We start from the raw sequence: 144,179 nt of genomic DNA on the forward strand, positions 1-144,179 counted from the left end.
TCTGCGTCCTTTCTCTCCCTCCTTCTCAAACCATATATTCAAACTTACCAAATGCACCTCAAGCCAAAATCAATGAACTTTAATCACTGCTTTCCAAATCATTCGACACTCCTGAACATTTCCAGCTTCTAAAAAGACTGCCATCTCAGGCCGGGGATTTAGCTCAGTGGTGCCTCGCCTGCCTTGCAAGAGCAAGGTCATGAATTTGATCCCCCATACTGAAAAAAAAAGCCTTCCATCTCGTTTTCTTCCACACTGGATGTGATTATTAATCACGATTTATCAATTTGACTGGATTAAGAATCACTCAGGGGACCAGCATGGCACACTCCTGGGTCTGTCTGGGTGTGTCATGAGGTGCCACCTTGGGTACCATATATATGTGTTCCCTGGCCCCTTCCTCCTTGGTGCTGCTCCCCTACTCTGCTGGCTGCCATGAACTAAGTAGCTTTGCTCTGCCACGCTCTTCCACCATGATGTTCCCACCTTGCTGACAGCCAACCCTGGACAGAATCCCCTGAAACCACAAGGCAAATTAAACTTCTCCACCTTTCAATTGTGGGTGTCAGGTATTATGTTCCGATGACAGGACCACTGACTAATACAATGCACTTTCTAACCCTCTCTTAGAGATCTGCCTGTTCCTTTGATTCCTTTGTCCCCAACCCTAAAGACCTTGAACCTTAAAGACATCTCTTCCTTCATGCCTACTTCTCAGTTGGCTCCTTCCCACCTCTGAATCTCAGATATCACCAGACATTTATTTTAACTGGTCACAGAATATATTTAAATATAATTTTATTTATTTTTTATATATATATTTATTGGTACATTTTAGGTATAAAATACATTTACATTTATCATTGGGTGTTTGTACCAGAACATGATGTATCTTAGTTCTTATTTTTTCTCCCATTACCTGTGCACCCTTCACCCCCTCCACCCTTCCCTTTTTACACAGAGTTTGATTCCATTTTTTTTCTCATAGTTTTTCCTTTCCCTTCTTCCCTTTCCCCTTCCCCTCCCACCATCCCCATTAAATATAATTTTATTTTTTTTGTACCAGGGATCGAACTTGGGTCCTTGTGTTTGCGCAGCAAGCGGTGAAACCACTGAGCTAAATCCCCAGCCCTTAAATATAATTTTAAATAAATACATACATACATACAGTTAATATATAAAACTATATATATAATTAAAATAATAATAAACATTACTTTAAACACATAATTGTCTAATCCTTCCCAGTTTATAAAATGCTGTTATCCCATTTCCTCAGAAAGAACAAGTACCACCCCTGTTTTAACAATTATGGACATGGAAGTTCAGTAATAGTCAAGTCCAAGCTAATCTTAGGCCACAAACTCACTTTTCTTTCCGTTTTTCTCATTTCTCATAGTGGCAGAAAATATCTCAATTTCCAGCAGAAAAATTATACATTGTGAGCCCCTTGTGTTCCCCCTACCCTCTATTTCGGCCCCGAAGTAGTATCAAGTCGTTCTTCTAAGCTTCTCAGGTTTGTCTTTCTTAGAATCTGCCATTTTATGTGCCCCTCGCAGTCTCACTCTGAGCAAGCTAACAATCTGGCTGTTGTCTCCCAGACTTGGCTCACTTGCTGCCTCTAGACATTCTATCAGTTAATCACGGGTCATTTTGTGCTTTCAATTTAAGAAAACTTTTTGCCTGTGAGATAAGAATAATAAGTTTTCTAGAAACTATTCCATGTTGTTTGTCTTCTGAAAGTTTTTACTTAAATTGTCTTTTCAGTTAAAACAACCCAGTAGTTTCAGCAACCCATTCAAATACTGCTGTGCACCCACAATATAGGGGGCTGTACCAGTACCAAGTTATAAAAAAACAAAGTAACATGACCTGTGCCCCCAGAGTGTGTGGTCTAAAAAGAAACGTGTTAGCCAGGCACGGTGGCACATGTCTGTAAGCCCAGCACTCAGAAGGCTGAGGTAAGAGGGTCCTCACAATTTCAAGGCCAACCTGGGCTAGGTAAGACCTTGTCTCAAAAAAAGAGAGAATGGGCTGGGGCTTTAGCTCAGCAGCACCATGACTGCCTCACAAGTGCAAGGTCCTGAGTTCAATCCCCAGTGCCAAAAAAAAAAAGAGAGAGAGAGAAGGGGGAGAGGGGGAAAAGAGACAATGAGAGAAAACGAGAGAGAAAGCAAGAAAGAAAGAAGAAAGGAAGGCGCACCAGCACCTGCCTTGCAAGTGCAAGGTCCGTGAGTTCGATCCTCAGTAGAAAAGGGGGGCGGGGGGGGGGGGGTGCTGAGCTGAAAATGGCTGGAAGTGATTAGGCAAGTATGGAGATCTCCATTGTGTGTGCTCCACCTCTGCTCTGTTCCCAGTATTGCATCTGGGGGTCGAGCACTGCTGCTCTGTTGTCCCAGAAGCCCACCAGGATCATAACTCAGGCCCAATAATAAATTAGAGGGACAGGGGTATGGTACTTCAGGGGGAAATCAAGCCAAGGATTCTGGGTACCCTAGTTCTGCAGCCAGTGGGGCGTCTGGATTCCCCCAGTCTGGCAGTGTTGAGCGAGCTTTTCTTCTGACGTCACCAACCACTTGTCCTCTGTCCTCTGGCGAGCTGGGCTCCTGGCCTTGCTGTGTGCTCTTCCAGTCAAGGAAGGAGGGCTGCAGTACCGGCGGCAGGAGTAGTGGAACAGGCCGCGGGGGGGGGGGTCCTGTGCACATGAGCGTTGGACGACTAGGACGCTCTGGAGGGCGCAGAAGGCGCTGGCTCTGCCCCTCTCCTCTTTCTGCACAAGCGAGACGGGCTGCACAGGCTGGATCTGAGCACCCTGGGGCCTTAGGAGGGATGGGGTGTGCGCCAGTCTCTGTGCTAGCAGCTGCTTCATGGGGTAGGGATGGGGCGGCTCAGCAACCCTGCAACTTTACATTACTTGGAGTCAAAAATATGTTAAGATCTTATGAAATATTACAAGTTGTAGACCATATCTCTTACAAATGGAAAAAGTACCCTCACTTGGTATGCAAAAATTCTCATATTCTACATGTATGTAGGTGTATGTGCATGCAATTTTGTACTGAACTAATTTTTGCAGCTAAAATATTGTGATGATCAACATACTACATTTAAGCCTGGAATACATATGATATTAACTAAAAAATAATAATAAATTAGAGGGACAAAGTTTTTTTTTTTGGTACCAGGGATCAAACTTGGGACCTTGTACTTGCGAGGCAGGCGCCGGAACCACTGAGCTAAATCCCCGGCCCTAGAGGGACAAAGTTTAACGAAAGGAAGACACTTTATTTGTAAAGAGGCAAAAGAAGGAGAAAGGAGAAGATAGATAGCTACACTGATAACAAAGGATCAAGGTAGGGGGCTCCGAAAAGATGGAGGAACCATGGGCCTTTTGTTCATAGCTGTTTTTATAGGGTGGCAGTGACTGACTCCCTTCCACCCGGAACTTGCTATAACTGGATTGGCTTCCAAGCGTGTCTGCGTAATGTCATTTCTTCCCGAGGTCTATGTGCAGCTTCTTTCTGTCTGTTTATTTCTCCTTGATGTATCTTTTAAGGCCTTATCTTTGGGGTAGGCAGATACTTGGCAAGGGGGTGCATTATTCTTGGTTAGCTTAGATTTAGTAAGGGAGCATGTGGATACCTGTCTACAGTGACCCTAGAGTGAATAATATAGTGAGTCACAAACACACATGTATATAAGTGTGGGTCCTTAGGTCCCCTTTGCTTTCCCTATATTTTTTTGTTTTGTTTTGTTTTGTTTTCAGTACTGGGGATTGAACTCAGGACCTTGTGCTTTTGAGGCAGGCACAGTGCCACTGAGCTAAATCCCTGGCCCCTGCTTCCTCTATATTTTACTGGAGGTGGGGCAGCTTATTGTTTGTGCAACTGCCTTTCTCTCTGTTCTGCCTGTCAGCTCTTTTTCTGGTCTCTTGGTGCAAGTCCCAAGGCTATTTTGTGCCTTTCTTTATCTGGGTTCTTTTTCTTTCTTTCTTTTTCTTTTTCTACCCATTGTTGACTTGCTTCCCAGGAGAATATCTCTCTCTAGTGAAGTTTATTTTTATCTCCTTCTAGTCAGGATTAGCTAGAAGACTTAAGGCAGCCCCTATTTTTATTTTCTCATCTACAGCACCCTGTCCCTACACCAGAGCTGGGCTTGAACTTATGATCATCCTGCCTCAGCCTCCCAGAATACTGAGATTACAAGCATGTGCCACCATGCCTAGCTACATTTTTAATGTATAATTTCAATTTAGGATGGATTTATTGAAACATGATCCCATCACAAGTTGAGGAGGATCTGTACTCCTGTTATTCACAGGGTATCAATTCCTGGATATCAAGGAGTGGTTGAAGATGAACTGGTAGGCTGAGATTTCCCAGTGTTGGTCAACCTATGTCTAGGTGCCTATCTTCTCTATGGCTTCCTAAGAGATGAGCAGCTAGCAGTGAAAGGCATTTTTTCACCTCATAAAGACTTTGCTGACCAGATGTGGTGGTGCATGCCTATAATCCCAGCACTCAGGAGGCTGAGGCAAGAGGATCACCATGAGTTCAAAGCCAGCCTGGGCTACACAGTGAGTTCAAGGCCAACCTGAACTACATAGTGAGACTCGGTCTCAAGAGAAAAAAAGACTTTGCTGTCAGGGCCATCAGTCTCCAGCCTGAGCTCAAATCTTCAGGGAGATGAAAGTTTGTTACTTCTTGCAACCTCACAGAGCCTGGGACTAGCAGGGTGGCAGGATCTTGATCTTGCCCTCCTCCTGTTGGAAGTAAATGGGAAGGGTTTATCCAGCCCAACTGAAGAGGGGGCTGATGAAGGTGAAAGCAGATGAGAACTGAGGAGACTGTGGAAGCTGAAGAAGTTCACGCAGCTGAGACTTCTAGGCTGCTGGAAGAAGAGGAGGGTGGGAAACCAGGAATGCTGGAAATGGGGTCCTGCAGTTAGCAGGGAGGTGCATCCACGGACTAGGATCAAATGTGCCTTTCAGATGCCCTGTATCAAACCTACCTGTCTCTCCAGCAAATGATGTAAACAAGAGACTCCATTTAAACAAGCTTCACATAACAGCTCCTGCTTCCTCTGACTCATTCTAATTTCCAAGTATGTTCTGTCTCCTTTATGTTGCAAACAAGTAGCAGGCTATACCTCTTGTCATTCTTTGTAGCTTTCATAGTAGCCTCTGGAAGTACAAATAGAGTATATAGAATAATTTACCTTAATCCTTGATGTGAAAAGTGAATCATTTTAACAGATGGTCACCAGATTAAAGTCTAAAATCCATATGTAGGAGATTTGGTTGTGATTAGGAAGATATGTGAAGTAATTGGCAATTCACCTATGAGACAGAATTCTATAAAATAATCATTTGACAAAGTTAAGTCCCCGACTTATGAATGAGTTCCATTCTGGAAAAATGTTCATAAGTCAGATTCATTCATAAGTCTGACAAAGTGAGTTTCATCGACCTTTGACACAAATACACAACATAAACCATTAAAAAACCCAAACATATACAAAAATACTGTAAATGACCTATTTTTACTTTTACTGTTACTGTTAAATGGTGGTACAGTACAGTACAACAACTGGCATTCGGAGGTTGCTTGGAGTGAGCTGACCCAAGTTACTGTATTTTCACTTTTATTTCCATGGTTATTGCTTTGTGCTTCCTAGAAGTCCCCTCCACATCACCACTGCTTTTCCTCTTGCTTCCAGACACCTGGGCTCTGACTGAGCACTCTACCACCATACACTATCGCACTGTACAGTGAACACACAGCAGCACAACTGTGACAATGTCCGGCAGACACATGAGCTACTTTTGTGATTTGTTCACATCTACGAATGTTCAGAATGCAAGGTCCGTTCATATCTGTGAAAGTTTGCAGCTCAAATGTTCATAAGTCAGGGACTCACTGTAAAATAACTTCACTTCCATGACCCTGAAAATTATATCAAATAGGTTTTGGGTTGCCCTTTTGCATCTGGACATATTGAATCCATTTAAGGTCCTAGAAGCACTTATCCCAAACTTAAGGCAGAGGTGGTTTCTGTCTAAATGGCACATCTGCTCATTAAAGCAAATTAGAATTTGCTGTCACAGACTTTAGCTGAGCTTCCATCAGCTAAATATCAAGCCTATCTGGAATGTCAATGACACAGGCCTAGGACTCAGGAGCAGCAGCCCCATATCATTATATCACATTAAATTTTATCTAATAATTTTATAAATTACATCAATGTAATTTTATAATTATAAAAGCTGGAGTATCTGACACTGCCTTAACTTATTATGACTTCATAAATTATGTGTGCATCTTTTATAGTATGCAATTCTCAGTTACTTTTTTTTCAAATTTTGAGCGAGGCATGAAGGCATGAAATTTTCATGCCAGCACTCCAGGAGGTTGAGGAAGGAGGAACACAAGTTTGAGCAATCTGGGAAAGTTAGTGACTTAGTGAGAACCTGTCTCAAAAAAATGAAATAAATATATATCTTTAAATAAAAGTAGATATAGCCGGGCATGGTGCCACATGCCTATAATCTCAGCACTCAGGAGGCTGAAGCAGGAAGATTGCTGCAAGTTCAAGGCTAGTGTGGGCTACATAGCAAGACCCTGTCTCAAAAAACAAAAAAAAAGTATATAGAGAGAGCCAGGGATATAGCTCAGTGACATGGCCCTGGGTTCAATCTTCAACACCACCACCAAAAAAACCCCCCAAAAGTATGATTTAAAATACAACATAGTGGCTATAGTTATTAACAATGTATTAAATACTTGAAAATTGTTAGGAGAGTAAAGTTTAAGCATTCTCATCATATGTACACACATACACAAACTGGTAAGTATAGAGCTGGGTTGTAGCTCAATGGTAGAATACTTACCTCTCATCTGAGACCTTAGGTTGATCCTCAGTAACTAGAAAAAAAAGTACAGTCATGTGTATATTAGTTTGATTTAGCCATCCCACAATGTCTATATGTATGTATATATGTACATATCATGTTTATACCATAAATATATATAATTAGTTATTAATTAAAAGTAAATAAACAAAAAGAAACTGACCTAGCTAGGAGTGGTGTACCATGCCTGTAATCCCAGCACTCTGGGAGGCTGAGCCATGAGGATTGCAAGTTCAAGGACAGCTGGGCACCTCAGTGATTTAGCAAGACCCTGTCTCAAAGCCAAAAATATATATATAGGGCTGGGGATTTAGCTCAGTGGTTCTACCACCTACCTCACAAGCACAAGGTCCTGAGTTTGATCCCCAATACCAAAAAACAAAAAAGTGAAAGGGTCTGGGAATGTAACTCAGTGCAAAAGTGCTGAGGTCCAACCCCAGTACCACCAAAAAAAATTTTTTTAATTAAAAAAGAAGGAATAAAGAAAGACAAAGGAGTGAAAAAAGATGGCCTCATAACTCAATAATTCCTATTTCAAATTTAAATAATTTAAATATACATTAAATATGGTTATACTACATGGGAAACTAGAAGATGTTACAGAAAAGAAAAATAAAATAGAGACTATCCATTATAATGATCTGGGCAGGGAGGGAAGCACATGCCTATAATCCCAGCACTTGGGAGGCTAAGGCAGGAAGATCACCTCGAGTTCAAGGCCAATTTGAACTACTGTCTCAAAACACCAAAAAAAATCTAGCTTAGCTAGAAAAATGTAATTTTGCCTTCATAATATTTATACCATATATATGACAAAGAGCCAATATCCCTAAAAAAATTCTTACAAGTCAACAAGAAAAAAAATTAGTGACATAGGGCCGGGGATTTAGCTCAGTGGTTCCACTCCCTGCCTCGAAAGCGCGAGGTCCCGAGTTCGATCGCCGGTACAAAAAAAAAAAATTAATGACATAAATTCTCCTATGGTGACATAAATCTCCATATTGAATCCCTGCTAATATCCACCTCTTTTTTTTTTTTCAATATTAGGGATTGATACCAGGTTCTTCACACAGAGCTACATTCCTAGCCCTTTTTTTTCCTAGCCCTTTTTTAAAATCTTTTTTTAAAAATACGGAACGCTTCACGAATTTGCCTGTCATCCTTATGCAGGGGCCATGCTAATCTTCTTTGTATCATTCCAATTTTAGTATATGTGCTGCCGAAGCAAACACTTTTTCTCTTTTCTTTTGAGACAGAGCTCACTAACTCACTAAATTGCTCGGGCTGGTCCCGAACTTGTGATCCTCCTGCCTCAGCCTCCCAGAGTGCTGGAATTACAGCCATGCACCACCATGCCTAACTACACTTTACTCCTCCTACCTCCTCCCAAAAGAACTCTCTATTTTTTTTTGGTACTGGGGATCGAACTCGGGTCCTTGCGCTTGCGCAGCAGGAGGCGAAATCACTGAGCTAAATCCCTGGCTCAAAAGAACTCTATTTTTAAATAAGAGTTTTACAGAGAAAAAACAACCTATAAACATGAAAGAAGGAAAAAACACTTGATAATCGGCAGTAAAGAAATTTAAATTAAAGCAATGATTAATGTCATTTTCACTCTATGAGATTATGAAAGGTTAAAAAAGCCATTATCATGGGCATGGAAAGGATTTTAATCTCTAATTATGATAGTGTAAATTACTGCAAAACTCCAAAAGACAGTGGTTTAGCAACCAATATGAGAACCAGAAATTTCACTTCTGGAAATGTGTACTAAGGAATGAAACCCTTGCCAGTGACCAAAAGCACACAGGTCTCAATCCTGGGACCCACCCTGCGGTCCCACCTCATCCAGCAGGGTGACTTGGGTGCCATACAGCCTGGATATTTTCCCTCCCATCATGGTTTCCTTATCCCTGGCCCTTGAGCCCCTCCTAAACCATCCCATTCGCCCTTTTCCTTTCCCGATTTCCCTGTCTTGCTGCCCATGTTCCTTCCTCCTCGGGCCTTCAAAGGTGGGAGTCCTGGCCCCATCTCAGGCACTGTTTTCATTTGGTGCCAGGAAGTTGAGAGCACTCTCATGTAGCTTCTCACGGGGCTCTGGATTCCAACTTTCTCAGGCATGTGGAACATCAGTTACTGCTTCCATGACTCCTCTCCAAGTCAACCAAATGAATACAATGCACGTTGTACCCCAGGTGTGCAGTGGTGGGAGGTGATGACCAGCATCTGAGGCCTCCGCTAGCACCACCCACAGTCCAGCAGAGACAGTGTGTCTCCCTGTCTGGGAGGCTGGAATGTGAGCACATCTGACCTGGGCCTTGAAAGGTACCATTCCCCAGCTTGAATCTGGAAAGGGGGCCATATAGAGATATTCCAGGGAAAACTGCATGATTCAGAGGCACAGAGGACACAAGAAGGCCCAAAATCTTCACTGTAGCAAGCATACTGCCTCAAAGATTAGGTTTTCACCAAGTTTTCCCAATAATGGAGAATTTTCCCAGTTCCAGATGAAATAAGAGAGTGTAGGCATGCTGCCTGGCAAATCCATCCTGAGGACAGATCTTATCCTTTGATCACAAATGATGGAAGGATGTCTACTCCCACTGCTCTTATTCAATGTAGTTCTTGAAATTTTAGCTAAAGCATTTAAGCAAGAGAAAAAGCTAACAGGGTCAAAAATAGGAGAAGTAAAATGATTCTGTTTGTAGATGATATGATCCTATACATGGATAAAGAAAATGCTTTTGGGGTGGGGATTTAGCTCAGTGGCACTGTCCTTGCCTTGCAAGCACAAGGTCCTGAGTTCGATCCCTGGTACCACCAAAAAAAGGAAAAGAAAATGCTTTTATACACAATGGAGTATTACTTTACCATAAAGAAGGATAAACTTGAGTCATTAAAAAAAATAGATGAACCTTCAGACTATAATGTTAATCAGACATACAACCTTAAGTATTACATGGTTTCTCTTATATAAGATTTTTTAATGTTTTTCATATTATCAAAATATAATAAACAAAATAAAAGACAGATAATAGGAAGTGGGGAGATGGATGTTTTTCAGATGGGAAGGGGATCAAGAGATAGAAGAAGTTTGAGAGAGGAGAAAGAAAGGGGATGAAAAAGGAATTGAGATGTGTTAAGTACATGTGCCAACTTTCCACAAGAAATGTAACCATTATGTAGTGCAAACTTGGACGAATAAAGAACAAAAACTAAAAAAAAAGAAATCCTAAGGGCTCTACAGAAAGACTTTTAGAAGTGATAATTCAATTCAGCAATGTAGCAAGATATAAAAACAACATTAAAAATCAATCCCTTTGATATACACCAATAATGGACTAGCTAAGAAAGAAATCAGGAAAGCTGGGCCAGGGATTTAGCTCAGTGGTTTCATCGCCTGCTGTGCAAGCGCAAGGACCAGAGTTCGATCCGCGGTACCAAAAAAAAAAAAAAAAAAGTTACAGAAATCAGGAAAGCACTTCAATTCACAATAGCTTCAAATAAAATAAAATACCTAAGGATCAATCTAATAAAGGAGAGGAATGAAAATTACAGAACACTGAAGAAAGAAATTGAAGAAGACCCCAGAAGATGGAAAGACCTTCATCTTCTGGATTGGCAGAATTAATAACGTCAAAATAGTCATCTTACCAAAAGTGATCTACAGGTTCAGTGCAATCCCCATCAAAGTACCAATGACATTCTTCACAGAACTAGAAAAAACAATACTAAAGTTCATAGGCACAAAACACACAGAATAACCAAAGCAATCCTAAACAGAAAGAGCAAGGCTGGAGGTATCACAATACCTGATTTCTACTACAAAACAACAGTAACAAAAACAGCATGATACTGGCACAAAAATAGACACATAGACCAATGGAACAGAATAGAGGGTACAGAAACAAACCCAAGTAACTACATCCATCTGATTCTGGACAAAGGAGCCAAAATATGCATTAGAGAAAAGACAGGCACTTTAAAAAATGATCCTGAGAAGGGCCGAGGATTTAGCTCAGTGGCACCAGGCCTGCCTCGAAAGCACAAGGTCCTGAGTTCAATCCCTGGTACCAAAAAAAAAAAATGGATAAAAGACCCAGGTATAAGACCTGAAACTTGGAAACTTCTGAAAGAAAACAGAAGGGAAACACCTAAAGCCATAGGCACAGGCAAAGATTTCTTGAATAGGATTCCAATAGCACAGGCAACAACAAAGAATCAACAAATGGTACTACATCAAATTTAAAAGTTTCTGTATGTCAAGGGAAACAATGAACAGAGCAAAGAGACAACCTGCAAAATGGGATAAATCTTTGCCAGGTACCCTCCCAATAGAGGATTAATACCTAAAACATAAATAACTAAAAAAACACAAATAACTATCAAAAATCAAAGAGAATAGACACTTCTCAAAAGAAGTACAAATGGCCAATTAAGTATATTTTAAAACGTTTAACATCTTTAGCTATTATGGAAATGCAAATCAAAACTACACTGAGATTCCATCTTACCCCAGTCAGAATGGCTATCATCAAGGATTTAGCTCAGTGGTTTTACCGCCTGCTGTGCAAGCGCAAGGACCTGAGTTCAATCTCCGGTACCAAAAAAAAAAAAAAGAATACAAAAAACAATAAATGCTGGTGAGGATGCTTTGACACTGTTGATACAAATGTTAATTAGTACGCCACTATGGAAATCAGTATGGAGGGTCTTCAAAAAATTAAAATAGTTCAATCCCTGGTACCAAAAAACCCCCTAAAAATAGAGTTCTCTTTGGTCCAGATATACCACTCCTTGATATAGTGGACCCTTGACTTGTGAACTCAATTCATTCCCAAGGGCGAGTTGTAACTCAAGCTGGTCAATTGCCTTCTAAGTCTCTCTCCTGTGTAATTTTAGGCCACACTTTCTTCCAGGAAGATCTCAGTGTCCTTAGAGAGACACTGACCCAGGATTTCTCAATTAACCCCACACAGGAAAGGATGTTGTAAGGTTCCTTCCAGAACTCTTTAAGGGTTAAATCTGTATCTGAGACCATCTGGAAGCACAAGCAGCCAGCATTTGGGTCATAACTCAAGACTTTATTAGTAAATTAAAACTAAAATTCTGCTTGTAATCCAAGTTGTTTGTATGAAGGCTGGTCATAACTTGAGGGTCCACTGTATACCTGAAGCAAGTAAAGTCAGCATACTATAAGGACACCTGCATATTCATGTTTATTGCAGCATAATCCACAATAGCCAAGATATGGAAATACCATGGATGGCCATAAACGGATGGAAATATGGTGTACATACTCGATGGAGTATTATTCAGCCATAGGAATAATGAAATTCAATCATTTTCAGGAAAATAGATGGATCAAGAGACTATCAAGTTGAATAAAATAAACCAGACCAGGAGAAAGACAATTATCGCAGCTTTCCCTAGTATGTAGAATCTAAGATGACAAGAAAATAAGAGAAGCTAGTAGAGAAGAGGAATGGAATCAGAGGAAGAGGGGTGTGTAAGCACAGGCAATGGGGGGATAGATACAAGGAAAATATATTACATGCTGTTATGGCTTATATCTAGATGTCCCCCCAAAGCCTCATGCAGTTACAGGTGGGGCTTTTTGGAGATGGCTGGATCTAGGGTGTGATACTGGCATTAAGGTTGTGTGATTACTAAATTAGTCCCCTGATTGGTTTAACATAGTTCTAAGTGCAGATAATGGGAAGGCTCACCCTGGGTGTGGGTAGCACCATCCAAAAGGCAGGTAGCCTGGAAGGGATAAAAGGGAGAGGCAGTCTGCTGCCAACTTTTGCTGTTGCTGCTGCTGCTTACTGCCTTCTGCCTGCCATGTCATGGGCTGTTTTCTCCTCTGTGATGCCCCTCTGCTATGCTGCCCTGCATTGACTGAAACTTCTACAAATTGTGAGCTGAAATAAACCTTCGCTCCTTTAACTTTGGGTGTTGGGTATTTTGTCTCAGCAACAAGAGAAGTAACTAAGACACATGCATTGAAACCCTCCAAAAAATGTGAAACTACAGGGGAGGACAGGGAAAGGGATATGAGTGGAAGCTAAAAATGACCAAAGTGTGTTATGTGCCAAATGAGAAACCCATTCACCTCTATAACCAAGAAAAAGAAAAAAAAATCTTATCCTTTGAAAGTAAACCTTTTTTTAAAAGCCCCAAAGTCAATTAAAAGTAATCTGATGATTCATGTAAGTTATCAACTGGTTCATGGTTTATGAAAACAGTAAAAAAGATGACAAAGCAATGAAACTGATCTTCTTGACCCATAAAAGGATTCTGAAGGCAACTTCTTTTCTTTTTTCTCTCTTTTTTTTTTTTTTTTTTTTTTTTTGGTACTAGGGATCAAACTCGTGACCTTGCATTTGCAAGGCAGGCAGAAGAACCACTGAGCTAAATCCCTAGCCTCTGAAGGCAATTTCAAAAGTTAGTGACCAAGCTAGAAATAAAGGAATTATTCTAGATTCCTTTCTCAGCCCCTGACTTCACCTTAGATGACTAAACAAGATCTGTAATTGTTTCCCCAACCACTGAATGACTTCATTGTCCTTGCCAACTTCCTCCTGTTTTTTCCCAGCCTGTACCTGAGATTAACCATTGGTTCTCACCTGTGTGAACCACATATGCAGGTAACTAAGTATGTGTTTTGGCTGGGTCAAGGATGGGGGAAACTAGATTGTCATTTTCTATCTTGATGAAAAATGTTCAGGGGTTACCCTCTTGTAGAGGATATGGAACTGTAAGCTACTGCTATAAGTTGGATCCAGATTGTCATTGAAGGCCTGTTCCCCACCCTACAGCACTGTGGTGTGGTGGTAGAGCTTTAGTAGACAGGGCCTAATGAGAGAAAGATAGCTCATTAGGTTTGCTGGTGGAAGGGATATTGGAACCCTGACCCCTCCCTGTGTCTCTCTGCTTCCTTTGCCACACACTCCCACTATGACGAGCTGCCTTTCCACAGGCCCAAAACCATAGGACCAACTGACCATAGACTGAAAACTCCAATGTGAGCCAAAATAAACCCTTCATCCTTTCAAGTTATTTATCTCAGGTATTCAATATGCTGCTCACATTTACAGATTCTCTAGTTTTTAAAGAAATGTTTCTAGACTACAGAGCAGAAATGGAAGGCTGGGAACTGGATTTAAGCAGGTTAGTGGTGACATGGTTGTACACATCATCTAATATGCCAGCTTCCCAGAATAATCTGCAGCACTAGGTAATAAATGGATCATTTTAGATAAAAGGAACAATCTGGAGCACTAGGTCATGAATGGGATCATTTTGGATGTCCAGCCCAAAAGGTCAAGAAAGACTTCAGGTGATGACAACAGAAGAGGACATCTTGGAAAGACTAGACTGTTCTACAGCCCTTCATTCACATTAAAGATTGATCGGTGAAAAACATGACCTGACTCTGCTGGCCATGGGTGTTCCTGAAATACCTTCCAGCATTCAGTAATCCTAGGGCTCCTCCCATGTGGACACTTCATTCAGGTGCTTCTGAATCAGACTTCTCTAGAGTGAGCCCACACCAGCCACTGTGCTGGGGGCCCACCAGCTGGCATGCTTGTCTGTCAGCAGTGTGGAGGAGCCCACCAACCCTCTATCTCAGCAGGCTTTGCATGAAGCCTTTCTGTATTCATAGCTCTTTTTTATATAGGTAAGAGTTTCAGTCCTTCAGCCTCAATGGGGTTTTGTTAAGGAGCATTAAATCCAGGGAGTCACTCACCTGAGCCAGCTGCCTGCCCTGAGATCTCAGAATCTCCTTTGAGGGAGCAACTGAGAGAAATGTCCTCTACCCAGAAGCCCCACTGAAAATCAACTCCCAGTCTGAATCTGCAGTCCACATAACACTATGTCTTCTTCTGATATAGTCTTTGATATAGTCTCCCTGTTTCTAGAAGTCTCTTTTAAACATCATTTTCAAGAAAATATTTTTATGGATTAATACTCAGGGTAACCTAGTGGATCTGATCTTGGAACTTCCATGACTATCCACTTAAAAATCAGAGTCCTATAGGGCCGGGGATTTAGCTCAGTGGTTCTGCCACCTGCCTTGCAAGCACAAGGTCCCAAGTTCGATCCCCAGTACCAAAAAAACAAAAACAAAAAAATCAGAGTACTATATTCTGTGTGCTCTTTAGTTGTCAGTGCTGTGAAGGCAAAAATGCTTTCTACATTAGTGTACTTGTTGTACTGGTGCCAGTGAATGGATGTGTGTGCTGGAAATAAACAAAGGCTATCCTGCTATTGTTATAGACTAAGCTATCCTGTTATCGTAGCATGTTAGTATGTTTCTGCACGTTTGCCTAAATCCTTTCTGTGTAAGCCACTTTGTTGGGGTTCCACATGGAGAGGTAGAGACTCTGCAGTTTCTTCTTCCTGTCCAAACCTCTCCCCTATCCAGCTCAGCATGAGTTGGAGCAGAGGACACTCTACTGGTCTTCTTCCTGTCAGCTCTAAGGCACAATGTTTGTAGATCACTACCAACCTGGAAACTCATCATGCCTCTAGAAAGAAGAAAAACAGTTCAATTTCTAAGTGTACTTACGAATTCATATTTTATAGTAAATATAAAAATCTGTACTATTTTTCACTTCACTTAGCTATACTGCTTTAAAGAAAAAGGTATAAGCTATGTGTTTCTCTATATCAATCTGTTGCTTACTTTGTACCTTGAGTAAAATTTAATGTTTTATAAGAAAAAAAAAAGACAATGAAGGTAAATTCAAAATTAAGTGGAATAGGGCCAGGGATTTAGCTCAGTGGTTCTGCCACCTGCCTTGCAAGCACAAGGTCCCAAGTTTGATCCCCAGTACAAAAAAAAAAATTAAGTGAAATAAGCCAGACACAGAAAGATAACACATGTTCTCACATGCTGAAGTTAAAAAATTGGATTTTATGAATGTAAAGCATAGAAAAGGGGAAGAGGGAGTTGGGCTGGAGAGGGGCATTTTTGTGTTTAGTTTTGTTTTGCTTTGTATGGTACTGGGGATTGAACCCAGGGTCTTCACACTTCACATTGAGCTACATCCCCATCCCTGCCCCGCCCCCCCCATCAGGAATCAAACTCAGGACCTTGCACTTGTGAGGCAGATGGTGGCCCCACTGAGCTAAATCCTTGACCCTTTTAAAATAATATTTTGTATGTCCCTTCCTTCCTTCCTTCCTTCCTTCCTTCCTTTCTTTCTTGTACCAGGGATTGAACTCAGGGCCTTGCACTTGCAAGGCAGGCTAAATCCCAGGCCCCCCCATCCCTTTTCTTAAATTTTTTATTTTGAGCCAGGATCTTGCTAGGTCACTAAGTTCCCCAGGCTGGGCTTGAATTTGCAATTCTAGAAAGGGGGGGGGGGTGTTTGTTTTATTTTGCTTATTGTTTTTTGTTTTGTTTCTTATGGTACTGAGGATTGAACCCAGGGCACTCTATCACTGAACTACATCTCCAGCTCTCTAAGGTTTTTAAAATTCTTTTTCGTTGCTGTTTTACTTTTTTTATTTTGAGACAGGGTCTTACCACATTTCTCAGGTAGAACTCAAATTTGTGATCCTGGGATTATAGGCATGCCGCACCACACCCAGCTAGAAGGCGGCTTTAATGGATACCAAAATATATAGGAGGAATAAATTGTACTGTTCTATAGGATGACTATAGCTTTCAACTTTTGTGTGTGTGTGGCAAGGTCTTGTTCTATAGTTCAGGCTGGCCTTGAACTTACTATGTAGCCCACCCCAGCCTCAAACTCACAACAATCCTGCCTCCCCAGTGCTCAGATTACAGGCCTGTGCCACCACACTTGTCACTCCCCCATAATTCTTAACTGGCCAAACTATCCACTAAATTTGATTGAAGACCAAAGTCATTTTTACAAGTTCCTATACAGCCTTTCTCAGGTATTAGAGGATATGTTATAGCAAAATTAGAAAAGGAAGGAAGGAAGCTTAAGCCAAAAATGAATTAAGACAAGGAATCTAGAAACTAAGATCCAACGTAGGAGAGAGGCAAAGAGAATTTCCAATATTATGTTAAAAGGGAAGACCCAGAATGGCAAGTATATAAGAGTTAGAGACAGACACTGGATTATGGTTGAGAATTCCAGAAGTGGAAACACAGGGGGCATGATAATTTGACAGGTCCTACTACATGAATTTATCAGAGTATATGAGATGACTTAGATGTTCAAGAAAATCAAGCAAATAAAAGTGACCGCAATTAACTCCACCAAAAACCAAAATACACAAGAAAGGAAGGTATCCATCGTACCATTGCTCAGTTAACTGTAATAATCACTTAATACCCATTTTTAAAAAAGGAAATCTTGTGCTGAATTCATAGAGAGAAGGCAGGGGATAAGAGAGTTCTAGGTTCTTATTGATCATAATAGAAAGTAAACAATAGAGTATAAAACTGATAGATCAGAAAGCTATAGTGCAACCATTTTTTTTTTTTTGGTACCAGGGGATCGAACTCAGGACCTTATGGTTGTGACATAGGCAGCGGCACCACTGAGCTAAATCCCTGGCCCAACAAGCATATTATTTAGATAGAGGATATGAATACTAGAAAATAAAAAAACAACCCTGTATTGGAAGCTTATGCCTGTGAGCAGCAGGATAATGGTTAGGGGAGGGAAATGCTGGAATTTTTTGCTTTTTAGTACTACATTTTTTTTCTCTCCAGTACTGGGCATTGAACTCAGGACAGTACTACTTTGTTTTTAAAACTCTTCAAATATTAACTTGATGAAAATTTAAAATAAAGAGATTTAGTCAGACATGGTGGTGCATGCCTATAATCCCAACATTCTGGGGTGCTGAGGCAGGAAGATCACAAGTTGAACCCAATCTAGGCAACTGAGTGCCTTAGTAAGACTCTGTCTGAAAAAAAATTTAAGTAATTTTTTTTTTCGGTACCAGGGATCAAACTCAGGACCATGCACTTGTGAGGCAGGTGCAGCACCACTGAGCTAAATCCCCGGCCTTAAATAACTTTTAAAGGGCTGGAAATGTAGCTCAATGTGAAGGTCCTCGGTTCAGTCGCCTATATCAAAATAAAATAAATTATAAATTAGAAGATTTAAGAGACTGGCATTCTTCGTTTAACGACCTACCTGTTTAACAACTGTTTGAACGTACACCCCACCACTCAGACTTACGAAGATCACAGGCAGCAGTGAGGCTTTATGTTGGCTTCTTCTACAGACAGTACTGGAATTTTTGTGATTGCACCGTACAGTATTGTAGTTTTATATTCTGTTATACATTAGAGGACTGCATGCAGGAGTTACGCAAATAAAAGCAAAGTCATCAAGTTGGAGTTTCCTTTGACCATTTCTTTTGTCTGAATATTGTAATGTACACATCGCTTCTCAGCCTTTTGGCTAAGATCAAGTGTAATGTACATACAAATGTGCATAATGTATATAATGTATATAATGTACATAATCATGTAATGTACATACAGAATAAAGGTAATGTGCATAATACACATAATGTGCATAATGTACATACATAATGCACACACTACATACCTAGTATACACCCTGTACAAAATGTTCATACTGTATAAACTGTAGAAACATGATATACGTATAATGTACATATTGTATTACATGTATATTATGTATATATTATGTGCACTGCACACTGTACGTAGTATATGTAGTGTACATAATGTGCATAATGAACATGTAATGCACACAATGTCTATGCATAATGTACACACTGTACATGCTATACATAGTGCACACACATGATGTACATACATAATGTGCATACTGTACACACTATAGTGTGCATGCATGATGTGTATAGTGCACACATATCATGTACATAACTCACACAATATAAATATACAGTGTACACAATATACCTATATAATGGGAAGGGCAGGGCAAAATTGCTTTTAAATCTCTTTGAACATTATGTATATACAGTGTGCATTATATATATACAATGTATACATTACTTTTGCACATTTGAACATTCTATTGTGCACATTATATTCATTACGTATATTACGTACATTGTGTATGTACATTGTGTGCATTATGTACATCGTGTTCATTATGCACATTATGTATGGTATATAGCGTTCAAATTATGTGTGCACATATGTGTGGCATGTATGTTATATGTGTACAGTGTACATATTATTTATGTACAGTATGGGCATACTATGTAGCCAAGGCTGGCCTCAAACTTGCGGAGATCCTCTTGCCTCACCCTCCCAGATGCTGAGATTACAGGGGTGTGTCTCCATGCCCGGCTCTAGGCTCACTCTTTTATAACACCTCACTCTGGAGGAAACTAACTGGGATCCCTTGAGAACTATATTAATCCTTTCCAACAGCAGTCTCCCCACCTCTTCAAGTTTCTGCCACCTCTCACTCTGCTACACAGGAGACTGTCTCCAGCACACGAACCTTGGGGAACAAACTACATCTAAACTAACAATTGTGGATAATACCCTTCCCTTTGATTAAACTAAAAACTACTAAGCTGAGCACAGTGGCACATGCCTGTAATCCCAGCACTCAAGAGGCTGAGGCAAGAGGATCGCCATGAGTTCGAGGCCAGCCTGGGTTCCACAGAGAGTTCAGTGCCAGCCTGAAGTACAAAGGGAGACTCTGCCTCAAAAAACCAAAAAAGGTGGGCTGGGGATTTAGCTCAGTGGTTCCACCACCTGCCTCTCAATTGCAAGGTCCTGAGTTCGATCTCCAGGACAAAAAAATACTACAAACTGCTCCTGACTTGTCTGCGTTGTTTTTCTTGGTAGGAAGAATCACTCTTCCTCCCCTGCTCCCCAGGACCAAGTAACAACACATAGAAGCTGTTACAATTACAGAGTTAGGGGCCGGGGATCTAGCTCAGTGGTTCCGGCATCTGCCACGCAAGCGCAAGGTCCCAAGTTCGATCCTCGGTACCAAAAAAAAAAAAACACCCCCAAAAAACAGTGACAGAGTTAGGCCAGAGATGTAGCTCAACAGTGCTGCCTGCTTGGCAAGCACAAGGTCCCGGGTTCGATCTCTAGTACCAAAAAAAAAAATTTACATGGAGTTAGTATTGTCAGATGCCCTGAGTAACACAACCCTTTCCCTTAAAGGGGTGTATTACCAGTGGGTTTTTTTTGGTACCAGGGACTGAACTCAGGACCTTGTGCTTGCAAGCCAGGGTAGCAGCACCACTGAGCTAAATCCCCAGCCTATCCCCAGTACTCTGAATGTAGTAAGTGCACATGTGAGGCCAGCCTGGGCTATGTAGTGAGTTCAAGGCCTGCCTGAACTACAAGGTGAAACCCTGTCAAAAAAAAAAAAAAAAAAAAAGAAACCAACCAATCTGTGGTTGGGAAGAGAGGAGAGCAATCTTTCCTTCTGATCTGACTTTAAAAATCTTGCTGTCACCTCTTCTACCTACCTGATATCAGTAACCAAGTGTTTGTTTTCGTTTTGTTTTGTGGCCCAGGGGTGAGTGGGTGGGGGTGGAGAGTTATCATAAAAATCATCAGTGGCAGCCTCAGGGGAACTTGCATTGTTGGCATCTGTATTTCTCCTTTTTGAAGAATGGTGTTTTAGACTACTTCCAAAAATAACATTAGAAAACTTAGGGCTGTCTTGTTATTCTAATAAAAGATGGAATGGGAAGATGTCAGGAAATTATGTTTTTTTTAACTTTTTCTGTTCAGATGGGGTCTTTTTTTCTTTTTTGGTACCCAGGATCCAACTCAGGACCTTGCACTTGCAAGGCAGGCACAGTGCCACTGAGCTAAATCCACGGCCCTGATGGGGTCTTGTTATGTAGTTCAGGCTGGCCTCAAACTTATCGTGATCCCCCTGCCTCAGCCTCTGGAGTGCTGGGACTACAGGAGTGCACCACCACGACTGGCCAGGAAATATGTAATGTTTTAACTCAGACTCTGCCATGCAAATCTTGGTCAAAGCTGTCTCTTTGAGGCACAGTTTTCTCACCTATAAAATGAAAATCCTGAAGCACAACAGTAACTCTCCAGAGATCAGAGCTCAGTACACCTTGAAGGGGATCTTTTCTTATTCCGTAATGGAAAACATCCTTCTGGCTTGCCTTTGGGTTTTTCCAAGCTATAGGTAAGAGTGCTGGAACCAGTGATAGTGTGGGGGTTGCTGGGGTGGAGGCAAAGAGATAAGAATTAGTTTCTAAGAATTTTGTATTACTGTAATAGCTGGTGTATTTCATTTTTTTTGCAGCACTGGGGATCCAACCCAGGGACTGAATCCTCTTTTTTTGACTCAATCCTCTTATGACATGAGCCAAAATAAACCTCTTCTTTTAAAATGTGGGTGTTGGGTATTGTGTCCAAGCAATGGGAAAGCTAAAACACTGTTTATATGGCATGTTTCCATGTACATCAACATAGACCGTTTGTGCATTCTTTAGTTCTTCATCCTTTCACTATGATCATGGACATTCCAGCCTCAGAACTGTGAACCAAATACATGTAAACTTTATAAATCACCTGGTCTGTTATTTTTATTCCAACAGAAAATTAAGGTGCTAAATGGGTAAACTGCTTTTGAATCTTTTTATGGGTCAAGAAAGGTTCACAGAAGTTTATCGATTTACCATGTACTGATAATTAAGCAATTTCAATAATTCTTACTAATTTGACAGATTGTTACTATCTCTTAGTTGATTTAATTTCAGGGACTTAGGAACACACAAAAACATTTTTCTTTTTTTTTTCTGGTACAGGGGTCAAACTGAGGACCTTGCGCTCACAAAGCAGGCATGGTGCCGAGCTAAATCCCTGGCTCTACAGAAACATTTTTCTTCAGCTGAAGCAAACTTTAAGTAAAGCACTTCTCACACACAAAAAAAGTGAGCCTGACCACTGGGTCCGTCCTGGCTCCTGCCTTCTAAGTGGGCCTCACAGAACTCATAGAGGCTACAGGTACATGGGGCCACTCAAACCTGAATTTCAGCCTCAAAAACTGTGATCTTGGGCTGGGGATTTAGCTCAGTGGTTCCGGTGCCTGCCTCGCAAGCCCAAGCACCTGAGTTCAATCCCCAGTACCAGAAACAAAAAAAACAAACAAACAAAAAACCTGTGATCTAACTAAGCTTCTTTTCTTTTTTTTTTGTACTGGGGATTGAACTAGGGACCCTGCACTTGCAAGGCAGGTGCCAGAACCACTGAGCTAAATCCCTGGCCCTAAACTTCTTTTCATTATAAAGCACCCAGCCTTGGATATTTTGTTTTTTGTTGTTTTTTCACTTTCTGTTTACTGTGGGAAATTTTAGATGTGCAAAGCAATACAGATACCAAACTATGCTCTTTTTTTTTTTTTGGTACTGGGGATCGAACTTCGGTCCTTGAGCTTGCAAGGCAAGCATCAGAACCACTGAGCTAAATCTCTGGCCCACCCAAACTATGCTTTTAAAGTGTTTGTGGCTGGGCTTGTCTCTGAGATCTTCAGACCCTAACATATACAGATATGGTAAAAGTTATGAATAAAAATAAAACACATCTCAATCAGATATTTTGCTACAGCAATCAAAAATCAACTAAGACACTCAGAAACAAAGACAACATATGATCCCAGAACATCTTAATTCCAAAGAGCTTTAATAAATAAAAAGCTCCATTATTTCCAAATCTCCATCAAGAAGGAAATGAATAATCAGTCCTATCAGTATTCATCAGAACACTAAACAAAACAGGGGAGGAGAGATGAAGACTGATAACTATTCTTTTTCATAAAGATAAAATACTGCTTCCCCAAGTAATAACTCAATGCTAATTAATGATATGAATCGGAGGGAAGAAAATAACTGGTCCATACAGTTTCCTTTACACAGTATTGTACAATGAAATGCAAACTGCATGATTTAAGAATGGCTTGCTAAAACGTTGAAAAAGTGAAAGACTTCATCCTTGTCATAGACGGCCACTTCAGTGGAACACTCTGTGCACATGACGGGGTGGTAGATTTCTTCAGCTTCTGCCTGCTCGGTGGGATCTTCCTGGTTAGATCGCAGCTTCTTATAGCCCCGCCTTTTCTTCCTGTTGTCTGGGTTTTTGTATCTTAGAACCTCCTCTCTGTTGACAGAACAGTTCATCACAAACATTGCTCTGTACTGAGTTTTGTAGGATTCATGCCTAAGAGGAAAACAAAACAAGAGAATTTGGATTTGCGGTTTATTTTAAGTTATCCTTTCAAATAAACTTGAGAACACCAAAAACTTACTGAAACACCAATCAAAGTAAAGACAGGAACAAAACAGCAAATGTAAGGTAATCTCAAAGAGTTGTTTTTAAGAACAGGAAGAAACTTTTTATTGAAAAATAGTACAAAGGAATGATCTGTCTGAGGTGACAAATATGGCAGTTACCCTGATCTGATCATTACACATTGTATTTATGACTGAAATGTCACAGTGCACCCCACAAATATGTACAACTACTACATGCCATCAAAACAGAAACCCATTTATAAAGAGGAAGTATTCTCTTTTACCAGTTTTTTTTTTTTTTTGTAATGGGAATCAAACTTGGGACCTTGGGCCAGGGATTTAGCTCAGTGGTTCCGCAACCACAAGAACCACTGAGCTAAATTCCCAGCCCTACCAGTTGTTTTTTACATATATAATCATCTGTATTTCAATTCATAGATAAATCAGTTCATTCTCAATCTGCCCATGTCCAGTGCCTACTTTAATTCCTTATAAATTCCAATGGGCACCTTGCCAAGTGAATAGCCTGTTATGTCACTGATTAATGGTGTGACTCTGGGGTGACACAAGAAATTTGCATTTCTAACCAATTTTTAGATGATTCTAAAGTTTTTAATATTAGAAGAGCAGGGCCAGGGATTTAGCTCAGTGGTTCCAGCGCCTGCCCTGCAGGCACAAGGTTCCCAGGTCAATCCCTGGTACCAAAAAAAAAAAGAATATTAGAAGAGCAGATTTTTGTGCTTAAATGGTCTTTTTTTTGTTTTTATTTTGGCAGTACTGGGGACTGAACTCAGGGCGTTTTCACTGAGCTACATCCCCAGGACTTTATTTTTTATTTTGAGACAGGGTCTTAATAAATTGCTGAGTTGTCCAGGTTGGGCTCAAACTGGCAATCCTCCTGCCTCAGCCACCCAGAGTGGTATGACACTGGGATTAAGGTTGTATGGTACGGGATTGGTCCACTTATTGGTTATCACAGCTCTGGGTATGTCTAATGGGAACATCTACCCTGGGTGTGGGTGGTATCACCCAAAAGGCTTGTAAACATGATGGGATAAAGGGAAAAGAAGGCTTGCTGCTGCTGCTTGCTGCCTCACTGCCTCCTGCCTGCTTTGCCATGGACTGTTTCTCCTCTGCAATGCCCCTCTGTCATGCCACCCTGCCTTGGAGCCAACTGATTATGAACTGAAACCTCCACAAACTGTGAGCTCAAATATACCTTTCCTCCTTTAACTTGGGGGTGTCAGATATTTTTTCTCAGCAATGAATAAAGTAACTAAGATATCTATGTTCATGTTCTCTTGTCCCTCTTTAGCCTCTTCCAAATTAAGAAAACTGCCTAGGTTTCAGCCATTCTCAGGTCTCCAGTCTCTCGCCTCCAGATAATTCCCCTTCAGTTTCCCTCCATTTGCATACTCTAATCCCCACTTCTGCCTTCTGTTATTGGTATAATTCTATACTATTAAAAGTACAATGGGGGCTGGGGATTTAGCTCAGTGGTTTCATCGCCTGCTGCGCAAGCAAGGACCCGAGTTCAATCCCCAGTACCAAAAACACAAAACAAAAACAAAAGTACAATGGTATCCAGCTCCGTGTGGTGGCACATGCCTATAATCCCAGCACTCAGGAGGTTGAGGCAAGAGCATCATTTCAAGTTCGAGGTCAGCCTGGGGTACATAGTAAGTTCAAGGCCAGCCTGAACTACATAGCAAGACCCTGTCTCAAAAAAAAGTACTATGGTATGGTACCCTCTAGGGAAAATTCTAACTGAAACTAAACTAAAAGTATTATTATAGTCCAACTTGGCCAAAACATACAAATACACTGATTTTAGGTAATTACCTTATGTGTCTCCACTATCTGCTTGTTAATCTGTATTTATAATAATAGACCTTGGACATGGGGGGACAAACACCCTCTGCTGAAAAAGCAGCTGCCTGAACCACTTTGCTTCAATGTTCTCTGTGATAGGTGGCATCTCTGGTTTTCCCCAGGGCCTCCAACCCCCAATATGAGGGGAAATATTAGTATGAGTTTTTTAAAAGGATCTGTATAAGATCACAGTGGCCACCAGGTGCCCTCTCCTCACAGCAACAACAGAGACTAACTCCAAGCCCATGCCAAGTGAGTACAGAGTACAGAAAAAGAGAACTGGTATAAAACAAAATATCAAGGCCAAAACATAAAAAGGTAATGAGGGCACATTAAAATAATCTTGCTGGGCATGGTGGCACACACCTATAATCCAAGCACTCAGGAGGCTGAGGCAGGAGGATCGCCACAAGTTCGAGGCCTGCCTGAGCTACATAATGAGTTCAAGCCCAGTCTGAACCACACAGTGAGACCCTGTGTCAAAAAATAAATCTTGACTGGTTGATATATTTACTTTAAATTCTGTAGCTTAAATCAATATGTACATCAGATTGATGTGCCTAAAACATTTCTTATAAATTGCTGTGGGAAATTCTTAAACTACAATTATAGGATTACCTTGCTTTTGTTATTTTCTGCTTGTGCTAAGATAATTTATCATTTCAGGTAATATAAGGTCTTAAAAGGTTGTAAGCCCTAGCTAAAAGGTAGCATCTTTGTTTTTATTTCTACTTTCTAATGGTACTAAGAAAATTTACTCTTCAAGATTAGTTAATAGCCTGTTATTCAGCCAGCTGTAATTTTTTTGGTACAATTTAGATATACATAATGATCACCTTCATCATAGGAAATTTGTACCTGTACATGGTATATCTTGATTCCTCTTTTTTTTCCAATCCCTTCCCCTTCCTTCAACCCCTTTCCCTCATTTATAAAAGGTTTCCATTTTGTCCTTTTTTATTCTTTTCCCTTCCTTCTATTCCGCTCCCCTCCCTAGTTCCCCTTTCCTTTTGAACAATTTCTTCCTGTTTCACATTACCTATTATACATTTTGGTCCTTATTTACACTTTCAGTTTCTCACACCAGAGAGACACGATATTTATACATGCACGTCCTATTTATTTCACTTAAAGAGTATAGTCTCAAGGTGCATCCATTTAGTTATAAATGTCGCAAATTTATCCTTCTTTATGGCTGAGTAGTACGCCATTGCATTAAAAAACACATCTTTTGGGCCAGGGATTTAGCTCAGTGATTCCACCACCTCCCTCGCAAGTGCAAGGTCCCGAGTGCAATCCCCAGTACCAAAAAAAACAAAACATAACTTTTTTATCCATTCATCAGTTGATGGGCATTTGGGTTGTTTCCAAGATTTAGCTATTACAAACTGTGTCACTATAAACATAGGTGCACATATATCCTTGTGGTCTCATGCTTTTAACTCTTTTGGGAAGACACCCAGAAGGGAAATAGCTGGGTCAAATGGGACCTCTAATTCTAGTTTTTGAAGAATCTCCACACTAATTTCCACAGTCGTTCCATCAGTCTGCACTCCCACCAACAATGGAGAAGGGTTCCTTTTCCCCATTGCCCCACCAGTATTTGTTATCGGTTGATTTTTCTCTTTTTTTCTTTGGTCCCAGGGATTGAGCTCAGGACCTTGCGCTTGTGAGGCAGGCGTGGTGTCACTGAGCTAAATTCCCAGCCCCGTTGATTTCTTGATATTAGCCATTTTTTCTGGAATGAGATGGAATCTCAGCATTGCTTTAATTTGCACCTCTCAAACAACTAGTACTATTTTTTTTTTTTGGTACCGGGGATTGAACTCAGGTCCTTGCGCTGGCACAGCAGGCAGCCAAAACCACTGAGCTAAATCCCTAGTCCCAACTAGTACTATTGAACATTTTTCGTATTTTTGTACTTCATCTGAGAAGTATCTATTCATTTCAGATGCCCATTTTTGGGTTGGGTCTTTAAATGGGGGGGAGGGTCTGATTTTTTTCAATTCCTTGTATGTTCTAGATATTAGTCCTTTGAGGAACAACTGGCTACAATTTTTTCCCACTTTGTGGGTTGTCTCTTCACTCTGTTGATTTCTTTTGCTATGCAAAAGCTTTTTTAATAGGATGAGATCTCAGTTGATTCTTTGTATTATTTCCTGTCGAATCTGGGTTTTGTTCATTGTCTTTGCCCACTCCTATGTCCTCAAGAGTTCTAACTATTCTCTCTTCCAGCAGATTTAGTGTTTCTGTTTTCATATTTAGATCTTTGAGGGGCTGAGGATTTAGCTCAGTGGCACCGTGCCTGCCTTGCAAGTGCAAGGTCCTGAGTTCAATCCCTGTTACTGGGCCGGGGGGGAGAATATTTAGATCTTTGATTCATTTTGATTTTAGTTTAGTGCATAGTGAGAGACATGGGTCTAGTTTTAGTCTTCAGCATGTGGAAAGTCAATTTTTCTAGCATCACTTATTAAAGAGGCTATCCTTCTTCCAGTGAATGTGTTTGGTCCTTTTGTCAAGATAAGGTGGCTGAGGGTGTTTGGTGTTGTTTCTACATCTTCTAGTCTATTCCACTGATCCTTAGGTCTGTTTTTTGCCCAGTACCATGCTGTTTTTATCACAGCAGCTCTGCTGTATAATTTCAAGTCTGGGATTGTGATGCCCCTGCCTTGCCTTTGTTGCCCAAAATTGTTTTTGTTATTCTAGGTCTCTTCTGATTCCAAATGGATTCTCTAGTTCTGTGAGGTATGCTAATGGTATTTTGATTGGAATTGCTATAAATGTATAACAATTTTGGGAGTATTAGCCAGCTCTAATTAAAAAGTAACATCTGGGGCTGGGGATGTAGCTCAGTGGTGTCACGCCTACCTGGCAAGCACAAGGTCCTCAGTTCAATCCTCATTACCACACACACACACACAAAAAAAAGGAAAGTAAAAAGTAGGGCAGCCTAGACTACATAATGAGTTTTTGTTTTTTGGTACTGGGGACTGAACTCGGGTCCTTGTGCTTGCGCAGCAGGTGGCGAAAGCACTGAGCTAAATCCTTGGCTCTAGACTACATAATGAGTTCAAGGACAGCCTGAACTACATATCAAGACCCTGTCTCAAAAAACAAAACAAAAAATCTTATCTCTTCTTTTTTGGGGCCTGCTAATTACCTTTGGCTGTGGATCCCAAACTTTGGTCTCATAGCTAAACCCCTATATGAGGACACCTCAGGAGACCTCAGTCGCCATTTACCCTCCCCATCCTGTCTTCTTTCAACCAACTCAAATTGGCCCTCACTTCTGTGCCAACACTCAATCTCTGACAAAGTTGAAAGGGCACATGTCTTACTAAAAACCTATCTCACCAAACTCTTGCTACAAACCTAAATAAACGTGGATAGATCACCTCCCCACCATCCTCCTGCACATCTGTACCACTCCTGCTCACCCTGTCTTCTGAGCCTATTCAAACACGTATGGTATCCCTTTGTTCTTGGCAACATTTCCCCAATACATTCTCTTTTAGAGACTATCTTCCACTGTTCTTTTAATCTGCCAACTTGTGAAAAACTTTGCTGAAACCTCACTCCTAAAACCTGATGATAACCTTACTTCCCTATCAATCCTGCCAGGAGATAAGGTCTACCTCAAAATCCTCAGCCCCAAAAGCATACAACCAAAATGCCAGGAACCTTATACAGTTATTCTTACCACACCAACAGCCATAAAACTTTCAGGTTTTCCTCTTGGATCCATTTCTCCAGACTAAAATTCATCTCTAAAAAAAGCCCAACTCCACATGTTCTTTACAGGTGGAAATCCCAACTTCTGACTCCTGTGTCCCTCCACCTCATGGCCATCCCAGAGAAAATGATCAAATCAACAAATCGTGACTCAACTCATGACTAGTTCCCTACAATTCTATGGTCTTATTTTGCTCCTTTTCAAAGACTACCAAGCTTTTCCATGGATAGAACAGGAACTCCTCTCCTTTTCGTGGGACTGTTACATACAGAGAGATTTCGTAATTTTTTTCTCCTGATAACCTGGCTAGAGCCCCCTCTATACAACTGGGTCTCAATTCATCCATTGAGAACTCACCACAATCCACCCAATCTCCATAAACCCCCTCTTCCCTTTCACTGTAACACTGGCCCCTATAAAGATTTTACAGCCCAGCATTTAGAGCATTCCCTCAATCACACCTTCGACATTTTTAACAGGACTAATTTCTCTCTCTGGCTTAAGATTGCTGGTTGTGCCTGTCTCTATCATCGTCAGCACACAGTGATTCCCACCTCCCAATTAGCCTGGGTAAAAACTCAGGCATAGCCTGCTCTACAAAAGGATTTAGGCCCAACCTTCAAAGATCAGGCAAACACCCTCCTTAAATCCTAGCCAACAGCATCAGCAGAAGGGCCAATGAACTGATTCAGACATATTTCACTAATTCCTCTAATATCCCTACAACTACCCATCCAAACATTGGTCCCATAGCCCTTGACAACTCACCTCTTATATCAGGTCCCTCTTTGCAGTTACCAAAAGCCCATACTTAATAGCTCCTTCACTGGAAATATTTCTCAATGCAATCAATCCATCACTATCAAGAGCCCCCAAGACTATGAGTCTCATCAGGTCAATTATGGCATCTGATCTTAGGCAAGTAGAAAGTTCACCCAACTCGTCCATTTCTCCAGGCCACCCACAGTCTCAATCTCTTCCCCAAGCCCAAGTACTCATAAGCCCTCTTAGTTCTTCTATGGGATCTTATTTCTCCAGCAATTCTATATTAATTCAATCTATAATGGGGACCTCCTTGGCTGGTTCCAACTTGGTCTTGGAAAGTGAGCCAAGTCCTTCAATTTGGAGAATGTGTACTTTTACAACACTTTTTCTCACTATACCTCATAACTTGCCTATTCCAATCAGGAATCTTTTTCCTTTGTGTCCAGCAATCCTACATATGTCTGCTCAGTAATTGGACAGGAGCATATACCCTAGCCTATCTGTCCCTTCAATATCAATGTAACTCCCCATCCCTCTCACTAAAAAGAGTAGTCACACTAATCCCCATTCTAGTAACACTGGAGATATCCACAGGAATAGCCACCACAGTAGAATAACTTCTACCAAAGCTACCAGGACCTACAAAAGAGCCTCAGTGAAATCTTACAAAGCCTAATCAAGATTTAGGACCAGGCAGACTCCCTAGCAGCCCTACAAAACCAATAGGGACTAGATCTACTCACTACTGAAAAGGGGGGAATATGTTTATTCTTGGAAGATGAATGCTGCTTCTACAACAACCAGTTGGGACTGGTCTGAGATGCAACTTACAAGCTAGTGGATCACACCTCAAAGAGTCAACAAAAATATTCAAAAAGGGCCGGGGATTTAGCTCAGTGGTTCTGCCGCCTGCCCTGCAAACGCAAGGACCCGAGTTTGATACTCAGTACCAAAAAAAAAAATTAAAAACATGGGGAGCTGGGGGATTTAGCTCAGTGGTGCTGCCATCTGCCTCACAAGTGCAAGGTCCCAAGTTTGATCCCCAGTACCAAAAAAAAAAACATAGGGTAAGTGGCTTCAAAGCCAACCATGGCTCCTCTGGTTATTGCCCATCATATCCCCAATCCTAATAATTCTTGCCATTTCAATGGGACCATTCCTATTCCACACCACTATGTGTTTCATCCAAACAATAGTCCAAAACCTCGCCCAACACCAAGTAGACAATATCCTTCTACTAAAAAAACAAAAAACAAACAAAAACCCCAAAAAAGCCTAGATATCAAAAATTCCCCCTATCAGTGGGAAAAAGAAATACAAACCTAGACAATGCTCCAACATAGCAGAAGTAGCCAGAGAAAAACAGCACCCTGGGGCCGGGGTTTTAGCTCAGTGGTTCTGCCGCCTGCCTCGCAAGTGCAAGGTCCTGAGTTCAACCCTGGTACCAAAAAAAAGGAAAGAAAAAAAGAAAAAAAAAAAGCCAGCATCCTGATTTCAATCTTCCCCCAACATCCTTCCCTTTTTATTTTTTCCTTTCTTTTCTCTCTGTAACAAAAGACTGAAAATTAATTTAAAGCTCCCCCTAGTGGCCTAATGTTCAATCTTTTTTTTTTTTTTTTTTTTTTTTGTTACCAGGGTTGAACTCCGGTCCTTGTGCTTGCAAGGCAGGCGGCAGAACCACTGAGCCAAATCCCTGGCCCCTAATGTTCAATCTAACCTTCCATTCCTCAAAAAACCAGCTTCCTCCAACTTTCTCACTCACACCCCCCAATCTCTACTCCCTACTCCAGGCTTAAAAGGTGCGGCCTGCCTCTCAGGGGCTCACAGAGATCCTAACATACTGTGGCACTAATAAATCTTTCTGCCTCAATCAATCAGCTCTGGATCTTAAATCTACCTGACACCTAGCACTGCAAAAAACAAAAAATTTCCATAGAAAAAACTGCACTTCATTCCACAATACTGGAACCTGTCTCAAAATAAAGAATAGGGGATACAGCTCAGTGTAAAGGTCCTGGTTTCAAGTCCCACTATAAACAACACACACACGCACACACATGCACACAGAGCTACTTTGAACAGAACTATGTATATTCAAAATTATTTATATAGTTATTAGTCATGTAGCACCAAGGCTGACTACCTCAGAATTCCTAAGTACCTCAAAAGTCTGTCCATGCTTTAAACAAAAGACCACAGGTTTGTTTTTGGGGGGGGTTTTCCCCAGTACTGGGGATCAAACTCAGGACCTTGCACTTGTCAGGCAGGCACAGCACCACTGAGCTAAATCCCCGGCCTACAAAAAAGTGTGGTCAGCAGCAACAAATCAACCTCTCCACCATTCAGACTCCAGACAATGGAAAATAACAACTTAGCGATGAAAAGGTGGAATCCCTTAATGCCCAACAAAGAAAAGAACTGGATTCCATAAAACAGACTCAAACAAAAATCCAGGGGATTAAAATTTCTACTGAAAGAGGGCTGGGGATTTAGCTCAATGGTTCTACCGCCTGACTCGAAAGCACAAGGTCCCGAGTTCGATCCCCAGTACCAAAAAAAAAAAAAATTCTACAGAAAGTATGCGCAGCAGAGTCAACTAATCAGATCTAGGAGACAGGGTTATAGATGGCAATCAATAATTGAAAGACTTCTTAAAAATAACTAGGGGGACAAAAAAAAAAAACCAAAAAACTAGAGAGGCTAGGGATTTAGCTCAGTGGTTCTGGCGCCTGCCTCGAAAGAGCAAGGTCCTGAGTTCGATCCCCGGTACCAAAAAATAATAATAATAATATAGCTAGGGACTGGGCCAGGGATTTAGCTCACTGGAGCCGTCACCTGCCCTGCAAGCACAAGGCCCTGAGTTTAATTCCTGGAACCAAAAAAGAAAAAAAAGCCCCTTAAAAAAAATGTGGTATTTATATATAATGGAGTACTACTCTGTCATAAAGGATAAACAGCCATTTGTAGGAAAATGGATGCCCCTCAAGATCATAATCTTAAGTGAAATAAATCAGACACACATTTAAATATTACATTATGGGCCAGGGATTTATCTCAGTGGTTCTGTTGCCTGCCCCACAAGCTCAAGGATGCAAGTTTGATCCCTGATACAAATAAATAAATATTACATTATTTGTCTGGTGTGAGAAACCCAAAGGGTAAATAAGGAAGATAAAGGAATACAGATACCAGGAAGTAGGAAGAACATGTTCAAATGGGAAGGGGAACAAGGAAGGCAGCAGGGGGAAGGGAGCAAAGGGAAAGTGGGGTGGGGGGGGATGGAAGGGAAAAAACAGAAACAAAGCTTTTGTAAATGTGTAGAGGAAGAAGGGTTGAAGGGAGAGGAGGGGAATGGACAGAAAGAATTAAGATATATTATATACAGGTACAAATTCCCTATGATGAACGTGATCAATATGTATGGCAAATATGTACTAACAGAAAAAAATTTAAGACTACAAAGTTTTTTTTTGTTTTTCTGTTCCGTGCGTGCATGCATGTGAGTGTGCATGTGTGTGTGCATATGCGAGTACCCTTTGTCTGTTACCTTTGGCAATCAAGGCACAGTGTGGTCATACAGGCAGGGCAGTTCAGGACAGCATCACTATTTGGAACTGGCTGCTGCTGTTGACGTGACCTCTGTAGTCCAAAACCATGATAACTACAATAGGAAAAACAAAATGAGAAAAAAATCCAAATCATAGTTTCTAACGCTACTCTCCAATAAGAGGAGAACTCAGGAAAATGACTGATTGTAGGAATATGGCATACATGATGAACCTGGAATATCTTCTAGTGCCAGAAAGTTAAGGAAGTACTCAAACAAAACAATGACGGTTTTTTCTCAAAATGGAATGGAACCATATGGAAGAGTTTCCAGTGGCTGAAGTTGAAATAATTCAAGCAACAAAAAAAGCAGTACGGCCGGGGATTTAGCTCAGTGGTTTTGCCACCAAGTGCAAGGACCTGAGTTCGATCCTTGGTACAAAAAAAAAAAAAAAAAAGGGTAGTACAGATTATAATTCAAAGTAAATAAATATCCACAAGTCCATGCTAACATAAATGTACCCATTGTTTTCCTTTTTTTTTTTTTTGGTACCGGGGATCGAACTTGGGTCCTTGCACTTGCAAGGCAGGCAGCAAAACCACTGAGGTAAATCCCCAGCCGAATGTTAATATAAATGATAAACGAACAAGGGTGAACAGACCAATCTCCCACACCACAGAACTCCAAATAACCTAGGAAGACACTCTGCCCTCACAGTGGTGGAGCATAACTGTCTACTCCTAAGTCTGGCTGCACACATGACTTCCTCTCACACTGCAGAGTATGAAAGGGATGGGGAGGAGAAACATGACAGCCCTACCTCAGCCCCATGATCAAGAGTCAGGAGCAACAGTCAAAATCCTGTGGTGAGCATGTACCCTTGACAGGATGTAATGAACATGGCACTCTACCCTCTACACTCTTCCTCTCAAAGAGCCAAAAAGGGCTGGGACAGCTCAGTGCTCCCTGGGTTCAACTCCCCCCGCAAAAAAAATCTGGCAAATTTCCTAGTTACTTTCAAAACAAACTATTCGGCAGATATTTTTCCTTCAAACTTTTTTTTTTTTTTGGTACCAGAGATCGAACTCAGGACCTTGTGCTTGCAAGGCAGGCGCTGGAACCACTGAGCTAAATCCCCAGGCCCCAAACTTCTTTTTTTCGTTTTTTTTTTTTTGTTTTTTTTTTCCCTTCAGTACCAGGGATCAAACTCAGGACCTTGCGCTTGCAAGGCAGGTAACAGCACCACTGAGCTAAGTTCCTGGCCCCAAAACTTCTTTCTTGTACATAAATACAGTAAAGTGCAAATGTAAGGCAAGCCATTTTTCTCTAAAGATTCTAAATATTAAATTCAAAAAATAAAAAAAAATAAATATTAAATTCAAATTCTTACCCTCTTCTCTGTGCATCAACCCAGGCCTGGTCTCTGTTATCTTTTTCAGGATCATATAGTAATTCATCATTTGTTGGAATCCTGTGCCGTCTCTTCTTTTTCTTCTTGGTTACCTGTGCTAATTTTTTAAAGGGTGACACTATGACTCACTACTGTCTAAAGTTCATAGTTCTTTAATATAAAAAGAAGAATCAGGGAGGGGATCTAGCTCAGTGGTTCCGCTGCCTGCCTCACAACTGCAAGGACCCGAGTTCAATCCCCGATACCAAAAAAAAAAAAAGGAAGAATCCCATCTCCCAAGATAGATATTTATTTATATTATCCTAAAAAAAAAAGTAGGACATTCTTTTAAAAATGAAGCCACGGTGGCTGGGGATTTAGCTCAATGGTTTCGCCGCCTGCTGTGCAAGCACAAGGACCTGAGTTCAATCCCCGGTACCAAAAAAAAAAAAAAAGTGAAGCCACGGCCGGGCATGGTGGTGCACACCTGTAATCCCAGCACTTGGGAGGCTGAGGCAAGAGGACTGCTGTGAGTTCGAGGCTAGTCTTGGCTATACAGTGAGACCGTCTCAAAAAAAAAAAGAGAGAGAGAAAGGGGGAGTTTGGAGGATGTGGCTCAGTGTAAAGACCTTGGGTTCAATCCTCAATACCATCAAAAAAAAAAAAAAAGACAAAGCAGATAAAAGCTGCTTCTTCACAAAACTAGAGTCTCAAGAACTGAGCTCACATCATGAGAATTCAGGCTCAAAAAGGCTACTCAATGCCACCACCTATCCTGCAACCACAAGGACCCAAGTTAGGTCCCTGTTACCAAAAAAACAAGTCAAAAAGGCTACCCAAAAAAACCCAGAAATTTTATTGATGTATAACATCTCTAAAAGTTCCCATTTTAAAATACTACTGAGGGCCGGGGATATAGCTCAGTGGTTTTGCCGCCTGCTGCACAAGCATAAGGACCTGAGTTCAATCCCCGGTTCCAAAAAAATAAAAAATAAAAACTAAAAATAAAATAAACTACTACTGAAATCAGAACAAACATAGCTTAAAAATGAATGAAAAGCCAGGTGTTATGGTATATACCTATAATCCCAGCCACTCAGAAGGATGAGGCAGAAGGATCACAAGGTTCAAGCCGAGATTGGGCAATTTAGTGAGACTCTGACTTAAATAAATTTAACATTTAACCTGCAAATTCTTTCACACATCATTTGTGATTCTGCTCCTTATAAACATCTGTCACACTGAACATAAGCACTCTCCAGTGTGGTGGCCACTGGCCGAATGTGGTTACTGTGCACCTGCGATGTGGCGAGTCTGAATTGAGTTGTCACATGTGAAATGTGCACTAGAGGACTGAGGTCGGATCTCAGTGGTACAGGCTTGCCTAGCACAAGGGCCTGGGTTCAACCCCAGCACAGGGAGAGAAAAGGGAGGGAAGAGGGAAGAGGGAGGGAAGCCTCTAGTTTCTTATTAATCAATCCTACTTTTGTTTTCACATCAACAGCCTAAAAGAAAAAACTCAAGAGAAAAGCCTAACATCTAATAATTGTTAGACAGAACTTTTTCATGAAATATAATTGCTGCCGGGGAGTTAGCTCAGTGGTTCTGCCGCCTGCCTCCCAAGTGCAAGGTCCAGAGTTCAATCCCTGGTACCAAAAATTAAAAATTTAAAAAAAAAAAAAAAAAAAAAAAAAAAAAAAATATATATATATATATATATATATATGTATGTATAAAAAATTGCTAAGGGCTGGGGATGTAGCTTGAGGCTGAGTTCGATTCCTGGTACCAGAAAATATATATATAATTGCTAAGCCAGGCATGGTGGTGCACACCTGTAATCCCAGCACTTGGAGGCTGAGGCAGGAGGACTGCCTTGAGTTCAAAGCCAGGCTGGGCTACATAATGAGTTCAAGGCCAGCCTGAAGTACACAGTGAGAGCCTGTCTCTAAATACATATACATATACATACATATATATATATATATATATATATATATATATATATATTACTTACCTGCTTTGTCTTCATCCTCAGAATCAGAATCAAAATACACATCATCATAGTACTTTTCTGGAGCTATTCCAATTTTTTCATTTCCTGAGGAAGACACTATTCAAGACAGAAGTAAAGTTTACAGACTAAAGAACACATAATAAACAAGGAAAAAAAACCATTCCATACACTCTTCCATCACTTCAGAGTAATACCAACTTATCCACTATCCCATTTGGATGGTGAATTATTTTCACATCAGTGACTTACGCAATTTTCATGCCCTACGCAACTAAAGAAATCCCCATGCCAGAGATTTAGCTCAGTGGTGATGCTGCCTGCCTTGCAAACGCAAGGTCCTGAGTTCAATCCCTGGTACTGCAAAGAAAAAAAAATAAAACACCCTTCCTAGGACTGGAGATTTAGCTCAGTGGCACCACACCTGCCTCATAAATGCAAGATCCTGAGTTTGATCCCCAGTACCAAAAAAGAAATGCCCTTCCTGATTAAGTGTCCCTTTCTTTTTTTTTTTCTGTACCAGGGATCAAACTCAGGACTTTGCGCTTGCGAGGCAGGCACTTTGCCACTAAGCTAAATCCCCAGACCCCAATTAAGTGTTCCTAATTAGGAGAAAATTATTCTTTCTCCCTTCTCATAAATCTAATTAAGTGAAAAAGCCATGTTTTTAGTTGCCAGCACACATATATCTACTTTCCAGCCACACAGTATACTGCAAAAAACAAGATAAACACCTTGTTTTTTGTGTTTGCTTTTGTTTTTGTTGTTTTTTTGAGACAGGGTCTCACTACGTAGCCAGATTGACCTTGAACTCAAGGTGATCCTCCCGCCTGGGTGCTAGGCTCACAGGCATGTGCCAGCCACCATGCCCAACCAACACCTTGTTTTAAGGGACCTTCACAGAAAGAGGCTAAGACCTCTACAGGACGACAAAGGGAATGAGTCAGGCCATCCTTTTCCTGCCTCTGCAGCACTGTACTCAGAGCTAGGCACTAGCCTGCACTCGTGTCATCCTATTTCTGCATCCCTACTTCTCCCTCTGAATTACCCCATTTTAGTATGATTACTACATGTTTTAGCTCTAATACACAGCATATCAGAACCAGTGAGAGGAGTCTGACTTTCACAAACTAGTGCTGAGTCAAGTACATTTTACATAAAGATCAAGTATCAAAATGAAATGTTTCATTACTTACTAAATGAGACAGGAATTTGTGGTGACACATCATTAAACCTGACATCAGTGCCACCTAACACTGAAAATACTTTTATAAGCTTGTGTCTTTTTTAATTCTGAAGTAAAAACTACAAAGGGAAATTATGCAAAGTAAACAATACTAATTAGTCTCCCTCCAACAACCAGATATTTCCCCACAGTCATCAAAGAAAACTCTAGCTTAGCTGCCAAACACATTTATTCCTTCACTTAACAAGTATTTCTTGAGCACCTTAGAAATTCTAGACACCAAAGAGCAAATATAAAAATTCTGCCCTCATGAACCTTACAATATATATGAAAACTGAACCAAAGGGGTACCTGTTCCAAGAGAAGAGAGCTTGTCCTCCATAGTTTTTATGGTGGAATTTAACTCAGCTTCCATTTCTTTTTCAAATTCATCTTCACTAGAGGACTCACTTTCTCCAGTAAGACACTCTCTGATGAGCTTTCGTTTCTGGTGAGGGGTTCCATGTAAAAGCACATCCACTTCATCTTCAGAGCTAGCATACATTTAAATGAGAAAGAACATGAATTCTAAATTAGTTGGACTAAGACTTATGGACAGGTACAACAGATAAATCCTCTTTTGCAACCCAGAATCCACTGTTCAGTATGAGTTTTGATACATATAAGAAGGAATAGCAGGCCGGGGATTTAGCTCAGTGGTGCCGCTGCCTGCCTCTCAAGGTCCTGAGTTCAATCCTCGGTACCAAAAAAAAAAAAAAAGAAGAAGAAATAGCATATGGACCAGGCACAGTGTGCATGTCTGTGGTCCTGGCACTCCTGGGGCTGAGGCAGGAGGAACAAAAAAAAGTTTGAGGCCAATGGCCGGGCATTTAGCTCAGTCAGTAGCGCCGCACCTGCCTCACAAGCACAAGGTCCTGAGTTCAATCCCCGGTACCAAACAGGGATCAAACTCGGGGCCTTGTGCTTTTGAGGCAGGCAGCAGAACCACTGAGCTAGATCCCCAGCCCCTTCAAATGTATTTTTTTAATGTTATGTAACCTTTCCTCTTATACATGCTATACATTTCTAAACTATTTGCTGTTAAACAATGAATTTTTTGGGGGGGGTACTGGGGATTGAACACAGGTCCTTGCGCTTGCACAGAAGGCGACGAAACCACTGAGCTAAATCCCCGGCCCATAAACAATGAACATTTTTACATCTGTTATCTTCTTGGGATAAATGCCTAGAATTAGATACAAATATCTTTATGGTTCCTTATATAATCACACTGCTTTCCAAAAATCATTGCACCAATTCGTACTTCCATCAGAAACAGAAAGTTTACTTCACAGAACCAGGAGGTGTTTTCAACTGTAGACATTTTGCTTAGCATACACAAAGCACTAGGTACCATCCCCAGCACCACAAAAAATAAAAAAAATTGTTTATTTACAGTGCTACAGAGAACTGTAAGAAGAGAAAGATAAGGGGTGGGGATGTAGATTAGCGGTAAAGTGCTTGCCTAACATGTGGGGGGGGGGGCAGTGCAAACTGTATTCCAGATTCACCTTGCTTTAACTCAGATTCCCCACCAGCAGTATTACAACAGAATTAAACTAGACATCAGGAGGAATGACATGTTAACAAAATGAAGTGCCTGACATTTCTAACATAATCAGTAGTACATAATAGTCAATTATTAGGATTCAATATTTAATTATGGACTAGTGTATAGCTACAAAGTACAGTGTACCTAGGTTCACAAACTTAAGTCATTCCCACAATTCTGGAAAAGATGGCCACAGTCATGTTTGTCACCTAATGCAGAGTTCACAAATAAAAACAAAATTTTGCCAAATGCTTCTATTTGCAAACCAAACTATTTGCAAACAAAAGTGTTTAGGAACCAAGGTACTACTATAATCTGACTTTTATTTCTCTATTTTCTTATAGAACAATGCTCTTGAGGCTCCAGCAGGAGGTAAATCAGAAAAATGCAATCCACATGAGTAAACTTTGCTAATGACTGAGGCCTTAGCCAAAATCTACTCCAAAAAAAATCCCCCAACTGGCAGGTGGACTGGCACCCCGACCAGCATGCTCCCTTTCTCCATTACCACTCTTTTCTCCCAGGCCCTCTTAATTCTGCCTGTGCTGCCATATGCTAAGGATCTCCAGGCCCCCAAACCTTTTCTGTTTTGGTCCACCCTTACTCCTTCCAGGTCATTCCTAAATGACTCTCATCCCATCACTACCCAACTCAGGAGGCTTCCAACTCTCTGAGTACAATACTCAAAACAGCCTTCCACAATCTGGCTCCAATTTATCTTTTCAACCTTACCTCCCTTTGTCTACCTCCACGGTCCCTAAGGGTACATTTAACACGGTTAGAGACATTTTTGATTGTCCCCAGTGGGGGAAGGAGGAGCATGGAGGAGGGCTACTAAAATCTAGTGGACAGAGGCTAGGGGCACTGCTAAACATATCACAGTGCATAAGATATTCCCCAACAAAAAAGAATTATCTCACCCAAAATGCCTGTGCTGCCAGCCTTGAGGAACCCTGATCCTGTATCACAGTGTTACCGAAGGGTGGGAAGTAGATTATTTTAAGTAGCAGCCAAATAAATGGTCAGCCCACTAACACTGAATCCACTCCAGTGCGAATACAAAATGGTGCAGGCACCATGGGAAATAGCTTCGTAGTTTCTTTTTTTTTTTTTTGGTACCAGAGATTGAACTCGGGTCCTTGCGCTTGTGGGGCAGGCGGCAGGCTTGGTAGTTTCTTATAAGATTAAACATCCAACTACTACACAACCAAGCAACTGCACCCCTACGCCATTTATTTCAAAAGAATGATAACTTATGTTTACACAAAAGCCCAGAACTGAATGTTCACAGCTGCTTTATTCACAATTGCAAAACTCGAAACTCAGGTGTCCTTCAATGAGTAAACTGATAAACTGTGGAACACTACTGAGCAAAAAAAAGGGAATGAACTACTAATACATGCAACAACCTAGATAGCTCTCCAGAGAAATATGCTGAGTGAAAAAAACCAAAACCCAAAAGGTTACATAATACATGATTCTCTTCATACATTTCTAAAATGATAAAATTATAGAAAAAGAATAGTGGTTCCAAGGGGCTAAGTAGGGTGTGGAAGTGGAAAGGAAGTGGGCATGACTGTTGAAGAGCAGTAAGGGGGACCTGTGTGGTGGTGGCATGTCTATATTCTGGCTATGATAGTGTACGTAGTTTTTTAGTATCTTAATATTTGGAGGGCCAGGGGTGTAGCTCAGTGGGGTCGTGCCTGCCCAGCAAGCACAAGGTCCCAAGTTCGATCCCTAGTACCCAAAACAAAACAAAACCAAACAACAAAAACATAATATTCGGGGGAACAAGTAAAAGGTACAATATACAGTCTCTACTATTTCTTACAACTGCACGTGAATCTTCAATTATGCCAAAATAGTTTTAAAAAACTGAATCACATGGCAAGAGAATCTCTTTTTGCGAATCTTCTGCAATTCTTGTGATCATTTCGAGACAAGCTTGGCTTTTAGCACTGCTGGAAGAGGCAAAACGTGCTGGTTGAGTATACCAAAAATGCAAAGTTCTGACCACATCACCCAGGCCACTTCTTAGCTCTGTCTTTGCAAAGTGCAACCTTGAAGAACGAGAGAATGCTCCTTCCAGGATAGAGATGGCTTATTCATTTCCTGCTATGAAAAAGGTGGATTTTCTTTCCTTCTTTTTTTTTTAAGGTAGATTTTCTAAGCTTAAGTGTTCTTTAGCCACATGCCAACTCACTACTGAATGTGCAGCATTCACCTAGGACCTTTGGTGCCGCCTCTGTAAGGTCAAGAAATGAGAGCAAGCACAACACGACACTTGCTTATGCCCCAGAAACCTTGTGGCTTCTGCCAGCTCCCATCACACAGTAACAGGCACTAATGTATTAATTAGTACAATCAAATCCAAATAGACACTTCTCAAATACCAATCTTTTTTTTCTTTTTTTGAGCCTGAATCTCACAGCATTGCCCCAAACTGACCTTGAACTTGGAGTTCTCTATTCTCAGCCTCCTGAGTAGCTGGGATTATATATCAATTTCTCTTTTTACAATAACAAGTACTGGGGTCAGGACCTTCAACAGGCATATTAACAACATCGTTTTGTTTTCAAAATCAGCAGGCATTCTGTTTAACCCTGCCTTGTTTTCAAAGTATTTAACAGTCATATTACCGGTGGCAACTATCATAGGATTATAAAGCTTCTTAAAAGAAATGTAATTACAAAAATGTAAGGTCAATTAAGAAAAATATTAAATTAATATCAACGTGCAGATGCAGATGCTCATAACAGTAACTGAAATACAGGAAACACTGTCACAGTATATGCTAATCAAACTGAATTACTGAGGCCTGCATGTACCTCCTTTCACAGACAGGGCTCATTAACTGAAATTTTTTCACAGGGTACTCTATAATATCCATTTCCTCGCGCTTTTTTTTGGTACCGGGGATCGAACTCAGGACCCTGCACTTGCAAAGCAGGCGGCGGCACCACTGAGCTAAATCCCTGGCTCTTCCATCCTCACTCTTTACAACAGAAATCTTCACAGCACTGTGATCTTCCATGCCTACAACCTTCCCTCTGAATAATCAGGAAACACTGAGATTGAATAAAATACAGCTTCACAGAAAGCTTCATTGGATAGAATTAATGTTTTAAAGTTTATGGATGGGACCTACAGGCTGCAAAAAACGTAGCTACATGTGTCTGGAAATGTCTTGGCAAGAGAACCTCAAGTTTCCTTCAGATAAGGATAAATCCTCCCTACTGGAAATCTCCACGGGACTTCACTTACGCCCATGTAAGCCATCATTTTCTACAATGCTCTTCCAAGATACAACTTTTAGCTTATTTCCCCTATTCTTTTTTGGTACCGGGGATTGAACTCAAGACCTTGAGCTTGTGAGGCAGGCGGTGGAACCACTGAGCTAAATCCCTGGCCCTCCCCTATTCTAATATAAGCCCATGAAAGCCTAGGATCTTACGATTTACCTCTGCAGCCCAGACCAAACATACAATAGCCAAGAACGCCTATTCAATAGCCCCTTATTAGGCCAGGGATTTAGTTCAGTGGTTCCACCGCCTGCCTTGCAAGCGGAAGGTCCCGAGTTCGATCCCCGGCACCAAAAAAAAAAAATGACTTTGTCCATAGCCCCTTATTTCTCTTTGACAATGGAGTCTTCGGGATGGGCAAGCCAGAGGTTGGGGGTGTAATTCAGTGGGAGAGAGCTTGCTAGGCATGCGCGAGGCCCTGGGGTCGATGTCCAGCACCGCCAAAACAAAAACTTCACATTAAATTCTGTGCCCATTACCATAAGCTTGCAATATATCCCCATACTCAAATTTCCACTTTACAGATGAGAAACCGAGGATACGTGACAGTGGCTCCCTGGGATTCCAGGATAGCCCTCTTTCCCGTGCTGATGTCGGAGCCCTCTCCCGAAGGGCTGCTCTATCCCACCAGGACCCCCCTCCGCCTCCCAAGGGCGACAGACGGGCGCGACAGACGCCCGAACTACCAGCAGGCGCTGCGAGGAGGCGCCCGAAGGCCAGGCCTCAGCACGAAGCCTTGGGGGGCCGGGGAGGAGTGGGGCAGGGCACACCTGCTCAGAGCTGGCTCCTCGTCGCTAGGCTCTTCGACCGCATAGGGGTCGTAGTCGTCCTGGAGCCGGCTCATGGCGTCCCGGAGCGGCCCGCACTGACTCACACACCTCAGCGTCTCTGTTTACTCTGTAGTTACCGCCCCAATACGGCCTCGCGCCACTTCCGCCTGTACTTCCGGGTTCTCACGGCACGCTTGCGCAGACTATCCCCACGCGGAGAGGGGGCAGGGAAGAGACGGGCGAAGGGGACGGGGAGCAGGCGGGGAGGGGACGGGGAGCAGGCGGGGAGGGGACGGGGAGCAGGCGGGGAGGGGACGGGGAGCAGGCGGGGAGGGGACGGGGAGGAGGCGGGGAGGGGACGGGGAGCAGGCGGGGAGGAGCGCGGAGGGGGAAGGGAGGGGTTGGCGGAGGGGAGGGATTGGGAGAGGGGGGAGGCGGAGAGGGCGGGCAGGTCGCTTCCCAGCCCCACTAGTTCCCTTCTTGGCTTTGCTTTTGTGAAAACAACTACCTTATTAAACGAAAATAATGTTACCTTCTTAAGTGGCAGTCTCTGAGAAGAACACTAAGTTCAGTGTCTTCTGTGACCTACGAAAAAGAAATGTAGATGCTGAGAAACTCGTAGTCTGAAATCCGCTGGATCCCCCGGTGCCTCCTGCCCGAGATCCTCTGCCTTGCCTCACACTATTAATCTTCATTGCTTCCCTCTCCCCCTCTCGCTTGCGGTACTGGGGTTGAACCCAGGGAGCGATGAGCATCCCTAGCCTTTTTTACTCATTTTAAGACAACAGTCTTCACTAAATTACCTAGGCTGCGCTCAAATTGGTGGTGGTCTTACCTCAGCCTCCTGAGTAACTGGGATTATAAGATTACACTTCACCTGGCTATTCAGGCCTTTCTGACTTTTGTCCTGTCTGCCAGAAGTTGCCTTTTCTTGGCCTCCTCTCAGTCCCTTGCTCAGTGTGCACTTGATTCTACTCCAATTCATGTAAAACTATGATCAAATCAGTCTGTCATGCTTAACTCTCACTAACCTGTCATTTGGGACAGTGGTACCAGCCCTGACCTTTTATGGTGGACAACAGGGAAACTATCCCTCCCGAACTCTACAGGGCTCTCCTGTAAGTCACAGTGGAAGATACCTATTGAGGAAACTGTTTTCCTTTTCTGGAAATTGTGGCCCTCCTCGGAGATAGCCCTTATATCCATGTTCATAATGCTCCATAATTGAGCCAACTACCTTCTTATTCCCACATATATAAAACCGAGAAATTGTAAGGAGCTGGCAGTGGTTCCGAGGCCCCATACCAGCCAAGTGCTTTGTGGGGCTGAGGCTGCCTTCCTGCTTGGGGTTCTCTGTACTGTTGATCATCTGGTAGAAACAAAGCATGCAGTACACAGAAGCAAGGAGACGTCCCCAACCCCCTTCTCCAAAGTTTTAAGCCCTCCACCTCAAGTTTCTCTAACATCTCTACTCTTAGTTCATGCCTCCCTCCCTTCGACTCCATATTGCTTGCTCACTCTGTCTCTCCCTGTTCCATTTCACTATTGTGCCACAAAAAGGCCCACCTCCAAAATTTAAGGACTGAAATTGTTATGACCATAAATCCGCAATTTTGGCAAAGACTGCTCACCTCCCTGATGTTTGGAGTCCAAGCTGCGGACTGAAATTCCTTTCAGGCATTTTTCTCCACAAAGCCTTGGGCGCCCTCCTAGCTTGGGGGTCACCTCCCTCAGCCTCCCTACAAAGGCCCACCATTCTTCCCGAACCCAGGGCAGGGCAAGGCTCCTACCACACTCTACACATCAAGGTAGTCTCTTAAGCCACCGTAGATTCAACGGCAGGGAATTGGACTCCATCTCTGAACTGGAGGAGTGGAGGTCTAAAAGTTCTCAGTTTATCAAAAGAAATTGTGGCTGGGTGGGGTGGGTGGTGCATACCTGTGGTCCCAGTACACAGAAGACTGAGGCAGTTGGATCCTGAGTTCAAAATGAGACTGGGCTACCTGGAAGGAATCTGTCAAAGAAGAGGCGAATACTGTGGGTGACTCACCATGTAAATGCAAAGTGAAGGTTAGACAGATACAAAGAATATTTCAGGTATTGTTAGTTGACTATAAAACACAACAGTATATTTACAAAATTTTCAAGTGTTTTAAACACTGTTTTCTACCACTGTGCATAGTGATCTATTTTCAAGGTTAAAAATCTTGATTTTTTTTTTTTTTCTGGTACCAGGGATCGAATTTGGGTCCTTGCGCTTGCGCAGCAGGCAGCGAAACCACTGAGCTAAACCCCTGGCCCCCCAAAAGCCTGATTTTTAAAAAAGATTTACTAGGTGTAAATGCTGCACATGGTAAAGCATTGCTTTGTTGAGGCAGGGTCTAGCTACGTAGTTCAGGCCGGCCTTGACTCACTTCAATCCTCCCGCCTCAACCTCCCGAGTGCTGAGATTACAGAAGTGCGCCACGGTGGAAGCAATTTATGACATCCCTGCTCAGACAGATCCCAGGGAAAAACGATTCCCTGTTAAGGTGGTTAGGGAAATAAACCTTGCTATTTAACGTTTAATTGAAGGAAAAGGGGGAATTCTAACAAGTGTGTCCCGTGAAGATAAACTTGAAACTTCCCTCTCGCTGAATAAAAAGTGAGACAAACTCGGGTGGGGGTGGCGGCGTGCGAAGTCATCAAGGTGAGGGTGGCGGGGGCCGAGGTCTCCTTCTTGCCTCCCCACTTCATCCCAGAGCCCATATGGCACGTTCACCTGCGTCCGCCACGCCCCGGAGCCACTGGAACGCCGCTCTAATGCCGTAGTAGGCCGGGCATCGGAAAGGGGACGCGAGGGAGCTCGGTGACGTCACCGCAAGGGTGTGGCGTATGTAGATCAGCATGCATGCAGAGACAGCCGGTCGCTTTCAATTTGAGAAACCACGTCCCGAGAAGCCAACAGGTAAATGGTATCGAAGTAGTTTTCTGAGAATGGAGTATAGAATAAGGGGATCTGAGGGAGATTGGGTTCGGAGGCCCCCATGAGAAAGGAGACCATGACTTTAGAGTGTGTCTGGTTCCAGGGTTTGGGTCGAGGCGAGCTAATAATTCATACTTACCTGGCAGGGGAGATACCATGATCACGAAGGTGGTTTTCCCAGGGCGAGGCTTATCCATTGCACTTGGGATGGGCTGACCTCTGCGATTTCCCCAAATGCGGGAAACTCGACTGCATAATTTGTGGTAGTGGGGGACTGCGTTCGCGCTCTCCCCTGATAACTTTGTTAAAAAGTAGATATTTGATTGAAGTCGTCTGAGGAAAAATTTTAAGCTTGCAATTTGAACTTCATGTACTTTCTCATGTCAGTTATAAAATAGTGTGCTCTTTAACTAATTTTTGGTGCTGAGATAGTATTTTTTATGTTGGTGAGAGATTTGTGAAGTGGAGTAGGAAACACCCCAAGAAATTAATCTCATGAAGTTTATTTTTATGTGTTGTAGGACATATTAAAGTTGGTGATCCTTTTTATACTTCTTAAAATGTGCTTGTGTATTATTTTAGTGTACTTACACCTCTTTTTAAGTGAAAAATTGGTTTATCAAGTCAAAAACTAGCGAACTATTTTTTTGTTTCTTGGTACAGCTGCGAGGCATAGTGGATGCCATTGAGCTAAATTACTGGTCTAAGCCGTTTTTGACACCACAATGCAGGGCAAAGTAAAATTCCCCACATGACTAAAACAACTCAGGCGTAGAAATTACACATGTATCAAGTCTGGACTGTGAGAGCCTCAGAAAAGAGTATATACAAAAGTGGAGGCTAGCCTGGGCGATTTTTCAAACTCGGGCCCTTTGAATTTTCGTAGCAGGCCCCGAAACCACTGAGCTAATCTCTGGCCCCATCCTGGGTAACTTATTAAGGCCCTATTATGAGAAGTACACTGGAGCCAGATCAAGTCGATAAATGCAAAGGTTTTCAAGTTCAAGCCAGTCACGGTTATCACAAGGTGAGCAATTCTAAGACGTTCAAACTGCATGTTTTCTCAGTTCTAGAAACTCAAAGTATAAGCTCAAGGTGTCAGTACCTCTGGTTTCTCCTGACACCCCTTGGCTTCCAGCTTGAGATGCCTTCCTCCTGTGTCCTCATGTGATAGCCAATTTAACTACATTTGTGTAAAGTCAAATAGTTTCGGGTGGTCTCCTTCCCCTTCCCCCGTGGGAGTCTCCTCAGTTAATGCATGGCAGACTGCCGTATTCTGTGTAAATTTGCAAATGTTATTTGTACTGCCTTACAAGCAGGACGCCTGTAAAGTCTGCAACTGTTCCTTTGTCCAGTCTTTTTGGTATAAGCCACGCTGGATCAGCCCGCTTATAAAAGATTCCATTTAATTCAGAGTGTGGCGCATCTCTATGTTCTCGCTTTCATGTGTCACATCCCTGGGGCACGGGGTGTGTGGGGGGAGCCGCCTACACTGACTTCAAACTCACCCTTTTCTTGCTTCAGCCTCATTGTGCAATAGCCCGGACGCCAGGCGCGTGCCTTGTCTCTCACAAAGACACTGGCTAGGGGAGCCAGGCAGGTGTGGACTATGCCTGCCAGCAGTCCCCAGTCTGATACTTAGGCCAAAGCGGGAGGATCTCCTCAGACCAGAAGTTTGAGGCCACCTTGAGCACTATTTTTAAAATACAGCAGTCAATGGATTGTGACCTTATGACTTCTTTTAACCCTAGTCTGAAAAGCTTTATATACTTTAGGCACTCAAAATGAATTCTGGGGTGACACCAATCTATAACCTATGGAATTTTGCGCTTTTGTATACGAAGGTAGAAACAACTCCACACATGTTCTCAATTTGTCCTCAAATGATTTGTTGAGCATGGTGGTGCACACCTGTAATCCCAGCACTCTAGGAGGCAGGACCAGAAGGGTGCCAACTTCAAGCCCAGTTTAATTTAGCAAGACCCTGTCAAAAAAGGAATGGATGGGAGTTGTAGCTCAGTGTGATAAGCCCAGGATTCGATCTGTGGCAGTTCAATTTTTAAAAAAAAAAATTTTTTTTTGTACTGGGGATCGAACTCGGGCCCTAGCGTTTGCACAGCAGGCGGTGAAACCACTGAGCTAAATCCCCGGCCAGTAAAAAAACTTTAATCAACAGCACCATTCAGCAGTTCAACCTAAATTTCCTAAATTCAAGTAGTAAATGGAAAAATTATGTTACTGCCTTTACCCAAGAGGACACTAAAAATTCCAACTTTTAGCCACCATAGCTAACTCCCAAAGATAGGACAACGCTGCCTTACGTGTGTTACATCGCAAAGAGGAAACTATGATACTCAGGAAAAGCTCCAAGACTATGAAACTGGCTGAGGCAGAACTCAGTGCTAGTGAAAACCAGAGCCGAAAATCCAACGCTCAGTTGTTAGACCTTACAGAAAACCGGTTCACATTAGTTCCACTGCAAAGTACAACTACTACTTAGAATGCGCAGGCGCTGGGCTAAATCCCCAGAACCGAAAAGCAAAAGCACTTCCAGAAAAAGGGACAGTCACTAGGTCTGAAACTCGCCCATCGGCAAGTTGGAGCCCAGCCTGGCCGAGCAGTGAGACCAGGTTTCAACCAGAGGGGTGGTGCTGGGCTGTGAGGGTAGAGCTCAGGAAGAAGAGAAAAGAAAAAACTAGGAGTCCACCAGAGACCGCCTCGCAGTAGATGCCGGGAAAAGTTAAGCGTGAAGAGTATACAGGACCACGGCTCGTGAGTAGTTGCCCTATCTCTGCGTGGCCCTGTGCGGCTCAGCGGGGCCGAGGCTCGCACATAACCAGCGGAGGGACGCTCTGGTCAGGAAGGCGGGCCGAATCATCGGAGTCTGTGGCTTCTGCGTGGCCGGGACGGGCGCCTCGGCCCAGCCGCCGGTAAACAGCGGCTGACCGAGGAGCAACCACCTCGCGCGAAAGCCGCACCTGACCACGAGCGGCCCAGCCTCGAAGCAAACTCGCCGGCTGCGCCAGAACCAAACGGCGCACGCCGCTTCTCTCGCCTAGCTGAAAACCTCGCGAGAGCTGCAGAAAACACCCAGCTCCGACCTCCAGCCCTTGCACCTGGAAAACCATCCGCTTTCAGCTTCGCTCAACTCATCGCGGCCTCGCCCCTATGCAGCACCCGGCCTACACTTTTTGTCCCACAACTCAAACGGTCAACAGCACAGTAAGTGTGACCTCACATAATGCCTCACTGACGTAAAAACGCAGAAGAATAAGCTACAGCTACATACAGTTTCGATTGTGCCAAGCACGTCGACAGAAACTCAACTTACTCAGGTGTAACAAGTCCAAAAAGCACAAAACCGAACCTGCTCAGCCAGCCTCCGCAGACTATAGTGGGCAGCACGGCACTCCCTGGACACCCAGCGACCTTAGCAACTGTTCCTTTACCTTGCTTCCTAAAGATACCCGGTCTCAAACCCTCAGCAAAACTGTCCATGAAAAACGTGTTCCGCTCTGGAGTGGATAGAAACTCTCGTTCCTCCCGAGTCTTTGGTCTCTTCACCTCGTAAACTGCCCATTCCTACCAACAGACGGCCGCGCACAGCACACCTTTAAGGCGAGCGAGCCGTAGGCCACCTGTGAAATTAGGCCCGCGTAAACACTTCTTAACATAGTCCCATCTCCGACACCAGCTTCTAAAGAACGAGCAAGTCGAAGTGGGGAAAAAGACGCCTGACGTTTCTCTCTCACACAGCGGAAAACGGTCAGATTCCCCTTCTCTCCCCAATTCTGCTTTTAACACCAAGAAACCAGGGGAGAGCGCGAACGCAGTCCCCCACTACCACAAATTATGCAGTCGAGTTTCCCACATTTGGGGAAATCGCAGGGGTCAGCACATCCGGAGTGCAATGGATAAGCCTCGCCCTGGGAAAACCACCTTCGTGATCATGGTATCTCCCCTGCCAGGTAAGTATGAGTTGTTATGCTCGCCTCGACCCAAACCCTGGAACCAGACACACTTTGAACTCACGCCTACGACCCGCGCGCGGCTCCTGCGTCCTCAGACCTCGCGCTCTATCCTCGCTGCTCACAAAAGCCATCCCAACACTGCTCGCACGTCGTCCACGCGGGGTCAGGAGCCCACGGTCAGCGCGACCGGCAGCCTCCGCGCCTGCTCATTTGCATACACCACGCCCCTGGCGGCACGTTCCCCAGTGGCCCCCCCCGCGAGGTTCCCTCTGGCTGACACCTACAAGGAGCGTGCTTTTCTGCCATGCACTCTATCTATCTATCTATCTACCTACCTACCTACCTACCTACTTATCTATCTATTCCGCCACCCCCCACACCCCATCCCCCCGTGCACTTTAAAGTAGGGCTGAGCAGTTGAATTTTCTTGGTCTTTGCCCCGCAGGCAAATCCTAGCCTCAAGACGGTCCCTGCCCCAGGGACCCGATTTTGATCCCTGATACCAAAAAACCAAAACAAAACACCCCCAATAAATAAATAAGTGAATAAAATGTTGATAGAATTGAGAAAGCAAACAAGTATTCTCTTTAAAATAAAGTTAAATACATTTACCAAAACAATACATCTGTTTAAGAATTTCTTAGGGTTTCTTTTGCCATTGATTTCCAATTTCATTGCAATGTGTTCTGATCATATGCATGGGATAATTTCAATTCCTTTATTTACTTAAGCATGTCCTATGAGCTATCATGTGGTCTATTTTATAAGTATGCCCCGTGTGTGTGTGTGTGGCAGGTGTTGGAACCACTGAGCTAAATCCCCGGCCCCATGTAGTCTGTTTTAGACTAGTCCTGTGTGCAGCCGAGAAGAATGTGGATTCCAATGTTGTGGGGTGGAATAGTCCACAGACATCTACTAAATTGCTTTGTTCAAAAGATTGCTTCAGGGCTAGGGATTTAGCTCAGTGACACTGCCCCTGTCTCACAAGAGCAAGGTCCTGAGTTCGATCCCCTGTACCAAAAAAATAAAAATAAAAACTTTGGTTCAGTTCCACTTTCACTGTTGGTTTTCTTCTCTAGTTGATCTATATGTGACAATGGGCTATTGAGGTCCCTCATTACAACTGTATTAGTGCTTATCTCATTTTCATGTCTTTTAATATTTGCTTTATGTTTTTTATTGGCTTCCAGGATGCTGGGATTACAGGTGTGTGCCGCCAGGCCCCACCCTCTCAGGTGTTTCTAAGAGCCTGTAAAAGGTGGGCCTGGGGTGAAGCTCTCTAGTACAGCACATGCCTAGCGTGCAGGAGACCCTGGGTTCATTCCTAGCGTCATCGGGAGAGCCACCGGCCTCTGCCCTACAGATGGGTGGGAAGGAGAAACACTGGGAAGTCGCCTGAGGGCTTGGCTGGCCATCTTGAGGCTAGGATTTGCCTGCGGGGCAAAGACCAAGAAAATTCAACTGCTCAGCCCTACTTTAAAGTGCACGGGGGGATGGGGTGTGGGGGGTGGCGGAATAGATAGATAAGTAGGTAGGTAGGTAGGTAGGTAGATAGATAGATAGATAGAGTGCATGGCAGAAAAGCACGCTCCTTGTAGGTGTCAGCCAGAGGGAACCTCGCGGGGGGGGCCACTGGGGAACGTGCCGCCAGGGGCGTGGTGTATGCAAATGAGCAGGCGCGGAGGCTGCCGGTCGCGCTGACCGTGGGCTCCTGACCCCGCGTGGACGACGTGCGAGCAGTGTTGGGATGGCTTTTGTGAGCAGCGAGGATAGAGCGCGAGGTCTGAGGACGCAGGAGCCGCGCGCGGGTCGTAGGCGTGAGTTCAAAGTGTGTCTGGTTCCAGGGTTTGGGTCGAGGCGAGCATAACAACTCATACTTACCTGGCAGGGGAGATACCATGATCACGAAGGTGGTTTTCCCAGGGCGAGGCTTATCCATTGCACTCCGGATGTGCTGACCCCTGCGATTTCCCCAAATGTGGGAAACTCGACTGCATAATTTGTGGTAGTGGGGGACTGCGTTCGCGCTCTCCCCTGGTTTCTTGGTGTTAAAAGCAGAATTGGGGAGAGAAGGGGAATCTGACCGTTTTCCGCTGTGTGAGAGAGAAACGTCAGGCGTCTTTTTCCCCACTTCGACTTGCTCGTTCTTTAGAAGCTGGTGTCGGAGATGGGACTATGTTAAGAAGTGTTTACGCGGGCCTAATTTCACAGGTGGCCTACGGCTCGCTCGCCTTAAAGGTGTGCTGTGCGCGGCCGTCTGTTGGTAGGAATGGGCAGTTTACGAGGTGAAGAGACCAAAGACTCGGGAGGAACGAGAGTTTCTATCCACTCCAGAGCGGAACACGTTTTTCATGGACAGTTTTGCTGAGGGTTTGAGACCGGGTATCTTTAGGAAGCAAGGTAAAGGAACAGTTGCTAAGGTCGCTGGGTGTCCAGGGAGTGCCGTGCTGCCCACTATAGTCTGCGGAGGCTGGCTGAGCAGGTTCGGTTTTGTGCTTTTTGGACTTGTTACACCTGAGTAAGTTGAGTTTCTGTCGACGTGCTTGGCACAATCGAAACTGTATGTAGCTGTAGCTTATTCTTCTGCGTTTTTACGTCAGTGAGGCATTATGTGAGGTCACACTTACTGTGCTGTTGACCGTTTGAGTTGTGGGACAAAAAGTGTAGGCCGGGTGCTGCATAGGGGCGAGGCCGCGATGAGTTGAGCGAAGCTGAAAGCGGATGGTTTTCCAGGTGCAAGGGCTGGAGGTCGGAGCTGGGTGTTTTCTGCAGCTCTCGCGAGGTTTTCAGCTAGGCGAGAGAAGCGGCGTGCGCCGTTTGGTTCTGGCGCAGCCGGCGAGTTTGCTTCGAGGCTGGGCCGCTCGTGGTCAGGTGCGGCTTTCGCGCGAGGTGGTTGCTCCTCGGTCAGCCGCTGTTTACCGGCGGCTGGGCCGAGGCGCCCGTCCCGGCCACGCAGAAGCCACAGACTCCGATGATTCGGCCCGCCTTCCTGACCAGAGCGTCCCTCCGCTGGTTATGTGCGAGCCTCGGCCCCGCTGAGCCGCACAGGGCCACGCAGAGATAGGGCAACTACTCACGAGCCGTGGTCCTGTATACTCTTCACGCTTAACTTTTCCCGGCATCTACTGCGAGGCGGTCTCTGGTGGACTCCTAGTTTTTTCTTTTCTCTTCTTCCTGAGCTCTACCCTCACAGCCCAGCACCACCCCTCTGGTTGAAACCTGGTCTCACTGCTCGGCCAGGCTGGGCTCCAACTTGCCGATGGGCGAGTTTCAGACCTAGTGACTGTCCCTTTTTCTGGAAGTGCTTTTGCTCCGAGTGTTAACGTGCCCCACTCAGTTCTTTCCTGGCCACAGGGTGTCTCTGACCAACTGGACACAAGTCCTGGGGAGGACACAATTCCCAAGGAATAACCCATGCCTCTTCCGAGAGTCCTCTTTTTTTCTGTCTTTTTCTACCTGAAGTGAGCCAGGCCTGGAGCTGTGCCAGGGAGTTTACACCCAGCAGCTGGAGCAGAGTGGCGGCCCTGCAGGGCCTCTGAATTAACGGCTGGCAGTGCCCCCCAAAACGTCCCACGCAGGGCTCTGGGTCCTGGTTTGCAAGCAGCTTATGTAATTTAGTTATCCAAGTCAGTTATACTGTAATACAGAATCCTCATTCCATCTGTTTTTACACTGCAAGCCAGAGGATGGACTGGGGGACACCTGATTTCTGCCTGCTCGGGCACCACATACGTGGGATTCAGGCAGGACACAGGACTTTCTATTAAACCTTTCCTGTTCTCTCACAGCAGTTTCCTTTTTTGTTGCTTTAGACAAGGTCTCACTATGTAGCCCACGCTGGTCTCAAACCCACAGCGATCCGCTTACCTCAGCCTCCTGAGTGCTGGGATTACAGGAGTGTGCTGCCATGTCCAGCTAGCAGGGGTTTTTTTTTTTAATCAAGGAACGAACTCAGGATCCTGCGCTTGGGAGGCAAGTGCAGCACCACTGAGGTAAATCCCCAGCCCTAGCGGTTTCTTTTTAAACCAACTCATCATTTTTTGCATTATGTCACGCATCAGTTTAAGCTAAAATCTGTATTTTGTTGCTTTTTTTTCTTTTTCTTTTTTTTGGTACCGGAGGTGGAACTCAGGACCTTGTGTTTGTAAGGCAGGCACAGTGCCACTGAGCTAACTCCTGGCCCTTCAAATTTTGTATTTTTATTGGGTTTTTGTTGTTGTTGTTGTTGTTGTTGTTCTGGGGATCAAACTCTGGACCTTGCACTTTCGGGGCAGGTGGCAGAACCACTGAGCTAAATCCCTGGCTGTATTTTTATTATAAGACCTGAGACAACTGTGTAAGTTTACAGACCACGCACAGACATCTCACCCACCCTTCCTGGCTGAACACTGCAATTCCAGCCCCAGACTCCTCTGTCTGCCCCGCATAAACCTCTCCTAAACTCCCCAGCCTTTTCACCCACTGCCTGGACTGGTTACGTTCCTCCTATCCCTCAGAGGATGAATCCTAGATACTAAATGCCCATAGTAATTGTGCACACAGCACTTTTCCTCTACAATTGTGTTTTGCCTTTGTGCCTTTCCATTATGAGATGATCAATAATGTTTAATGAGTATCTCAACTGAGTCCAGGGTTTGTTTGGTTTGGCTTGGTTTTATGGTGATCCTCCTGCCACAGCCTCGAGTGCTGGGGGTACATCCATGCATGGGGCACTGGCTATTTTTATCAAAACTAGCAGTGAGGTAGTGGGAAAAAAATGTTTCCTTTCTAGAGACACAAAGAACCATTCCTTAGTATGCCCGGGTGAATAGTATAGAGGAGTGATCAAAATATACAGTGAATGTTTACATTTTTTAAAAATTACTGTTTTGTTTTTGTGGTACCGCAGTACCGGGGATCACACTCAGGACTTTGCTCTTGCCAGGCAGGCACCGTGGTACTGAGCTACATCCCTGGCCCTGAAGCAGTTCTGAAAGTCCTTTCATGTCTTTTTATGATCAAAAACCCAGTGAACGCTGCTGCCAAGTACAGAGGAAAGGCGGGCTTGTAAAAGATTACATTATGTCCTCATCCACCTTATTCATTGGATCTGGCCCCGTGTGGTTTCTGGCTTCTCCCCAAAGGAAAAAGTAACCGTGAAAAAGGTAAACATGTTCAGTCCATTCAGGACATCGAGGTAGCCACAACAGTGCAGCTAGTCACAAAGAACCCTCCAGAACTGCTTCAGAAAGATGAATTGTGTTCGAAGGGGGAGTATTCTGAGGATTAATAGCAATGTCTTTTACTGTACTCAGTGTATTTAAATGTTGACCATATTGCTGGATCACACCGCGAACACTCTACCTTGTGGACTTGGTAGCGGGAAGGCTGCAGTGACTGTCAGTCAGCAAGGTATGTGTATTGAGTGACCTCACCGCTCTATGCACGCTGCTTCCGGTCCCCCATCCCCACGAGAGCTAAGAACCAGAACCAGGGCCCAAGTGTTATCAGGTAGTATCTTTAGAAATGGCTCGCCAATCAAGAGTATTCCGGGTCCTTCTCGCCTTGAACAAAGAATTGGATGAGACATGCCAAAACCAGTGCCAAAAGTTTAATTGAAACTGTGGGCTGAATGGGCATGTGAGAAACCAGCTCTGCAGGGCAAACTTGGGCAGAAGAAGAGAAAAATATAAAAGCAAAAATAAAAGTACACAGTGCATCTGGGAAATGCAGGGCGGGCTATCGGGAAGTCAGGTGAGCGGGCTCCCTATGGCATCTTTTACGCCATTCACATCTCCTGGGAGCCTGCAAGAATTTCCACATACCGGGTCCTGGGAATTATCTGGCGCTGTCCAGGAGGTCTTGTGATTGACAGGTCGTTCTCCTTTCCCCACCCAGCTCTGCCACTGTCTCCTGCGTCAGGGATGCCGCTCTGCCTCACCCCAGACCACCCAGCGAGCAGAGCAGCCAGAGCTGTGGAACACAGCGCGTGCAATTTCAAAGCACATTTATACGTCACCTGCATGTTTCCAAAGCACAGTACCAACGTTTATTAATCCTCACAACACCCCTGTGAGGTAGGTCAAGGTCTTTTAGGGGAGAAAACTGAGGCAAAAGTCAAGCAAACCTGCCCAGACCTGCTGGAGGCGCAGGGCAGCGGGAAGGGCGGGACCTGAGCAGACGCGGGGCTCGGTCAGGCGCGCACACAGGCAGACAGCTCAGCAAATCTTCAGATCGGGCGACAGGAAGGACACAACATGGACCTCTCAACAGCATGGGAAGGGCGCGTCATGAGACATTAACCAGCACGTGTGAGCGAGAGAACATGCTGAGAAAGGGGGAGTCACGGACGGCGGGAAGACAGACCAGGCAATCTTCAGGACAGTCTGGGAAAATGTAAACTAGAAACCAGTTCAGGGGTCACCAACCCAAATGCCTGCGGTTTCCAAACAGGAGAAAAGTTAAAAAGGTGGTGGAAAACTCCAACCACTCAGTCTAACTTTGAACTGGAAATGACAATAATGTGCATTCACATTAGAAAGGCCAATAATATCTGCAATAAAACTACTGGCAACCTGTCAGCAGTATCCTACTTGCACAGCAGCTTTTATCTCAAATATTCTACTTTTCCCCACAGACGAGAGCTCTTCCTGGTAGCAGATCTCTCTCAATACAGTGGCATCAGAGCTACCCAGAGGCTCAATGGTGTGTCTCATGGTTACTTGGCTAGCTAGGAACAGAGGCCAGGAGATTATAAACTGTAAGAGACTGCTCCAGTATTTCAGAAATAGCTGTTAACTGCCTCTGCCCATTCCCACTTTCTATGGGCAGAAGAACAGTCCATTCTTTTCTAAAGGGATTGCTGAACTGGTTCAGTATTTTTTTTTTTTTCCTGGAGACAAGGTCTTGCTATGTAGCCCAGGCTGGCCTCAAACTCCCAGCGATACTCCTGCCTCAGCTTCCGGAGTGCTGGGATTATAGGCGTTCGCCACCACGGCCAGCTCAATGTATCATTTTAGTATATGTGCTGCAGAAGCGAGCACTCAATGTATCATTTTAAAAGAAACAAGGGGAGAAAAAGAGAAACTTAAGACCTGCACTGTAAAGCATAACAACGGAGTAGATTTATTACAGCTACTCCAAATTTTAGAGTGATACATGACCTCAGAGTTTAAAACTATCACTGTTATCTCTGGTTACTTTACAATAATTGGTTTAGTCTACAAGTTTAAGGCAAACATACTAATGCATTTGCTTTTCTTCAGAAATCATACTTAGAAAGATTACATAAAGTCTGGCCCAAAACTTTCATGCTAATTAAAAGTAAGTCTGATTAAGATGCTTTACAAAGATACATGAATGAAGAGTATACAGTACAATACTTTTTAAAAATAAAATTACAAAATCAAGAAAGGGCCATCTTTACCTTGTTGGAACAATGTATTTTGAAAAGGTTAAACTTCAGAAATTATTTAAAGGTAAGTAAGATTGGCAGCCATAAAGAATACTATTTATAAAATAAACCCAGTTATCAAGGCTACTTAAAAAAAGACTAGGGCCAGGGATTTAGCTCAGTGGTTTCACAGCCTGCTGCGCAAGCGCAAGGACCAGAGTTCAATCCCCGGTACCAAAAAGAAAAAAAAAAAAAAGACTGGACTCTGGGCTTCCAAGTTGGATGGGTGCAGGTGACGGACGCTGTCCAGGGATGCAGCTCGAGGGATGTCACAGACTGGTGCTGCCTGTGCGAAGTGCTGTCGGCTGCTTCTGGGGGGGGGTGGGGAGGAGATGCACTTCGTCAGCTTTACTTCCGGTGAGCAGAAATGCTTAATGTCATTAGAAAAACAAAAAAAAATATCTGAAGGAAGGCAGCCCTTTTTATCAGGTACTGAAAGTGGCTTATGTGTCTCCATTCAACACTGCCAGGCAGTTCTGCAGCAACTGGAGGTTACCCTGAAAAGGAAGGAGAATTATGAACGGCTTTAAAGAACCTTACTGAAAATATACAGTATTAGCAATCATGTCAATTTAAGTTTGTCAAGATGTCAGAATTTTGGAAACAGTCATTCTTTAGTAAATAAATTTATTGATATTAATCAATATTAACTGTCTGGATTAACGACACATTTCTTTTTTTTTGGTACCAGGGATCGAACTCAGGACCTTGTGCTTTCGAAGCAGACGGCGGCACCACTGAGCTAAATCCTCAGCCCTGACACATTCTAATGAAGGCAAATACTCCCTTTTGGGCCAAGTTTAATTATTCTTGTTTATTTTTTGGCAATACTCAGGATTGAACTCACAGCATTTTCACTGAGCTACACATCCCCAGCTCTTTTAAAATTTTCGATTTTGAGACACAGTCTTCCTAAATTGCCCATGCTGGGCTTGAATGTATGATCTTCCTGCCTCAGCTTCCCAGAGTGCTGGAATTACCATTACTTTCCACGTTGTGACACACTCCTCAAATGCCCACCAAAAAAGTGTGCAATATCCTACACTTAAAAATGGGGTGAGAGGGCCGGGGATTTAACTCAGTGGTTCCGCTGCCTGCCTTGCAAGCGCAAGGATCTGAGTTCGATCCCCGGTACCAAAAAACAAACAAACAAACAAAAATGGGCAAGAAAGAAGGCACATCCCACCCTCCCTGATCAGTTTCGTCACATTTTCTTTTCTTACTCTTACATTTTATTCTTTACTGATAAAGACTGGGTCTACTTTTAAGGATACAAGTGACCTAGTTTACCATTAACAACCAGATGGCAATTATGTTGCAAGACATAATAAATGAAATCCAAAGTAGTTTCAGACTATTTTACCATAAATTTTAGTATTATCTAGGCTTTCTGGAACAGGGCCCGGGAAGGGAGACAGCTGAAGTTCATTACAGGCAGTAACACAGAATGACTATGCACTTCTGGCTCCTCTACTACAGCAGAATAACTACTCTGTAAAATAATCTGTATGTGCTTCAAAGTGACAAGAGTTCAAAACTCCCAACACATAAAAATGATTAGTGGTTAGCTGGGGACGTGGCTCAGTGGTGCCACATCTGCTTGGCAAGCACAAGGTCCTGAGTTCAACCCCAGTACCAAAAAAAAAGATTAGTGAGTGGTTAGAGATGAAACATTCAATACCTTGATCTGATTATCACACCTATACTGAATGACTATAATGTACCCTCCAACTATGTACAAATATTGTCTCAATTTTAAAAAACAGGACTGCCAAGATTAACAAAATCACTGCACAATCTCAGCCCCTGCTACCCCAAACTAGGACACTTGTCAGTGTGAACCCATGCCTGGCCACACACTGAGGGTGTGGGCAGAAGCCCTGGCAGCTCACTCCAGCAGAGAGGAAAGCCCTGGCCACCCTGCCACGCCCACCGCCAATACCTCTGCTGCGGGACAGTCACCCCCAGGTGAGAACCAGGGGAGTGAGAACCGCCATCAGAAATTCAAATACAGAGAACACATTTCAGAAAGGACTTGGACACAGAATGTGGAAGCCAGGAGCAGGAGCCAGCAAACTTTTCTGAGAGAGACTACACAGTCAATATTGCAGACTCGGAGACATACAGTCCCTGTCAGCACCTCCACTTGGCTGAGGCAGTGTGAATGGAGCCACAGAGAAGCAGAGCTGAGTGCACTTGGCTGTGTCCCAATAAAACCTTTATGAACTTACACTTGCATTTCATATAATTATTGCTGTTTTTCATATGCTTCTTAACCATTTAAAAACGAGAACAGCACTCCTAGATCACAGGCTGTACAAAACCGGATGGGCTGTACTTTGCCAAACCTTGATCTACAGCAATACAACCCTGTCAGTATAGCGTATGACCCCCTTAAAAGGAACAGTGAAAATCAGAAACCAGCTCTGTTAAGAGTAAATCAGGGGCCGGGGATTTAGCTCAGTGGTTCCACCATCTGCCCTGCAAGTGCAAGGTCCTAAGTTTGATCCCTGGTACCACAAAAAAAAAAAAGAGTAAATCAAGCCAAACCTGGCATGGAGGTGTATGCCTGTAATCCCAGTACTTGGGAGGCTGAGGCAGGAGGATTTCAAGTTTGAGGAAAGGAAGGAAGAAAAGGGGGAGGGGAGGGGAAGGGAAGCAAGCCAGAGAAGAAGTGGGGAAGGAAAAAGGAAGCTGAATGTGGTGGTCCACCCTTGTAATCCTAGTAGTCCCTGTCTTAAAAAAAAAAAAAAAAAAAAAAAAAGGCCCCCACCTCCTCCAAAGAAGGAAAAAGGGAAGGATAGGAAAGGGGAAAGAAGGGCAGGCTAGAGATATGTAGCACTGAGCTATACATTCCTAGCCTTTAAAAAAATTTTACTTTGCAAGCCAGGCGTGGTGGCACACACCTGTAATTCCAGCACTCAGGAGGCTGAGTCAAGAGGATCACTGCAAGTTGAGGCCAGCCTGGGCGGCATAGTTGAGTTCAAGGCCAGCCTGGACTGCATAGTGAAACCCTGTATCAAAAAGGGGCAGGCAGGCAGGAGGAATCTAGCTCAGTGGCACTGCGCCTGCCTCATAAGCACAAGCTCGAGTTCCATCCCTGGTTACCCGCCCCCCCCCAAAAAAAGGGAAAGAAAAAAGTTGTATTTTGTGACAGGATCAGACCTTGTGATCCCCCTGCCTCAGCCTCTTGGGCAGCTGGGATCACAAGTGTGCATCACCACACCTGTCTTAAATTATTAAATCTTTAATACACTACCTTTGCATGTTTCAGTTCTAATTCTGCAAGTTCCACTAAATTTTTTCTGAATGCAGCAACTCTTCTTGTCTTAAAATCTATAAGTTCTGTGAACAAGAAAATAGAATTAACAAATTTACAGAACCACCATAAGACAACCTTGTGACTGAAGGTTAATGTAATGATACCTTGTTTTGCAGATTCAGATATTTTTTCAAACTTCTGACAACATAGTTGTTGGGAAGTTTCAGCCTGCAGAACATCTTTATTCTTTGCCCTTGCTTTATCCAGCGCTTTATTAGCATTTTCATAATCTACTAGTGACCGAGATCTTCGGTAGAGGAGATCCTGTAGACAGAATGTTCCACACGTCACTCACCCCACACTACTGGAGGAGACACTCACACACTGAGTGAGCACCACACACCACTAGCCTTTAAGATTTTATTTCCACTTGCTTGGTTTTGCTGATTGAACCCCAATTCCCCACCCTAAGTGTTCTTTTATTTTGTAGTGGGACAGGGCCTCACTAGGTAGTTCAGGCCGGCCTCGAGCTCACGGCAATCTTCCTGCCTCAGTCTCCTGAGTCCTGAGATTATAAGTGTCTCCCACCATGCTTAGCTTAATAGCAGCTTTATTGCTGGGTGTGGTGGCACATGTCTTTAATCCACCACTCTGGGAGGCTGAGGAAGGAGGAATCACAAGTTCAAGCCTCGCTGACAACTGAAAATCCTGTTTTAATATAAAAAAAATTTTAAAAGGGCTGAGGTTGCAGTTCAGGGTGAAGATCCTGGGTTCAATCCTAGTACCACAAAACAACAAATACAAAACAATACCCCCCCCCACCAGAGATATAATTCACATCCATTTAAAACATACAATTCAGTGATTTTCAGTATGCTCAGAGTTGCACAACCATCACCGCCAACCAACTTCAGAATACGTGCACCATTCAGGAAGAAACCCCAGGCCCGGGAGCAGTCACCCCACTTCCAACGCATCCTCCTGTACACAACCATTAATGTGTTCCTTCTCTGTAGATTTGCCTTACTCTAGATCATACTGTACCAGAAGTTTGTACAGGTAACCATTTTTGGTTCTCTTTCTCACTCTTGTTCAGTCAGGTAACTTTTGTGAGAGGGGAGGTGAGGGTACTGGGCATTGAACCCAGGGCCTTCACACTGAGCTACATTCCCAACCCTTTTTATTTCTGGACACGGTCTCATCATGTTGTTAAGTTGCCCAGGCTTGGCTCACACTTGCGATCCTCCTGCCTTGGCCTCCCAGAATGCTAGGATTCTAGGCATGCTTATACACCACCTCTGGCTTATGCAGGAAATTCATGTGGTCTGAATTCCCTGATCTACAATTTCTTTTTCTTTTTTTGGGGGGGGGGCAGTAACTGGGGATCAAACTCAGGTCCTTATGCTTGTGAGGCAGGCGGCAAAACCACTGAGCTAAATCCCCAGCCCTGATCTACAATTTCTAAAGGGAGAAAAAATTTAATACTTGAACATACATCCAAAAATAAGTCACTTTTAACAATCTTAAGTCTAACAGCCTCTAAAGAAAGGAGCAATGAAGTTACCTTAGCTGCTTGAGATTCTCTTAAGTAATATTTTAAAAGATCAGAGAGTTTGAGGTCTTCATCAGCAGATACTCGTGCTTCTATTTTCTGAAAAAGGGGGAACACTGGGTATTAAATCAGCAATCATATTCTGCTCTCAGCATTTTTCTTAATAATTACTGCAAGAACACTGAAATTATAAGTAACTATAGTATGTATTCCTGTTTTACTGGTTTCCTCCCTTTTCCTTCCAACTGACCTGTTACTTTTGTTTGCAACTGTAACAAAAAGAAAAAAAAAAAAAGATTAAATCAATTGACCCCAGTGAATAATGGAAAGACTGTATTTGATTCCAGCACTTTACTGTGAGTCTCAACATCATCTCTGTATTATCTATCGGTCTCTACAGCAAGAGCTGGACAGTGCAGTGCCATAGAAGGCAGGGCACACCTCCACTCGGTACACAGGCTTTGTTAGCTGTACACTTACGATTTAGGGTTTCTTGTACGTCTAATACACTTCAATAAAAATCTGAAAAACTAGCTTCCTAAGTTATTGATTTATGGAGAAATTAAAACTTAATGGATCCCCTAGCCCCAACCCCAGGCAATGCTGGGAACTGAACCCAGGGCCTTGCTTACACTCGGCAACTTCTTTCCCACTGAGCTATAGCCCAGCCCTGGAACTTCTTAACCTAACACATTCAAAACGGATTTAGATGTGCTGATAACATGCTAGATAGTATGGGGGTTCTGAAATGTTTCCCCTCCTTCCACTGAAAAGAAGGGTCTGCATCCCCTCCCTTGGACTCTGTCAGGCTGCTTGGCCAACACAGCAGAAGTGACATTGTGCCCGTGTCACTTTGGCCCAGGCCTTCAACTGGCTGCTCCCATGCTCACCACTTGGGACGGCCAAGTTCCGAAACGCCAGCCTGTGTTGTGAGGAGGTGTGAGCAGCCGCGTGGAGAGGCCACGTACGGTGTCCAGCACAGCCCTAGCACAAGTCAGGGGCACACCAGCATCAGCCTCAGATGCATGAGGAAAAGTGCTTACAGGTGGCGCCTTCAGATTTTCCCAGCCCAGCCGCCGCCCATGACAGAGAAGGCCAAGCCACCTCTGTCCTTTCTGAATTCTTAACCCACAGAATCCATTAGCATATGAAATAGCTATTGTATGCTAATTAATTTTAGGAACATACAGACACTAAAGGCAGGCCAGGGCTGGGCATGGTGGCACACTCCTGTAATCCTAGCACTCAGGAGGCTGAGGCAGGAGAATCACTGAAGTTTGAGGCCAGCCTGAACTACATAGCAAGACCTTGTCTCAAAAGAAAAAAGAAAAACAAAACATAAAGGAAGGCCAGGGAAATACGCCACCCAGTTCCCATTTAAGAGAAACTGCTTGCTGCAAGGGGCATAACTGACTCATAGCCTCAACTGCAACTCCTTTGGGTCTAGTACGATGTTCCCACAGGGCTTCGCTCCAACACCTCTCACGATGGGCACCTGCCAAACAGTGCGGCCGGAGGTAGGCAGCACACAGGCGACTCGAGCTGAGGGATGCCTCTTTCCCTTGTCCAAAACATCCCACTCCTGCTCCTTCCTTTTCATTCTTCATGGTAAGTAGCTCTCACATCTAATCTTATCCTCACATCTGTTTCTCAGGAGGTTTGACATAAGTCTATTTTGTAACAGATCTCTATATTGATGGAAATGCACAGAAAAAAACAACTATATCTCTTCCCTGAAAGTGCTCAGTGATACAATTATGAAAGGCAGAATAATGAACTACCGGGAAAAAAAAAGAATAAAGAACTACTGTCTGGACAGCAATGTCAATACTCCCTGTCTCCTGTGTGACAGCGCCTCTTTCTCCTTTACCTATCTCTGCTGTTATTACTTAAGTGACAAGCCCATGCTGAAATCTGACTTTACACTGCACTGGCTACCCGGACACTCGGCTAAGTACCCTTAAACATCAAATCAGTATCTCCACTATTTTACCAACTGATCAATACACTGAACACTGTAGTATGTAGAGTAAGCCTCCCAGATCCAGACATCATCGGTATCACGAGTGCAACCTTCCCACAGCTGTGTATGAGCCCTGCACGGATACCACTTGAGTGGGAGGGCTGCTGGGGATCAAACCCAGGTCCTACAAGCAAGCCATGTACTCTAACTGCAGCACCCCAATCATTCATTTTCATCTTTGGCGCGCCGAGAATGATACTACTCATAAACCAGTGCGTCACAGGATCAAAAGCCACAGTCAGCCAGGTGTGATGGCACACATCTGTAATTTCAGCACTTTGGAGGCTCAGGAAGAAGGCGGGGGTGGGGGTGTGTGTGTGGAAAGGATCACTCTTTCTAAAAACAAACCCAGTCTCCATAATGGTTTCTGGAATCCGAACTTCCACACAAATACCAAAAGTCCTAGCAAAAACTGAATTTCTTAAAAAAAAAAAAAATCAACGGAATCCAAATCTATCATCATTCTTGTGACGTATACTCATCTACCTCAATAATTTAAACACAGCCACAAGTTAAACACTACTGTGTGCAGATTTAGATCTTCAAAGGTTAACAGTAACCCTTCTGAAAAGCATTTACTGTGGTAAGAACACTTAGGAGAGCTGTTCTTTTAACAGATTTTTAAGTGTACAATATTGTTAACTATAGTGTAGGTCGGATGTTGTGTGGCAGAACTCTAGAATTTAGTACTTACTCTTGTTTTATCAAACAGTTCTGAAACTTTAAGGAAAAACCTGGAAGGGAAAAATATTTTCATCAGAAGCTATATTTGAAATAACTTTTACCTTCAATGTTTAGAGAATATATCCCCAAACCATATTAATATTTTTTAAAAAATAGGGTGTAGGGCCGGGATTTAGCTCAGTGGTTCTACTGCCTGCGCCTTGCAAGCACAAGGTCCCGAGTTCAATCCCCAGTACCAAAAATTAAAAAATGGAGTGTTGGGCTGGGATTTAGCTCAGTGGCACTGCACCTGCCTCACAGGGAGGAGGTCCTCAGTTTGATCCCCAATACCAAGGGGGGGGGGATTAAAATTGATTTCCCAAAAGTAAAGCTGGGTGTGGTGGCACACGCCTGTAATCCAAGCACTCAGGAGGCTGAGGCAGGAGGACTGCTGGGAGTCCGAGGCCAGCGAGGGCTATATAGCAAGTTCAAAGCCAGCCTGAACTACAAAGTGAGACCCTGTCTCAAAAAAACAAAAAAAAGGGGGGGGGGGTCCTCACTTAGGTTGTTGGCCTTGAACTCGAGATCTTCCTGTCTCAGCCTCCTGAATTCTGGGTATGTGCCACCACAACAAATTGAACACTCTTTTTTTTAATTAAATATTGAACATTCTTGTTCCATCACATAAAACAAATCAATGGTCTTAACTGTGCACTTCATTTAGTTCAACAAAAATCTCCTTGCACTTCACTTATGTAACAGATTACATGAAATGTGCTACAAAAAAATCTCTCCAATTTAAGACAACAGTCTAAGCCAAATAGTAAATTTAAGGGCCAGGGATTTAGCTCAGTGGTGCTGCCACCTGCCTCGCAAGCACAAGGTCCTGAGTTCGATCCTCAGTACCAAAAAATAAAAAAATTTTAAATTTGCCTTGTTATCCTTCAGTAATATACCTCATAGTAATAAAGCCTACACCTTCAAAATCATTGCAGAAATACAAAACAATCACAACGAAAGAGACCAAAACCTGACTGAAAGGAAAATACTGAAGTTGGAACAGTTGGTTATTTGATAGTTGTATTTTTCTTTTGGTACCGGGGATCGAACTTGGGACCTTGCGCTTTCAAGGCAGGCGGCGGAACCACTGAGCTAAATCCCCGGCCCTCATAGTTGTGTTTTAAACATTTCCAACACAAGTGCTTTGGTTTGAAAAATAAATTAAGAACCAATTCCTACCTCAGAACCCATTTTTACATATAACTAAATGGCCTATTAAATGTTGGTATCAATTAAAACATATCCCAATGCCATGGAAGGGAATGGTAGCTCAGTGGTAGAGGCCTTGGGTTCAACCTCTAGTACCATCAAAATAAATACAGAAATCCAATACCAAACTATTAAAAGAGAGGTTATAAAGTATGTAATTACAGAAGACAATAGGAATAGGGCAAATTCTATGGAAACAAAAACCAATTTGGGCTGGGGATTTAGCTCAGTGGTGCCACCGCCAGCCTCATAAGCTCAAGGTCCCTAGTTCTATCCCCGGTACCAAACAAAAAAAATAATTTCATAATAAATTCTGTTCTACTCAGTTCAGCCTGTTATCCCAGCTCTTGGGAGGCTGAGGCAGGAGCAAGAGGGCTGCTGTGAGTTTGAGGCCAGCCTGAATTATATAGCTTGAGACCCTGTTTAAAAAAAACTGTTCGATCCCCGGTACCAGAATATAATTAAAAAAAAAAAAAAAAAAAAAATTTTTATAAAGTGAAACTGGGCGTGGTGGTGCTCCCTCAGAACTCCATGTTTAACCACCAGTACTGCAAGAACAAACACTTAACAATACTGCTATAAATTCTCTTACACACACAAATCAGCCATTTTCATCATATAAAACATTATAAATATATATATTAAAGCCCACTTTTATTTCTGAGATAAAATAAAGGGAGGAGAAAAACTGAAATCAACCCAAGCTTATAAAAAAGTTCCTTATCAGTATTTCGACAGAACATTCCAGAATGCCCATCCAGATTAAAGTTTGTGTTTCTTACATTTACTGTTCTTAATTAGAATCCTTACTTGCATATATCTGTAGAATCCTGAGTTCCTAAAGCATATAACGAAGATCCAATTCTATTGTAATCATCTGCAGCACCTACGGAGAAAGGTTTAAAAAATCTGACATAGTCACTAATTTAAAAATACTGAGCACCTACTGCAACATTTAATATGACACACCCAAAATCTAGTAAAGGAAGTGACACAAACACTGTAACACAATATAACAGATATTATATTAGACAAATTTATGTGTAAAAACTGCTTTAGGAATTGGAAACAGATGATTCCACTGGATTAGGCTGGGGAAGGATTTAAAGAAACTATAGAAAGAGCTAGATCTTGTGGGAGGAGGAAATCTTTACCAGGCAAAAGGAGAGCATTTCAAATAAAGAGAACACAAGTAACAGAAAGCATGAAAAAGTCTACTCTATCCTAGTGTGGCTGGGGAGAGGAAAGGAAGACCCAGCAGAGAGGAAAAAGGGCCTGGGAGGGAAGGACACTGGGATGGTACAGTGACCACTGGGAATGGTGGTGGCCTTTTTCACTTTATTCTGAGACAATGTCTCACTAAGTTGCCCAGGCTGGGCTCAAACTCCCAATCTTCCTGCCTCAGCCTTAGGGAGTGCTCTGAGATTACAGGAGTGCACTAGCAGAGACTAGAAATGTAAGGGAACTGTCTCTACCTGCTAAAGGCATCAGAGGAAAAACCTACACCTAACATCACTATTCAAGACTGAATACTCGGTAAGAGAAGGAAGGAGGCAAAGGCGCCTGTTCTCACACCTCCAGGCAGCATTACACCAGAGGACCCAGTGGGGCAAGAAGAGAAGAAATAGCATTCACGCTGGAAAGGAGGAAGTGTCACTCTTTATTAGCAGATGCAGCATGATCAGCTATATGGCTACAAAACTCTTACTGGAACTATAAACATTTTTAAGAATACTTTGTGTGTGCGTGTGTATATATATGTATATACATATATGTATGTATATATATGTATATATATATATGCAGAGAATATCTGAAAGCTGAAAAACCATCTCATAAGTAATATATAGCACTAAAAAATTAGGGATCAGTCTAACTAAAGATGTATAAGATCTGTACACCAACAGTGCTGAAATTAGCAAAGACCTAACTAAGAATGTACCACATGAATGTATCAGAGGACTCAATATTGTTGATATCGATTTTCTCCAAATTAATCTACAGATGCTAATCCTAATCAAAATCTAATCCTTAATCAAAACCTCAGCAAGCAGTTTTGCAGAAAGTGACAAATACACTAAAATCTGTATGCAAATAAAAAGATTAGAATGGGGCCAAAAAATCTTTGATTTTTTTTGGTACCGGGGATCCAACTCTGGTCCTTGCCCTTGTGCAGCAGGCAGCAGAAACCACTGAGCTAAATCCCCGGCCCAAAAACTTTGATTTATAAGAAAGAATTAAGGGGCTGGGGATTTAGCTCAGTGGTTCTGGCACCTGCCTTGCAAGTGCAAGGCGAGTTTGATCCCCGGTACCATAAAAAAGAAAAGAAAAGAAAAAAGAAAAGAAAAATTAAATTTGAGAATTTATGCAAGAGAAGATGTTCAAGGGGGCTGGGGATTTAGCTCAGTGGTGCCACGCCTGCCTCCCAAGCACAAGGTCCTGAATTTGATCCCCGGTACAAAAAAAAAAGAGAAGAAAAGAAAAGCAATTCAATATCATCAGTCATTAGAAAAACACAATTAAGAGCCAGGCATAGTGGTGCATGTCTGTGATCCCAGCACTTGGGAGGCTGAGGCAGGAGGATTGCTTCGAGTTCGAGGCCAGCCTGGGCTGCATAGTGAGTCCAAGGCCGGCCTGAAATACACAGTGAGACCCTGTCTCAAAAATAAATAAATAAATAAATAACAACCAGGCATGGTGGCTCACGCCTGTAATCCCAGGACTGGGGGGTTGAGGCAGGAGGATCACCACAAGTTCAAGGCCAGCCTGGGCTACACAGTGAGTTCAAGGCCAGCTTGAAATACATAGCCAGACCTGTCTCAAAAAACAAAAACAAAACAAAAATCCTGAGCCAGGAATCCTACTGTGCATACATGACTGAAAGAAATAAAGTCAGTATGTTGAAGACATACCTTCCCTACTATGTTTTATGACGCACTATCAGCAACAGCCAAGAACTGCAAATGACCTAAGTATTCATCAACTAATGAATAAAGAAAACACTGTACACAGACACAGTGGAATACTATTCAGCCATAAAAAGAACAAAACCCTGTCTTTTGAAACACCAATGATAAAAGGGAAATCATTGTTAACTGAAATTAGGCACAAAACGAGAAGTGCCATATGATCTCATGCCTATGGAATCTCACAGAAGTTCAGAGTAGAGACTGTTACCAGGGGCTTGGGAGAGCACAGGGAAGGGAATGATGGTATAAGGTGATAAATGGGTACTAAGTGACAGACAGGGGCAAGAAGCTCCGGTAAAGGCAACAATAATGTACTGCTCATTTCAAAATCTAGAAGAAGGGCCAGGGATTTAGCTCAGTGGCACCATACCTGCCTTGTAAGTGCAAGGTCCTGGGTTTGATCTCCAGTACCAGAAAAAAGAAAAAAAGAAAAAGAAAAAAAAAAATCTAGAAGATTTTTTTTTTTTAAGAGTAGGAAAAATTTATTGGAAGAAAGCTTCTGCCTAAGAAAGACAGAAGGGGGACTGGAAAGTGGGTTGCCCCTAGAAGAAAAGATTTTGATGTTTTCACCATGAAGAGATGACAAATGTTTACAATGACAGGTATGTTTAACCCAATTTAAATATTACACAATTATAGATGTATAAACATCATATGATGTATTAATATATACAATTATTCTTTTTATGTACCAGTTAAAAAATCTCATTAATAACAATATAGTAAGTAAGATACTATCTTTGTTGGGAAGGGTGTGGCACAAATGGAACTCTCATGGCAATACTGGTGAAAATGCAAAATGGTATGATCACTATGGAAAAAGTCTGGCAGTTTCCTAAAAAGTTAATAGACAGGGCTGGGGATTTAGCTCAGTGGTTCTGGTGCCTACCTCCCAAGTGCAAGGACCCGAGTTTGATCCACAGTACCAAAAAAAAAAAAGATTGTCCTTCAAGAAGTAAAAACTGGAGTACATCTTTATCCCCCCCTTTTTTTTTTTTGCAATACTAGGGACTGAACCCAACGCCTCTGCACTGAGCTATATTCCCAACCCCTTTTTATGTTTTAGAGATAGTGCCTTGCTAAGTCCCCAAGTAGCCAGCGCAAGGCTCAAACTTTGTGATCACACTGGCTTGCCTTCCCAGGGTGCCAGGAGAAAGTTACATTTTTTTAAAACTGCAAGTCATGACAGGAAAAAAAAATGACTATTAGTACAGCTTGGTATTATTGTCTTGATTTGCATGTACAAAAGCAACAGCAGGACTAGGGATTTAACTCAGTGATTCCAGCACCTGCCTTGCAAGCAAGCACAAGGTCCCAAGTTCGATGCCCAGTACCAAAAAAAAAAAAAAAAAAAAAAGCAACAGCAGTTTTATCTACTTTTTCCTTTGCATCATCAGTGTAAATGATAACATAGTGAAAAAGGCAAAAAATATTATAAGAACAGGTTTGGGTTGTTGTTTTTTGGTACTGGGGATTGAACTCAGGACCTTTCACTTAACAGGCAGGTGCTGTGCCACTGAGCTACATCCTCAGCCCTGTAAGAACAGGGCTTTTGACCTCAAAGGTTTACTTTTTTGTTTGTTTGGGTTTTTTTTGTTTTGTTTTTGTTTTTTGGGGATTTTTTTGGTACTGGGGATCGAACTTGGGTCCTTGCGCTTGTGAAGCAGGCGGCAAAACCACTGAGCTAAATCCCCAGCCTCAAAAGTTTACTTTAAAAGGAGGTTGGGATCTTGGTTTCATAAAACAGTTTAAGAACCACTGTGCTGTATCAAGACTTTTACAAACTCTAAGTAACAAGTTAACTTTATAATTATAATTCCATTAAAAATGTAATCTTCAGCCATAGAAGTCTTACTTTTGTGGGATCTTGTCATCCTGTCAGATTTAGCAGATGCATCCTTAACTCGGTTATGATATTCTAAAAGGAATGTTCGTTCATGCTCAAAGAAATCATCTACATCCTACAGGATCAAGAAAGAAAACATGAGATTTTTTTTACTCATTTACTTCAGCTCAAAATGTAAATCACTTTATGCCACCATTATAGATATAAAAAAAAAATTATCAAGAAAACAGCACAGCTAACCGCAAAAGCCAAATGTTACACCATTTCTTCAGCACATTAAGACTTTCACAGACCTGCATTTCTATCAATCAAGTAAGAAATGGTTTTGTAGCTAAAGGTTTAATGATCCTTTATATATACAGTTCATGTTCACATGTGGTACTCTGAAACATGCTCCTGCTTATGCTTCACTTCTACAAACACATTACTGCCACTGGGACTAAGCAACTGCTTTTGAGAGAAAGAAAAAAAATCCTAGTATCCCACAGCAAGTACTTTGCTTGGTCTCGCATGCATTTTGTGGGTCACCCAGAGGCTGCCTAGCCTTATTAGGGCCCTTTCCCACTGCTGTGGGCAACCTGGCCAAATGTGCTACATGGGAGCAGTGAGAGAATTAACCACTGTCTTCTATCTTTTCTATTATAAAGCTAGATATACATTACAAATCAAAATTACAACAGTACTTTCTCAGCTTCTACATTAGCAATTATTCATCGGAAAAGCGTCAGTTGACATAATGTAACATGAGATCCACATCAATGTAATTCAAAGGAGCAAGAGTCAGTGCTGACAAAATCTCATTTGAAATCTTCATGTATCAGCTTTCTTAACTGTAAAAATGGGGGTAAATCAACATGCAGGGTTATAGTTAAGATTAAATAAGAAAACATGGACTACCAGTCAATATATTATACATGTTCAGTAAGTTACTCCTTTTAAAATAATCAGCCTAAGTCCATTAAGTACGTTCTGCATATCCATTTTATTGTAGATATATAACTTTAAAAACAATGATGACAAAGAACCATTATTTAACCACTCAGTATCCGCTTGATAATGTAATAGAAATATTTCTCTTAAATTTTGCTGCTAAGTCTTCATATAAATCAATTCCTGTACCATTTTTTTTTGGTACCGGGAATCAAACCTGGGACCTTGCGCTTGTGAGGCAGGTGCCAGAACCACTGATCTAAATCCCCGGCCCTCCTATACCATTTTTTAAACAATAAGTTTAGATGTTATTTAGTAAATAATTAATTTTATAAGTATTTTTATATATATTATCTCCCTTTTTTTCAAGACAGGGTCTTGTTATGTATAGTAGTTCAGGCTGGCCTCAAACTTGTAGCAATCCTACAATTACATGCGTATACCACCACACCTGGCTATAATCTCATTTTGAAAATGGAGAAACTGATTCAGAGAAAGAAAGTAACTCTTCCCAACATCATATAGCTACCAGGAGACAACATCAAAACCTCGGTTAAGTTGGGGATGGTGGGGCATGCATTTATAATCCCAGCACTTGGGAGGCTGAGGTAGGAGGATCGCTACAAGTTCAAGGTCAGTCTGGACTACATAGTGAGTTCAAGGCCAGCCCGAACTGCATAGCAAGGCCCTGTCTCAAAACAACAACAGGGCCAGGGATTTAGTTCAGTGGTTCCAGCACCTACTACACAAGCGCAAGGTCCTGAGTTCGATCCCCAGTACCAAAAACAAAAACAACAACAACTACGACCTCAATTAAGATTTTTGGCGGGGGCGGGGGGGGGGGGGTACCAGGGATTGAACTCAGGACCTTGCGCTTTCGAGGCAGGCATGATGCCACTGACCTAAATCCCCAGCCCATTCAATTAAGATTTTATCAGGCCAGGGATTTAGCTCAGTGGTTCCGTCACCTGCCTTGCAAGTGTGAGTTCAATCCCTGATACCAAAAAAATCAACAAGATTTTATTCCAAATCTGAACCTAAATTCCCCTGACATTTGCAAGGCTAAGTGTACAAACAGGCAGGCTTTCTTCTTGCCCCACCCTGCAGCTGTCTGTCCTGCACCCAGCAGACCGGGTGCCCTGTGGGTAGACAGTCCACCCCACACATTCATCTTTTCCCAGGTGCCCCATGCCACCCTGACCACCTAAGGAAGGCACACGGGGTCAGCTGGGGAGGATACCCATGCAGGACCTAGAAGGCTTGGGACTGGGGCAGGGAAATACGGGGAAGAGGGCTGTTTAGATATTTGGAACATGGACTGATTTAGAAGAAAGGGGTATAGGCTCCAGGAGGCCAAATCCCCTTGGACTGCAGACTTCTCATCCTGTGGAGAAGGGAACTCAGCAGAGAGAAGAACCACGGCAAGGGCAATTTCACCAAACTACAGATTCTACTATTCAAACTTTTCTTTTACTCTAGGTTCTATACATCTGAAGTCTTAATACATTTCCCTCCTAAAGTAAATTCTCAACCAGTAAGAGTGCTAATTAAACAAAAATCTTACCTTTACTCCTGAAACAATGACTCCATCTGCTGATTTGACCATGTTTTTAAAGAAATCTTCAAGTTTCTCTTTTTTATTTTTTCCTCGAACACTCAACTGAAAGAAAGGTAATTTAAAATTAGCAATTTCTAAAGTTACAAATGGAGCCAGGCACAGTGGTGCTGGCCTGTACTCCCAGCACTCAGGAGGCTGAGGCAAGAGGATCACCATGAGCTCAAGGCCAGCCTAACCTATATATACAAAATAAGAAAGAAAGAGAGAGAGAGAGAATGGAAAGGAAGGAAGGAAAAGGAAAGGAAAGAAGAAAATGGAAAGTAATGCCTCCTTTATCCTTAAGACATTTAAATGGGAACCTCAAAAGGATCCCAGTTTTTAGTCATGCACATGGTCCTCATTCTGAACTCACCCAAATATCACCTCTTGTTCTGTGTTGAGGGTCAGCAGCTTATAGTACAGGGCACACAAAAGATGATTTGAATAGCATGACTAGTTACCCAAGGGGAAAACTGAGAAGGAGCTAATCTTTTTTTCTTTCTTTCTCTTTTTTGGTACCGGCGATCAAACTTGGTACCTTGCGCTTTTAAATCCCCAGCCCAAGAAGGAGCTAATCTTTGATTCCTGGAGCTTGCTGCCTCAGAGTGCTCAATAAAGCAACATCCCATCTAACTTGTTTCTGTATCGCCAGGGCTTTACTGTCTATGTGACCTCACTCATCTTGAGTCCTCACCATCCTAACTGCCCTGAGTAATCCCAGGTGGTTTTGCCTGCATAGTTTCTTAGCAAACAATAAATAGACAAAAATATTAGAGTGGTATATGGAGCTTCTGCAATGGGACCCTAACTCTAGGAATGTGCCTGAGTCTTTGATAATAGCTTAAGATAAGCCAGGTAGGGCTGGGGACTCATTGGTACAGCCTGCCCAAAGCCCTGAGTTCAATCCCCAATACCAGACCAAAGATAAACCAGGTACACTCCAGCTAAAATGAAGTCACTTTGTCTTAATCCATACATAAACCCCTTCTTCTGACCCAACTTGTAGGAATTCAACTAGTCTTGCTGCCATGCAGGACACACTTTTAGTCAGAAAGCTACCCCGCCCCCCCAGCCCCCGCAATAAACTGCATTCTTTGCAATCCTAGATCTGTCTGCCTTCCCTCCTTCAGTCTCATGACAACTTTGGGGCAAACCCTCACAAACTAAACCTGGATTGTTCCAGAACAACTACATTTATGTAAATGACTCACAAATCTCCATCACCACCTGCTGTGTTCTGACTGAATGTGCCTTTCCCAAATTCATATGTTGAAACCTAATCCCCCAGGGGATGGTATTAAGAGGTGACTCTGGGGCCGGGGATTTAGCTCAGTGGTTCTGCACCCTGCCTTGCAAGCGCAAGGACTCGAGTTTGATCCCCGGTACCAAAAAAAAAAAAAAAAAAAAAAAGGTGACTCTGGGAGATTGTCAGTTCATCAGGCCAGAGCCTTCAGACTCGAGACCTGAGGGAACTGGTCTCTACAAGCTTAAAGAGTTCATGTGTGGTCTGGGGATTTAGCTCAGTGGTTCCGGCCCCCGCCTTGCAAGCGCAAGGTCCTGAGTTCAATCCCCAGCACCAAAAAAAAAAAAAAAAAAAAAGAGTTCATGTGAGGTAAGAAAACAATGCTAAGGAGACAATTCAGTGGAGCTTTTTAGTAGGCTGCTTGATATACAGGGCTGGGACCTAGTTACTAGAGTAGCATGATGACAGCACATTAGTGTATCTGAAGCCACAGGAGTATGAGAACACTTATAAAAAAAAATGCATAGAATCTGAGTCTAGAAGAACTTCAATCCTCTACAGAACTCCATGAGAACCTCGGGAAAAGAAAATGTAAATTAATGGGTATATGGAGGAAAAAGTCCATGAAGGAGACTGGGAAGTAGGTAAAGTCAAGCATTCAATCAATCACAAGATATTCTAAAGACCAGGAAGTACAGGGAACTTACAGTTATCTCAGTCAAAATGAAAAGGCATAATGTAATAAGCCACGTTAACAAAAAAAAAGGGGGGGAAACATGATCATGTCAATAAGTTTACTTTCTCAAAACTCAGCCTGGGCAACTCTGTGAGACCCTGTCTCAATTTTTTAAAAAGGGCTGGGGATATAGCTCAATGTGAAGTCTAGGGCTCAATTTCAAGTTCTGCAAAGAAAGAAAAAGATAGAGAAAAAAATGAAAAGAAAAAGAAAATTATGTGATGTTTCATTGGGAAATGACAAAAGTAGGCTACATTTGGAAAGAATGGTAAAACTTTACTTCGATAAAAACATGATAATAGCTGGGATGTAGCTTAGTGGGGCAGTGCCTGCCTGGAAAGTACAAAATTTTGAGTTCGATCCCTGGTACCAAAAAAACATGACAATATATGTACATACATTTATGTAGAAAATAATACACACAAGGACATACACCAAAATATTAACATTGCTTACGCTGGTTAATTTTATTAATTTATTTTTTTGATTCTCTGAATTTGAAAATATTTCCATAAGATCAAATATGTCTTCAGAAATGATTTTTTTTCGTTTGTACCGGGGATTGAACTTGTGCTTTCCAGGCAGACGGCGGAACCAGTGAGCTAAATCCCCAGCCCCTCTCTTCAGAAATAAAGAGGAAAAAAATAACAACCTTTTAAAAATAAACATGAAACCAGGGTAAAAAAAAAAGTTGGGTCAGTGGTGAATTAAGTTGGGGGAGGGAATCAGCATTAGAAATAAAATTGAGGAAAAAATTTAATTTTGAGCCTATTAATGTTATGATTTTTCCCGCAGTACTGGGGACTGAACTCGGGGAGCAGTGAGCTACACCCCCAGTGCTTTTGTAAAATTTTATTTTGAGACTGGGTCTCACTAAGTTGCCCAGGTTGGTCTCAAATTCATAATATTCCTGTCTCAGTCTCTTGAGTAGTTGGGAATGCAAGCATGCATCACCACACCTGGCTCTCTGAAATATATGTTTGTGGCCAGGGATTTAGCTCAGTGGTTTCGCTGCCTGCTGCACAAGCGCAAGGACCCCGAGTTCGATCACCGGTACCAAGAAAACCAAAAATCAAACAAAAATATGAAGTATATGTTTGTAAGGAATAAAAAGAAAGAAATCTACATTGGTGAGAAAAATCTATGAAATCCTAAGCTTTCTGAAAGCTATTTATAATGCTGGTCTAAATATTTAGTAATCTTCGCCAGGGATGTATTTTAGCAGTGCCACACCTGCCTGGCAACTGCAAGGTCCTGAGTTCAATTCCCAGTACCCAACATTCAGTAATCTTTCACTTATTGACACAAAAAATATATATTTTGCTGGGGATTTAGCTCAGTGGTGCCATCGCCTGCTTGCAAGCGCAAGGTCCCGAGTTCGATCCCTGGTACCAAAAAAAAAAAAAAATTTATTTTCCATCAATTGCTAGACATTACTCTAAAACAGTGGTGAAAACTTAACTTTTCCCTACCCTCACAGAGATTGGAAGAAAACAGACTCTCTCTTTCTATATATATATATAAAAATTTATAGCTGGTCATCGTGGTGGTGCATGCCTGTCCCAGCACTCGGGAGGCTGAGGTAATCAGGAGGCTAAGGCAGGAAGATTGCTGCAAGTTCAAGGCCAGCCTGAACTACATAGCAAGACTCTGCCTCAAAGAATAAAAAAAATGTGTGTGTGTGTGTGTGTGTGTGTGTGTGTGTATTTTTTTTTTTCTTTTAAGTACTGCTACGGGCTGTGGCAATAGGATAGTGTCTGGAGAGTGAAGCTACTATACATCAAGCAGCCTTGCACTGAAAACTACCACACTTCAGACTTCACATACTCCAAATTGTTAACAGGGTTTTAGCCCAGCCATAAATAAGGCCCAGCAAAAAACAAACTTATAAAGATAAAAAAGCAGCCAGACATGGTGGCCCATGCCTGTAGTCCCAGCACTTTAGAGCCTGAGGCAGGAGGATCACTGTGAGTTTGAAGCCAGCCTGGGCTACATATTGAGTTCAAGACCTGCCTTAACTACATGGTAAGATCCTATCAAAAAAAAAAAAAAAAAGCAATGACAGCATCCTATAATGTGTTCTATGGACTGTATTCTTTACAACTCTATTAAAATCATTTTTCAGCTTCATATAATTCACAATAGAAAGTAATCTTTATAGTTCTTAAATGACCACATGCCAGTATCACACACCATATTCATACTATGAAAGTACCTATGCTTAAAGTGCTAAATATTTCTTGATCTTGAGTTACTTCATACATTTTTTATCAATCTTTATGTCCTTGTTACTTAGGATATTTTACTATCATATCTTCTAAGACCAAACAAGAAAAGGAAACTTATGCACAAAATTCTTTCATCTTTATGTTAACTTGTAAGCAAATAGCACTACTGTATACTAAATTCGTTTTCCAATAAAATTATTTAATCTTTTTTTTGATACTGGAGATCGAACTCAGGCCCTTGTGAGGCAGGCAGTGGCACCACTGAGCTAAATCCCTGGCCCCAAATTATTTAATCTTGTTATCCAAAAACAAGTTCTAAAATCTGTAACACCTATCCACTAAAAAGATTTTTGTCAACATGTTTTGTTTTGTTTTTTGAGATACGGTCTCCCTTTGGTCTCCCTTTGTAGTGCAGGCAGCCTCCCAAGTGCTAGGATCAAAAGCGTGTACCACCACACCTAGCTTTGTCAACACAACACTGTGAATGAAGGACCCCTCCCCTTACTGGGGATTGAACTCAGGGTCTTGTGCTTGCCAGGCAGGCACAGTGCCACTGAGCTACTCCCCAACCCTTAATGAAGAAATCCTAAAAGTTCAATCACCTCATTCTCTTGCTGAAGCAGCTTTTAGGCAGGAAAGAAGAAAAGTGGAGGGCTGGGGATTTAGCTCAGTGGTTCCATCGCCTGCCTCAAAAGCACAAGGACCAGAGTTTAATCCTCGGTACCAAAAATAAATAAATAAAAAGAAGAAAAGTGGAGAAAATTGGAGCAATAAGCACTGACCAATGGCTGTTAAACAGATCCAAAGTCAGTCATTTACACAAGGGAATAGAATTCTTTTTTTTTTGGTACCAGGGATCAAACTCAGGACCTTACGCTTGCAAGGTAGGAACAGTGCCACTGAGCTAAATCCCCGGCCCAGGAATGGAATTCTTTAGCTCATGCACCTCCCTGCAATTCTCCGTAAGGATTCAGAACATGCCAAAATCAAACTTAAGGAGACTTAACAAATTTGATAACCCTATTTCTTTTTCTTTTTTTTTTTTGGTACCAGGGATCAAACTTGGGACCTTGTGTTTGCAAGGCAGGTGGCTGAACCACTGAGCTAAATCCCCGGCCCGATAACTCTCTTTCTTAAGTTTACTCTTCAGGATGAAAAACCAATGTCCCACGTAGACTTAGTATCCCTTATCTGAAATGCTTAGGACTGTAAGAATTTCAGATTTTGGAATTCTGGGGATTTTGGGTTATTTGCATAGGCTTTAATGACCAAGCATCACTAATCCAAATCACTGAAATCTGAATAGCTCTAAAATCTGAAACTTTCTGAGGGTATGTTGGGTGGCCAAAGATTTCAGATTTCAGATTTTTGATTAGGGATGCTTAAACTGTAATATGATTTCCCATCATTCCTTTAATTACTCTAGTCCTACTGAAATACTGACAATAGGCCACTTTAAAATACCGCGAAAAATAAAAGTATTCTTAAAGAGGACTTACGTTTTTCTAACTACTCCCTGCCTTTTCCAATGACTCTAAAAAGAAACTTCAATTATTATTTTAATCAATCTGATACTCACATCTTGATTATATTCTAAGAAGACATGGAAATTTAAATCTTTCCTCAAAATAGGATGAGCTGCCACACGACACAGGAACACTTCATGCATCGCCACTGTCTTCTTGAATATTGCCAAATACTCACTAGAAACAACACACAAAATTAAAGGTAAAAAATTGTATCAACTACAATGTCATCTCCAAAAAATTTTTTCAGCAAATAATCTTTAGGTTTAAACAAAGGTTTTAGCTAAACTATTTATTAAACATATAAAATCCAGCACCGAAAAAGATTTCATGCTAATTAATAATATATATTATACCTAAATGTTAGTATAAGTTTTATAAACTTCTTACTATCCAAGTTGATGTTAAAGGTCGTAGGTGAGGTATCTGCTTTTAGCTCCAGAGAAATTACCTGATACAACCTTAATGATTCAATTTCTATATAATTGCTTCTTTTAAATAACTTAGTACAAAAAATAATCAAAACCCAAAATTCACTAACCATGTTTTCAACGTTAATAATTATTCTCATTTAATGACTCAAACACACAAGAAAGAAACTCACCATAGAGAGACTGGGTTTTGCCATTACACTGAAGAAAAGTGTTTTAAAGTATTTTAATATCATCAATGAATTCCATGACAGTGATATATGTCCGTTTGATAGGGAAAAAACACTCAAGGAAAAAAGGTCCAATATTCTTGCTGCAACTATGTGCAAGAAGGATAAGTTTTACATACCAGCAAACCAGCAGGCTCAATGTTGGGAGGAGTTTGATCTTTGGGAGGGTAGTCATTCAGTGAAGACAAAAAAGAAGGATGCAGAGGATGGAGGTAGCAGAATAAACCCAAGGCTCTCTGTTATCCAACCCCTAACCAGACCACAAAAGAATCATGATCAGGGCCACTGGAAAATCACAGATCCTTCAATATTAATGTGCTCTGCTAAGTTCCAGTTGTTATTAAAAACTTTAAGTATATATCTATCTGCTATCAGACTATGGCTTGCACCCAGCACTGACAGAATTCTTAAAATATCAGTCATTATGTTACTGATTTATCTTTTCAAAACAATTTATTTAGCATTCTAAAGAGTATAGTAGCAGTGTGCTTATATGCTTTTTAAATTTTTGTGCGGTACTAGGGATTGAATCTAGGGCCTCATGCACAGTAGACAAGCACTGTACCACCAAGTTACAGCCCCAGCTCCAATATATGGTTGGAGACTAAAACTAAGTGAAAGAGGAAAAGAGGAAATCTATGAAGGGGAGAAATGACCAGAAAAAGAGATGCAGGTGACAAGAATGAAAGAAAAATTGTTTCCTTGTACAAGTCTCAAAATAAAGAGAAATAACATATAGAAAATCCAAAATTCAAATATTTAATAAAAAAGGGAAAGATTATGTATTTTCAGTAAATAGGCTAAAAAATGAAATAAATTACACAATTTTCCAAGGACTTAATATACTTCTATTATATATGAAACTAATACTTAATGATAAGCAATTCTTAGCAATTCTCTAGTTACTCTGCTCCTAATTCTTTCCCTTTTGACCAGAAGCCACAGGTAGAGAAAAGGGGAAATTACACACACACACACACACACACACACTTATTTTTTTAAAATATTCATTCTGTTTTAAAAGTCACGTTCCCTTTTTACTGCTCTTTTATAAACTCTTAGGTATTTTTTTTCAATTTTCAGAGTCTCTTTAAAACACTGAAGAATTTTACAATGGACACAATTATTCTATAATTTTCCTGTAGGCTCTGATCATGATCACTAATGCCAGTTGTGTAACTTAAACCTGTATCTTTCCAAAAGAGTCACTGTGGTGAAATGACTGAAAGAACGAGATACCAGAGAGCACACAAAAAGGCATTCAAACAAGCACAGTTAACAAAAGCAACAAAAAGAAAACATCACATACGCTTCCAGTTCCTGTTTCATCTTTGTGAATTCTTCCTTTGTCATTGACCCTTCCCCTTCTCCAAGCTTCTGTAGCTTTTCTCTCGAAGCATCAAAATCAGGCCTTGGTGGTGCTGGTGGAATCTATAACAAAACCAAATCACTAAATATAAGGGAACATTTCATTTCTGTCAGCACTGTACCACTACTAAACTACTGTATTGAGAAAGCTAAAGGTATTCTGAACGAGATGAGCACCAGAAACACCCAAATTCAGATTAGAGAAATTCACTAGTTCTAGAAACTAACATCATTGAGGTCCTTTACACCAAAGAAGAAACAGAGCCTAACATTATTTTCTGATATTAGAATAGTTCTCAAACTTCAATCTTTAGGCTCCTACATGGCAACCTAGAGTCTTCAAATTCTTATGTGCACCAAGTTCTGATGATAGATTGAATGAATGTGTATAGCAAATATGTATGCTATTTTTCAAGAGTATGTAAAGGGTGTGATTAAATACAACTGTATTTTTTGAAATTAATGAATTTATTGTGGCTTTATGCCTGTGTTTTTAAAAAATTAATAAAGACTAGAACCAGGCAGCACACCTGTAATCACAGCACTTGGAAGGCTGAGCCAGGAGGATTGCTGCAAGTTTGAGGCCAGCTACATGGTGAGTCCAAGGCCAGTCTGAACTACATAGCAAGATATTCCTTGTCTCAAAAAATAAAAAACAAGGGCCCAGGATTTAGCTCAGTGGTTCCACCACCTGCCTCACAAGCACAAGGTCCCGACTTTGAACCCTGGTACAAAAAATAAATAAATAAAAATAAAAATAAAAAACAAAACAAGTAAGACACAGATGGATGACTAACTTCATTCTACTTATCCAAACAGGGAATAAGCACTTATCATAAAAAGAAAAGATCCAGAAGAAATACATTATTCAAGGAAACAATGTAAGAAAAAAATTATCTTGGGAAGAAGGATCTACAAGTAAGAATTATTAAGGACAAAATGATGGAAAGTTAAAGAGACCAAAGGAGATACAAGGAAGAAAAGTTAAAGTAAAAATTAGTACAAGAAAGGCTAAGTATGAACCTCAGTGTTACAGTGCTTGCCTAGCATGTAGAAAATCCCCAGCACACACACACACACAAAACATTAAATTAAAAATTTTTAGAAATTCTACAAGAAAAGGGTTCCAACCAAGAGAGTAATAGGGTCAGAAAGCATTAAGTAGAGTTCAGCACACATTCACTGAGCATCTACTACATGCTAGGCATGATGGTGAGCACCAGATACACAGACGGTCTTAGCTCTGAGAAGTGCTTCACCCATGGAAGGAGAAAGTAGTGAAAAAAGTGCAGTCACACAAGAAGGTAGGGGACAGGGTGGAAACAGAATAAGAAAAGAAATGCGCTACTGGTTAGTCACCAAACTGAACTGTAGAAAGGAGACAAATAACTGAAAAGGAGTGGTGCCCACAAGGATGGAGAGGGAATTTGGCCACGACAACTTTAGGGAAAATCAAATGAAGTTAAATTTCACAAATCTGAATGTGATCAACAGCTGAGGCAGAATAACCTAACCACCTGTCTTGATTATTCCATCTTCAGGAGTCTTCCAACTCCTGTTATTTATCCAAGGATTCAAATCAATATGGTTTGCAACTCCCCTCAGTTAATCCCTAGGACAAGCCAGTTCAATTCTAACACCAAGAATTTAAGCTGAAATGAGGAAGCTTAACATATTCTCACAGCTCCACACTCAGGAAAAGAGGTGGCAGCCCAATAATTTGTAACTGGCAATCTTATAAAATCACATCAGTTATTAAAAATGCTAAGCAGAGGGCTAGGGATTTAGCTCAGTGGTTTTGCCGCCTGCTGCGCAAGCGCAAAGACCCGAGTTCAATCTCTGGTACCAAAAAAACCCGCAAAAATGCTAAGCATTCGATCACCAGTACCAAAAAAAAAGCTAAGCAAGTGCTGGGGATTTAGCTCAGTGGCACCATGCCTGCCTTGCAAGCACAAGGTCCTGAGTTCAATCCCCGGTACCAAAAAAAAGCTAAGCAAGACTGCAACACATAAGAATGTACCAGGCATGGTAAGGCACGCTTGTAATACCAGCATACAGGAGGCTGAGGCGGAGGATCACTGCACGTTCCCGAAGCCAGCCTGGGCTACATAGTGAGTTCAAGACCACCCTGAACTACATACCTAGTGAGACTTTGTCTCACAACAAAAACCCAAAACAAAACAGAACAAAAATATCCAAAATGTCACTAAAAAAAATAGAATTAAAATGAAATCTCAGTACTTACGATATAACCTGCATAGTCTTCATTTTCAACGAAGGAATCATGAAGCCAGATAAATTCCTCATGTTGTCGAACAACAGAAAACTCATTTTGTTTAAAATTGGGCAACGAACTCTGCAAAGAGATTCATGAATAAAAGTCAAAATTACACTAACAAGCATTTTAATCTTAGTTTTAATAAACATTTTACATCTTAGTTTAAAAAGAAAATCAGTCTTACTTGAAAGACTGTCAGTGCCTTTAAACTCTAGTAAGGGCTGGGCATGTAACGTGGCGGTACAGCACTTCCCTAGACTGCTTTCCGAGCATGCCCTAATTCAACCCCCAGCAACACAAAAAACAAACAAAACATATCAAAAGATCCTACAAAAAGCTGGACATGGTGGTACATATCTGTAATCCCAGCTCTCAGGAGGCTCACCCCAAATTCAAGGCCACTCTGGGCTACATCATGAGCTCAAACTCAGCCTGAACTACATAGCAAGACTGACTCAAAAAAACCCAATAATAAACCCTATCAAAAAACAAAAAGAACAGGCCAGGGATTTAGCTCAGTGGTGCCGCACCTGCCTTGCAATCACAAGGTCCTGAGTTTGATCCCATACTGCAACAAAACCAAAACTAACTGCAGTATGAAAATCCCAGTTTTACCTACACAAACTTATCTTCAGATTTTTGGGGAAATAAGCTGACAGGCTCTTATTATACTGCTATCATTACTTAAAAGTTATCCTGTCAGGCTGGAGATTTAGATCAGTGCTTCTGCCGCCTCCCTCCCAAGCTCAAGGACCCAAGTTTGATCCCCAGTACCAAAAAAAAAAAGTTATCCTGTCAATATATATCAAACTCAACTATTCAAACACAGAAAAAACAGTTCTACAATTTGAAAATATCCCCAGAACTAAAATCTAAGAATAATAATTTGTTTTTGTTTTTGCAGTACTGGGGATCAAACTCAGGACCTTGTGCTTTCGAGGCAGGCACAGCACCACTGAGCTAAATACCTGGCCCAAGAATAATAATTTGTAAGACAGTAATCTAACTGAAGGAACACAAAACTGAAAATCACAATTATATTAAAAGATATTAAAAAGGGGCCGGGGATTTAGCTCAGTGGTTCCACTGCCTGCCTCACAAACGCAAGGACCCAAGTTCAATCCCCAGTACCCCCCCAAAAAAGATATTAAAAAAATAAAAGATTAAAAACCTAGAGAAAATTAAATTTGCATTATGCTTAGGTTCTATGATTAATCATTAAAATTTTTTTTTTTTTTTGGTACCGGGGATCAAACTCGGGTCCCTGCACTTGCGAGGTAGGCAGCAGAACCACTGAGCTAAACCCTGGGCCCTTTAACGTTTATCTTTAAAAAGTACATTTTCCTAAAACATTTTTTGCTGAAATGCCTGGAATTATAAACTAAAATATTTCTTTCCAGTTATATTCAGAACCTGAATTCTAGTCCACATATTATATATAAATAACAGCGCAACATTAATCAATGGCCCATTTACCTTTGTATGGACAGTGAATTTTACTTTGTCCCTCTCACTCAGAGCATCAGAAATGTCCACCTGCAGAGCTGCATCACTTTGAAGATCTACATTTATTGCTTTAAGCTAAAAAAAGAAAATAAGTATTATCTTAATGAAAACTCTGCTTTTATGTAATTTCATTCCTTTCTCAGATAGTAATACAATACAAAAACAAGACAAAGGAAAGAATCTCAAGACTAAGAGAACACGAAAGCTCAATTTACCTAAAATTTACTCAGGAGCAGATGCTTTGGATGATGCCATTAACTTCACCAACTTTCAATGGATACCACATAACAGAACTCTGCTCTGCATGAACTAGTAAACTAACCACGATCCACTCTAATTTCATCCCCCCAAAACCCCTATTTTCCAATAAGATGATCCCCTAAGTATCAAGTATTCTAAATTAAAGGAAATGTGCTTACCTTTCAGAGTAAAAACATATAAAAAGAATATTCAACAACAATTTTAACTCTGCTTTTTTTTATTTTTGGATTTTTTGAGACAGGGTCTCACTGTGTAGTTTAGGCTGGCCTTGAACTTGCAGCGATCCTCCTGGCTCACCTCCTGTAACCCTAGAACAGGCATATGCCACCATGCCAGGCCTCAATCATACTTTTAAAAAATGTATATAAAAGTCAGGCAGAGTGACACATACCTGTAGCTCTAGGACTTGGGAGGCTGAGGCAGGAAGATCTTTAGGTCCAAGAGATTAACAGCCCAACAACATAGTAAGACTCTTATTTAAAAAAGCATGCAAAGCCTTTGTAGGAAATACTTAAACTGTGAAGGCAGGGCTTTCTGGGTTTTTTGATACCAGGGATCAAACTTGGGACCTTGCGCTTGCGAGACAGGTGGAGGAACCACTGGGCTAAATACCTGGCCCTAACAGGCTTTCTTTATATGTTTCTCTATTTTCCCACTTCTCCACAATACATACACAAACACACACACATATTTTTTTTTTAGACAACAGGTTTATTGAAAACTGACATGTAGACAATGAGGAGATAGTATTCTTCTTAAAAAGGGGGAGAAAGGTCTTTTTTTAAAAAAAACAGAAATCCTGTGACTTATTAAAGGGAAAGTTTTTCAAGTAATTTCTACTCATTTCAATTCGCACAACTGACTCTTGAATAAATATGCTTTTAAAAAATAAAGACTTGGGCCAGGGATTTAGCTCAGTGGTTTCACCGCCTGCTGCACAAATGCAAGGATGGATCCCCAGAACCAAAAAAAAAAAAATCTACTGGGCCAGGGATTTAGCTCAGTGGTTTCGCCACTTGGTGCACAAGGAGCCGGTTTGATCCCCGGTACCAAAACAAACAAACAAAAAAAACAAAAACAAAAAAAATAAACACTTGGCCGGGGATTTAGCACAGTGAATTCAGTTTGAGGAAATTTCTAATTAGATTATATTCTGAGGTTTAATCTTTACCCAGGTCAATAAACTTATACAGTATTTTCTTTTGTCAGAGACTGACCATATCACTGGTCAAAAGAAGGACTGAGAATGTGAATTAGGCAACAAAAGATAGTATCATTTAAAAAAATAATTTAAAGATTCTGTCCTAGGCCAGGGATGTAGCTCAGTGGCACCTGGACTGCCTAGCAAGCACAACGTCCTAAGTTTAATACCCAGTACAGAAACAAAAAAACGGGCCAGGGACTTAGCTCAGTGGTTCCACTGCCTGTCTCGAAAGCACAAGGTCCTGAGTTCTATCTCTGGTACAAAAAAAAAAAAAAAAGAGAGAGATAGCCTCTTCTCAGTTTAGGGCCGGGAATTTAGCTCAGTGGTTCCAGCACTGCCTGCCCTGCAAGCACAAGGACCCGAGTTCAATCCCTGGTACCAAAAAAAAAAAAAAAAAACAACCCTGTTATAGGTTAATTGTTCACATGTAAATAGTAAAGACATTCATTAATAGTTACTAGTACTGAATTATATAGTATAGTAGTATATTATAGTTTATGAAGTATCTAGTTTAGAACATTTCTTAAAAGTGAGTTCTTAGGGCCGGGGATTTAGCTCAGTGGTTCCGTCACCTGCCTCGCAAGCGCAAGGACCCGAGTTCGATCCCTGAAACCAAAAAAAAAAAAAAAAAAAAAAAAAAGTGAGTTCTCTTGCCGGGCATGGTGGCACACACCTGAGACCAGCCTGGGCTACACAGTGAGTTCAAAGCCAGCCTGAACTACACAGTGAGACCCTGTCTCAAAAAACCAAAACAAAACAAAGTGCATTCTCTTGAGCTGAGCATGGTGGCGTATGCCTGCAATTCCAGTACTTAGGAGGCTGAGGCAGGAGGACTACTGCAAGGCCAGCCTAAACTATATAAATTACATAGGAAGAACCTGTTTCAAAAGAAGGGGAAAAAAAGTGAGTTCTCTTTTAGCCAGGCATGGTGGCAGCTCATGCCTATAATCACAATACTCAGCAGGCTGAAGCAGGAGGACCGCCACAAGTTCAAGACTACGTAGTAAGTTCAAGACTACATAGTAAGTTCCAGACCAGCCTAAACTCTGCACAGTGAGACCTTGTCTCAAAAAACGAGAGAGAGAGAGAGAGAGAGAGAGAGAGAGAGAGAGAGAGACAGAGAGAGAAGAGATCTATCTTTTGCCAGAAAAACAAATGCTCACCAACGGATGGGGAAATACGGAAGACAGGAGCTTTGATTACTGCAATAGCCTCCCACTTGCCTTTTGCTTCTGTCCTTGTCCTTCATTAATCTGTCCCTCACAGAACCACTACTATGATCTCATTAAACCAGAAATCATTCCATTTCAAATACTCTAATCATTTCTGTTCTCTAAATACACAGGGTTCCCACCAGGAGAAAAGCCGAAGTTCTTGGACTGGTATCAGATCTCCATCTGGCACCATCTCTGGCTGATCTACTATGCCCCTGCCTCACTGCAGCCCTGCCACATGGCCTCCTTGCTCTTTATACTTACAGGCAAGTGGCCACCTAATAAGTCTCTGTCCTTATGTTTCCTCTACATGAATTTCTGCCCCCATAACTACCTGACCGGCTCACTTCCTTCAAGTCTTCAGTCTGTCTGTCTCAGGAAGGCTTTTCTCAGGAAGGCTCAAAACACTGTTGCCACCCCACCTAGTAATCCGTATCCCTCCTTCATTTCTTTCATAGCTCTTATCATCTAACATACTTTATTTTTTAATGTTCCTCCCTAACTAGAATTCAACTCCAAAAAGGGGCCAGGGATTTAGCTCAGTGGTTTCGCTGCCTGCTGCGCAAGCGCAAGGACCTGAGTTCAATCCCCGGTACCAAAAAAAAAAAAGAATTCAACTCCAAAGGGACATAGATTTTTGTGTGATTCATTGCTATATTCCTAAGGGTAGCCCTCAGAAAATTTTTGTCGGATAGAAAGGTGGGAAGAAAAAGAAAGATATTAATCATAACTAGTCTATGAAACTTATCGGGTAATTACAGTACAATCAATGAAAAACCCTAGGAGATAGAGAGAAGTATATTCTATTAAGCTCACTAATTCAGACCTAATTTTACACCTATTTAACTACTAGCTCAGTTAGGATTTTTACAGAAGTCCTATAATATTTTTGTTTTGAGACAGGGTCTAAATAGCCCAGGCTGGCCTTGAACTCACCTTGATCCTTCTACCTCAGCCCCCAACTTTGGGATCACAAGCATACACCACTGGACCTAGTTCATCCTATATTATTTCAATTACTAATATTTCATTTCTAATACTAATCCATGCCCCACATAACAAACAGTCAAATCAATGGTTGACTAGGCAGACATTTTCTGGAAACTGACATTTGCAGCCAGACTTCCCCTCATACCATACCAGAAACAAGACACTAGTAGGGCAGTACTAATCATGTCTACCTATGTACTTCCTAGAAGTCCAAGTATTTGGGGGGCAGGGGTGTGTGTGGGGGGGGGTGCCGAAAATCGAACTCAGGGCCTTGTGCTCGCCAGGCTAGAAGTCCAAGTATTATCAACAGAACAAATGTAGACAGTCAACGCTGGACAATACAGAAATATGCATTTATTCAATAAATTTTTTAGCATTTATATGCAAATAACAGTCCTACGTAAGCCTGCAATCCCAGCCCTTGTGTGGCTGGGGCAGGAGGATCTTCAGTTTGAGGTCAGCTTGGGCTACACAGCAAGTCCCAGGCCAGTCTGGGCTACCTGGTGAGACCCTGCCTCAAAATAAAACAGGATGTAAGGGTGATCTGGCTGTGACATCTGTCACCCACTGATTGCCAGGGTTGACTCGGCTGACCTGGCTGGCTAGGCGGGTATCCCCTTCCTCCCTCACAACTCTATGTTCAACCCTCCCGAAGCTGCACGCTAGGTCGAAAAGGATGACCACCCCCGACAGAGGATGGATAGGAGAACCATATCCTTGGTCAAGGTCAAACGAATAGCTGTGCTTCCCTGCTAGAACCTCCAAACAAGCTCTCAAAACAAAACAAAACAAAAGCCTGCCTTCATTTTTTTGCACTGAGAAAGATAAACTTTACATAATACAAAATTAAGTGCTTCCTGTTTTCTGCCAGTTTTACTATGCATAATGACCTAAGAAATACCTTTAGTTCTGTGACTTTTCCATATTTCCAGTCTGTCAGCACCTTCTCTGCTTCATTCCTTCTTTCCCCAGACTCAGGATCAATTTAATCAACTTTTTTAGCTTTATATTTGAGGGGCTGGGTATGGCTAGAAAAAATCACAACTGTCTAGATGGGTCCACTACAAATTAATTGCTTCCAAATTGCATTAAACCAGTGATGGCATTTTCAATGATACGAATAGCCCCCTGCAGGGTTAGATTCACAACCTGCTCAGCTCTCAGGATTGCCTGCAGCACCTAGTCCAAACTTCACTCAACTCTCCACCACACTGGCACTCTCTCTCTCTCACTCTTGCCTCCAATATCCCGGCAAAGTAAATGCCAGCAGCAATTTCCCTTCCCTCATCAACAAACCTTTCTACAAATAAATCCATCCTCCCTGTACCTTTACGCCCTCAGAGGAAGCTGTGTCCTGGGAAGCACTGAGCCGCCTGACCCTTTGCATCTCACCTCCTGTCTGCCCCAGTCCACAGTCATACAATGCTCTTCCCAAGAGTGACTAATCCCCAAAGCCAGTGAGAACTCGGTCCTCCTGTCTCTCTATGGGATTGTGCCCAAGCACACTCTGACTACCCCCTCAAGCTCTCACCTCGTGGAGTCTCATTCTCCTCCTCCCTCTTGCTCAGCAGGCACTCTTCTTCCTGAGCCTCTTGCTTCCCCTGGCTGCTATCTAATATTGGTGATCTCAACCACTCTTGACTACTAACTCCTAAATTTATATCTCTAATTCAGTCTTTTTGTTCAAAGTTCCCAGTAAGAATTTCACATCACCAACTAGATATATCCACCTGGATGTAGCCACTTGCTAAACAACTGTTCGATTCCCTTTAATGTGCCAAGCACTGTTCTAGTGCTAGGGAGACAGCAGTGAAGAGATCCAACCCTCCCCTGCGCAGATCATCTCACATTCTAGTTCAGGAACACAGGGTTAGATGCACTTTACCCTAACAGGGATTTTATCCCGAACAGACTGAAACCAGTTTTAAACCACCCTCTGGCCCTGATGCCACTCCTCATATTCTGCATTTTCTCCTTCTCTGCCCAGTCCCTGTACTCAGTCACTACACCCTGTCAATTCTATCTTCAATACGTCTCTTTGCTATAGCCTCTCCTTCAACCCCCTCTTCTACTATCTTACTTCTACCTTTGTCATTTCTCATCTGGACTGTTCTAATTGCCTATTAACTGGCTTCTTTGCTTTCTGAATGAAACATCAATCCACCCTTCACATCAGAACAACCTACAAAGCTATTTTCATCTGGGCATATGCATTTCTTACTTTATCTTAAAGTTTAAATCCCTCAGCATGCTGAGTGTGGGGGCACATGTCTATAATCTCAGGGAGGCTGAGGCAGGAGGATCACCTCGAGTTTGAGGCCAGCGTGGGCTACATAGTGAGCTCAAGGACAGCCTGATCTACACAGTGAGATCCTGTATCACCCCCCTCCCAAAAAAAATCCCTCATAACTTCCCACTGCCTGGAGCCTGTATCATTCTACACTTTATCTGTATGAGCCATAACTCCTTTGCAAACCTCTCCCCCTGTAACAACAGGCTCTCCAGGCAGAACCAAATCACCTATACCTAACCTCCCTTTCAGCCCCTCCTGCCCCCCTCCCTGGCAGTCCACAACATTCAAGACCAACATTTAAGAGCTCATTCTGGCTATATCACCAATGCTGAGCTCAGGCCCTAGAAGCTAACCGCCTGTGTCTGGCTGTATGATCTCGGGGAAATTAATCTTTCTGAACATCAGTGCTCCTTTCCAAAGGAGAATAGCAGCTGCTATTTCATAGGAATTTGAGAACTGAGTTAATATATGTAAAATCCCTGGCACACAGCAAATGCTATACAAGTGTGTAATTATTACTTTACCTTTCACTACTCCTCCTCCAAAGCTAAACACTCTTGTCTTCTCATGGGACTTTATCACAAGGGATTATAACACTATCTCTTTACCACATAGTGATGATCTCAGGACAGGAACTTTGTCTTAATCATTATTTTATCCTCAGCCAACACTATGTCATATTTCGACCTGAAAATTTTAAGTGAACATGTTCAAGCCAAACACTGTGCAGGTGTAAATGAAAATCCAAGTATCTGAGCCAAGCTTTGAAAAAGCTGCGTACCAAGGGATAGGTAAGGGGCAAAAATATTTCACAACACTGACATGCATGCATAAAGCAGCCATTCAAGCAGAGGTGCTAGGGCAATGATAAGCAGACTAAGGGGTGGGGATGGCATATTAAAACCAGCCAGCAGGGTGTGGTGGTGCAGTCTATGATCCTGACTGAGGCAGGAGGATTCCTGTGAGTTCAAAGCAAGCCTAGAATATACAGTGAGACCCTGTCTTAAAACAAAACAAGAACCAAAACCCAGCCAGAGCAGCATGCCTGTAATCCCAATCTGGGAGATTGAGGCAGGATAGCAAATTCAATTCCAGCACAGACAACTTCCCGGACTCCATCTCAAAAATAAAAAAAGGATTGGGGATGTAGCTCACTCCAAAGGCTCTAAATTCAATCCAAATACCAGAAACAAACAAACAAACAAACAAAAAAGCCACTCAGGGTTATGAACAGTGATAAATGCCAGCCTAAGGAGTTTGGACCTTACTTCAAAAAGAGTAAGGTCAGGCCAGAGATTTAGTTCAGTGGTTTTGCCGCCTGCTGCGCAAGCACAAGGATCCAAGTTCAATCCCCAGTACCAAAAAAAAAGAGCAAAGTCTAGGGCGAGGATATACCTCAGTGGTGCCCCACTGCCTGGCAAGCACTAGGTACTGAGTTCAATCCCAGGTGGGGAGGGGGTGGAGAGTAAGGAGGGAAGAGACTAAGGAAGTACGTCTGACTAGTGAAATGACTTAATCATTTCAGTTATGTAACTGTAACAGCGAAGGCTGGATTAGAAAGCAGAAAGACTAAAGATAGCCTACTGATGGGTACTGCTACAATCCAGCCAAGTGGCAAAGACTTTACCTGGGGCCACAGAAAAGGAGGATGGGGTAAACACTACCAAGGTGAAAAGTCAGTGACTTTTCTGATGTGAGGATGAAGGCAATGTCTGAATCAGAGGTTTCTTGCACAACTGGGAAATGATGCCATTAATGAAGATAAAGAACACCAAGGGAGGAGCCTGGCTAGGAATGCAGAGGATGTAGCTACTCCACCTAAGTTAATTTTCCAAAACAAACATATTATTTAGAATTGAAATCAAATGTTAAGAATTATCCTTCAGCATGCACTGCTAGGGCACATCAGACCAAAACCTATCCAGTTCAAAGGGGTCACTTGTTTACTAAATAATATGTTACTGCCCTTCCTTGGGGTGGGTGAGCCTTACTATGCAGAGGTGTGGCTGAAATAAAACGTGGTCAGTAATTTTCTAGATGTATTCTTAAAACCTGCCTTTTAGTTTCTCATAAAACAGTATTTTCTTAACATTGTAAGGTTCTGTTTTGATCAGAATATCATGAAAACTTGGCTGGCGAGGAGATTTATTTTAAAACACTGACTTTAACTTTGCCTTCTGCTTTGTACACTTGTGTTAATTTTTAAACTGTGCTTCTCCTTTCCAACTCCCATCAACTATGCACTTTTATAATTTTCTTTGTCAAGACTCCTTTTCTTAAAGGCTGAAAAAAAACTGCAGTATCTTAAAAGTTCTCATCATGGCAATCCATTTCTAACAGGAAAAACACAATCTAAGAAAATTTAAACAAGCCAGATATTCTTGTTCCTGAAATGAGGAAACAGCAAAATACTTTGTGCAACAGTAATCAAACTTCAGTGCCAAACAGAAATGTCTTGGGTGCTTTTTTTTTCTTTTTTGTTTTTTTTTCAAACAGGGTAACCCTATGTAGCCCAAGCGTCCTCCAATTTATAAGTGACCCTCCCACCTCAGCCTGAGGATGTTAAGATTGTGGGAGTGTGCCACCACGCCCAGCTTTCTTGGGTGCTAATTTAAAAAGCAGTTATCTGTCCTCCCCACCCCAAGAGACTCTGATTTAGTAAGGACAGATCATTTTGCTTTTCAAACACGTGAAGTGATTCTGATGCAAGAATCTCAAGGCCTCTTGGAGAAATGCCTGTCCTAGCTGATGTCAGAAACAAAATTTAAAATCCAGCTCTCCAAGACCAGCCATGGTAGGCACATGTTTATAATCCAAGCACTCTGGGGGCTGAGGGAGGATTGCCTTGAGTTCAAGGCCACCCTGGGGTACATAGTGAGTTCAAAGATAGGGTCTGGGATTTAGTGCAGCGGTTCTACACCTGCCTCCAAAGGGCAAGGTCCCAAGTTTGATCCCCATACCAAAAACAAAAACAAAAACAAAGACAGCCTAAAGTGTATAGCAGCAAGACCCTGTCTCAAAAAACAAAGAAAAAAATCCCAAATCCAGTTCTCCCTCACTTTTGTGTAACCTCCGAGCACTAACAGTTTCTCAGAGATTCAAATTTCTCATCTACAAAGGACACCAAGGCTTCAAGGAATAAAAGAGGATATCAGTGAAACAATGCTTACATAGTGCTCAATAATGCCCAGCCATAATTATTGATCCACCCCATTCCATAAGAGAAAAATGAGGAAGCAATGTACACATGCAATTTTTTTTTTTTTTTTTTGAGGCATGGTCTCACTATCCCACCAAAGCTGGCCTCCAGCTCTAGATCCTCCAGCCTCAGACTCCCACGTGCTGGATTACAGGCATGCACCACCAAGGCCAACTGTATGCATTATTCATGATGACATTTTAGGAGGTGGGGATTGAACCCAGGGGCTTGTGCATGCTATGCAAGTGCTCTACCAACTGAACTATATATATATATATATATATATCCCCAATCTACTTTTTCTTCTTATTAAAATTGTTACTTTGGGCTGGGGATTTAGCTCAGTGGTGCCACCGCCTGCCTCACAAGCACAAGGTCCGGAGTTCCAACCTCAGTACCAGAAAAGAAAAAGTAATTTTCATTTTCAAGATTCTACAAGAACTGCCTAGTCAGGCATGTTGTCTTCCTCCTTAATTTTTTAATATGTGAAAAAAGTTTCTAGACACATTACTTAAGTGCTTCCAGTTCTAGCAAATCTTACAGAGGCATAAAACCATTAACAGAAAGATTCAGTGGGACGTGGTGGAGTAAATCTATAATCCCAGCACTCTACGAAGCTGAGGCAGAAGGCTCAAAGTTCAAACACAGCCCTGGCAAGTTAGTGACTCTGAGATCTTGCCTAAAAAGAAAAAGGCTCAGTGCAAGGTGCAAGGTCCAGAGTTCAATCCCCAGAACCAAAAAAAAAAAAGGCTAGGGAAGTAGTTCAGTATAGAGGCCTTGGGTTCAATCCCCAATACCCCCCCCACACACATTGTTCACTATAAAATATTCTAATTTTCACATCATCAATGTAAATACTCAAAAAATTAGTACTTTTACTGTACATTAGATTTAACCAGAAATCCAATCCTGTTTGTTTTTCCTGGCAGACAACAAAAGACAGAAAGTTGTTATTTAAATAAAACTATATTCTTTATCTTAGAAAAATCTGTTATAATCTATTGCTTTTCATTAAAAAAAACTTGCTGGTTTCCTTACTTTAAAATCCAATATGTACTTTGTAAATGTTCACCTAATTCTGCTGCCTTATTCCAGAAAATACATAATACACATTTACACACACCCATTTTGTCATAACACACTGGAAATTAAATTTTACAAACTACAAATCCATACTTTTGCATTATCCAGAAAGTAATGATGCACTCTGCATCTTTCCTACTATTTGAAAGCTTGATAAAGGTAATCAGTTAATATGGCTTCACCTCTTACTGCAAACAGCAAAAATATTCTATAAAAGTTTTATTAGGACTGAGGATGTAGCTCAGTGGGAGAGTACTTGTCTAGCATGTGTGACAACCCGAGTTCAATCCCCAGCACCACACACACACACAAATCACCCACCAAAATCCACTAACAGGTTTCAGCTCTCGAGTTATCTAAGACGGATAGGTACAGTAAAACCAAAATGGGAAACAAAACTCCCAGGGAGAGGCAGTTATCATCTATCAATATTTTTCAAGTGCTCACTTGTACAAGCCACTGTGCGCACACATTACCACCCTTGCCCAAGGCCAACGGGGTGGGGGAGAGGTGGGAGAAACTGGAGCCTTGAAGACTCTAGACACTAAGGCAGGATGGGATGGTTACCAGGGGGCAAGAGTGGGCGCCCAGGAGGAGGGTAAAGGGGAGACTCTGCTCAAAGGGAACAGACTGCTGTAAGACAAGTTCTGGAGAGGGAGACCTAATGTACAGTATGGTAGGTATAACAACATACACCTGGGGCCAGGGATTTAGGTCAGTGCCACTGTGCCTGCCTCGAAAATGCAAGGTCCTGAGTTCCATCCCCAGTGCTGAGAGAAAAAACAATAGACACCTGATCTCTACTGAGGTTTCAGAAGGATGAGGGGTAACTGGTTAAATTAGGTTCACTAGCTTGATAGTGATAACCATTTCACAATGTATACATGTATCAAAATATCATGCTGTGTATCTCAAATATGTACAATTATCATCTATCAGTCATAATTCAGTAAAGCTGGGAGGGGGACACCAAGGGAACCTTGCAAAAGATCTTTTTTTTATGTTAGAAAAAGTAGCCAGGCATGGTGGCACGTGCCTGTAATCCCAGAACTCAGGATGCTGATACAGAATTGCCGAGTTCAAGGCCAGTCTGGGCTCCATAGTGAGTTCAAGACCAACCTGAACTACGTAGAGATCCCGTCTGAAAAAAAAAAAAAAGTAAAAACACCATGGTCCACCAGCATTTTGCAAAATCTGGCAAAGGTCACTGAAGAACAGTTAAGACGGGTGACTAAAAATCCTTGCAAAAGGGTTAACTAAGAATAAGGCCGGAGCCTGGGATTTAACTCAATGGCACCTCGTCTGCCTCGAAAGCCCAAGGTCCTGAGTTCGATCGCTGGTACCAGGAAAAGAAAAAAAAGAATAAGCCTGCCGGAAGTGGTGGCGAACGCCTGTAATCCCAGCACTTTGGGAGGCTGAGGCAGGAAGCTGAGTCCCTCGAGTTGGAGGGCAGCCTGGGCAACACAGTGAGTTCAAGGACAGCCTGAACTACAGTGAGACCTTGTCTCAAAAAAAAAAAAAAAGCAGCAGCAGCCCGTGCTATATGCGAGAGAGAGAGAGAGGAGAGAGAGAGAGAGAGACAGAGAGAGAGAAGGGTGGGAGGAGCGGGTTCCAGAGGGCAAAAACCGAGGGTGCCGACTGAGGATGGGTTTTCTCGGCCCAAAGTGGCAAGAGGGAGCGCTCCAGCTCCGGCCTCCACCGCCACCTCTCCACCTGCACCCAACCCCGGAGAAAGAAGGTCACCGGAGGATCTCATGCGGAGCTGGGGACAAGAGTGGCCGCGGGAAACCGAGAGCGGAGCTGCCCCTTGGGAGGAAGCGCTGCAGGAGGGCGGGGCCGATGCAGCGAAGAAACCAAAGAAGGACGACCAGGAAAGAGTGCGCGCGGCTGGAGCCCCCTCCTCATACCACACCCGGGGCCGGTGACACAGGGAAGGGAGGGTCCCGCAAGAGAGGAGACAGAACTTACTCCTCGGTCTTCCTCCGAGAGGAAGTCGGGGCCATCGTCCAGGCCTTCCTGATGGGCGGGCGGAGCGCGCCGGGGGAGAGGATGGAATAGAGGAGATACAAAGGGAGACATTAGTGCCCGGCCGCGCGGTCCCCGCGTCCGCCCTGCGCCCGCCACCCCCGCTGCGCGCCCTGGGCTCGGCGCTGCTGAGAACACCCACCATCATGGCTGCTCCACGTCTTGGGCCAACGCAGGCGCGCACGCGCGGCGGCCAAAGCAGCGGGAGGGGCTGGGCCGGCGGGGCGGGGTCTCTGATGGCTCCGCCCCGGCGCGGGGGGGCGGGGTCAAGGAGGTAGGAAGGACGGTGGGCTCTCCCACGGGGCTAGTGGCAGCTCGAGGCTGGCCTGCTACTGCCCAGGTTGCCTCCCAATTCCTTTGCCTTGAAGGCTCCAGAAAGAAACCTTTCTGGCACCCTGGAGAAACACAGTAAATAATCTAGTCTTTGCATTGAGACACACGATAATTAATCACAATGAATATCATTTTGCCTGTGAAGCTGCAGGAATCAAGCCCTTCCACACAGTAAGCAGTCAGGGGCTATAATCAACCTTTACTGCTGGCGAGGTAATAACTACCTCAGGGTTTGGGGCACTAGTGGCTGAGCACTACAAAAATGAGCTGTTCCCATTACAAGAGTCTTCCTTTCCTTTATAGGAAGAAATTCCCCCGACCTAACTGTCCAGCTGCATAGCGCTGCGCGGGCAGCCACAGACGTGTTAGACAGACCGGCCTAACTGCCATGCCTCACACACCTGCAATCCTGGGCTTCTGCATCTTCCCACGATCGGGCCAGAAAACACAGTCCTATCTGAATCCTTCCTCTCCCTCCTGTACACAGTACCAAATATTAGTGCTTCTACAATTGATTCTCTTCACCCCTCTTGAATGGATCCTGGTTTCCCCACTTCCACAGCAACCCCCATCAGCATCCCTTGTCTGGACCTTTGCCATAAACTAATTTTCTCATTTTCCATATCTTTCTCCATTTCTACCCACTACGGCCGGATTTCCTCCTAAGACACAGACACTGAGGACAACACCACTACCCTGCTCAGTAACTGTTAGAAGCCACCATTACCAATGGCCGGGCTCCAGCCCTCCACATTTGAAGTAGGACGCCCTATTTTGCCAGGCCCTCCATCCCATATTATTGAATTGTAGTTCTCAAAGCATCAGTAAAGTGAATAATTTTGTAAATTTTTATTTATTTTTTATTTTATGTATTTATGAATTTTTAGGTTTTTTTCTGTTTTTGGTACTGGGGATTGAACGCGGGAACTTGAGCTCACAAGGCAGGTGGCAGAGCCACTGAGCTAAATCCCCGGGCCCTTTTTTTTTTTTTCCAGTACTGGGGCTCAAACTCAGGACGTTGTACTTGCCAGGTAGGCGCTGCACTGCTGAGCTATGTCCCCATCCCAAATGACAAATATTCTTCTTGTGAGACAGGGTCTCATTATGTAGTTCAGCCTGGCCTTGAACTCACTATGCAGCCCAGGCTGGTCTTGAACTTGCAACAATCCTCCTGCCTCAGCCTCCCGAGTGCTGGGATTATAGGCTTGTGGTACCTTGCCCAGCAAGGCTTCTTTTTTTTTTTTGGTACCAAGTATCGAACTTGGGACCTTACACTTGCAAGGCAGGCACCGGAACCACTAAGCTAAATCCCCCGGCCCAAGGCTTCTTATTTTAATGACAATGCCAGCAGAGATGCTGCTTACCCCAGGATTATGTTTTTCTAGTAACTTTTTGGGTTGGAGTTATTGACTTCAGTTTATAGACCTGATCAAATGGATAGAAAGAGAAAATGAGCTAACTTTATTATTCCTTGATCTTCTTCCACAATTTAGGCATTAAAAATATAGAAAAAACTGTACTTTATTTAAATAAATCCATAAGCAAGCACCACAGGCCCCATATCTGGGAGAAAAAGAAAGTTATGTCTGCAGGAGGGTGGCAAGGTCAATGCCTGGGTATCTAAATTACTCTTAGAGAAATAACCACCTCTACTTTGTAGGATTCAGACTAGGAATCAGAACCCATGATGAACCAGTCCTAACCAGTAGGAAACGAGAGAGGAAGTGACTTGGTCGCCAAAGAAAGCAGAGCCCAGGGCATATGGGGATTTGCTAGTCAACATCAGTCATTTTAAATGTGTTTATTTGGAAGCCAAAGCTTATGGAAGTCTAACATACTCTTTCCTTTTCTCTCTCTTTTTTATTTTGTTTTTTGAGGCAGGGTCTCATTCTCCAGTTTAGACTGGCCTTGAACTCACTATGTAGCCCAGGCTGGCCTCAAACTTGTAGTGATGCTCCTGCCTCAGCTTTCTGAGTGCTGGGATTACAGACGCGCACCAGCATGCGCAGCAGCACGTGACTTCTTTTGGGGTAATGGAAAATGTGGTGGTCACACAATTTTGTGAGATACTGAAACCCACTGAGTTACAGACTTTAAAAAGGTAACTTTTATGGTCTGTGAGCTGAATTTCACTTTAAAGAACAAAGTGACATTGGAAATGTCTTTCTTAGGAATTTATGCCAGAGTTTTAAGAAAATTATTCCAAAGGGCATTGCATTCTTTTCTGAAAAGGTATCTGTGTGTTTGCATAAGGGAAAATGAGTAATGTATTCAAAACCCATGCCTTGTTTGGAAAACCTGCTGCTTTACCCTATTGCTTTAATCTGTAGGAATAATTTGTGCTTTTGTTTAAGATCTAAGATCACTGACAGCAAGAAGCAACGTGCAGCAATGACTAAAATAAATCCCAGGCAGGCTGTAAATGGCCTCAGGCTCCTCCACATAAATCCCAATAAAGAAGTATTTCAAGCCTGGCATGTTGGTTCACGCCTGTAATCTGAGCAGTCCAGGAAGCTGAGACAGGAGGATCTCAAGTTGGAGTACAGCCTGGGCAATTTAGCAAGACCCTGTCTCAAAATTCAAAAAATTAAAAAAGGGGCAGACGGGGCCGGGGATTTATTTAGCTCAGTGGTTTCGCCGCCTGCTGCGAAAGCGCAAGGACCTGAGTTCGATCTCCAGTACCTAAAAAAAAAGGGCCAGGGAATGTAGCTCAGAGGGAAGGGCCTAATTTCAATCCTCAGTACTGAAGAGGAAGAAAAAAAAAAAAGGAAACATTCAGGGATCAGAGCGCAATCCACCTGGAAATTCCCCAGATGGCTCTAGGCTCATGACACCCCAATCTCTCCAGCAGGGAGCTCAGCTCCCTCTGGCCCGAGGTCAGTTGAGGAGTGGGCCCAGACACTGCGGTCAGGAGAGAAGAAAGTGGCAGGCCGGCAGCGGAACCACTGAGCTAAATGGTTTCGCCGCCTACTGCCCAAGCGCAAGGACCCAAATTCGATCCCCGGTACCAAAACAAAACAAAAAAAGAAAGTGGCAGGCCGGAAGTCCTTTGGTAGTAAGTAAAGGTCGCCGTTCATTACAGTGAAAAGAAAATGCGGTGCGGCCCAGTAGAAGCCACGAGATCCGGGCACACGTAAGAGCCATAAATCGCCCCGTGCTCCTGTTGCCAGAGCTGACTTCCGTTCTCACCTCTACTCTCCCAGTTGGACCGGTCCTTAAACCTCTGGCCTGGGCGATGTCGCCCCACCCCCGCCCCTTCTTTACCTGCAGTAATTTAGGGCAGGCATGGGGCAGAAACTGTCGCCGGTGTCCACACCCCACCTCTGGGAGCAGTCTGCCCCTGGAGCCTGTTTTCTTCTATGCAGTGTGGAAATAATAACATAGACTCTGGACTCAGACTGCTTGGTTATAAATCTCACCCTTTCCGCCTATTTATTTATTTATTTATTTTTTTTTTGAGACAGGGTCTAATTATGTAATTCAGGCTATCCTTGAACTCCCTTTGTAGCCCAGGCTGGTCCCGAACTCATGGTAATCCTCCTGCCTCAGCCTGCCAAGTGCTGGGAGTACAGGCACGCACCACCATGCCCATCCCTATAATCTTATTTTATATCTGGTGATTGAAAAATTATTCTGGATTTCTACAAAATAACGGAATAGTACTCAAGACCATGAAAAAGTAACGACTGAGACACTCCCACAGGTCAGAAGGGGCTGAGGAGACAACTAAAATATGATGTGGTATCTTGGATTAGATCCCAGAAGAGAAAAGAGACATTAATGGAAAAACTGGTGGAATGTGAACAAAGTCTGGAGTGTAGTTATTAACGTATTGATACTGGACTCCACAGTAATTTAAGGTTAGGGGGAATCGAAAAGGAGTAGGGAGTACCTAGGAACTCTTTGTACTTTGTAACTTTTCTGCTGTCTAAAATTATTCCAAAATAAAGTTGGGGTTTTTTTGAAGTCATTATTTTTGAAAGGAATCCAGACATTTACCACACAAAATGACTCCAGATTGCCGTCTGTGGAGGCTCAGATGCGGTCAACCAAGGGCAGAGAGAGCACCAGGATCAAACAGGAAATGTTGCCGGCCAAGCCGGGCATTGCTTCTGCCCAACACTCATAGTGCAGTTGTCCTGACGCAAAGGTGTCTGGGAAGTGCAACCTGGCTGAGCAGCAGCCACTCTGGCCTATGAAAGGGGTATGTGGCTGAGCTAGCCATCTGCACGTGTGTTCAAGTGCAGAGTCACGTAGATCCCATACATCAGTCAGGATTCGAACAGGAAGCAAATGATACTTGAAATACGATGTTTCAAGGAGGGTTCATTGACAAAGGGAAAAAGTTTAAAGTTGAGAGCATAATAGAGGAACCCAGGGCCAGCAGAAACCTCAAAGAATTTAAATCATCCTGAGAGTAACAGTAAGTTTCACTGGCCTAGAAGAGAGTCTTTTTTTTGGTGCTGGGGATGGAACTCGGGACTTTGCACTTGCGCAGCAGGCGCCGGAACCACTGAGCTAAATCCCCGGCAAAGAGAGCCTTAATAAACTCTCAGCAAATCGTTTTCTTTGTTTGATTGGTTTGTTTGGCTTTCAGGCAAGCTCTTGCTATGGTTGCCCAGGCTGGCCTCTAACTTGCCACCTTGATCAGCAAGGAACAGTTTTGTTTTGGTTTTTTTGGTATCAGAGATCGAACTCAGGACCTTGCACTTTCTTTCTTTCTTTTTTTCTTTTTTTTTTTTTTTTTTTTTGGTACCGGGGATCGAACTCGGGTTCTTGCGCTTGCGCAGCAGGCGGCGAAACCACTGAGCTAAATCCCCGGCCCAGGACCTTGCACTTTCGAAGCAGGCGCAGGGCCACTGAGCTAAATCCCCAGCCCAACAACGAACAGTTTTATTCGAGTTGCAATAAAATAGAGTAAAAGACTGGGAAATATAAAACAAAGATGACCTTGAGCTGAAAAGTTGAAGAATGGATTTTTCAAATACAAAAATTGAAGCCAGATACAACTGCATTTGAGTCTCCGGTTTGCCATATATCAGTGAAATGGGACTTGCTTTTGTAAATATTAAAACAATGAACTTAAGTACTTCTCTAAATTTTGTTCCCTGCTTCCCATCTCTGGGGTGAGAACCTAGAGGTTTGCTGCCCCAGGATAAGACAGAGCCGTCACTTTCCCCTTTCTGCAGGACACTTGGCTGGCGGAGACCTAGAACACCAGAGGAGACCTAGAACACCAGCTCCGTCGCCATGGGCCAGGAAGGAGGAGGAAGCCGCCCGCAGGAGCTGAGGGGGGTGGAAAAGAGGAAGTGGGATGAGAGGAGGCCAAGGATCTGTTTCTTTGCTCTCTGCAGACTTTAGGTCTGGGGAAGTGGGCACCGAAGGTGCTGACGCAACGCTGCTGGAGGGGGAGGCCCCACCCTGTTCTGAAGAAGGGCTCTAGGGTTTGAGGTGTGAGCGCTGCCCCCTTGCTGATCTTGTCTAGGGGCTTTTCTTTCCCTGAGTGTGAGCGAGGTCCAGACTTGCCCAACCCTAGCCCTTCCTCAAAATCAGAAGACGGCTCAGTTAGGGGCCAGCAGGTCTTCACGCGTAAAGCTTCCAGCAAATCTTGGCATTGGCTATTTCAACTATGTGGAGGTTTTTGGAGGACTCAGACAGAATTTTGAGGAGTTTTATACCACCATCTCCATGCCTAGAGTCTTTAGAACCAATCATACTCTCTGACCCTCTTCCTGTTTCCACCCCTCCACACTCTCCCCAACCCCCACCCTCACCCTGAAGTGATTTGATCCCAGGCTTCTCAGAAGCTCATAGCAGGGCCAAATGACCTTCTGAGGTTTTTTCCAAAGATGCATTGAGTTACTTGTTCTTATATTCTACCACCACATTTTTAGTCACTTCCCTGACCATGCACAATTTACACAATTTCCTTTGCTTTGCAGTTTCTAAAAAGAAAAGTCAGCCAGACATGGTAGCACATGCCTGTAATCTCAGCACTCAAGAGGCTGAGGTAGGAGGATCACTGCATGCTCAAGGCTAGCTGTGGCCAGCCTGAACTATATAGTGAGACCTGTCTCAAAAAAAGAGAAAGGAAACTCAGACAGAGTGGTATCCTCATTTTAAAAGAATATTGGTAGGGCTGGGGATTTAGCTCAGTGGTTCCACTGACTGCTTCACAAGCTCAAGGTCCTGAGTTTGATACCCGGTAACAAAAACAACAACAACAAAAAAGAATATTGGTATCTGGCATGGTGGCAAACGCCTGTAGTCCTAGCACTCAGGAGGCTGAGGCAGGAGGATCACTTTGAGTCCAAGGCCAGCCTGGGCTACCAGTGAGTTCAAGGCCATCCTAGACTAAAGACCGACACCTTGTCTCAAACCTCCCTAGGGCCGGGAATTTAGCTCAGTGGTTTCACCACCTGCTGCACAAGTGCAAGGACCTGAGTTCGATCCCCGGTACCAAAAGAAAACGTTCCAAACCTCCCTGCCACCTCAAAAAGTATATTGTCCAATTAATTTTAGATAACTTACAACTAGGGGAAACTTACATAACTTGAATGTAAAGTATATTGCAATTTTCTGTGTGCAAAATTGGCATGAGCTATAGAAGTCAAGTGGAATCTGTTATCTACTGAAATAAAAGCTTTTTGAGTATCAAAAAAAGAATACTGGTAGCATATACTAAATTTTAAATTATAAAAAAATTTCATTCCCTGTCTTGTACTTAATGTGGCATGAGAGGGTTTCAAAAATTCCAGTGACCCAAATATCCAGTCTTCAGCTCCTGTCTCCCACCTAAGGCGGTAATGTCCTCCCAACCCCAGAGCCAGCTGGCCCCCCATCTCAGGATACAGGAGAGTCACCGAGGGGTTTGACCCCCTCTGAGGATGTTTGGGCAGATGCTGTCTTGTGTGGCTGAGGGAGGATGGTTGCGTGGATGCTTGTACGGCAGTGGCTGCAGCTGTGTCATGATGTGTGTATGTTGGGACCACCTAACTTCAGTATGTCCCACCTTGTGCCCAGGCCCTCTGTCCCTCCACAGTAGCAAACACTCCCAGGAGCCCTGGGGCCAAGGAGAAATACTCTCACTCCAGAGGATGTGTTTCAGCAGTAAAATTGGGTGTCAAGTAAAAAAATTTTTTTCTCAGTGAATCCCAGCATTCAGGAGGCTGAGGCAGAAGGATCACCTGAGTTCCAGGAGAGGCTGGGCTATATAGCGAGACTCTGTCCTCCCCCCATTCCCCCCCCAAAAAAAATTCTGGAGAAAACCACCATGAACAGCCACAGAATTCACTGGAAGGCTGAGGCTGCAATGATTGCAGGCCAGGGAGGTGGGCGCGTGGCACTCATGAGGAGCTGAGGCAGTTAGTCTTGGGCCGGGGATTTAGCTCAGTGGTTTCATTGCCTGCTGCACAAGCGCAAGGACCTGAGTTTGATCTCCACAAAAAAAACAAAAGAAAAGAAAAGAAAGGCCGTTAGTCTGGGCGCAGGGGCCCCTGACCTAGAAGCCTCCGTGGAGGCTGCAGAGGAAACTGGCTGGATGTGCTCTCCCCCGTTCTTTCTTGTTCCCAGTCACACCGAGGCCAAGTTTGCCAGCCTCCCTCCAGATAGGAGCATCTGTGTGACTTGTTCAATGGGACATCACTGAAGTGATGTGCACAGATCTACCCAGAAACCTCGGACAAAACAGGATTGCAGCGGTTTCCTGTTGCACCCAGAACAAGTTATCACAATCCTGGTCACTGAAAACCACAAACAGGACACAGTGTGTAAGACAAGCCCTGCCCCACCCTCCAGCAGCAATGCTTCTATACTGTCCACACCGATTGGGGTGAAATGGAATCTCAAGGCCTTTTAAAAAAAAATTCTAATTTTTTTTTTTTTTTTTTTTGGTTTTTTTGAAAGTCTCACTATATAATTTAGGTTGGCCTTGAATTCACTCTGTAGCCCAGCCTGATCTTAAACATGGTGATCCTCGGGCTGGGGATTTAGCTCAGTGGTTCCGCCGTCTGCCTCGAAAGCAACAGGTCTTGAGTTTGATCCCTGGTACCAAAGAAACAAAACAAAACATGGTGATCCTCTTGCTTCAGCCTCCTGAATGCTGGAATTACAAGCTTGTGCCACCATGCCCAGATTTCTTTCTTTTGAACCTAGGACCATTGCACTAAGCTTTATCCTCAGCTTGCCAGGCAGCCGCTATGCCACCGAGCTAAATCCCTGGCCCTTCAGCTTGTTTTTTATTTTATATTTTGAGACAGGATCTCACTAAATCACTAAATTGCCCAGTCTGGGCTTGAACTTGTGATCTGCCTGCCTCAGCCTCCCTGAGTGCTGGGATTCCAGGCATGCACCACCACAGCAGGCTAGAGAACTAGAGAAACAGAGTTATTTGCTACATAGACTCCAATAAAGTAGCAGATTCTTACATGCACATAACATCCTTTGATCGTCTTCACCCTCTTTACCCTTCTCTTCTACCTTCCCTGCTAGTTTTCCTTTTGGAGAAATGTTGATCATATCCATCCCTGGAAACACTGAGATTCCTGTCTTTATTACAGCAGTTGGGCTGTACAAGCTGGGACAGGACACTGTGGCCAGAGAGTGGAGAGCCAGAATCCATTATCCCAGAGAACGAGAGATCCAAGAGGTGACAGGGAGGAGAGGCTCAGACTGGATGGAGACAAAGGCAGAATGGAAGCCTGGTCACAGGCCAAACGCCTGCACCACCACTGAGTGCAGAGAACGGTGTTGAGATGGAAAAGCTAAAAATTCAGGAACTTTGGGAAGAGACTGCTTGGAATTCCAGGCCAACCTTAAGAGTGGCAACTCCATTACACGGGGAGAATAGGTAGCGGCTCTGAAAGCTGAGCTATGCTGGACCTCAGTCGTCCCATCTTTCCTGTCATCTCTGAAACATGATGAAAGGTGGAGGGGCAGGCAGGTGCCACTCATCACGATGTTGTGAGACTGCACAGGAGCTTCTGCCCCTGGCCAGGGACTCAAGAGGCCCAGGGGAAACCAAGCACGGAGCGTCTCCGCAGCACACTCAGTGCTCTTTGTTTGTTATCGCATTGTCTCGTGAGTTATACAGGGACAAGAAATGGCATGAGAAGAGCCAGGCGTAGGTGGAGCAAGCCTGCAATCCCAGCACTCAGGAGGCTGAGGCAGCAAGATCACTGTGCATTCGAGCCCAGCCTGGGCTACACAGCGAGATCTTGTCTTAAAAAAAAAAAGAATGAGAATATTTATTTTACGAATCCTTCAGAGAAACAGCTTGCCGATGATAATGCAGTCTTGGGAGAAATAGGCCCCATGTCTGATGCTCCAGAAGGGTCTGCAAGTACTCAGAAACTCACTCCTTCTACAGCTAAATGGAATCCTGAGGATAGGTTTATTTTATGGCAAAGTTGCCTAAAGATGCTCTGTGAAACGGAAGTCAGTTTCCTGTTGTCATTATAGATAGTGTCACAATGACACATTTCTTCTTTTTTTGCAGTACTAGGGAACTTGAACCCAGGGCCTTGCCTATGTTGGGCAAGGACTTCACTTCCCCATTGACCTAGTTCCCTTACAGGGGCACATTTCTTTTTTGGTACTGGGGATTGAGCTCAGGTCCTTGAGCTTGCGAGGCAGGCTGCAAAACCACTGAGCTAAGTCCCTGTGCCCCCCCCCCCTTTTCTTTTTTTGAGCAGGGTCTCACTATGTGTAGGGGACAGGGGAAGGGGATGTTACCAGAACCTCTGCAGTTAGTCCTGGTCTCCTGCGAGCCACGGCAGCACACGGCGAATTACAGGAAAGGTAGAAAAATGAGACCGAGAAGAAGCTGAGCTTTGGGTCTGATCAGTGCTGCTCTGGGCAGCAAAGACAAAGCCTGCAGCTTACCACACCTTTTATTCAGTACATCGGGAGAAACAAATGTAACAGATGACTTGCAGAGAGTTCAATAGTTCACATTGGGATAAACAAGGTGTAACGGAAGGCTTGCAGAGAGTTCAGTACATCTCCGGCAAACAAGATGTTAATCAGTCCAAGAACAATGAGGAACTGAGCAGATGTTTGTTCTCCCAGGATGTTTCTTGTCCTGGAGAATCACAGCATCACTGGATCACTGAAGTCTCAGTTGTAACCGGAGGCCAAACTGGAGTTGTTCTGTAGCTGGGCTGTAGGCAAGAGAACTAGGCTAACCAAATGATTTATCCCTAGAATTATGTAGCATTGCTCCCAACAACTATGTAGCCCAGGCTGGCCTCGAACTCAGGGCAATCCTCCTGCCTCAGCCTTCTGTGTGCTGGGATAACAGGTGTGCACCACCATGCCCGGCAAGGGGCACATTTCCTTTTTTTTTTGGTACCAGGGATCAAACTCGAGACCTTGCGCTTGTGAGCCACGTGGTGGAACCACTGAGCTAAATCCCCGGACTAGACAGGTTTGTGTCTAGTCTGGACATAGTTCTGGGCCTGTCTAGTGGCTTTGGGCACAGTTGGAAAAAGGGGCCTCCTTTGGGGGCCTCCCAGCAGAAAGTGGGCCGGGTCACGGCCCAGTGCCCCTCACTCCACTAACTCTACCTGTGATCCCTCGAAGCTCCACTCATTTCTCAAAGAGCATTGAACTCTTTCTTCCCTAGCTCAGGGCCATCCAACTTATTCCCAAAGGGCCTCATCTTCGTAATTAATTGTGAAATGTATTCCTGGTCTCCCATATTTCTTTCTTTTTTGGCGCGGGGGGGGGGTGTGTGTACCAGGGATCGAACTTGGGACCTTGCCCTTTCAAGGTAGGCGCCAGAACCACTGAGCTAAATCCCCGGCCCGAGAAATGTATTTCTGAATTTCAATAGCTCAGATATTGGGGTTAGTCTTGCAGTGCTCAGGAACTGAACCCAGGGCCTTATACATATGAGGCAAGTGCTTTACCATTGAGCTACATGCCCAGCCCAAGTCTTGATTTATTTTTATTTCAAGCTAGGCTCTTACTATACACCTCTGACTGGACTCAACTCAGGATCCTCCTGCCTCAGCCTCCCAAGTGCTGGGATTGCAGGCTTGAGCCACCACACCTGGCTAGCTTTGATTTATTTTTTTCTTTTCCCTCTGCTACATATACACCGTGATGATGGTGATGGTTATGAAGAGAATAAAGGTCCCTAAGTACATATGTTGAAGTTGTTACATGAAGGAAAAAATGGCCTTTTCCAGGAAAATAAATGGTCTTTTCTTTGACAAGTGAGAGATCATGTCTTACACCACTGTCTGCTACAGAATAGAATTCAGTGTTTCTACAGAACTTTAAGTGTCTAAGATTCAAAATGCTGAACAGTGCAGATGCATCTTGTAAGGGCCGGGAGCCAGCAAGTTCCTGAAAGGCAGTGGGTGCAAGCCAGCTTTAGGGAGGTCTATGTTGCCGGTATCACATTCTCCCCACCAACAAGGGGAAGCCAGGGATGCAGCAGCAATTGACTCCACACGCTTCTGCAGTTCCAAGATGCACTGACAGCTCTCAGGGAAAACAGAATCCTATTGAGGGTTCATGCCAACTACCACCTACATCTTGATTTAATTTTTCTCAATACTGGAGATTGAATCCAGGAAGCTCTGAGCTACATCCACAGGCCTTTTTTATTTTTCATTTTTGAGACAGGGTCTCATAAAGTTGCTGAATTGCCCAGGCTGGGCTCAAAGTTGCAAATCCCCTGCCTCAGCCTCCCAGAATGCTGTGATGACAGACACATGCCACGATGCCAAGCCTGAAATTTTTGCTATGAGAACCAAAAAGTATATCTTAGAACCAGGGAATGTAGGACTTTGTTTAGGTCTTCTACAGCATATTTCTCTATATCCTGAAGAAAAAGTCATTTTGATAATATTATTGCTAAAAAGGCCAGATGCGGGGGGGGGGGGGGGTGCACGCCTGTAATCCCAGCACTTGGCTGAGGCAGGACAATCACTTCGAGTTCCAGGCCAGCCTGAACCACATACTGGGACCCTGTCTTAACGAAAAATTATTATTAAATAAGTGCATAATAGTCTTTCAAATAGAAATCAGAAAATGGATATATTTATAAATGATTGCAGCTACCAGGTATGATGTGTTAGAGATCAGAATTTAGTCAGTCAGTCTGGAGGTCAGGGAGATGGATCAAAAAGTATTTGTAAAAGATTCAATTGCTTCTACTGAGTGACTGATTATGGAAAGGAAGGTAAAGACTAAAATGTCTTCAATTTTTAAAAAAATTTTCTTCTAGATTCTACTTATTTTGAAGAATCAATATAATGTAGTTTGTATTTAAAATATTCTTTAAAGAACTACTGCCTTTTACTTACTGAAAGGCATTTTAGTGTGGTGTATGTATAATACCAAACAAAGAATATTTAACACTTCTCACATTTTATAGTTGATCTATAAGTTCAGATCCTTTTTTGTTTTTTTTGGTACTGGGGATCGAACTCGGGTCCTTGCACAGCTTGTGGCGAAACCAGTGAACTAAATCCCCAGTCCAAGTTTAGATCCTTTTAAAAGTCAGCATGATACCACAGCAAGTTAGATTTTACTTTTGAATTCTTTTTTTTTTGAACCGGGGATCAAACTCGGGTCCTTGTGCTTGCACAGCAGGCGGTGAAACCACTGAGCTAAATCCCCGGCCCAACTTATGAATTCTTTAAGTTGGACTGAGTTATTATTCAGGATAGTATTTAAACAGCTATTTAAAAACACAAGATTGAAACTACTGTTGTATGTGTGATTGGTAGTGGTGTTTGTCAGCACATTAGAAGGATTAAAGTGGGGAAGGTACAAGATCAGCACAAATTTGTATGTGACCATGATACTTAATTAAAAACAAAATCAGATTGGGTCAGGGATGTAGCTCAGTGGCACTACGCCTGCCTGGCAATCTTGAGGTCCTGAGTTCAATTTCTGGTACCACAAATAAATAAATAAGTAAACAGAAAATTTAAAAAAACAAAAAAAGCAAAATCAGATTGACAAAAAATTCTTTAAAAATATTTAAACAAAATGTTTAACTCAAAAACAATTATATATATAAAACCAAAAAAGACCTTTTAATATATGACAGTTTTTTTAAAGGGGAAAAAAAAAAAGAAAATGGCAGAACTACCCACCTAGGTAGAAAAATACACTTAAGCAGCTATTCTAAGCAGTTCGTAGCTAGGTGTGGTGGCACAGGCATTTAATCCCAGCACTCAGGAGGCTGAGGCAGGAGGATCATCACAAATTCGAGGCCAGCCTGGGGAACATTGTGAGTTCAGGGCCAGCCTGAACTACAAGGGGAGACCCTACATCACAAAACCAAAAACAAACCAAAAACAAACCAAAACATAACAACAACAGAAAAGCAGCTCGTAATTTTTACAATTACAAGCAACAGGTACATGTTCAGAGTAAGCCTTTTTTTTCTTTAAAATATGGATTCACGGGCTGGGGATTTAGCTCAGTGGTGCCACCGCCTGCCTCGCAAGCGGAAGGTCCTGAGTTCAATTCCTGGTACCAAAAAAAAAAAATTTGACTCACATTTGCTCCAACAATTTAAAATGGGTAGAAATATAACTTTCCTAATTGGTAGCAGACCCAGTTATTCTACAGGCAGTAACCAGCAGTGACTTATTAAATGAACATATTAAATGAACATTTCTTTGTGATTGTAACCAAGCATTAGAGTTTTGGGTCTAACATAATCATTTTAGGGCCACGGATTTAGCTCGGTGTCGCCATGCCTGACTGGCAAGCCAAAGGTCCTGAGTTCGATTCCCAGTACCAAAATAAAATAAAATACTCATGGGCGAGGGATTTAGCTCAGTGGTTCTACCGCCTGCCTCGAAAGTGCAAGGACTAGAGTTCCATCCCTGGTACCAAAAGAAAAAAGAAAAAAAAGAAAGGAAGAAAAATAAAATACTCATCTTAATAAAAACTGCTTGCCACTGTGTGGTAGCAAAGGCAATGCTCTTGCATTTTCTCAGAGTCCATGGGTCTCGGGTCGGACCCTCACTAAGACCTGGTGGGGAAGCATTTAGTTCCTGCCTGTGCTCAGGAACACGTGGTCAGTGTTTTGCACACAGTGAGAAACTCAGACACCAGTTTAGGAAACATAGTTACTTAGCAAAAGATACTTTTGCCCAAGAAATAGTTTCCAGAAGGAAAAGAATTTCCTTTTAATGAACTGGAGACAAATGAAAATGTTGAGCAGCACTGTTTCCGGCCCATATTCTCGAAATCAGGACAGTTCTACCACTGACCAGCAGGTGGTGCTACACCACAAGGGGAGCAACAGGTGGAGCCCGCAGCCTTAAAACCTAGGAATGCGCTGGGGATTTAGCTCAGTGGTTCTGCTGCCTGCCTCGCAAGCGCAAGAACCCGAGTTCGATCCCCAGTACCAAAAAAAACCCCCGGGAATAATACTTTCACCAGTATTTACACGAAAGATTTATTTGGTCAAAGTTTGCTTTTTATATAAAAATGTATAACTTTATTATCATTCACTAAACACACACATATACAAAAAATTATTCAAAGAAAAGCAATGCAAGGGAAAAAACTATAATAATATTCAAATATAATAGAACTCAACCAAAGCAAAACTGAAAAGTACTTAAACATTTTTCCATATAATTTAAAAAAACATCTCAAGCATTAACAAGACATCAAAGGATGTGATTTATTTTAGAAAGATTTTCAAAACTAATATTGAACAAATAGTGGTTTGGAAAAAAATTCTAATTAGCTAGTAGACTCCACATAGGCCAAAATTTTAAAATTTAAATTTCAATAGTCATGTGACACGTGATGGAAATATAATCTGAGAAAATATGTTATTAGGCAATTTCATCCGTGTGTATCGCAAAGTACCACACAGTGCCAACTTCTAAGTGCAAACTGAGAAGGTATACATCAATCATCAGTGATGGCCCCTTGATATTATCCAAATACGCAGTTAAACATGAGATACATGAGGCTACCGCTGGCATAGCAGCACACTGTTGTACAGTAAACTCTTTTATATAAGTAGGATTATGCTCTAAAGGATGAAAAGCACAGCATGTTATGATAAGTACCTAAAACTGCTGCAGACCAGCTGCAGTCGATGTGGGTAGGAAGGGGAGATGTCCTGGGACGGCGATGAGAAAGAACCTCCACAAGCAATGTCCAGGTTCCCTCTGAGAAGCCTCAGGGTCTACTTTATTTTTATATCTTTAAGCAATAGCTGGGAGGCATTGGGTGGAACATGTTTACATTTTAAGCTGCATTAGCAATTTCTATTGAAGATTATTTTCTGCTAGACAAAGTACAATTCCTCTAAGCTGTTTCATTTCATTGAACATCATGAATACATACTTAAAAATTACAATTGTCCCCTTATTTACCCACACCTAAACAGAACAGAAAGTAACTAAATCAAAATCTTTTTATCAGCGGGGGTACAAGCAAGATTTAATCAACTAAGTGTCAAACTTGTGGTCACCACCTGGCCCTTGAGAAACTCCACAATGGTTAATATAGTTTGCTATTAGCTCTCTATTTTACTTTACCTCTATTCATCTTAACTAAATGCCATTTAGGCTCATAGTCCACGAGGAGGAGATATTTACAGCACGTTGAGAAATATTGAGTAACTTGTCTCCTTAATGCATTTACCTGTCTTAACTTTCTTTCTATTTTTCATTTCTCACTATTTCTTTCATGTAAAGTTTGTCTTTCCAATATTTTTGTAAGACCCCTTTAGTAAATAGAATGTCAGCAATAAGAGGGGGAGTTATAGTAGTGGGGAAACAGAGAGGGTTTCAGGAGAGGTTTCTTTAGAAGTGGATGTGGCAATAGAACTAAGAGAAACTGGAATTTAGGACTTGTGAGCCAGATCCGATTTCAATATATCATTACCAATTTGCCTCATGGAGAGTTTGTTGTTAGTCACAAACACAATGACTCCTGTGATCAGAGTAACAATTATAAACATCATGGCAAGAAAAAATAAAACATGAGGTAGACCTTTCTTCCCCCCGAGCTGGAACTTTGTCAAGCAGCATTGGAGATCGGCTGGGCTTCGCCATAAAACAGTAACAGTCATTTATCACACTATCGAGTACTGTGTACTGTACATAGTTGTATGTGCTTCTTCTGGAGACACACCCTTCTCTCCTTTGATCTCAGTGACTCTTCCTTCCCAACCCACTGATGAGCTCCAGCCTAGTCTCTATCTACATCTCTTTCTGTAGTTTTAAACACAATCTATATATGGATTCTTTCCAGATTCCAGTCTGTAACTCTGATCTTTCCCGTTCCCCTCCTGCCACCCCTACCCCTTTGAACCTTTTCTTCCTATTTCAAATTATCAATTATTCATTTTAACCATTTTATTCCTTAATTACACTTTCAGTTTCTCACACTAGAGAAACTATTCGGTATTTACACATGTGTGTCCTATTTATTTCACTTAAGAATATGGCCTCGATATGTATCCATTTAGCTATAAATGTCTGTAGTTTCTCATTCTTTATGGCTGAGTAGTACTCCATTTTATTAAAAAACCACATCTTCTTTATCCAGTCTCCAGGTGATGGGCACTTGGGCTGTTTCCAAGCTTTAGCTATTAAAAACTGAGCTGCTATAAACATGGGTGTGTGGAGGATATGAGAAGTTCTTGGGCCCTCGGACAGCCTTGGGAAGACAGATTGTCCTGATGTCTGTGGCAGGCCCAGATAGAGAAGTTAAAGATAAGTTTAGAAGGCTGTTTGTCAATCCCACAGTGTCCATTCTTCTTCAGTCCCTTGAGACTCAAATATTTGCTTGGTATATGAGTAGCTAACTCTTTTAGAAGCTTTAACTAACCAGGATGATTTAGATAAGATGCACTAAGACTAAAGGAACATAGTTAAAGGAGATGGTTCTTTAGATGCTTTATGTACTCACAGATATAAATGGTGGTTAGTTGACTAGCATTGTAAACTGTTAATGATTGATATATCCTACAGAAAAATGTATAAAAGAAAAATATTACCAATAAACCTCGCCTTAACTCCAAGAGTTCTGGTCCCCCATGCCCTTCTTTTAATAGGTTTTGTTGGATACTGTCTTCAGGTTCCAGTCTCCCACCGAGGAGAAGCCAATATGGGTGCACATATATCACTGTAGTATGATTTTTAAGATTCTTTTGGGAAGATACCTAACAGGGGAATAGCTGGGTCAAATGGGACCTCTAAGCCTAGTTCTTTGAGGTGTCTCCATACTGATTTCCACAGTGGTTGCACCAGCCTGCACTCCCACCAACAATGGAGAAGGGTTCCTTTCTCCCCACACCCCTGCCAGCATTTGTTATTGGTTGATTTCTTGATAGCAGCCATTCTTTGTGGGGTGAGGTGGAATCTCAGGGTTGTTTTCATCTGCATCTCTCGAATAAACAGCGATGCTGAACATTTTTTCATTTATTTATTTGCTGCTTTTAATTCTTTGAGAAATGTCTGTTCATTTCAGAGGCCCATTTTTGAATTGGGTCTTTAAATTTGGGGGGTCTGATTTTTTTCTGTTCTTTATATATTCTAGATAGTAGTCCTTTGTCACTTAAGGGTTTTTTTGTTTGTTTGTTTGTTTTGGTACCAGGGATTGAACTCAGGACCTTGTGCTTTCGAGGCAGGCACCAGAACCACTGAGCTAAATCTCCAGCCCAGTAGTCCTTTGTCTAAGGTACAGCTGCTGAAAATTTTTTCCCACATTGTAGGTTGTCTCTTAGCTCTGTTGGTGGTTTCTCTTGCAGTGCAGAAGCTTTTTAATAAGATGAGATCCCAGTTGTTGATTCTTTGTGCTAGTTCCCGTGCTACTGAGGTTTTGTCCATAAAGTTTGTTCCTATGTCAATGTTTTCAAGAGTTCTACCTAACTTATCTTCCAGCAAATTTAGTGTTTCTGTCTTAATATTTACATCTTTAATCTACTTCGATCTTAGTTTAGTGCACGGTGATAGGTATGGGTCTAGTTTTAATCTTTGGCAGGTTGAAATCCAGTTTTTCCAACACCATTTATTAAATAGGCTATCTTTCCTCCAATGAGGGTGGTTGGCTCCTTTGTCAAAGATGAGGTGGCTGAGTATGTATGGAGTTGTTTCTGCATCTTCTAATCTATTCCACTGATCCTTGGGTCTGTTTCTTTGCCAGTACCATGCTGTTTTTATCACAGTAGCTTTGTAGTATAGTTTCAAGTTGGGGATTGTCATACCCCTGCCATGTCTCTGTTGCCTAGAATTGCTTTTGCTATTCTAGGTCTCTTCTGGTTCCAAATGAATTTTTGGATTGTTTTCTCTAGTTCTGTGAAGTATATTGTTGGAATTTCAATTGGCATTGCATTAAATCTATATAGTAGTTTTGGAAGTATGGCCATTTTCACTATATTGGTTCTTCCTACCGAAGAACAAACAAGGAATGGTCTTTCCATTTTCTTATATCCTCCTCGATCTCCTTTTTCAGAATGCTGTAGTTTTCAGTGTAGAGGTCTATTGCTTCCTTTGTTGTTTTTTTTTTTTTGTACCTGGGATCGAACTTGGGACCTTGCTCTTGCAAGGCAGGCGCCAGAACCACTGAGGTAAATCCCCTGCCCCTCTTTTGCTTCCTTTGTTAGATTGATTCCTAGATATTTCATTTCTTTGGATGCTATTGTAAAAGGAATTATTTTCCTAATTTCTCTCTCAGTGAGTCTGTTATTTGTGTATAAGAAGGCGATTGTTTTTTGAGTGTTGATCTTGTATCCAGCTACTCTACTGAATCTGTCAATTAGCTCTAGAAGTCTTTTGGTGGAGTTTTTTGGGTCTTCTATGTAAAGGATCATATCATCAGCAAATAATGACAGTTTAACTTCTTCTTTTCCTATCTTTATTCCTTTTATTTCTTTCCCTTTTCTAATTGCTGTGGCTAATGTTTCCAGAACTATATTGAACAGGAGTGGTGATAGTGGGGATCCTTGTCTTGTTCCTGATTTTAGTGTAAAAGTTTTCGGTTTTGACCATTTAGTATGGTGTTGGCTGTTGGTTTTTCATAGATAGCCTTAATCAAGTTGAGATAAAAACCTTCTATTCCAATTTTCTGTAGGGTATTTTTTATCATGAATGGGTGCTGGATTTTGTCAAATGCCTTTTCTGCATCTATTAAGATGATGCAGAATCAATATTGAGATATTGAGATGATTTTGTCCTTGACTCTGTTAATATGGTGTATTACATTTATTGATTTACAGATGTTGAACCATCCTTGCATCCCTGGGATAAATCAGATTTGGTCAGGGTGTATGATCTTCTTGATGACCCTCTGTATTCTGTTTGCCAGTATCTTGTTGAGGATTTTTGCATCTGTGTTCATTAGGGAGATTGGCCTATAGTTCTCTTTTGGGGTTGGGTCTTTCCCTGGTTTTGAAATCAAAGTAACACTTGCTTCCAGGAATGAATTTGGAAGCCTTGCTTCCCTTTCAATTTCATCAATGAGTTTAAAGAGTAATGGCGACAGTTCTTCTTCAAATATCTTGTAGAATTCAGCAGTGAAGCCATCAGGACCTATGTGGGAAATTCATAGCAGTGAATGCCCATATTAGGAAAACAGAGAGAACTCAAATAAATAACCTAATGCAGAACCCCAAGCTCTTAGAAAAAGAAGACTATAACAAACCCAAAGCTCGTACAAGAGAGGAAATTATAAAGATCAGAGCAGAAATCAATGCAATGGAGACTAAGAGAACGATACAAAAAAAATTAATGAATCAAAGAGTTGGTTTTTCAAAAGAATAAATAAAATCGATAAACCCTTAGCCAACCTTAACTGAACAAAGGAAAGAAAAGGATCAAATTCATGCAATTAAGATTGAAAAAGGTGAAGTCACAACAGACCCAGCAGAAATCCAGAGCATCAATACCTACTTCGAGAACCCGCACTCTAATAAAATGGAAAACACAGAAGAAATGGACAGATTCCTAGATACATATGAATAGCCAAACTTAAGTGAAGAAGATATAGAAATTCTAAACACCCCAATTACAATGAGTGAAATTGAGAATGTAATAAAAATTTTTTTTTTATTATTATTATTATTTATTATTATTATACAACAAAGAAAAGCTCAAAGTTTGTTCTTAAAGTATAAATGTAACATTTTTCCCACGTCATTGTATTTAAACAGAAAACACACTTCATATAAAATTTAATTGGGTCAAAAAAATTTTAATTGGGTCAAAAATCCCTAAAAGGCTGGGGATTTAGCTCAGTGGTTCCGCCGCCTGCCTTGCTAGTGCAAGGTCCTGAGTTCAATCCTCAGTACCAAAAAAAAAAAATTACTAAGAGGTTAAAAGTGACAAGGGGGGCTAAGGCTTTAGCTCAGTGGTGCTGCCGCCTGCCCCACAAGCACGAGGTCCTGAGTTTGATCCCCAATACCAAGAAAAGTGACAAGGAATTTAATATTTGTCAAAACCATTAAGTTCAGTGGCTCTGAACCTGCCTGGCAAGCTCAAGGTCCTGAGTTCAATTCCCAGTACCAGAAAAAACAATTAAGTTCCATAAGACTTATTATAGTTAAAAGCAGGAAAATTCCTGCCACTGACCACTACTCTAGGAATGGAAATTAGCATGTATTAACTGTGACTTAGAACCACCTGTTTTAACAATAAAGATAACTGCATACATCCAACTGGCTATTCTTGAGACTTCACAGTCTGCGACACACATCTCTCACATCTGCTGAAAACACTCCAAGAACTGACCCAGAGGAAAAGCCTGACTCATTTCAGAGTAAATACTGGCTTTGAACCACACAGTGCTGGGGTATTGCTGAGCTTCACCTTCCAACCCCGCCTGCTTCCTACACTGGTTCTGGAAAGGCTGAAGATGGGCTGGCACCTCTGACAATGTCACAAATATAGTCCCACAGACATGGGGTACCAGGACCACAGCGATATATGTTCTTGTGTGATGCCCCCTCGCCCTGGTTTTTCTGAACTGGCCGTGAAACACTGTGAAAACTGAAATACCTGTCTCAGGTTTGGGTGCCTCTGTCCTTAAGAACAGCCCTTGCCTTTTTCTTGCAGCCTTGTCAGTAGGTCAGCAGAAAGCATGGGCATCATGGGGTGTTTTTGCATCAGTTGAGTTTTAAAAATGAACTTTACTACTTAAAAAAAAAAGTTACTTTAAAGCTTTGTTTAAAAAATAAAGTTTTTTTTTGAGGCAGGAGGATCACCACGAGTTTGAGGCCAACCTGGGCTACATAATGAGTTCAAGGCCAGCCTGGACTACACAGCAAGACTCTGTCTCAAGAAAAGGAAAAAAGAGCTGGGGATTTAGCTCAGTGGTTTCACTGCCTGCTGTACAAGTGCAAGGACCCAAGTTTGATCCCTGGTACCAAAAAAAAAAAAAAAAAAAAGAATAGACAGTATTTTTAATTTCTGCTCAAAAATTAAAATAAAGAATACAGTTGTGGGAGTGATTTAAAAAGGAGGGAATGAAGTATACAATTATTTTTCTTATTTTAAAATTGATATAAAACTGTAAAATACTTATTTCCCTTTGGAGATTTTACTTCTGGAATCACAATAGCATCACCAGCTCCCCTCAGTGCTCTCCCACCCATCCATCAAACGTCAACATGGTGTGTCTGAGCCTGGGCTGCCTGGCCTCCTCCAGTGGCCTGGGCCCTAGAGCGTGATAGCAGCCGTGTTCCTCCACCCCACCCTGGGGGAGGACCAGGCTGTTGCAAGGTCCCACTTCAGGGAGCTGAGCAGTTTGTGAATGCTTTCGTTGCTTTCTCACCCAGAGCTGTGCAGGGCCAGGTCCCAGTGCAGCCTGAGAGAGGCTGCCAGAGGGCATGCCCTGTATCTGGGGAATGTGTGAGGCTCCAAAGCCCCCTCAATGACACTGTCGGCCCCCTCGACACTCTCCCTCTCACCAGGATGGAAGTTCTGCAGGTCGTAGGCAGCTGGCAAGCTGTAGTGGCTGGTGGTGCTGTCTGTGGACTGGCCAGAGCTCCCAGAGATGTGGCTGCTTCGGACAGTGTTGTTCCTCTGGTTGGCAGGCTTGACAGTGACAGTGAGGTTGTGGCTATTGGCCATCATCATGTCTGTGACTTGATCAAATGTCTTCCCAGCCACCTCGAGCCTGTTCACCTCTAAGACTTTGTCATTCACACCCAGCAGCCTGGTACTCTCTGCAAGACCCCAAGCACCATTCAGGAAATAAAGATGCCTGGAACCCTCTCTAGCCCATGCTGGGTCACCCACACACTTCTGCTGTCGTGGATGTAGAAGCTCAGTGGCTCCTCAAAGCCAGGTCTATAGAGCCCCACTCTCCCATGCATCTTGGGGAGGATGTCCACGTCACTGATGGAGGACACTGGCCGGAAGTCGTGTGGCCATTGATGTCAAGGTGGTGTGCCGGCATAGACCCTCGTCCCTCAGAGTCCCCAGCACCTTCTTTTTCCTTGACAGGGTGCCTGCCCCAAAGCTGCAGTGGTCTTCCCTTCTTGAAGACCAGTGAGCAGTTTCCAGAAGCAGTGAGTCCTGGTTGCTGTCTGTGCCAGGACTGCTTTCTCTCAGGCAAGTTCCTCTGCCTAGAGCACATCAAAATATGCCTTCTTGGGATGGGGATTTAGTTCAGTGGTTCCACTGCCTGCCTCACAAGCACAAGGTCCCGAGTTCAATCCCCAGTACCAGCCTTGCAGAGGTTGTCATCATTGTGGATGGGCAGCAGGTCCCCATGCACATCTGCATAGCCAGTGGTCACTTCGGTGTTGGAGATGTGCTGGGTGTGCACCACCAACTGGTAGAAATCTTCAAACTTCCCGGGTTTATAACGACCAAGGAGAGCCTTCAGAATTCGGCCCCAAACTTGCTCTTGACCTGCTCTGCACCGCAGTAGTAGAAGGAAGCGCAGGGTCTGAGACTTATGCAAACTCAGGTTCATAGTTTCGGCCCCTCTCAGCCTCACCTTTGCCTTAGGTGGCAGGGGCCGCAGAAAGGACCTAGAGGGGGACATTCCCCACTGCCCTCACCAGCCTCTGGCCTGCACTTGCTCCAATATGGGGCTGCTCCCTGTGTGGCGGCCAGAGCTGGGTAGACCCAGTACCTGGAGAACTCCAGGGCTGCACCAGAGAGGAGCAGAGGAGCAGAGGAGCAGAGGATGCCACCTCCCCTACCCTCGCCCCCTTAAACAACTTTTTTCTGAGACAGGGTCTCACTATGTAGTTCAGGTTAGCCTAAAACTCACTCTGTACAGCCCAGGCTGCATTTGAACTCAGGATCTTCCTGCTTCAGCCTCCCAAGTGCTGGGATTGCAAATATCCACCACCAAGTTCATCTTCCTGGCTTTTTGGGTTTGCTGTTGTTGTTGTTGTTGTTTGGTTTTCTGATTTGGTGGGGATTTGTTGTTTTTTTGAGACAAGATCTCAAGTAGTTCATCCTGGCCTCAACCTCCCAAGTACTGGGTTTCTGGGCACATTTTTGGTGTTTTTGTTTGTTTGTTTGTTTTTTATTACTGGGGATTGAACTTGGGACCTTGTGCTTACTAGGCAGGCGAAAAACCACTGAGCTAAATCCCCACCGCTCTGGGCTCAATTTTAAAATGCATATGTTTAAATTACAGGTTAGTGGTCTCTAAAATAAGATGTCTAAGTAAGTAAGTAAATAAATAAATAAATAAAATAAGATGTCCCCGATGTCTTAAAAATAATGTTTAAGGGCTGGGGATTTAGCTCAGTGGTTCTGCTGCCTGCCTCACAAGCACAAGGTCCTGAATTCGATCCCCAGTACCAAAAAAAGAAAATAAAACAATGTTTAAACCAGGTATGGTGGTACACACCTATAATCCCAGCACTTGGGGAGAGCAAGGAGGACGGTGAGTTTCAGGCCAGCCTGAGCTACAAAGTGAGTTTGAGTTTGAGGCCAGATTGTGATACAAAAAGAAGAGAGAGGAGAGAAGAGAGAGAGGAAAGAGGGAAAAAGAGGGAAGGAGGGAGGGAGAGAGGCAGAGAGAAAGAGAGAGAGGGGCCAAGAAAATATAGTCACCTTAACCTCAACAAAGGTCACTTTGTTTAAATTTTTTTTTTTTTTTTTTTTTAGCTGTAGCAAAATCTCCTGGGAACACCACTCCCGCCCCCACTCCGCCCACCCAGCTCCAGTAGTCCCCTCTGTGCCCCTCCACTGAGCTCCACCTGACCACGAGTGAGCCATACTGAACCAGAGCGGCTCACATGAAGCCCTGGTCCCCCTGCAGGGCAGTGAGGCCCCTGGAAGCTCGCTTCAGAGATCACCAGTTAGCTTCCGTGGTTTTCCTGCACAGTGGGAGAGCTCATCCCATGAGGTGTCCAAGGTGACCTTGCGACCCTTCATGTTGCTGTGCTCGCTCTGCAGGCTGTAGACCTGTGTGGCTTCCAGCTCAGTTGCCCCAATGCGATCCCCAGCAAAGACCAGAAGAGAGATGGTAAGGATGGTGCTGGTGGTGCCCAGCTCATTCCTGAAAGGTCACTGTGGGCTGGCTGGGGCCCACGGAGGGCCACGGATCCTGTAAGTCTCTCCAGACCTGGGGAGGGTCTGCTCCCTCCCCCTTCCTCCCACACCTGGGCAGCAAGAGCCCAGCACTGCCCCCTATTACCACCCCCATAGGCCTTGCCAGCTCTTTCCCCTGGGACAGATACATCTTGACAGATGCAATTTAGCAAGCTATCCTTGGCCACAAGCATCCAATTACAAGTTTAAAAAGCCACTTTTCAAGGAATAACTATTTAGGCTCTGGGTCAAAGGGAATGGGACATAGGATAATTCGTCTTTACAGAAATAAAAGTGAGACAATGCCATGCAACAGGAAAACTAAAAGATCTTGCCAGGCATGGGGTGCACTGTTGTAATTCTAGCACTTGGGAGGCTGAGGCAGGAGGATCGAGAGTTCAAGGCCAGCCTGGGTTACATAGTAAGACCATGTCTTAAAAAAAAACCAAACCAGGGCCGGGGATTTAGCTCAGTGGTTCCACCGCCTGCTTCGCAAGCACAAGGACTGAGTTCGATCCCCAGTACCAAAAAACAACAACAACAACAAAAAACAAACCAACCCAAACCAAACCCACCAACAAAAACTAGGAGATCTCAGAGTTCCAGGTCAGCAGTTTACAGTATTTCTGGGCCTCATTTTCTTATCTGTACTAGGTTTTAAGTAGACCAGTGGCTGTCAGTTAGTAGTTAGAAAACCTATAGTTCCATCAGTGTTCCTCAGTGGCCCCTAACCTGGGAGTGGAGTGAGCAGAGAAAGGACAGGAGGAAAGGAACAGAAGCCCACCCTACTTTAAGCAGGACACCTCTGCGGCTATCTGCTTCTGTGTGACTAGGTAATCACAGAGGCGACCAGACAGCCCCTAGCCTGGGAAATGTACTAAGGGCAGACTCTTGTTGTGCAGACTTCTGAGGGCCCGGATGTAAGCTACCAGTCCTCTTGTGAAAAGTTGGATTGGAGCTGTGTGTGTGTGTGTGTGTGCGTGTGTGTGTGTGTGTGTGTGTGTGTGAACGTGTGTGTGAGGCATTTAAAAAGCAGTTCGGATTTCTGCCCTTTGGATGTATAAACACGGCGGGCACAGAATATCCTCCATCCCTCTTTTAAGATCCATTGCCCTGCTCTGTGGTGGGCATCATGTGGGCAGAGCTCCGAGTTCCCACTCCCAGCAGAGGCCAGCAGGCAGCCACAAGAAAGACTGAGTTCCAGAGTCTGCCTGCTGGAGAGGAATTTGGGGGAGGGGAAAAAAGGAAAAAAAAAGACATACTCCTAGGATGAGAAGCTTAGAGTTGTTTAGTTTTACTGTTGAAAGGCATGTGACTGTATTTTGGGCTCCTGTACAGTAGAAGTACATGTGACATATAGACTGTGTAGTACATAACAGGTACTCATCTACTCAGTGGAATAGAAGAATGAGAGCTTCAAAATAAGAATGAGCTCTGGGTAACTCCATCTTAGAGTATAAGGGTTCCTCTGTTAAAAACATAGGATGAGGGCCAGGAATTTAGCTCAGTGGTACCAGTGCCTACCTGCCAAGTGCAAGGTCCTGAGTTCGATTTCCGGTACCGGAAAAAAACAAACACATAAAAACCCACATATGATGGCTGTCCACATGCAGATTGAACCCAGACCCATATCTCTCACCATGTACTAAACAAAAATAAAATGGATCAAAGATCTACATGTTAAACCAGAAACAACATACTGGAAGACAAGATAGGCAAAACTCTTGAAGTCATAGGTGAAGGCAAGGCCTTTCTGAGCAGAACGGGTTGCACAAGAAACAGTTCCGAGAATCAACAAATGGGGTCATATTAAATTAAGAAGCTTCTGCACAGCAAAAGAAACAGCCAACAGAGTGAAAAGACAACCTACAGAATGAGAAAAAAAATTTGCCAGCATTTCCTCAGAGGACTCATCTAGATTATATAAAGAACTAAAAAAAATTAGGTCCTCCAAATAAAAGACTCAATAAAAAAAATGGGCAACTGAAATGAATAGACACTCCTCAGAAGAAGAAGTACAAATGGCCAATACATAAAAAGATGTTCAACTTCACTGGCCATTAGAGACATGAAGATTAAAACAACACTGAAATTCCTTCTCAACTAAAAAAGAATAGCCATCATCAAGAAATCAAATAATAACAAATCCTGGTGAGGTTTCAGGGGGAAAAGAAACTCTTCTATATTGTTGGTGGGAATGTAAGCTAGTACAACCAATATGGAAATCAATATGGAGATTCCTCAAAAAACTAAAATTAGAAATTTGATTTGACTCAGCTATTGCCCTTCTAGGGGAGAGGGAGGGAGGGAGGGAGAGAGAGAGAGAGATGTCATATTAAAGTGATACACAAATACCCATGTTTATAGCAGCACAATTCATAATAGCAAATCTCAGAAGTGGCCCATATATTCATCAACAGATGAATAGATTAAGAAAAGGTGGCCGGGGATTTAGCTCTGTGGTTTCGCTGCCTGCTGCGCAAGCGCAAGGACCAGAGTTCGATCCCCCATACCAAAAAAAACAAAAACAAAAACGTGCTATTTATACACCATGGAGTACTACTCTGCCATAAAGAAGACCAAAAGACTTGAGTCATTTCTAGGAAAATGGATGCACTTTGAGACAACAATGCTAACTGAAATAAATCAGACACACAAACAAAAATAACACATTTTTTCTTATATGAGAAATCCAGAGTAAAAATACAGAGCAAAATAAAAGACAGATAATAGGAAGTAGAGAAACAGACCTTTTTTTTTTTCTTTGAGATAGATCATTTTCAAAAAGAAAGAGGATCTGGGCTGGGGATTTAGCCGAGTGGGTCCATCGCCTGCCTTGCATGCGCAAGGACCCGAGTTCGATCCCCGGTAGCAAAAAAAAAAAAAAAGAGAGAAAGAAAGAAAGAGGATCAACAGATGAAGGGGGAAGGAGGGGAAGGATAAAGGATGAAAAAAGGAATTGGGATGTGTTATGTGCGTGGACCAACTCCACACAAGGAATGTAAACAGTGTGTACTGCACAATGTGCTAATAAGACAAAATAATTTAAAAAAGCACCCAAGGGAAAAAACCCAACTTCATGCTAAAAGCAGCGAGTGAGTCCACATGAGAAGTCTCTGTCCTCTGAGGTCGGTGAGTGTGGATGCATCTCCCCTCACAAGGTGTTGGACAGCCGTCAAGGACTGTCAGGAAAGGCTGCCAGCCCCGAGCAAGAGGAGAGGCTGGGGAAGAAGAGTAGAAATACATATTTCAAATAATGTATGCTTCTGTATTTTCGCACTTTCTTTTCTTTATGGTTCAACAAGCTCAAAGAAAGAATTAGTTGAGTTAATGCTACAATGTAAGCCTCTGGACTTTTAGAAACCATTTTATTTTGAAGTAATTATAAATCCACAGGAAGTTCAACAACTAGCACAGACACTTCCTGTATACCCTTTAACCATAGGTATATTATTTAAGTGTAAATCCAGTAAAATAGTTTTCAATCACTTTATTTAATTATTCTTCTGGATTGTTGATTACTTTAGATGTTGGGAACCAACAGGCAACTGATCACATTTAAAATGGTATCTCAAGCTCAGTGCAGTGGTGCACACATGCCTGTAATCCAGCACTGGGGAAACTGAGGCAGGAGGATTGTGGATGTTAGTCTCAGACCAACCTGAGCTACATGAAACCCTGCCTCAAAATAATAAATAACAATAAAAAAGTATTTCAGACACACTTGTGATTAAGGAGTAAAGTGGAAGTTGGTACCTAAAATAAGTCAATGCTCTATCTTTAATAGGATAAGCTTTCAGAAGAAGGCCACTCAGTAGGGAAACTATAGAAGATAAAAGGTTATATTACTCCATTATTTCAAAATGTTCAGTCTTCTTTAGTAGTTAAAGCTATCTACCTGGGTTTCCCAAGGTAACCACTAGAGGGCACTCAGGTCTTTATTGCCTGAGGAAAAGGCTGGCGGATTCCTCCAGAAACCAGAGATCTGGTTTAATGTTATACCTCTAGTAAGATGCTTTCACCTTGTGTCTGTTGGATGATTGAAGAATGGGGTTGTTTGTTTGTTTGTTTGTTTGTTTTGAGGCAGGGTCTCACTGTGCAGTTCAGGCTGGCCTTGAACTCACTAAGTAGCCCAGGCTGACCTCAAACTTGCAGCAATCCTCCTGCCTCAGCCTCCTGAGTGCTGGGATCACAGGTGTGCACCACCACACCCGACCAGAATGGGTTTGTTTTAATGATGAAATCTGATCCTTTTGAATTCCCAAATATCCATGTTAATTATTATTATTACACAGATAATACTAAAATAACTCCAAGAGAATGAGAAAACAAGTCACAGACTGAGAGAAAATGTTTACAGAAGATATATCTAATAGGAGACTATTACCCAAAATATTTAAAGACCTCTTGAAACTCAACAGTAAGAAAATAAACAACATGATTTAAAAATGGGCAAAGGATCTGAACAGACACCTTAAAAAGAAGATAAATAGCTGGCAAATAAGTATGGTATATTAGAAGATGTTCCACATAAAATGTCATTAGGAAAAATGTCAATTAAAACAAGGAGATATGCTGCACACCTTTTGGAATCATCAAAATTCAAGACACTGACAACACCAGATGTTGGTGAAAATGGAGAGCAACTGAGAATCTCCTTGCTGGTGGACATAAAAAATTACATGGCCACTCTGGAAGACAGGTGTTTACAAAACTAAAAGTGGTCTTACCATACCATCCATTCTGTGGTCGTCCTCCTTGGGATTCACGCTAATGAGCTGAACTTCCATCCACAAAAACCTGCACAGTATTTGGAGCAGCTCTGTTCATAACTGTCAAGATGCCCTTCGGTAGTTGAGTGGATAAAGGAACTGTGGTACACCCAGCCAGTGGACCATTAGTCAGCACTAAAAACAAATGAGAAGAAATCAAGGCACCTTAAATACATCCTCCTAAGTGAAAGAAGCCAATCCAAAGGCTACATTCTGTATGATTCCAACTACAGCATATTAAATTATGGAAAAGGCAAAACTATACAGACAGTAGACAAGATCAATGTTTGCCAGGGTTAGGAAAAAGGGAGGAATGAATGGGGGAGCATAGAGGATTTTTGTTCTTTCTCTTTGTTATTTATTATCATTATTATTATTATTATTATATATTTTTGAGACAGGGTCTCATTGTATGTAGTTCAGAGTGGCCTTGAACTCACTATATAGCCCAGGCTGGCTTCAAACTTGTGGCAATCCTCCTGCCTCAGCCTCCTGAGTGCTGGGATCACAGGCCTGCACCACCAGTCCTGATTGTTTTTAATTTATCTTTTTATGGCTGTTTTTTTCCTCTTTTTTGTGAGCACAGAGAACTTTTAGGGCAATAAAACCATTCTGGGTGATATTATAATAATGGGTACATGTTATGATGTGTTCGTTAAAACCTACAGAATGTACAGAGGGGAGAGGGAACCCTTGGTAAACTGTGGACTTCGGTGATAATGATGTGTTAGTGTGGGTTCCTCAGCTGTAGCAACGACTCCAGCCTGGTGTGGAATGTGGATGTGGGGGGCAGTGGTCATATGGGTTATCTCTGTGCTTTCAGCTCAATGTGACTGTGAACCTAAAGCTGATTGTAAAAATAAAGTCTAGGCTGGGCATCTGGCCTGTAATCCTGAGGAAGGATTCCAAGTTTGATCTCAGCCTGAGCAAATTAGCAATTCAGGGAGATCTTTTCTTAAAATAAAAAACAGCTGAGGATGTAGCTCAATGCAAAGATCCTGGGTTTGATCTCAGTACTGCAAGATGAAAACAAAGTTGATTTTTAGGCCAGACATGGTGGCACACACCTGTAATTCCATCACTGGGGGCAGAGGCTGGAGGATCACTGCAGGATGGAGGCCAGCCTGGGCTACATAGTGAGGGAGGCCAGTCTGAACCACAAAGCAAGACCCAGCCTCAAAAACAAAGCTGATTTTTAAAAATCCAGTATCATTCCCCGTTATTCATCTTATTCTTTGAATCAGTCAGCTATTTAATTATACCTCTTTCCAGGAGATGACTTACAGTGATCAGGACTCTTAATCTTAAACACTCTTTTCTGTATTCACATTGATTGCCTGAATCAAAATGCCATATACACCTATTTTTCTGGTGGCCTTGAACTAACCCTCTGAGCCACCTGCCACAGAGCAAAGCTTGCTCTTTCTCACCTTTCATAAATAGTGTACAAAATAGAACTATCATTTTCGCTGCAAGAAATAACTTGAACTTCACTAGGAATAAATCAGTATGTGCTTCAGATGCAGCAAGTCCATCTGGAAAGAAAGTAGTATTTGCTGAAGACCCAGCATAAGTCAGGCATTTGCGGGGCTTTAACACACTCATCTCCTGTCCAGCCCTGTGATCCTTTTCCACCTCAGGCTGGGCCAGCGGAAGTTACCTAAGGGCATGCAGCTAGCTGGGCTGGGGGTGGGGGCAGAAAGAAGCAGACCCAGCTATTTCTGGCTCTTTGAGCTTTTTTTCAGGAAACCACCCTAATCTGTATTCAAGCCCCCTGCCATGGTTTTCCTTGGCACTTCGTGGGGGCTGTACTCCACAGTGGGGTTAATTTTCAGTTACTCCCAATTTTCTACATTTTTGAAATTTGCCTGATACTTGCTGTGGACTTTCTGCTCTTATGAAACTGTCCAGAACAAAAGTAATAGAGGTTTTAACCTCTTTAAAAACAAATGTTTAAAAGAAAAAAAACAAAAAACAAACATTTAAAAAAATTGTTTTGGTTTGAGTTAGACAGTAGGAGAGGGAGGCTGAGGAAGGGCAGTGGGGAAAGCTAGATTTTACCCTGTGTACTTGTGTGATTTTTGACTATTTTATGATTAGAGTGAATTCATGTGTCACTTTTGTAATAGGCGAGGAGAGAAGTAGCTTTCTAGGCAAATACAATGTAGAAAGAGCCACAGTGCCATATATTCTATTTCATATATATATATATATAAATTTGAAGATAAAGCCCTCTTTTGAGAGGAAAAAAGAGAACCAAGGTTTCATTTCAATGGAAATTGGTTCTCTTTGTCCCTCACACCCTACACACAGAAACACAAACAAAAGCCTCTCATTGTTTCCTGTGACGGAACAACTGATGACTAAGTGGCTGAATAAATCATCTGGAGTTAGCCAAACTTCATTCCCAGCCATTTGACACCATGTAGGGAATACTATGTCGGAAATGTGCAGCTGTTAAAATCTCCACCACCCCCACTGAAAAATCAGGGGATCTGAGGAATAAGAAGGAGAAAATACTGCTCTAAATGAAATGCCCCATGTAAACAGCTACTCCACTAATCTGAGGGTGAAAATGTACACCCTTTTCCCTCTCCAAAACTCTAGCACGGGCTGTTTTCATAATAGATTGAAGGCAAAATTCTTAAAACTTCCAGCGCTCAATGTGCCAATGAGAGCCTGTGGAATTCAGTCACTGTACTATAAGACCTGCTAAAGGAAGGTCTGTACCAGCCAACCCGAGTATCCAGGGGTTCATTTGGTAGCCATGAAGGGCTCGATAATCCCACCCTGATGATTCAGATCTGCTGAGCAGAGTTCACCGAAGGGCAGAGAAGCAGACTCGAGAATCAGCACACGCTGCCTCCTTCCTCTGTTCCTTGTGCTGCTTTCAAAGTATGAGCTTGAACACCTGTAACCCCAGCACACTCGGGAGGCTGAAGCAGGAGGATCGAAGTGAGTTCGAGGCCAGCCTGAACTACATAGGGAGACCCTGTCTCAAAAAAAAAAAAAAAAAAAAAATCAAAGTGTGAGCTTGAAGGCTGTATCTATCCTAATCATTCTGGCAAAAATTTCTTTGTGAGGTGACAAGAGGTCCCCAAATCTCTTTTCAGCCTTCAGCAGTTAGTACCCTACTTTGCCCTGCTCATATGCCCTGAATAATCAGGAACACTTTCTTTTTTTTCCGCCTCTCTAATCTTTTAAAAATTATTTGAGTTACTGTTAGGCTAATTGCTCATAAACATTTATTTTTATTTATTTATTTTTGGTACTGAGGATCGAACTCGGGTCCTGGCGCTTGCGCAGCAGGCAGCGAAACCACTGAGCTAAATCCCCGGCATCATAAACATTTATTTAGTTACATATTTTTTCAGTACTGGAGGTTGAACTCAGGGCTTTTGCACTGAGCTACATCCCAGCCCTTTTTTTTACCTTTTCGTTTTGAGACAAGGTCTTGCTAAATCACTAAGTTGCCTAGACTGGGCTTCAACTCACCATGCTTCTGCCTCAGCCTCCCAGAGTTCTGGGATTACAGGTGTGCAGCCTCAACCTACTTTTCTTTTCTTTTTTTTTTTTTTGTGGAACTGAGGATTGTTCTCAGGACCTGTGGTTGCCAGGCAGGTGCTGGTGCCACTGAGCTAAACCTCCCGCCCCTTCAACCCACTCTTCATCAGCGTTTAAACTGTGTGTATGAGATCCACTTAACAAGTTGAATAAATGTGCTGCAGTCATTTATGATTATATTACATTTACCACTTTGATGTTTTTCCTTCATTCTCTTGGCTCTTAATACTTTTGGTAACTCTTTTTTTCCAGTTTCTTGATTCATTGATTTAGGCTGTCTCTTTTCTTTTCTTTCCTTTTCTTTCTTTCTTTCTCTTTTCTTTTCTTTCTCTTTTTTCTTCCTTTCTTCTTTTTAAAATAGTTTTTAAAACTTATTTTACATAACAAGAAGTAGAGGGGTGGGTGGGCGGTTTGGAGTTGGTTAATTCAGTGGCTCAATGTTGTCAAGGGCACGGATTCTTTCCGCTTGTTCCCTGGCCATCCCAACCGAATTGGCTTTGACTCCAGCTTGTCCCTTCCTGCTCTCCTCCTTGACTTCTCTTCCTGAGGCTCACTCTTGAATTCCAGGCCCCACCCCAGTGCCCGCACCTACTCGGATTCCTCACTAGAAGCTGAGGCCTGGGGCTCTGCCCACCAGCCTGGCCCCACCCTGCACCTCCCAAGGGCCATCTGATAACTCCAGCTGGCGGAGCTTCTGGCTCTGTCTCAGGAATTAATTCACATCTCCAATTAAAAACCACGAGCAGCTCAGGAGTGGGATTCACTGAGTTTGCCTCATTCCCTGGGGACCTCCTTCCTTGCCTGCCTCCTGGAACACCACACTCGCCTGCTTCTCCTGAGGCCTGCTAATCTCCCAAAGTTCAGACCAGCGCTGCTCAGGGAGGATCCCTCTGGGAAGTCTTCCATTGGGTGGCTTCTCCTCACCTCTCCGAGGAGGACTCTCGCTTACCTAGGAAGAAATTAAGGTTCCCATCTCCAGCCACATCAGCCATGTCACCTGGGATCTGAATGTTTTGTCATTGTATTGAATTGAATGCTCCCTAAACTGAATGCTTCCTTCCCTATTTGCCCACAGCTGTCCCTGTGTAAATGCTGTTAACATTTATTATTCTATTTAAATATTATTTAAAGCTAAGAACTGAAAAAGAGTGGAATTATATTCAGTACAAGCTACTTTTTTCTTTTTAAAGTATATGTAGCAAAAATGATCATGAACACTTGGTATAGGTGCACGCCTATAATCTTGGCATTCAGGAGGCTGAGGTAGGAGGATCACCATGAATTCAAGGCCAGCATGGGCTACATAGTGACTTCAAGGCCAGACTGAACTATATAGCGAGAGCCTGTCTCAAAAATACAAGAACCCTGGGCTGGAGATTTAGCTCAGTGGCGCTGCTGCCTGCCTCACAAGCCCAAGGTCCCGAGTTCGATCATAGGTACCAAAAAAAAAAAAGAATCAAAACAAAAAGATGATGAACAATTGCTGGGGTCTGTACTTGGCAATAAAAATAAAAGTTGGGATGACAGGAACAGCCCCAGCCAGCCTCAAAGGGAGAAGCACTGAATTTCAGAAGTGATTAGATGAGACATGACAATTAAATGCAATGTATAATCTTTTCCTTTTTTCCTTTTGGATCTTGAAGTTAAATTAAAAACTATAAAGGGTATTATTAGGATAATTGGGAAATCTGAATATGGAAAATTTTAATGCATTAATGTTAAATTTCCTAAATGAGATACTTATTTTATGTTTATGTAGGAGAAATGTTCCTAAGAGATACATGCTGAAATATTACAGTGTCTTCAAGTAACTCCTAAATGGTTCAGTAAAAAGTGTTTTAAAGAGGAAGAGCCAAGTGTGGCGGCACATACCTGTAATCCCAGCACTTGAGAGGCTGAGGCAGGAGGATTGCCACAAGGCCTAGGTTAGCCTGGGCTACATAGTGAGATCCTGTCTTAGAAAAAAAAACAAAACCAAAGAGGAAACAAATGTAGTGAAACCTGAGTAACATACAGTGTTAGTTGTATTACTTGTAACTTTATTTATTCATTATTTATTTTTTGGTGGTACTGGAGATTGAACCCAGAGAGTGCTGAACTACTGAACTACCTCCCCAGAATTAAAAATTTCTTTTACATTTTGAGACAAGATTTCACTGGGTTGCCCAGACTGGTCTATAGCTTGGAATCCCACGTAGCTGGGATATATATATATATATATATATATATATATATATATGCTTGGTTTTATTTTTATTTATTTATTTTTTTGGTACCAGGGATCGAACTCGGGTCCTTCCGCTTGGGAGGCAGGCAGCGGAACCACTGAGCTAAATCCCTGACTCTTGGCTTTAATTTTTTTAAAAATTTCTATTAGTACATATTTGCCATACATAACTGAACTGACTTTTTTTTTTTCCGGTATCGGGAATCGAATTAAGGACCTTGTGCTTGCCAGGTAGGCGCGGCGCCACTGAGCTACATCCCTGGCCCTTGGCTTTCATTTTTTGTGTTTGAAAATTTTCAAAATAAGAGTTGGGGGAAAGCTATAACAGGTGCAGACGATCGCTCCTTGAGTAAGGACTGTGTGCACGTGCGCCTGCACGGGTGGATGTATCCAGCGGTGTCGTTTTAAGTTTATATTTAGAATCTTTGGAGGCGTAATCATTCAAGAAAGCAGATGAGGTCACTGCCCATTTAAAACTCTCACTAACAGACCCAGGGGGTCTGGCACGTGGCTTCTGAGGGCAGGGGCTGAACCAGCCCCTCTCTGACGCCTGCACCCCTTGTCCAGGGTGCTTTGGGGGATACAGTGGCGGCTCGTGGCCCCCAGTTCCACGGTGGCCACCCACGCACAGGCAGGGCCCGCTCATCTGTTTCTGCCTGTCTGTCGGGCAGGGTTGTCACTGGGAGGTGGGAGGTGACACATTCGTCCTGCCAGGTGGCCGGTTCGGTCCTAAGCTTCACACACATCAACTTAGTCCATCCGCACAGCCTCCTGGTGAGGGGGGAAAGTATCGTCCCCATCTCTGAATGAGCGAAGGAAATTCACAGTTGGTTAAAGTTTTACTGAGTCACACAGCTGGTACGTGACGGAGCCGCGCGGTTTTTCCACTAGGGAAGAAAACCCAGCATGTGTTCAGAGTTGGTCGCGGGGCCCCACACTGCCCTGGCTTACCACACGCAAATCCTACTTCCTCACAGAGCGATCAGCCGCCTGGTGGGGAACTGGCCCCGAGAGCCTCTTACCTGTCGCTGTGGGCAGGGGCGCTGGGCCTCTGAGACCTGCGGGCTTCCGGTGCTCCCCACAGTGGTACTGAAGCGAGTGATCCAGGCTCGCCTCCTTCTTAGACAGTTAGGAGGGGCCCTGCTGGGGCAGCTGCCCTTCGGGTGGAAATCGTTTGATCATTGCTTTCTTAGTTTTTGTTAGGCTGGAGCAATCTTTTTTTTGTTAAGAAAGTGACTCCGAATTTACTTCCTGAATTTTAATTATCTTGCTTTCTGTAGCTAATCTTCCAGATCTAGTAGTCCTTCCTTTTGTTGTTGCTGTTGTTGAGACAAGGTCTCGATATGTAGTTCAGGCTGGCCTCAAACTTGCAGCAATCCTCCTGCCTCAGCCTCCTGAGTTCTGGGATTACAGGTGTGTGCCACCATGCCCAGCTTTATATGTTTTAAAAGGTGATTGGATCATGGAGCGCAATGCTCCTAAGCGAGTGGATTAATCAGGAGTAGCTGGATGCGCCCTCGGAAGGTGAGGCATGGTCAGAAGAGGTGGGCTACTAGGGGCTACCCAGGAAAAGTATATTTCTGTCAATGGCTCTATCCTTCTCTCTCTGCTAGCTGGTGAGCAGCTATCTTCTGTCAGCCTTTTCACCGTACTGTTTCTTGGAGCCAGCCAACCATGGATTAAACCTGCTGGAAGCTGTGAGACAAAATAAACCTCTTCTCCTTAAAGTTGTAGGTGTCAGGTATTTTGCCCCAGTGATAAGAAAGCTGTCTAAACAGAAAATTGGTACCAGAAATGGTACCAGAAGCCTTTGGAACTGGTTTGCAGGAGTTTGGAAAAGTTTAGAGATTTTGGCTAGAGAAACCCTAAAATGCTGTAAGCAGAGATTGATGAGAAATTCTTCCAGAGCTCAAAAACACAAAATGCTGCCTGGTGTGGTGGCACACACCTGTAATCCCAGCACAGGAGGCTGAGGTGGGAGGATCGCTCTGAGTTCAAGGCCAGCTTGCATTACATAGCGAGACCCTGTCTCAAAAAAACAAAAAAAGGAGGGGCTGGGGATTTAGCTCAGTGGCACCATCCCTGCCTTGAAAGTACAAAGTCCTGAGTTCAATCCCCAGTACAAAAAAAGTTACTCTTTTTAGCAACCATGCTCCTCCTGGGACCCAATTTAACAGGCACTTCATTTGTCGCTGCCAGCAAATTTTGTTGTCATTTAACTTTGCTTTTTGGTCCCGATTTTTACTATATCTCTGGCTATATGCAGCTAGCAGTACCCATTCCACAGCCTGAACAATGGGGTGTCTTGAAATTTTCTCCACCAGATTAGTCTACTATCTTTAAATTCACTCTCACACAATCTTATGACATAGACAAAATGTAGAGAAATTCCTTTCCAGAATGAAACATCTCTGGCCCCCAATCTAGTTTCCAAAAAAGTCCTTGCTCCCAAATGTGTTCAGCCAAGCACGGTAGCACACATCTGTAATTCCAGCACTCAGGAGGCTGAGGCAGGATGATCACTGCAAGTTCTAGGGCAGCCTGAGATACATAGTGAATTCAAGGCCAGTCAACTACATAGCAAGACCCTGTCTCAAAAAACCAAAATTTTTTTTAAAAAAGAAAAGAAAGAGCCTGTTTTTGTTTTGTTTTTGGTTTTTTACCAGGGATAGAACTCAGGACCTTGTGCTTGCAAGGCAGGTGTGGTGCTGTTAAGCCAAATCCCTGGCCCAAAAGCCTGGTTTTTACTGTCCATATTTCTATCAGCATTCTGGTTTTGTTGTTGTTTGTTTTGTTTTTTAAACAGGATCTTGCCATGTAGTTCAGGCTGGCCTTGAATTCACTAGCCCAGGCTAGCCTCAAACTCATTGCAATCATCCTGCCTTACCCTCCTCCCAGATTTTTTTTTTTTTTTTTTGGTTCCCGGGATCAAACTCAGGTCCTTGTGCTTTTGAGGCAGGCAGCAGAACCACTGAGCTAAATCCCCAGCCCTGCCTCACCCTCCTTAGTGTTGGGATTACAAGTGTGTGCCGCTATGCCCAGCAGTATTGTGTGTGCGTGCGTGTGTGTGGTTTTTTTTTTTTAGCTCAGACCAGAATCTCTCCAACTTGCAGCAATCCTTCTGCCTCAGCCTCCTGAGTGCTGGGATTATAGGCATATGTCACCAAGCTTGGCATCTATTCCTGTTTCTCCCTTTTGGAATGGGAATATTTACTCTGTGCCTTTGTACATTGGAGGTATTTAACTTTCTTTTTAATTTTCACAGGCCTCACAGCTAAGGGTTTGCCTTGAGTTTCAGAAAAGACTTTATTGGAATTTGCAGCAATGCTGGAATTGTTGCCTTGACAACTTTTAAAAATAGACTAAACAAGGGCAGGGGATTTAGCTCAGTGGTGCCACCTCCTGCCTTGCAAGTGCAAGGTCCTGAGTTTGATCTCCGGTACCAAAAAAACCCCAAATAGATAGACTAAACGAATTTTACATGAGATGAATATTAGCCTTTTGGGGTCCAGGGGCCCAATGTGATGATTTAGATCTAAAATATCTCCCCAAAGTCTCATGTATTTAAAAGATGATTGGATTGTGGGGGTGTTGTATTCAACAATGGATTCATCCATTGATGAATTTAGTAGTTGAATATGATATTAGGAGGTGGGGCCTGATCAGAAGAGTTGGGTCACTGGGGGCATAACCGGGAAGGGGTTATTCTTGTCTCCAGTTCCTCACTTCTCTCTCTTCCTGCTTCCTGGCTATCACGGGGTGAGCAGCTATCTCCTGCTAGGCCCACTGAGGCAGGAGACAGTGTCAGAGACTCAGAACAGACAGGGTGCCTTCTAGCTCTTGGAGACCACAAGAGCTTCCTCGCTCACTATATTTCCTTAATGTCCCTACATGAGCCTAAAAATTATTCTCCCGCCTTCTCACACTCCCTCGCCCTCTGAAGAGGCCAGAGGAGCATGTGCTCTAACTGCTTGAGAGTAGTGAAAGGTAACCCCATGGGCATTATAATATTGTTAGCATCGCAGCGTTGAACACCCGGGCAGGCTCTGGTAGCCATGCTGGTTCTGTCCAGACCCATCAAAGTTTACAAACTCCCCCTCCCCACATGAGGGTGGAGGCTCAGCTGACCAGGAAGAAGCCCAGTTACCACCTCTGACCACTCCTCAAATTCTAGGGAAAGAAAAGAGGAGCCAGCCATGGAACTCATAGCAGTGGCCATCTCTGTTCTTGAGAGTGGGCTTTCATCACTAGGTGATTCCTGCTTGGAACTCCTCCAAGCGTACTTCAACCTCAAGCCTAAAACAGATGGGGCCACTCTGAGTCAAACTTGCTCTTGAGTTTTCTCATGGGCTGCTCCTTCTCTGCAAAGTGGCCCTTCCCTTTAATAAATCTCTGCCTTTCTTCCTACTTCTGTGTGTCCTGCTCCATTCTTTGTTCACAACACAAAGAGCCTAGATATTGGGTGAGACCGAGGCAACTGTCCAGGAATGCTTCCTTCCACCATCCTATCTCCACCTGGAAAACCCCCTGGAAACTATGAGCCAAAATAAACCCCTCCTCCTGTAAATTGTACTCGTTAGTATTTTGTTCCAGCAATAGGAAAGCTGTCTCCTACACAAAGTACTGAGGAAAAGAAGAAAGGAGGGAATTTATATTATTGATTATACTGTCTTACCTATCACTCATTTAATTGGGAATGAATACAACATAGTGGTTATGAGTGCTGGTTCAAACTGAGTATAGTGGCACACGCCTGTAATCTCAGCACTCTGGGAGGCTGAGGTAGGAGGGTCACAATTTTGAGACCAACCTGGGCAATTTAGTGATTATCAAGATCCTGTCTCAAAAAAAGGGGTGGGGGTTGGGGATTTAGCTCACTGGAAAGGCCCTGGGTTCAATCCCCACTACTGCAAAATAAATAATTTTAAAATGTTAGAAAGTGCTAGGGATGTCACTCAGTGGGAACTGGGCTCAATCCCCAGTACCAGTGGGGGTGGGGAGAGTACTGGCTCTAAAAAGTGAACTCTGAGGAAGAAAGTGGGCAGGGAACATGGGGCAGGAGAGCCTGAAAAATGTTGACAGTAAATTTAAACAGATGGTGCCTGCTGTGACTTCGATGGGGTTTGAGTGTCCCCAAAGTTCCAACGGGTGGGCTTGTCCGGCGGTGGCATTGGTGGGAGGTGGTGCCTAGTGGGGGCCCTTGGTGACAGGGGACTTGCCCCTGAAGGGGATTAGGGTCATTTTCTTTTTCTTTTTGAGACAGGGTCTCAATATGTAGTTCAGACTGGCCTCAAACTCACAGCTATCCTCCTGCCTCAACCGTCCAAGGGTTGGGATTACAGGCATGTGCCACCATGCCCAGCCCCATTTTCTTTCTTTCTTTCTTTTTTTAAATGATGATTTTTTTTAAAAAAATGATGATTTTTGGATGATTTTTCTTGAATGTATTTTGAAACACTTTTTACATAGTCAACTTTATTGTATTCATCTAATCTTTTGTGGTTTTATTTATTTATTTATTTTTTGGTACCGGGTATCGAACTCTGGTCTTTGTGCTTGCGCAGCAGGCGGCAAAATCACTGAGCTAAATCCCCTGCCCCCCCAGGCCCATTTTCATGGGACCCCTTAGTAGTTCTAAAGAGAGGAGAGTATAAAAGAAGCAAAACTGACCCCTTTCCATTTCCCCTTTTGAGATGTTATTATGGTTTAGATCAAGAATGCCTCTGGGCCGGGGATTTAGCTCAGTGGTTCTGGCACCTGCCGCGCAAGCACAAAGTCTCAAGTTCGATCCACGGTACCAAAGGAAAAAAAAAAAATGCCTCGGGTGGGAGATTTAGCTCAGCAGCGGCGCTGTTGCCTGCCTTGCAAGCACAAGGTCCTGAGTTTGATCCCCGTGCCGCAAAAAAGAAAAAAGAATGAGTCCCTGTAGTGGGTGTGGTGGTGCGTGCCTGTAATCTCAGCACTCAGGAGGTTGAGGAAGGAAGATTCTCATAAATTCGAGCCCAGCTTGGGGTACATAGTGAATTCAAAGCCAGCCTGAACTACATAGGGAGATCCTGTCTCAAAAAACTAAGGGACCCCCCTCCAAACTCTCAGAGGTGGGGCTCTTGGAAAGTGATTGGATCACGAGGTGCGGCCTGGTTGGAAGAGGGGGTCACCGGATGTACACTCCTGAGTCTCCCACCACTGCTCCTCCCTTCTCCGTCTGCTTCCTGGCTGCCAGCGTGAGCAGCTTTCCTCCAGAGCAGGCCCTTCCAGCAGGCGTTTCTGCATTTGAGCCTGCCCAACAGGGACCAAAACCTCTGAAAATCGTGAGCCAAAAAAAATCTCTTCTTCTTTAGTTATGGGTGTTGGGTATGGTGTCCCAGTGATGACAAAAGACTAACACAGATATGATCACTTGCTCCCAAGTAAACTGCCGTTGCTGTCTGCTGTGAGGTGATTCTGCCGAGGGCAGTTCTCACAGAGCCTGGAAGTTGGAACAGCACAGATTTGGAAGTCAACAGTACATAGCTGAAGGCATGGAGCATAACTTGATACCCAGCAAAATCTGAGTGTAACAGAGGAAGAAAAATGGGCAAAGCATGGGCAGAGAAAACGATGCCCAGGGCCCGGGATTTAGCTCAGTGGTTTCACCTCCTGCTGCGAAAGTGCAAGGACCCGAGTTTGATCCCGGGTACAAAAAGAAAGAAAGATGCCCAGGTAGAAGACAAGGAATTGCCAAAGTGGTAGGAGGAGAACCCATTTTCTGTAAAGTAACCAAGAAAAGGGTGCCAAGTGCTGTGGAGATGTCACACAGGATGAGCACAGAATTCACTTCTTTGGCCCTAAGGGGGTCAGTAGCTTTTCCAGAGCACTTCCGGGAGAGTGAGGGCAGTCGGTACCAAACCAAAGGTGAAGTGAAGTGCAGTGTGAAGCATGCAGTTCAGCAGTAGAGCACTTACTAAGCATGTGTGAGGCCCTGAGTTCTGTCCTCAGCACCACCACCTTTTGTGGTGCTACAGGAAAAGCTACTGACCCCCTTAGGGCTATAAACTTGAGGGCACACTAATGTGCTTAGAACACTTACAAAAGAAACCAATTTATGTAATCCCAGCACATGGGAGGCTTAGGCAGGTGGATCTCTGTGAATTTGAGGCCAGCCTGGGCTACATAGTGAGTTCAGGGCCAGCCTGAACTACAAAGGGAGACCCTGCCTCAAAAAAAAGCAAAACAAAACAAAACAAAAAAGTTATAAAATGGATAATCATTTTTTCATTTATAATTTTCATGATGATGCTGGGCGTGGTGGCACACGTCTGTAATTCCAGAACTGGGGAGGCTGAGGGAAGAGGATTGCTGTGAGTTCAAGGCCAGCCTGGGCTACATAGTGAGTTCAAGGCCAGCCTGAACTACATAGCGAGACCGTTTCAAATAATAAAAATAAGTCTGCATAATTTTCACGATGATAATTATCCCCACAAATTTTTTTTGGCTTTTTGAGACAGGGTCTTGCTATATAGTCTAGCCTGGCCTTGAACTCACAGCAATCCTCCCTCCTCAGCCTACCAAGTGCTAGGATTACAGATGTGCACCACCACACCTGATGCAGAAACTATTTATACCAAATAAAATCTTATATAAAATTCTAACAAAAACTGAAAGCTTTTACTCTAAAGTCATGAACAACACAAGGATGTCCACTGTCAGGACTCTTATTCAATATAGTTCTGGAAACATTAGCCAGAGCAATTAGACAAGAGAAAGAAATAAAAGGAGTAAGGATAGAAAAGGAAGAAGTTAAATTATCATTATTGGAGGGTGATGTTATTCTACATAGAAGACCCCAAAAACTCCACCAAAAGATTTCTAGATTTGATAACCAACTTCAGTGCCATAGCTGGATACAGAGTCAACATTCAAAAGTCAATAGGGCTGGGGATTTAGCTCAGTGGTGCCACTGCTTGCCTCAAAAGTGAAAGGTCCCAAGTTTGATCCCCAGTACCAAAAAAAAAAGTCAATAGCCTTCCTGTACATGAATAACCAACTCACTGAGAGAGAATTTAGGGAAATAATACTTTCACAATAGCATCCAAAAAAATGAAATACCTAGGAATCAATCTAACAAAGAAAGTAAAAGACCTCTACACTGACAACTACAGTGCTCTGAAAATGGAGATCGAAGAGGATAACAGAAAAATGGAAAGATATCCTTTGTTCTTGGGTAAGAAGAACCAACATAGAATGGCCATACTTCCAAAATTGTTATACAGATTTAATGCAATTCTGGTCAAAATTCCAACAGCATATCTCACAGAATTAGAAAAACAATCCTAAAATTCATTTAGAACCAGAAGAGACCTAGAATAGCAAAAACAATTCTGAGCAACAAAGGCAAGGCAGGGGGCATCACAATCCCTGACTTCAAATTATACTACAAAGCTACTGTGATAAAAACAGCATCATACTGGCAAAAAAACAAAACAAAACAAAAAAACCAGACCTGAGGATCAATGGAACAGATTAGAAGATGCAGAAACAACTCCAGACATACCTAGCCAGCTTATCTTTGACAAAGGAGCCAAACACCTTCACTGGAAGAAAGATAAACTCTTTAATAAATGGTGCTGGAAAACTGGCTTTCCACATGCTAAAGATTGAAACTAGATGCATATCTCTCACCATGCACTAATTTAAAATCAAAATGGATCCAAGATCTAAATATTAAAACAGAAACGCTAAATCTTCCAGAAGAGAGAATAGTATAACACTTGAAGACATTGGTGTAAGCAAAGACTTTATGAACAAAACCCTGAGTGCACAGGAACTATCACAAAGAATCAACAACTGGGATCTCATCTTACTAAAAAGCTTTTGCGTAGCAAAAGAAACCACCAACAGAGTGAAGAGACAACCCACAATGTGGGAAATTTTTTTACTAGCTATTCATCAAAGGAGTACTATCTAAAATATCTAAAGAACTCAAAAAAATCAGATCCCACAAATTTAAAGACTCAATCCAAAAATGGGCATCTGAAATGAATAGACATTTCTCAGATGAAGTAGAAAAAGCAAATGAATATATGAAAAAACATCACTGGTCATTTGAGAAATGCAATTAAAACAACTCTGAGATTTCACCTCACCTCAGAAAGAATGGCTGTTATCAAGAAATCAACTAATAACAAATGCTGGTGGGGCTGTGGAGAAAAAATAACCCTTCTCCACTGCTGGTGGAAGTGTATACTGGTGCAACCACTGTGAAAATCTGTATGGAGTTTTCTCAAAAAACTAAAACTCTTAAGTTCGAACTAGAATGGAACCAGAGATTCCATTTGACCCAGCTATTCCCCTTCTTGGTATCTTCCCGAAAGAATTAAAAGCATCATACCACAGTGATATATGCACACCTATGTTTATAGCAGCACAGTTTGTAATATCTAAATCTTGGAAATAGCCCAAATGCCCACTGACCAATGAATGGATAAAGAAGATTTTTTAAAAATACAATGGAGTATGAATCTGCCATAAAAAGGATGAGCTTCAGACATTTATAGCTAAATGAATGGAGCTTGAGACCATACTCTTAAGTGAAATAAATTGAACACACATGTTTAAATACCACATTGTTTCTTTGGTGTGAGAAACTGAAAGTGGAATAAGAAATAAAATGCATAATATATATTGGGAAATGGGAAGAAAATATTCCAATAGGAAGGGGAACAAGGGAGGAGGGAGGGAGAAAGGAAGGAAGGGACAAAGAAAAAAAGTGAAAACAGAAGGAAAAAATAGAAACAAAGCTTTTGTACAAAGGGAGAGGAGAGGGATTGAGGGGAAGAGGGAATAGGAAAGAAGAGGTGGGATATACCATGTATAGGTACAAGTTCCTATGATGAGAGATATCATTATGTATGCCTAAAATGTACCAATAAATATTTTGCTATGAAAAAAACAAACAAAAAAAAACAAATCATAGGGCAAAATAAATAATAAATAAATAAGTCTCTCTTCCTAAAAAAATTTTTTTTAAATATATGGGCATGCCTGTAATCCCAGCACTTGGGAGGGTGAAGCGGGAGGATCGCTGCAAGTTCAAGGCCACCCTGAACTACATAGTGAGTTCAAAGCCAGCCTGAACTATAGAGTGAGATCCTGTCTCAAAAGAAAGAAACAAAACCAAAAGGACAAAAAGCAATCCCAATATATGAATTCCAATATACGAAACAAATATGAATATATGAAACAATATATGAAATTCCAAAATTCCAGTATATGAAACAAAATAAAGCATTTTCTTTGACTGAAATGGATGTGAGAGGACCCAAGTTCAGTTAAGTCTTTCATTGCCTGGTGCTTCTCAAGTAACTGCTAAGCCGTTAGGGTTTCTTTTTTTTTTTTTTTTTGGTACCGGGGATCGAACTCACGTCCTTGTGCTTGCACAGCAGGCAGCGAAACCAGTGAGCTAAATCCCCGGCCCAGGGTTTCTTAACTTGGGGTTTCTGGAATGCTGAGGGATGTATGGCAAGAATTCAAGGGACCCATCAAAAATCATCTCTTTATTTTAATTACCCACTAAGTGAAACCTAGCAGTTCCTTCAATTATGAATACAGGGAATAAACCAGTTACTGGCATTATTTATAGCTTCATTACCAATAGAAATCATGCTTTAGTTAGAAACATACATATTATTGTACAAATCACACACATATGTGCACATATATGTACATATATATTATATATGTATATATTCGTGTGTGTATGTATACATACATATATGTGTGTGTATACATATACATATATATATATATATATATATATATATTTTTTTTTTTTTTTTTGGTACCGGGGATTGAACTCAGGACCTTATGCTTGCCTGGCAGGCGCTGTGCCACTGAGCTAAACCCCAGCCCCATATGTATATTTTGAGATAAGGTCTCACTATGTAGCCAAGGCTGTCCTTGAACTCATGATCCTCCTGCCTCTGTCTCCAGATTTCTGGGATTAGAAGTGCATCACCAACCAGTTTTAAACCATTTTTCTGGCTGAATTGGAGGCACATACCTGTAATCCTAGCTACTCAGAAGGCTGAGAGAAAAATTGCGAATTTGAGGGCACCTTGGAAAACTCAGGGAGACCAGGTTCAAAATTAAACTTAAAAAGAGCTCTGGGAATGCAGCTCAGTGTTGGAGGCTTGCC

At 42.8% G+C, this 144,179-nt stretch overlaps 2 protein-coding genes, 1 long non-coding RNA gene, 4 other non-coding genes and 2 pseudogenes across 9 annotated transcripts; 4 read left to right on the top strand and 5 right to left on the bottom strand.

Annotated features, from left to right (window-relative positions):
* Window positions 1–8,035: 8,035 nt before the first annotated feature.
* On the bottom strand, window positions 8,036–8,142 carry LOC147822354 (U6 spliceosomal RNA). Its single transcript, XR_015445825.1, has one exon. It is a non-coding gene; the product is annotated as a U6 spliceosomal RNA (small nuclear RNA).
* Window positions 8,143–22,515: 14,373 nt separating this feature from the next.
* Window positions 22,516–50,381, bottom strand: Eapp (E2F associated phosphoprotein). 3 transcript variants are annotated; one of them, XM_087197099.1, is made up of 9 exons: window positions 50,344–50,381; window positions 46,072–46,280; window positions 45,249–45,324; window positions 43,311–43,895; window positions 37,999–38,180; window positions 36,465–36,560; window positions 34,448–34,565; window positions 33,058–33,171; window positions 22,516–23,066 (listed from the first exon to the last, which is right to left on the bottom strand). In XM_087197099.1, exons 4-9 carry the CDS (start codon window positions 43,382–43,384, stop codon window positions 22,796–22,798), a joined length of 855 nt encoding a protein of 284 aa, XP_087053225.1. In that variant the 5' UTR covers window positions 43,385–43,895; window positions 45,249–45,324; window positions 46,072–46,280; window positions 50,344–50,381; the 3' UTR covers window positions 22,516–22,795. The 3 variants fall into 3 exon arrangements, with proteins under 3 accessions (XP_087053225.1, XP_087053227.1, XP_087053226.1); XM_087197101.1 differs by lacking the exons at window positions 34,448–34,565; window positions 45,249–45,324; window positions 46,072–46,280; window positions 50,344–50,381 and having other exon boundaries at window positions 43,311–43,530; XM_087197100.1 differs by lacking the exons at window positions 33,058–33,171; window positions 45,249–45,324; window positions 46,072–46,280; window positions 50,344–50,381 and having other exon boundaries at window positions 43,311–43,528.
* Window positions 38,203–38,323, top strand: LOC147822355 (small nucleolar RNA SNORA40; annotated as a pseudogene).
* On the top strand, window positions 46,407–46,570 carry LOC147822356 (U1 spliceosomal RNA). Its single transcript, XR_015445823.1, has one exon. It is a non-coding gene; the product is annotated as a U1 spliceosomal RNA (small nuclear RNA).
* LOC147822357 (U1 spliceosomal RNA) lies at window positions 50,088–50,251 on the bottom strand. The gene has a single exon (XR_015445813.1). It is a non-coding gene; the product is annotated as a U1 spliceosomal RNA (small nuclear RNA).
* Window positions 50,382–51,940: 1,559 nt separating the features above from the next.
* On the top strand, window positions 51,941–59,908 carry LOC101716595 (uncharacterized). The gene is made up of 4 exons (XR_015445764.1): window positions 51,941–52,063; window positions 55,541–55,637; window positions 56,124–56,302; window positions 58,370–59,908. It is a non-coding gene; the product is annotated as an uncharacterized LOC101716595 (long non-coding RNA).
* Window positions 52,120–52,283, top strand: LOC147822358 (U1 spliceosomal RNA). The gene has a single exon (XR_015445818.1). It is a non-coding gene; the product is annotated as a U1 spliceosomal RNA (small nuclear RNA).
* Snx6 (sorting nexin 6) lies at window positions 56,248–97,812 on the bottom strand. The gene is made up of 14 exons (XM_004867574.4): window positions 97,747–97,812; window positions 97,548–97,595; window positions 85,306–85,410; window positions 83,797–83,907; window positions 81,493–81,614; window positions 79,576–79,699; window positions 73,757–73,852; window positions 71,272–71,377; window positions 67,258–67,333; window positions 65,210–65,249; window positions 62,505–62,591; window positions 61,105–61,264; window positions 60,938–61,023; window positions 56,248–58,175 (listed from the first exon to the last, which is right to left on the bottom strand). Exons 1-14 carry the CDS (start codon window positions 97,750–97,752, stop codon window positions 58,122–58,124), a joined length of 1,221 nt encoding a protein of 406 aa, XP_004867631.1. The 5' UTR covers window positions 97,753–97,812; the 3' UTR covers window positions 56,248–58,121.
* Window positions 97,813–119,513: 21,701 nt separating this feature from the next.
* Window positions 119,514–120,860, bottom strand: LOC101706013 (partitioning defective 6 homolog gamma pseudogene; annotated as a pseudogene).
* Between the last annotated feature and the right edge of the window lie 23,319 nt (window positions 120,861–144,179).

This window comes from Heterocephalus glaber, unplaced genomic scaffold (assembly GCF_053883595.1).
Source record: "Heterocephalus glaber isolate CG9 unplaced genomic scaffold, H.glaber_assembly_v1.0 deba00001662, whole genome shotgun sequence".
In the NCBI taxonomy this organism is placed as follows: Eukaryota; Metazoa; Chordata; class Mammalia; order Rodentia; family Bathyergidae; genus Heterocephalus; species Heterocephalus glaber.

Bases quoted from the DNA above. Each gene is read 5' to 3' on its own strand.
- Eapp (XM_087197099.1), bottom strand. From the start codon at position 43,384: ATGAGCCGGCTCCAGGACGACTACGACCCCTATGCGGTCGAAGAGCCT. The intron at 38,181-43,310 runs GTGTGCCCTGCC...AATGTATGCTAG, and splicing joins GAGGAGCCAGCTCTGAGCAG to CTCTGAAGATGAAGTGGATG. The intron at 23,067-33,057 runs GTAACAGACAAA...TTTTCCTCTTAG, and splicing joins CTGTGCCTTGATTGCCAAAG to GCATGAATCCTACAAAACTC.
- Snx6 (XM_004867574.4), bottom strand. The intron at 85,411-97,547 runs GTAAGTTCTGTC...TTCTTTTTTTAG, and splicing joins TCTCGGAGGAAGACCGAGGA to CTTAAAGCAATAAATGTAGA. The intron at 61,024-61,104 runs GTATCATTACAT...TCTTGTTCACAG, and splicing joins ATCTGAATCTGCAAAACAAG to AACTTATAGATTTTAAGACA.